Raw genomic sequence first — 144,179 nt, 5'->3', positions numbered from 1 at the left:
TGAGACCAGGTTGGTATGGAGGGAGGGGAGGGGATGAAGGAGAAGGGGAAGTGGGTGAGAGGTGGGTAAGAGGGAGGGGGGTTGAGAGGGAGGACCTCTTTGCCTTTCCTGAGGCATAGTAACAGTGAGGGGGGATTGAGTGGGAGGACCTCTTTGCCTTTCCTGAGGCATAGTAACTGTGTGTGTGTGTGTGTGTGTGTGTGTGTGTGTGTGTGTGTGTGTGTGTGTGTGTGTGTGTGTGTGTGTGTGTGTGTGTGTGTGTGTGTGTGTGTGTGTGTGTGTGTGTGTGTGTGTGTGTGTGTGTGTGTGTGTGTGTGTGTGTGTGTGTGTGTGTGTGTGTGTGTGTGTGTGTGTGTGTGTGTGTGTGTGTGTGTGTGTGTGTGTGTGTGTGTGTGTGTGTGTGTGTGTGTGTGTGTGTGTGTGTGTGTGTGTGTGTGTGTGTGTGTGTGTGTGTGTGTGTGTGTGTGTGTGTGTGTGTGTGTGTGTGTGTGTGTGTGTGTGTGTGTGTGTGTGTGTGTGTGTGTGTGTGTGTGTGTGTGTGTGTGTGTGTGTGTGTGTGTGTGTGTGTGTGTGTGTGTGTGTGTGTGTGTGTGTGTGTGTGTGTGTGTGTGTGTGTGTGTGTGTGTGTGTGTGTGTGTGTGTGTGTGTGTGTGTGTGTGTGTGTGTGTGTGTGTGTGTGTGTGTGTGTGTGTGTGTGTGTGTGTGTGTGTGTGTGTGTGTGTGTGTTTCCATTAAAGCCCAGCCCATGTGTGTTTGTCCATCACCCAGACAGGCCAGCCCTGGGAGAGGGCCTATTTCCTATTATAGATGTGGACTGCAGGGGAAGGCAGTGGGGCGGTAAGGAAGACATGAGAAGGGGGAGAGGGATTGTAGTGGAGAGGACACCTCTTAACGTTGCAGTAGTAGGGATGGGAAATGGGGGAAAGGGGGTTTGGTCATAAGGGTGTTAGGCAGTATGACACCTCCCACACCTCTGCTCTCCCCCTTCTCCTTGGTCTTCTAGCCTTTACCTCAGAGGTGAGAGTCTGCAGGGATAAAAGCTATAAAATAATTAAAATGTATTTACACTGAACATAAATATATACATAACATGTAAAGTCTTGGTCCCATGTTTCAAATGTTCCGTACGCACAAAAAGCTTAACTCTCTCAAATGGTGTTCACAATTTTTTTTTACATCCCTGTTAGTGAGAATGTATCCTTTGCTAAGACAATCCATACACCTGACAGGTGTGGCATATCAAGAATCTGATTAAACAGCATGATCATTACACAGGTGCACCTTGTGCTGGGGACAATAAAAGGCCACTCTACAATGTGCAGTTTTGTCAAACAACACAATTACCGGAAGCTGAAAATGTCCCAGTTCTTCCATGTCCTGCATATTCACAGACGTCTCACCAATTGAGCACGTTTGAGATGCTCTGGATCGACGTGTACGACAGCGTGTTCCAGGCCAATATCCAGCAACTTTTCACAGACATTGAAGAGGAGTGGGACAACATTCCACAGGCCACAATCAACAGCCTGATCAACTCTATGCGAAGGAGAAGTGTCACGCTGCATGAGGCAAATGATGGTCACATCAGACACTGAATGGTTTTCTGCTCCAGGCCCCTACCTTTTTTAAGGTATCTGTGACCAACAGATGCATATCTGTATTCCCAGTCATGTGAAATCTGTAGATTAGGACATAAGGAATTTATTTCTTGTCTTATATGAACTGTAACTCAGTAAAATATTTGAAATTGTTGCATGTTGTGTTTATATTTTTGTTCAGTATAGTTCATTCAGTTCTTCCTCACAGCTCTGAATGGGAACAGCCAGATGCTGCCACCAGGGAGAAGGAGGAGCAGTATGAAATAATCTCTCTCTCTCTGAATTCTCCTGAATGCAACAACTGTTGTAAGGCCTTGATTCAATCAGATCGACCATTTAACCATGTTGGCCTACATAGAGGATGTTTTAGCGGTGTTCAAAATCAAATCAAACTGTATTTGCTACATGCGCCGAATACAACAAATGTAGACTTTACCGTGAAATTATTACTTACAAGCCCTTAACAAACAGTACAGTTCAAGAAGAAGAAAATATTTACCAAGTAGGCTAAAATAAAAAGTAATAATAAAAAGTAACACAATAAGAATAGCAATAATGAGGCTGTATACAGGGGGACCGAGTCACTGTGCAGGGGTACAGGCTAGTTGAGGTAATCTGTAAATGTAGGTCGGGGCGAAGTGACCATGCATAGGTAACAAAGAAACAGCCAGTAGCAGCAGTGTATAAGGGGGTGGGGGGAGGGGGGGTCAGCAGTCTAATGGTTTGGGGGTAGAAGCTGTTGAGGAGCCTTTAGGTCCTAGACTTGGTGCCCCGGTACCGCTTGCCATGCGGTAGCAGAGAAAACAGTCTATAACCTGGGTGACTGGAGTCTCTGACAATTTTATGGGCTTTCCTCTGACACTGCCTATTATATAGGTCCTGGATGGCAGGATGTACTGATGATGTACTGGGCCGTTCGCACTACCCTCTATAGTGCCTTACGGTCAGATGCCGAGCAGTTACCATACCAGGTGGTGATGCAACCGGTCAGAATGCTCACGATGCTGCAGCTGTAGAACCTTTTGAGGATCTGAGGGCCCATGCCAAATCTTTTCAGTCTCCTGAAGGGGAAAAGGTTTTGTCGTGCCCTCTTCATGACTGTCTTGGTATGTTTGGACCATGATAGTTTGTTGAGGATGTGAATACCAAGGAACTTGAAACTCTCGATCCGCTCCACTACAGCCCTGCCGATGTTCGGCCCGCCTTTTCCTGTAGTCCACGATCAGCTCCTTTGTCTTGCTCACATTGAGGGAGAGGGTGTTGTCCTGGCACCACACTGCCAGGTCTCTGACCTCCTCTCTATAGGCCATCTCATCGTTGTCGGTGATCAGGTCTACCACTGTTGTGTCTTCAGCAAACTTAATGATGGTGTTGGAGTCGTGTTTGGCCACGCAGTCGTGGGTGAACAGGGAATACAGGAGGGGACTAAGTACACACCCCTGAGGGGCCCCCGTGTTAATGCTCAGCGTGGCAGACGTGTTGTTGCCTACTCTTACCACCTGGGGGTGGCCCGTCAGGAAGTCCAGGATCCAGTTGCAGAGGGAGGTGTTTAGTCCCAGAGTCCTTAGCTTAGTGATGTGCAATTGAGATTGCGTCATCTGTGGATCTTTAGTGTTGCTTGCCTCGAAACGAGCATTAAAGGCATTTAACTTGTCTGGTAGGCTCGCGTCACTGGGCAGCTCGCGTCTGGGTTTCCCTTTGTAGTCCGTAATAGTTTTCAAGCCATGCCACATCCGATGAGATTCAGAGCCGGTATAGTAGGATTCAATCTTAATCCTATATTGACGCTTTGCTTGTTTGATGGTTCATCTGATGGCATAGAGGGATTTCTTATAAGTTTCCAGATTAGTGTCCCTCTCCTTGAAAGCAACAGCTCTAGCCTTTAGCTCGATGCGGATGATTTCTGTAATCCATGGCTTCTGGTTGGATTATGTACGTACAGTCACTGTGGGGACGACGTCATCGACGGACTTATTGATGAAGCCTATGACTGAGGTGGTGTATTCCTCAATGCCATTGGATGAATCCTGGAACATTTTCCAGTCTGTCTTATCAAAACAGTCCTGTAGTGTAGCATCCGTGTCATCTGACCACTTCCGTATTGAGCGAATCACTGCTACTTCCTGCTTTAGTTTTTGCTTGTAAGCAGGAAACAGGAGGACAGAATTGTGGTCAGATTTGCCAAATGGAGGGCGGAGAAGAGAGTTTTGTATGCATCTCTGTGTGTGGAGTACAGGTGGTCTAGGATTTTTTTCTCCCTGGTTGCACATGTAACATGCTGATAAAAATTTGGTAAAACTGATTCAAGTTTTCCTGCATTAAAGTCCCTAGGAGCGCCACTTCTGGGTGAGCATTTTCTTCTTTGCTTAATTTCTTATAGAGTTGGTTGAGAGCAGTCTTATAGTGCCAGCTTTGCTTTGTGGTGGTAAATAAACAGCTACAAATAATACAGATGAGAACTCTCTTGGTAGATAGTGTGGTCGACAGCTTATCATAAGGTACTTTACCTCAGGCGAGAAATGCCTTGAGACTTCTTTAATATTAGACATCGCGCACCAGCTGCTATTGGCAAAAAGACACACACCCCCACCCCTCGTCTTACCAGCGGTAGTGTCTCTGTTCTGCTGGTGCATGGAAAATCCCGCCAGGTCTACATTGTCCATTTCTTCTTTCAGCCACGTCTCGGTGAAACATAAGATGTTACAGTTTTTAATGTCCCGTTGGTAAGATAATCTTAATAGTAGGTCATCAATTACATTTTCTAATGATTGCACGTTAGCAAGGAGAATGGAAGGCATTGGGAGTTTACTCGCTTCTCAGAAGCATCCCCGATCTGCTTCCCTTTTCCAGCGTATTTTCTTCACGCAATGGCGTGGATCTGCACCTGTTCCAGTGAAAGCAGCATATCCTTCTCGTCAGACTCATTAAAGGAAAAAGTGTCTTCCAGTCCATGGTGAATAATCGCTTTTCTGATGTCCAGACGTTATTTTCGGTCATAAGAGTTGGTAGCAGCAACATTATGTACACAATTAGTTTAAAAAAATATAAGTTACAGAAAACGCTGAAAAAAATTACAATATTGCACAATTATTCGAGAGAAAATAAAACGTCAGCCATGTTCTTCGGCACCATCTTTATGGGTCTAGAGGTGTAACTGTGGTATTTTATGTTCATTTGGATAGGGATAGGCTATCAGTCTAATCGAGGTGTGGACAACAGAACATCATGCATTTGAGTGTTTGAACTTGCAATTTGAGTGTTTTGAACTGCATGAACTTCAAACGTGGCAGTGTGGGATTTGTCAGACATAAAGTTGGTGTGGTTTCGTTGCATCCGTTGGCAGTGTCTGCGCAAGGAGCCGCTTGTAGATTTGACAGCTCTAAAGCAGTTCCAACTCTTACACCGCCAAAACAACAATCATGTGGATTTCAGCTAGAGCAGATCTTTCCAGGAAAAAAGATCCAGAAACCGTGCAGGGCATTGTTTTAGCGATGCATGTTCCCTTGAGCTGTAATACACACTCAGAACTGAAGACTATAAACAGAATACCTGGAATACAAACAGAGAGGCTGGCTGATTGTACAGGAGAAATTACAGCGCACATGGTCTGAAGTTGGTAGATAATGGTCCTATCTATGGTCAAAAACACAATGAACAACTTCTAGAATAACCCAGAGTAATCTAGAATAATTATCGGAGTTGAAATCTTTGTCCTTATCTGTGGGAGGCTCAGAAACTATTTGTTGATGCGCTGTAGCTCTTCTCTCTGTAGCCATATGAAAAGGGTGAGCTCAGAAGTGAGCTCAACAGGCTATTTTTATTTCCCAAGAGGGCACATGTGCCCAAGCACCCCCTCCTCCTACCCCCATCCCCTTACCACAACAACAGAACTGGAGGAAAAGGGTTCTCTTCTAACTTTAGACCCATGTTTTTCCCTCTATGTTTTATAGTCTTCCGAGGTGCTGTTAGCAACTAGCCGTTAGCATTAGCCGTTAGCGGAGAAGATTTATAAATAGTTTGAGGGGCCTGTTTGTTTCATCTGTCTGACACTCGACACCGACCGTCTGTCAGATAGCTGGTTATGTGCACTAGTTGAAGGCCCTGGTAACCGTCCCCAGCCTACCACACTAGCTTTCTCCTGGACGGCTCGTCTTTCTCCAACCTGGTCTTCAGACCCTTCTAACCAAGCCTTTGACCAGCGCTCCGAGGCCTGAGAGAGTACTGTATGGATGGAGGACTGGGCTGGAGCAGCATGTTGAGTAGAGAGGCACAGAGCGGTCAGTGTGCTGTCTGAGGGGGCTCTGGGCAACAAAGGGCCTGTCTTTCTGCAGCTGCTGGCTTGGTGCAGCATGCCAAGGCTCTCCTCAGGACAGACTTGTGTTTGAGGATTTACTCAAAGATCACTACACGAATATGGAATACAGCAGCAGAAGGTAAGAGAGTACGCCGGTTTCTTTCCACCCACTGCTTTGTGGGGTTTTTTTGGTCACGAACAGGGGTAGATAGATACTGTATGAAGGAACGCATGTGCACTTATCTCCCCTGGGTACTGTATGGTTGACACATTCACTGAAAATAGCTGTTGCTGCACAGTCTTTCACTGCATTGGACTGACTGCTATTGAAACCTGTGAACATGGGACTGGAATAGGTACAGTACATGACCAAAAGTACACTAACGGTTTCTGTTATATCGTGCTAGGTTCAGTAGCTGTAAGGTGTAACTGTAACTGACCACCAGCCGTTTTAACTGGAGGCCCAGTGGTATCAGGTTTTAGAGGACCTTCATTGGTTAAAAATAAACCTGCCGCATGCACAGATGATACGAAATCACCCTATGACAGGAGAGATAAGATTATGGGCATCAAAGACCGTGGAGCTAGGACTAGAGACAATCTGTCAATTTAATGAGGTGAACTACATGACCAAAAGTATGTGGACACCTGCTCGTCTAACATCTCATTCCAAAATCATGGGCATTAATATGGAGTTGGTCTCCTCTTTGCTACTAAAACAACCTCCACTCTTATGGGAAGGCTTTCCACTAGATGTTGGAACATTGCTGCGGGGACTTGCTTTCGTTCATCCACAAAAGCATTAGTGAGGTCAAGCACTCATGTTGGGTGATTAGGCCTGGCTCGCAATCAGAATTCCAATTCATCCCAAAGGTGTGCGATGGAGTTGAGGTCAGGGTTATGTGCAGGCCAGTTAAGTTCTTCCTCACCGATCTCGACAAACCATTTCTGTATGGACCTCGCTTTGTGCACGGGGGCATTCCCCAAACTGTTGCCACAAAGTTGAATTCACAGAATCATCTAGAATGTCATTGTATGCTGTAGCATTAACATTTCCCTTCACTGGAATGAAGGGGCCCAGCGCAAACCATGAAAAACAGCCCCAGACCATTATTCCTCGACCAAACAATACAGTTGGCACTATGTATTCAGAAACGAGCCGTTATTGCTCCTAGATGTTTCCACTTCACAATAACAGCACTTACAGTTGACCGAAGCAGCTCTAGTAGGGCAGAAATGTGATGAAAGCTGGCACTATGTTGAAAATCACTGAGCTCCTCAGTAAGGCAATTCTACTGCCAATGTTTAGCTATGGAGATTGCATGGCTGTGTGCTCAATTTTATACACCTGTCATCAACGGGTGTGACTGAAATAGCCAAATCCACCAATTTGAAGGGGTGTCCACATACTTTTGTATAGTGTATTTTAAGACTGGGCTGGTATGATGGATGTATGATGGATATTCTGCGATGCTGAATGCAGCTTTTCTGTGAATCCCAGGTCAGTGCAATCAAAATCCCGGGTCTGTCTTGTATCTGACCGGTATTGCTGTAGTGTGGTCTGCATCTGGTTACTGTAGTGGGTCTGGTATGTAATGAGTGCTGTGTGATCCTCCCAGTCAGGTCAGGAGGTATTAATGGCCCATCAGTAGATATTCTGGGCAGGGTAAAGACTGCCTGGCAGCTGCAGTAAAATGAATCACCCATGATGATCGCCCTGTATTACACTCCTCGTACCATTCAGGGTGAATGGTACGCTTATATGCCATTCTAACTCAACATAATATGTCTATTACGTAATTCAATAAGCAAACAAAACATCGCCTCCAAAAATTTGAATGGAACATTCCTTTAAATTCCCAAGGGAACGTGCACAATACTGTAGCGCTGTTGGCAACTTTAACCATTTACAGATCTCAGTTATTCTTTAGAGACACATTAGATGTCATTCATTGATGGGAAACACTGTAGTGGGTAAGGAAAAGGGAAGGACTTTAACTGATTTGCCAAATGTTTTTATTTATTTTATTTTACCTTTATTTAACCAGGCAAGTCAGTTAAGAACAAATTCTTATTTTCAATGACAGCCTGGGAACAGTGGGTTAACTGCCTGTTCAGGGGCAGAACGACAGATGTGTACCTTATCGGCTCAGGGGTTTGAACTCGCAACCTTCCGGTTACTAGTCCAACGCTCTAACCACTAGGCTACGCTGCCACCCCAAATTAAATGATCAGGTGATTGTTTTCATCGTATAGAGCATTATGTCCCATTTAATGTCTTCTTTTCAGTTCTGAGAACTGACGTTTGGCCGCCTCAGGTACAATGTTGAATAATCCTTGAACAAGCAGCAATTAATTTGTGAGAAATACCATCCTCCTCTTCCTCTTCCTCCCAGGACCAGCCTCCTCTGGTATTTACATGGTAGTTACATAGGCAGGTATAGTGTATTTACAGTGTATAGGTACGTAATTGTTACTTACAGGTTTTATAGCTTTCTTGCAGTTTATGTAATTATCTGTTTACATTTTGATCTGTGTAACTAACACGTAATAACATACCTATTAGGGACACTTGGCACCAAAGTCTTTAGTATCAAGAAAAGATTTAGTCTAATGAAAGCAATCTATAATTATTTTCACCCTACCACTCCATGCAACATCCCTATTCAGTTTTAGATTTAAGCCATTGAACTGCTGATCTTGTTCTTATGAACGACTCGACAAACATTGAGTAAAATCTCACATGAAATTGCTAATGATGACTTGGTCAAGTTCAAGACGCCGGATGCATGAACTTTATATTAGATAGTGTATACAGTTAGGTCCATAATGATTGGAACCCTGATAAAGATGAGCAAAAAATATGGTATAAAATATATACAAACACTGAGCTACACTATGTATACAAGAGTATGTGAACACCCCTTCAAATGATCGGATTCGGCTATTTCAGTCACACCCGTTGCTGACAGATGTATAAACTCGAGCACACCGCCATGCAATCTCCATACACAAACATTGCCAGCAGAATGACCTTACTGATGAGCTCAGTGACTTTCAACATGGCATCGTCATAGGATGTCACCTTTCCAACAAGTCAGCTAGTCAAATTTCTGCACTGCTAGAGCTGCTCCGGTCAACTGTAAGTGCTGTTATTCTGAAGTGGAAACGTCTAGGAGCAACAACAGCTCGACCAGAAAGTGGTAGCTCACAGAAGCTCACAGAACGGGACTGTCCTCGGTTGCAACACTCACTAACGAGTTTCCAATTGCCTTTGGAAGCAACGTCAGCACAATAACTGTTTGTTGGAAACTTAATCAAATGGGTTTCCATGGCCGAGCAGCTGCAGACAAGCCTAAGATCACCATGAGAAATGCCAACCATCGTCTGGAGTGGTGTAAAGCTCGCCGCCATTCTGGAGCAGTGGAAACGCATTCTCTGGAGTGATGAACCACGATTCACCATCTGGCCGTCCGACAGATGAATCTGAATTTGTCGGATGTCAGGAGAACGCTACCTGCCCCAAAACTTAGTGCCAACTGTACAGTTTGGGCGAGGAGGAATAATGATCTGGAGCTGTTTTTCATGGTTCGGGCTAGGCCCCTTAGTGTCCGTGTAGGGAAATCTTAATGCATATAGCGTACAATGACATTCTAGACGATTCTGTGCTTCCAACTTGGGGAAGGCCCTTTCCTGTTTTAGCATGACAATTCCCCCATGCACTAAGTGAGGTCCATACAGAAATGGTTTGTCGAGATCCGTGGGGAGGAACTTGACTGGCCTGCACAGAGCCCTGACCTCAACCTCATCGAACACCTTTGGGATGAATTGGAACGTAGACTGTGATCTAGGCCTAATCGCCCAACATTAGTGCCCGACCTCACTAATGCTCTTGTGATGAATGGAAGCAAGTCCCCGCAGCAATGTTCCAACATCTAGTGGAAAGCCTCCCCAGAAGAGTGGAGGCTGTTATAGAAGCAAAGGTGGGATCAACTCCATATTAATGACCATGATTTTGGTGGTGTCCACACTCTTTTGGTCATGTAGTGCATATTGTATCCTAAAAAACTGGGGGAAAATATATTATTTTATACTAATACAATTTGTCACAGAAATTACTAATTATTTTTCGCAAAAAGATAGGGTTGCAAGGATAAGGTCACTGAGCCTTTTTCTAAAATGTTTTATGAGATTGGAGAACACCATGCAGAAACTTCCCAGATCCTTGATGTCCTTCATTTGCGCTGATGGACTGCCCTCTTCAATTCAAACCACAGGTTTTCAATGGGGTTCAAGTCCAGAAACTGAGATGGTCATGGTCAATTCCTTTCTTTGTGGATTTTGATGTGTGCTTGGGGTTAATGTCTTGCTGGAAGATCCACTTGCGGCCAAGTTTCAACCTCCTGGCAAAGGCAACCAGGTTTTTGGTTCAAATATCCTGGTACTGGGAAAAATCATTATGGCGTTGACCTTAACAAGGGCCACAGCACCAGTGGAAGCAAAATAGATCCACCACCATATTTTACAGTAGTTACGGGGGTTCGTTTCTGCATATGCATCTTTCTTTTCAACGCAAAACCCACCACTGGTGTGTGTGGCCAAAGAGCTTTATTTTCATATGGCTTTCATGACACTGATGAAGGCTTAGGCCGAAACACTTGTCTATCCATCTACACCTGAATGAAATAAATACGAAAAATAAACCATGAATCTCCTTTTCCATCGCTGCTTAATGAACAGAAAATCGCTTTAAATAAATATAGCTCTTGTTCAAATGCTAAACGACCACCAGTATCCCCTTGCACTTAATAGTAGCTTGATATGAAGTTATATGGGACAACTTACTTGTGTGTTCCCTTTTAGGGCAACAAAGAAAAAGTGTGATGGTCATGAAGACACAGTCAAACATTAATTCAATAGATTTAGGTTAAAGAAGAATTTTAGGCCTTTTCCACTTTTAACTCTGTTCTCTCGTCTATTCTCCTCCTGCAGGACACACAGGATGTCATGGCTCCTTCTGCTGCAGAAATGCAATACGCCTTAGGGGCCCACCTGGAATACAACCACGCCTTTGGGGCTAAGGCCCTCCAAAGAGACTGATTGGGCCCCTCTGAGGTTTCCTAACCCAGCCCCAGCTAAACACTGCTGTCTGGGTGTGTGACTGAGCAGTAGACATGAGCTTTGCCTGAGTGAATGTGAGTGTGTGTGTGAGGTGTGTGATTGAGCTTTACCCATGACGACGGTGGAGAAGCGCCACTTCAGCCGGAGGGGCAGCGGCCACAGGAAGCACAGCAGCGGCGGCTTGAGCGACACATCCAGTGGAGGCTCGATCCTGGATGACACAGACCGTGAGGTCAGCAGCCTGACTGACCGAGCCTTCAGGAGCCTCTGCATAGGGGAAGAAGCGATTTACAATGACTCTGACCTGGGCTCCTCACCGTCAGCTCAGAGGGAGAGACACCAGGCCTTCAGCCAAGATATTATAGCTGCCCAGGAGAAGGAGGACAGGGAAAGGGATGCTCTCAAGAGAGCCGCCCACGAGAGCTTCAGCCTCAGTCTCCAGCAATATGGCCAGGGAGGGGGTGAGGCGGGTTGGGAAGGGGAGGGGAGGATGTGGACAGGACAGTATGGTTTAGAGAACCAGGGTTATTCAGGGTGGGAGGGGCAAGGGGAGGGGAGAACAGAGGGAAGGGTGTCTACCACATTCCAGCACTCCTTCATAGACGTGTCTCAGCAGGAGAAGACTCTGAGGGAGGAGAGACTATCCTTCCTGAGTTATGGAGGGTCCGACACCAGCTGGCAGCAGCGTCGCAGTCGCTCCCGAGTCTCCTCTCTCATTAAAGCCTTTAGCTCGGAGGGTTATGGAGGTGGGGACGGGTGGATGGAGGGGAAACTCAGGGACTGGAACAATGAGTCCTCCTGGGACAAGTCAGCTCTGATGAGCATCCAGAGAGAGCTGTCTGAGTTCTCTACGGCATACCCCCATAACTTTAACACTGGCCCCTTCCCCGCGGCCGGCACCTTCTCCCAGCAGACAGGCCCCTTACCCCCCAGTAGGAACAGCGTGTACCCCTCTGAGGTATCTTCTGCTGTGTCTCAGATGGACAAAACATCCTCCTTTATGAGATCCTCCCACAGAAAACACTGTAGTAAACAAAGCATGTTTGCACAGCTCAACTCAACCTCTAACTTCTTTCTCCATAGTGAGTTCAGCCCCTTCCAGCCCCTGTGGAGAGACCATAACAGGTTCCCCTTCCAGCAGGGGGGTGTCTCCGGGTTTATGTCCCCTGCAGACTTCCCTAAATGGTACGACTCACCCATGTACAAGGAGCTGACATTCGAACAGCAGTTCTACACCCACCCTGGGATCAAGGAGACAGTGTACGGACCCCAACGTAAGCCCCTGGAGGGAGGCTCCACAGTGCTGCAGAAGGCCTCAGCCCTGGAAAAACGCTCTGAGTCTGAGCTGGTCGGTCACCACCCACCATGGAAACGCACCCAGAGCGTGGGGTCAAACAGATATCCCTCACTCCGTCCCTCGACCGTCTCTCCTACCAGTGAGAGGTCCCGGCGTGGCCACGATGCTGTCAGCGCCATCACTGAGTTCCAGCACACTGAGCGGTTTACCAAATTGACCGCAGAGCAGAGTGTTACAACAGTCCTAAACAGCTCCGAGCAGAGTAGTGCAGTGAAAGGCAACAAGAACAGTGTCATTTCCTTTCACAACAAGGTTAGCACAGTAGCAGTGGAGCAGGGTGTAGTCGCTAGCAACACCAGCACAACGCCCTTTAACATCACCCAGCTGCTGACGCCAGTCATCCATAACCATCAGGACACCTCAGAAGCTCTGCAGTACGCCCTCTCACCCTCCGTCGCCATCGAGCAACCCCCCGCCACAGTAGCAGTGGAGCCGGGTGTAGTCGATAGCAACACCAGCACCACTCCCTTTAACTTCACCCAGCAGTTAACACCTGTCATCCACAATCCGCAAGACACTGACACCACCTCAGAGGTGCTACAGTACGCCCTCTCACCCCCCCTCGCCCTCGAACAGCCCACCATCTGGGGCGAGAGAGAGAGGGAGAGAAGGGGGGCCACACCAGAGGTGAGGATGTCCAGCTACAAGTCCAGAGCCTCCGGTCTCCTCTTCAACCTGAAAGACAATAGGAAGAGGGTGAAAAGCACATACAGTCCCACCAAGTTCAAAGGCCTGGAGGTGACTGGCAGGAGTAAATCTAACCTGGACGGCTATGAGCCCAGAGACACAGTGATAGATATGCCAGCTATCTTAGACATCTCTGTTCCCCAGGTGGTAGTACAGGAGGAGCCCAATGCAATAGACACTTCATTGCACCCCCATACCAACCCACAGTATAGCCCCTCATTGCAGCCAACCACTGCACACTCTGACCAACACTTGGATTACACAGACACTGGTAAACCAGAGGCCTATCAGTCCGTGAAGTCGTCTCAGACTCAGGAGGAGATGGTTTACCGTCAGGACTACAGTGGAAACTGCAGAAACAGAGATCCGCTCACTACAGGTCAGAACGGCCAAGGTGGGATATCACAATTTATTAAATCCGATGAAATAAGTAGGACTGAGCTCCTCCAAAATGATATGTATGAGCAAGTCAGCCCCACGAAACCAGGTCTAAACAACACCCTTCCCATAGTGAGCTCACACCTCCCTAGCACTAAGCCCAAACCTTACCCTAGCCCCAATTTTACCACTAACCCACCCCCAGCAGTCCCAGACACTTACAGGATAGATGGAATCCCTCCAAACCAAACCAACACTGTAAACAGAGATGCACTAGTATCCAAACAAAGTATTGAGCCCAATACAAACCAGACTACAGTAGAGAGATACACAAAGGCAGGTGGATGTGAGCACGTAAAAGAGAACAAATATGGTTTAGGTGTGAATGACAGAGTTATAACAGAAGTGCCTCCATGGACAGGTGAGATCGCTGCGCTAATAGAGAAAGACAAACAGTCTCAACCCTCACAAAGAGCAGCTACAATGAAGCAGAACCCAAACCAGAAATATGGAAATGAGTGGAATATGTATGGACAACAAGAAAAGAGAGAACAGGGGGAGCAGAATGTGTCTGATGGAAGGCTGCATCCAGCTGGTGAAGTCTTAATAGGTCAAAATATCCTTCCATATAAGGACATGCTTCCAATTCCTGACCACACACTGGCCAATCAGGAGGAACTGTCAAACAGATTAGCTCAAAACACAGTCTGCCCTCTTAGTCAGCAGATCATCAGAGACACTGTAAAAGAGCAATACTATTCTGGGACTTTCATGGACAAGTATGGAATTGTAGATCAGTATCGAGTCAATGAGGAATCTCTCACCACCAAAGAGAAGTATCAGAACCAAAATGATCCCTTGTACAGGGGTACAGGACAAGACCACCGAAAACAGAGTCTGTATTCGGAAGGTGAAAGAACATATACAGTCCATAACACCCTGACAGAAAGAGAGCAACCTGTTCAGAGAAAACCACATGCCCCATGGGTGGAAGACAACAAACTGCCCAGGCACAAAGGATATGTAGATAAACAACAATATGACCAGGATATACAGTGGAATTCATCATACAAGAATGAGAACAGACAATACAGAGACAATGCAGCTACAACAGCACAATGTGCAAAAGATCACAACCAGTATACCGACAGGACTGCTACAATACTGCAACAGACAAATGGAGAATTTAGTGCAATTAACAGTCACCAACATCCCAAAAGTACAACAAATGACCCCAATCAGATGCACACAACGGGGCTAGCTAAAGCAAAGCTAGCTAAAGCAGAACAAGCTCAAATAGAGCAAGATAAAGCAGTGTTAGCTCAATCAAAACAGGATAAAACAGAGAAAGTGAAAGCAGAGCTAGATAAAGCAGAGCACGGTCAAGCAGGTATAGCTGAAGCAGAGTTAGCTACCGCAGAGTTAGCTAAAGCAGAGCTAGCTAAAGCGGAACAAGCTAAATTAGAGCAAGATCAAGCAGATCAAGTTCAAGCAGATATAGCTGAAGCAGAGTTAGCTACCGCAGAGTTAGCTAAGGCAGAACAAGCTAAATCGGAGTTAGCTCAAGCTAAACTTGCTAAAGCAGAGCAAGCTAGAGCAGAACTAGAAGAAGCAGAGAAAGCTACAACTGAGTTAGCTAAAGCAGAGCAGGCTAAAGCAGAACAAGTGAAACCAGAGATAGCTAAAGCAGAGTTGGCTAAAGCAGAACAAGCTAAATCAGTGAGCACTAGAGCAGACAAAGCTAAAGTTGAGTTACCTAAAGCAGAACAAAACAAAGCAGAGCAAGCTAAAGCTGAACTAGCTAAAGCAAAGTTAGCTAAAGCTCAAGAAGAACAGTCTAAAGAGAAAGTGAAATCAGAGCTAGCAAAAACAGAGTTGGCTAAAGCAGAGAAAGATAAAGAAGAGTTAGCTAAAACTCAAGGGGAACAAGCTAAAGCAGAGTTGGCTAAAGCAGAGTTAGCTCAAGCAGAATTAGCTAAAACAGAAAAAGCTAAAGCAGAAACTGCTAAAGCAGAGTTGGTTAAAGCAGAGTTGGCTAAAGCAGAGTTAGCTAAAACAGAACAAGCTAAAGCAGAAACTGCTAAAGCAGAGTTAGCTAAAGCAGAACTGGCAAAAGCAAAGAATAATGAACCTGCTCAGTACAGTTCATGGTCAGCCAGTGAGGACAGATACGGTATAAATGATATCCTCACTACCAGAGACTATGAACAGGTGAAGAGAGAGCGACTGAGAGAGAGAAAGCACACTGTCAACGAAGCCGTTTCAGCAGCAGACGACAAACTCACCAATCTCAACATATCTGCAAAGACAGAGAACAAAACACTCCAACAGAAAGATGTCTCTCCCACCAGCAAGTATGAAAGGGTAGACAGAGGGGTAGATGACTACAACAGATTGAGAGAGAAATACGGGTTCAGTCATGCAGTTTCAGCTAAGGAAAACAAACAGCCCTCTAAGGATGTAGCTGCAACAGATGACAGTAAAAAGACTCAGAATAATGCACCTGCCACTAATAAACATGAGCGGGGGAATGAGGGTCAATGGGTGTACAGCGAGTCATCCAAGCAATTCAAACTGGCCAGTCAGATTGAGAGGAAGACGAAGCCTGCTGACCACACTGTAGCTATGATGAAAGACGTCCATCCGTCCTCATTCAGAGCTCTGTCACTAAAAGAGAAAGGCCAGACCAAGCAAGAGATACTGACGTCAAAACTGAAGGCCCACGCTGAAAAGGAGATCTCAGCCATCAAAGAGAAAGGTTTTGGTAAACGAGACAGACTCTTATCAAGAAACCCCACCAAGCACCAGGTACAGAGAGAGAGAGGACAGAACGGACAGGAAGTGAAGAGCGTTAAAAATGATCCATCCAGGGTTGAAAAACAGACAAACAGCCAACTCAGCGTCAGGAAGGAAGCACCTCAATCAGAACATAAAGAGCCAGCTAAAACTGAAGCATCGGCTGTCAGTGATGGTCAACAGTCAAGAGCATCACTGGAACAGGCCATACACAGGTCAAAGGTCAGTGGTGTAATTGAAAAGGAAGTGCATCAGTCAAAGAGGGAGGAAAGTGCAAATGAGGCCATTTCCGGTGACAGTTTGCAGATCATGGGAATAATGGTGACCATAAGAGAACCCTCAGTGAATGAAGACAACGTTTTTACTCCACATCATCCCACCCTGGTAAAAGATAAGATAAACATGGAAAAAGAGGCAATTATTTCCAATAGAAATGAACTCAGCTCAGGTCAACTTCCCAGCAACAATTCAGGCCATTTGAAACAAGAGACTCCTCCAGCCATGGCTCCCATTGCAGATGAAAGAGTTTCGGAAAATGCAGTTAAATCAATTGTAACAAGCAACAGGGAAGACACTACATTTGCTGAACCTGTAATTACAGAAAAGACCAGAGTTAAACAGCAAACACAGTTGCCAGAAGGGAAAGGTGAACCTAAAACAGAATGTGTTATGAGTGGGAGTAAGCAGGCTAGAAGTGCACCTGAAACCACAAGGACAAATTCAGAGAAAAATGACAAATCTGTGAGGAACGAGAATTACTCACAGGAGACTCCTAAATCGTATGGGAGAGATCAGTCTCAGAGGGAAACTCTACTCCATGACACCTCTGCAGTTAAAGATGGACGCTCAGCAGAGGTCAAATCGGCTAAAAATAAACAGTTGGCTGAAACTCAACCTCTCCTCTTTAAACATAGCATCACCGCAGGAAACCCTAACGACTACGCAAACAACAACCATCCTCCTAATGAAAGCATCGGCAAGGCCGACCTTGCAGCAGTGGAAATGGAAAAGAGCAGTGTCATTCAAGGTGGCAAAGACATCAGTGCTCAAGATGGCCAAGTGGAGAATTTACACATAGGAAGTATTACAGTCCATGTTGTGTCACTAATAAGTGAGATTGACAACCACAAAACTACTGAAAGTCACTCAGTGACCGAACAGGTTTCTTCGGGAGCAGAGAAACCCACTGGTGACAACAATGTTCACATTGATAGTATAGCCATCCGTGTTGTGTCAGGTGTGAGTGAGAACGACAACGTGGAGACAACAGCAAGAGAGAGAGAGCATAACCCAGCACTTCCGAGTGAAAAAGTGTCGCATAAATCAGAGGTGAAACCAAGACAGAAGGCGCTGCCTACTGTCCCGACTGCCATCGCAGACTACGCCAGACTAAAGGTGATCTCTACAGTAGATGATTCCCCTCCTAACGTGGACAGTCCAAGCAGAAAGGATGGATATTTCCCCATGATACAGACTCACCGCAGTAGATGTCCAGTCTTTACAGTTGAACAACAAGACCACCCAGTGACCGGAGGGGTGTCGAGGAGAGAAGAAGTATCTGTGAAAGGACCAGAGATTCCCTCCAAACTAAACACGGAGGCTAAGATAGGAGTGTTGTCTTCCATGGAGCCGGAACAGAGAAAGAAAGGGACGTTCAGACTGAGGGAAAAAGAAAAACAGCCAATCTCGTTCAACGAGGCAAAAACTACTGAGGGATTCACAGAGACACACTCTCTTAAACACGACACTGTGCCACAGCCAGAACATGCAACCACTTCAGGGTACCAACTTGGGTACCGATCTGGGATTGATTGGAATCAAAGGCTCTATCAATCCCAGAATCCTCCTCTGCCAGCTCGCGCCATACCCTCACAGGTTGATGTTAAGACCAGAAACCCCTCTTTCTCACAACAACCGACCCAACCCACCCATGTTGACATGCCTGGAAAAGACCCGTTCTCCCCTACAGAGGCAACGCAATATATGGAGAAAACACATGCAACACAGGCCTCTCTGGGAGACATATATAGCATGGAGAAGAGCGAGGAGAGGAGAGAGAGACAGAGAGAGGAGCAGAGGAAAGAGGAGGAGAGGAAGACAAGACAGAGAGAGGATGAGAGGATGGTGAGAAACAAAGAGGAGAGGAAAGAGGAGGAAAGGAAGGTAAGATGGAGAGATGAGGAGAGGATGGTGATTGCGAGACAGAAAGAAGACGAGAGGAAAGAGGAAGAGAGAAGAGAGCAACAGCGACGGAGAGAGGAGAAGAAGGCGGAGGAGAGGAGGAAGAGACAGAGAGAAGAGGAGAAGAATGAGAAGGAGAGGAGAGAGCAACAGAGACAGAGAGAGGAGGAGAAGAAAGAGGAGGAGAGGAGGGCAAACCAGAGAGAAGAAGAGAGAATGGCGAGACAGAAAGAGGAGGAGAAGAATGATAAGGAGAGGAGAGAGCAACAGCGACAGAGAGAGGAGGAGAAGAAAGAGGAGGATGAGAGGGCGAGACAGAAAGAGGAGAAGAGGAAAGAGGAGGAGAGTAGAGAGCAACAGCGACAGAGAGAGGAGGAGAAGAAAGAGGAGGAGAGGAGGGCAAGACAGAGAGAAGAAGAGAGAATGGCGAGACAGAAAGAGGAGGAGAAGAATGAGAAGGAGAGGAGGGAGCAACAGAGACAGAGAGAGGAGGAGAAGAAAGAGGAGGAGGAGAGGGCGAGACAGAAAGAGGAGAAGATGAAAGAGGAGGAGAGGAGAGAGCAACAGCGACAGAAAGAGGAGGAGAAGAAAGAGGAGGAGAAGAGGGCAAGACAGAGAGAAGAAGAGAGAATTGCGAGACAGAAAGAGGAGGAGAAGAATGAGAAGGAGAGGAGAGAGCAACAGCGACAGAGAGAGGAGGAGAAGAAAGAGGAGGAGAGGAGGGCAAGACAGAGAGAGGCAGAGAGAATGGCGAGACAGAAAGAGGAGAAGGAGAGGAGAGAGCAACAGCGACAGAGAGAGGAGGAGAAGAAAGAGGAGGAGAAGAGGGCGAGACAGAAAGAGGAGAAGAGGAAAGAGGAGGAAAGGAGAGAACAACAGCGACAGAGAGAGGAGGAGAAGAAAGAGGAGGAGAAGAGGGCAAGACAGAGAGAAGAAGAGAGAATTGCGAGACAGAAAGAGGAGGAGAAGAATGAGAAGGAGAGGAGAGAGCAACAGCGACAGAGAGAGGAGGAGAAGAAAGAGGAGGAGAGGAGGGCAAGACAGAGAGAAGCAGAGAGAATGGCGAGACAGAAAGAGGAGGAGAAGAATGAGAAGGAGAGGAGAGAGCAACAGCGGCAGAGAGAGGAGGAGAAGAAAGAGGAGGAGAGGAGAGAGCAACAGCGACAGAGAGAGGAGGAGAAAAAAGAGGAGGAGAGGAGGGCAAGACAGAGAGAGACAGAGAGAATGGCGAGACAGAAAGAGGAGAAGGAGAGGAGAGAGCAACAGCGACAGAGAGAGGAGGAGAAGAAAGAGGAGGAGAGGAGGGCAAGACAGAGAGAAGAAGAGAGAATGGCGAGACAGAAAGAGGAGGAGAAGAATGAGAAGGAGAGGAGAGAGCAACAGCGACAGAGAGAGGAGGAGAAGAAAGAGGAGGAGAAGAGGGCAAGACAGAGAGAAGAAGAGAGAATTGCGAGACAGAAAGAGGAGGAGAAGAATGAGAAGGAGAGGAGAGAGCAACAGCGACAGAGAGAGGAGGAGAAGAAAGAGAAGGAGAAGAGGGCAAGACAGAGAGAGACAGAGAGAATGGCGAGACAGAAAGAGGAGGAGAGGAATGAGAAGGAGAGGAGAGAGCAACAGCGGCAGAGAGAGGAGGAGAAGAAAGAGGAGGAGAGGAGAGAGCAACAGCGACAGAAAGAGGAGAAGAAAGAGGAGGAGAGGGTGGTGAGACAGAAAGAGGAGGAGAAGGACAGAATAGAACAACAGCGACAGAAAGAGGAGAAGAAAGAGGAGGAGAGGAGGGTGAGACAGAGAGAAGAGGCGAGGAAAGAGGAGATGAGGAGGGAGAGACAGAGAGAAGAGGAGAGGATTGCAAGACAGAAAGAGGAGGATCTGAAAGAGGAAGAGAGGAGAGAGCAACAGAGAAAAAAGGAGGAGAGGGCAAGACAGAGAGAAGGGGAGAGGATGGTGAGACAGAAAGAGGAGAAGAGGAAAGAGGAGGAGAGGAAAGAGGAGAGGATGGCGAGACAGAAAGAGGAGAAGAGGAAAGAGGAGAGGATGGCGAGACAGAAAGAGGAGGAAAGGAGAGAGGAGCAGCAACGGAGAGAGGAGGAAAAGAAAGAGGAGGAGTGGATGGTGAAACAGAAAGAGGAGGAGAGGAAAGAGGAGGCGAGGAAAGAGGAGAGGAGAGAGCAACGGCGACAAAGAGATGAGGAAAAGATGGCGAGACAGAAAGAGAAAGAGAGGAAAGAGAAGGAGAGGAGAGACCCACAGCGACAGAGAGAGGAGGAGAAGACAGAGGAGAAGCAGAGGGTGAGACAGAGAGAGAAGGAGAAGATGGATGCTCTCCAGTATTACTCCATCAGCAGCCCTGAGGGTCAAACCAGACCCAGGGACATACCCCTCTTCTCCCCACAGCCCTCCCCACGCAGGGGGGACCTTGAGGACTGGGAGTCCTATGGTAGACCTCACCTCCCTACCTCCCCTGCCCCCCCTTCCACCCGCTCCAACACCTCCTCCCCTGCCCTTGGGGGCAAGCCCACCATGTTCAGAGTCAAAGACAACACCTTCAGAGGCTCCTCACTCACCAAGTCAGTCAAACCACTCTTCCACAAGAGCTTTGGAGAAGAGTTCAGGGTGGGATCAGCCCTCTGGAGTGGATCAGAGATGGGAGATGAGGAGCTTGAGAGGACAGGAGAGAGCATACATGAAAGGCTGAGAGAGAGCGCTGGGACTCCTGTGTATCACGACTCCGCCATCTCGTCACACCGACTCCCCCGCATCCGAGAGACTCAGCCCTCGAAAGAGTTCACCGCCCCCTCGGAGACCACCTACACATACCCTTACTCCAGGCTCCTATCCAGGAGGAATGTGGCTCTGGACGACGATGACTCTCGCTCGATGATCAGCAACATGTCTGGGGATGTTGAGAGTTATGCCACCAGTGTAGCCGACCTGTCTGACTCTGAGTTCGCCAGCAGGGGGGGCTATAGCAGGCCAGATTCAGCCTGTAGTTTTATCAGCGACGTAGGACGGCCACTGGGGAAGCCCCCGACGGTTCCTCCTAAGAGTGAGAAAGCTCTACGGAGAGCCAAGAGGCTCACAACCCGCAGGATAAAGAAAGAGTCGAAGACTGAGACAGACAGCACTGCTGACCTAGTGGAGAAACCGGTCCATGCGGTCGCTAGTGTCCCCTCCTCACCCTCAGAGCTTCGATCCTCCAACCGTCACGCTCGTGCCTCCCCCCATTTCGCTGCCCCTATCTCCCTGCCCCTTGCCCCAACTCACATCTCCAGTGTCCCCGGTTCTCCAGCTGATGTAGGATCCGCTCATCACCCATCCTTCCATGCCTCCCCCCACGCCAAAGCCCCTGCCTCCCTTCCCCTCGCCTCACCCCATGCCTCACCCCCTGTCTCCCACCCCCGAGTCACAACGCAAGTGGCCAGTGTGCCCTCCTCCCCCACCCACCACCACCATGTTCCCCCCAGACACCTTGTCTCACCCCTGGCCTCCCCCTCACCTCCCACCTGAATGTCCCTCAGTACCACGTCGACCCCTACTACCCTTCCCAAACCTCCCTCAACCTCCCCCAGCACTTCACCCAAGGTTTAACCCAGAAGAAGGTTCTGCAGGACCCGGGGTCTGGTCAGTACTTTGTGGTGGACATGCCTGTCCAGGTGAAGACCAAGACCTTCTTTGACCCAGAGACGAGGAAGTACGTCCAGCTGAATGTCCGTCAGCCAGGCCAGGGAGGCTCTCTGTCTCAGCCCCAGCGACAGTGTTATCCCCAGTCCCAACCCCAAACATATCCCCCATACACCCAGCCCCAGGCTCCTCCAGCCAGCCGGCCCTATGTGCTCTACCAGGGATACCCCCAGAGATACCAGCCCATATCATCCCTGCCCACTCACAGGTCTCTCTCTGGAATGTCTGCCATGGTGTCTCCCACCCAGGGCCCACAGCCCACAGAGGAGAGTCAGGGTTGGGCAGAGGAGGGAGAGAGACAGGGAGAGGGCTGGAGCAGCCAGTGTTACGAAGGAGAGGAGGAGATAATTGAGAGAGAGACATATGGACAGAGCTACAGTCAAGAGCAGACACCTTACATGGACACAGCTCATGACACACACACTGTCCATGACACACACGCTGCGTATGACACACACAACCAGCTGGACAAAGGAGCAGTGGACGGTGATGACACTAACTCCGCCCCCCACCGTGATATCATCACCATGAGCGAGCTGGAGGACTTTGCTATGGATTCTGGTGACTGGTGACACTGATTGACAGCTATTGTTTCACAAGTCCTGTTAGGGTCGTGTTCATTAGGCACCAAACAGAAGGAAATGGACTGAAATTTTTCGGTTACGTGCCCTGATAATGAACACAGCCCTGGTCTCTCTAGAGCAGCGGTTCAAGCATCAAAGAGACTTATAAAGGCTGAATAGCATTTCATGTAATTGAATAAACAGCTGTGTTTTAAAGAGTTTGATTGCATTTACATGCACAAATACAGATTTCACAGAAGCCCCAATACATAGTTATAAGAACAAATCAAATGAAAAAAAATCCACATGCTTCGTAGACAACAGGTGTAGACTAACAGTGAAATGCTTACTTACGGGTCCTTTTCCAACAACGCAGAGTTAAAGATTGGATACTAAATCAAATAAAATAATTGTCTGGCCATAAAAATAAATAGAATAAACTAGGCAACCGGATAGATGATAGATAGTAGCCGCAGTATGTGTGTGTGTGTGTGTGTGTGTGTGTGTGTGTGTGTGTGTGTGTGTGTGTGTGTGTGTGTGTGTGTGTGTGTGTGTGTGTGTGTGTGTGTGTGTGTGTGTGTGTGTGTGTGTGTGTGTGTGTGTGTGTGTGTGTGCGAGTGAAGCGATGTGGCTTTACATGTGACTTATTTAAGATCTTTGTCTGCTGAAATGGACTATTTTGTTTCGTTTTCTTTCGAAAATGATCCCTCTTCTGAGACATTTTGTAAAGCTCGCTATTACATTGCTGATGTTGATCATTTTTGTCGCTTTGTGGTGGAATTATGAATTAGATGAAAGGCTATTTATTATCAACTGTTTCACAGAAATGTTTACCATTCCATATTTTGAATGTGATATGCTGTCTAGGATATTCTCGTGGTGCATTTGATCGATATGTCATGGTCACCGAGAACGCTTACTAATATCAGTGAATAAGAATACAACACAATAGATATCTACAGTATTTTAACCGTTTTCGAGGCTGATAGTATTTCTGGGGATGCCGTTGAACAGGTTGTAGAACAGTGAAGTTCTCATTAGCTACATCTGTTACCGGTGTAAACATCAAATGGATTTTGGATTATGATTTAGACCTCAGTTTGGTTGGTGTGCATGAAATATTGTCAAACAATGTGGTGCCGGGTTCTGCAACCAGGTCTCATTAGAATATGTCAGAATAGTGGCATATGGGGAATTGAACCATTATACTGTAGGTCACCTAAACTGAAAGGCCTATGCAAAGTGAACACAAAGCTTGTATTTATGCAAATATGCAGCCACATTGTGTAGATGTGAACACTGATTTCAATATGAACGTTTAGCAGATTTGATTTCAATACATAGATCCACATTTCTGAAGTGAGAAATGTGTACAGGGTTTCTCCCTTGCTGTGAATAATATAGTGTGGCTTATTAACAAAAGGACAATGTATCACTTTGTATTAACTTTCTTTGTCAGTATTTTGGATGTATTTCAGAGGCGCTTTGTAAAGAAGCAAATAAACAAATGATGTGTTAGTTGTTGTTTTTTGTTTTTGTTGTTGACTAAATGAGTTCTCTGATAATGAACTCAGTAGCTGACTAAGATACCACCTAGTGGACGTGATAAGTACATAACCGCGATCTTCTCCATTCCTCTTCACCTTCAGTATAATAGTCGATTTGGAGTCCCGAGCCTTCATAATCACACTTTTTGTAGCCTTTTCAGGACACTGTCCTCCCACATAGCCTGCAAAAGGCTCCAGTCATTTCTTATGGTGCATTTATGTTCATTTATGTACAGTTGAAGTTGGAAGTTTACATACACCTCACATACAGCCAAATATACTTAAACTCAGTTTTTCACAATTCCTGACATTTAACGTGAGTAAGAATTCCCTGTCTTAGGTCAGATAGGATCACCACTTTATTTTAAGAATGTGAAATGGCAGAATAATAGTAGAGAGAATGATTTATTTCAGCTTTTATTTATTTCATCACATTCCCAGTGGGTCAGAAGTTTACATACACTCAATTAGTATTTGGTAGCATTGCCTTTAAATTGTTTAACTTGGGTCAAACGTTTCGGGTAGCCTTCCACAAGCTTCCCACAATAAGTTAGGTGAATTTTGGCCCATTCCTCCAGACAGAGCTTGGTGTAACTGAGTCAGGTTTGTAGGCCTCCTTGCACGCACGTGCTTTTTCAGTTCTGCCCACTAATTTTCTATAGGATTGAGGTCAGAGCTTTGTGATGACCACTCCAATACCTTGACTTTGTAGTCCTTAAGCCATTTTGCCACAACTTTGGAAGTATGCTTGGGGTCAAAGTCCATTTGGAAGACCCATTTGGGACCAAGCTTTAACTTCCTGACTGATGTCTTGAGATGCTGCTTCAATTATATCAACATAATTGTCCTCCCTCATGATGTCATCTATTTTGTGAAGTGCACCAGTCCCTCCTGCAGCAAAGCACAACATGATGCTGCCACCCCCGTGCTTCACGGTTGGAATGGTGTCTTCAGCTTGCAAGCATACCCATTTTTCCTCCAAACGGCCAAACAGTTCTATTTTTGTTTCATCAGACCAGAGGACATTTTTCCAAAAAGTACAATCTTTGTCCCCATGTGCAGTTGTAAACCGTAGTCTGGCTTTTTTTTATGGTGGTTTTGGAGCAGTGGCTTCTTCCTTGCTGAGCGATCTTTGAGGTTATGTTGATATAGAACTCGTTTTACTGTGGATATAGATACTTTTGTACCTATTTCCTCCAGCATCTTCACAAGGTCCTTTGCTGTTGTTCTGGGATTGATTTGCACTTTTCGCACCAAAGTACGTTCATCTCTAGGAGACAGAACACGTCTCCTTCCCGAGCGGTATGACAGCTGAGTGGTCCCATGGTGTTTATACGTGTGTACAATTATTTGTACAGATGAATGTGGTACCTTCAGGCATTTGGAAATTGCTCCCAATGATCAACCAGACTTGTGGAGGTCTAGCCTATCAGAAGCTTCTAAAGCCATGACGTCATTTTCTGGAATTTCCCAAGCTGTTGAAAGGCACAGTCAACTTAGTGTATGTAAACTTCTGACCCACTGGAATTGGGATACAGTGAATTAGAAGTGAAATATTCTGTCTGTAAACAATTGCTGGAAAAATGTCTTGTGTCATGCACAAAGTAGATGTCCTAACCGACTTGCCAAAACTATAGTTTGTTAACAAGAAATGTGTGGAGTGGTTGAAAAATGAGTTTTAATGACTCCAACCTAAGTGTATGTAAACTTCAGACTTCAACTGTATGTATCCCTAAACCTAGGGATACATATCACTGATGAAATGCCCTCATACTGAGATGCACCCTATGCTCTGACTTTGATCATTGATCTAAAGCCTAAACTTTTAAAAAATACATACATTTTCATTTATTTATTTATCTAGGCAAGTCAGTTAAGAACAACTTCTTATTTACAGTGGCGGGGGAACAGGGGGAACAGTGGGTTAATTGCCTTGTTCAGGGGCAGAACGACAGATGTTTACCTTGTCAGCTCGGGGATTTAATCCAGCAACTTTTCGGTTACTGGCCCAACGCTCTAACCACTAGGCAACCCCGATCTATGAGATATCATTTTTTTTATTTTATGTATCAAATAAATCTATTTTTCAAGGGAGAACATTTTGAAAGAATGTTTCTAATTTAACCTTTATTTAGGTTAAATAACATCCCATTGAGTTTAGGAGACCTGGCCTAGACGGTCATGTTGATGGCTTTGGGGCTCCTGAGTGGTGCAGCAGTCTAAGGCACTGCATCTCAGTGGAAGAGGCATCACTACAGTACCTGGTTCAAATCCAGGCTGCATCACATCTGGCCGTGATTGGGACTACCACAGGGCGGTGCACAATTGGCCCAGTTTTGTCCGGGTTTCGCTGAGGTAAGCTATCATTGTAAATAAAAATGTGTTATTAACTGACTTGCCTAGTATAATATAATGAGCCACCTCTGGGTCTGATATGAGACAGGAGTCTGGTCCAGAGCAGAGAGCTGGTCCTGGTCCTCTCCATGCTGAGTCAGGTGCCTCCCTGTGGTTGTGTCGCTGTCAGCAGCCTGTGGTTACAACTGGCAGACGTCTGATGAACAAATGCATTACTCTGCTGAGTTAAAATATGCTATGCTGGCATAACCTCCATCAGAGATGAGTCTAACAGATCTAATTGATTGGCTTATCGATAATTTCTAATGCAGGAATTAAAAGCAGGGATGATGACGGTGGAGGTTCAGTATCTTCTCTGAATACTGTCTGCACTGTCTCTCTCTGCCGTTGTATAGAAGCTAGCATAGCCCTATAAACACAGATCTAGGATCAGCTTTAATGCACCCCCCCCTTGTTCGTTAGCATTAGGGAGGAAAAACATGACCTCAGATCAGTTTCCAGGGTAAACTTCATCCTGCTGCTTGTCTCTCAGTGTGAAGAGTCCAGGACATCTCCCTCTTTCTGCAGCACAGTTATGTTTCCATTACTGCAACAATAGAAGTCCATTAACATGGCTGTGTAGAAGAGAGTTAAAATGCCTGTCCTCCATATTCACTCTTTCTGTTTCTGGCTGCCCTCCAGTTAATTTAATACAACAATGCTCCACAAAACTGCTGCAGGACTTATTTTAGGTGACAGAGAATTATCACAGATGCCACATGCACAGCGGGGATGTCAATAGCAACTTGACTTGTTTATGGGATATTAAAGCAGTGAATTATGGGTGCCATACAAAACTTAAATGATCGGAACCATTATAACCCCCGAATCTTTTGTTTTTGTTAATGATTAAATTCCAAATCTACTGTATTCAATTTGGAGAGATTTAAATGTGTTGTCTGAATCTTTTGTGTGAGTTTTAGACCGTATGTCAATGTCAGCCGCATATATAATAAATGTTCCATTTTGGGAAGCAGTGTACATTTCTTATAATAAGTATTGTTATAATACGTATACACTATATAAGTATTGTTATAATAACTATACACAATATTATCATTAGCTGCCATGTCATTGGATTTTTGGAACTCATACATTTACATATTACTATATTAGGAGATGATTAATCAAGTAATCCTTGATTCGGCTTGATTGGATAATATATATATATATATATACACATACACACACACACACACACACACACACACACACACACACACACACACACACACACACACACACACACACACACACACACACACACACACACACACACACACACACACACACGCAGTGCTGTGAAAAAGTATTTGCCCCTTGTCTGATTTTCTATATTTTTAATATTGAATGTTATCAGATCTTCAACCAAAACTTAATATTAGATAAAGGGAACCTGAGTTTACAAATAACAAGAAAAATGTATACTTATTCTATTCATTGAATTAACAAAGTTTTGCAACACCCAATTCCCTTGTGTGAAAAAGTCATTGCCCCTGAAACTCAATAATTGGTTGTGCCACAACTAAATGCTTCCTGTAGTTGTTCTCTCACATCACTGTAGAGGAATTTTGGCCCATTCTTGCATGCAGAACTGCTTTAACTCAGCGACGTTTTCAAGCATGAAATGCTCTTTTCAAGTCCTGCCGCAACATCTCAATTGAGATTAGGTCTGGAGTAACACAATCATTCTGGGAAATAATTTCCCTTTATCAGTAAATTAGTCAGTCATACAAAAATCATTCCATTCAATCACTTACTATTTTCTAAATCCTAAAATGGTGTTCCCAGAACTTGCATGTAGTTCCCAGAACTATGTAAGTTATACCTGAATACCTAATATGAATACTACCTGAATACTTACAGACAACGTTGCCGACAGGGTCTCTCTACCCCTGCCAGAGTTGTAGCATCTCCAGTCTCTCCCTACAGAGGCGCCTTGTGCTCCTCGCCCTCTGCCTCTTACCCTTCCTCTACCTCCTCCTCGACCTCGTCCTTGACCTCCACGGTATCCTCTTCCTCCTCCTCCTCCTCCAGCAAAAAAACAACAACTGTGCAGCTTGTAGTTTGGCACCAGTCTTGTATGTCTTCGACTTGATCTGTCTTTCTGCATGTGTGTTGTGAGGTTTGACATCAGCGAGGTTCTTTGTCTCCCACCCAATGCATGTAGTGGTCTTCCTTGGCATGGCACAGCAGGCTGACATATGGTTCTTGGTCAGGGGTCAGACCAGGATGCTGGAGGAAGCTCTTCTCCATTCGTTCCTGATAGTCCTCAAAGCTCTCATCGGCCTTCATCATGGTGGAATGTATTTTCTGCCCGTCTGTGTCCTTTGGATATGTTGTCTTTACATGATCAAACACAGAAGTAAGTTGGTCAGCACGGTTGGCTCTGACTGCATCACTGTTCCGGCCTCCCTTACGCTGGTTCCACTTGAACTGCAAACACCGACACAGTATTTCCTCAATTTCACGGGTGGTCTGGTTATCCATGGCAATGATTGCTCTCACCTCCTTCTTCAAACTTCACAGCATCTTTCGTGGGGTCATTCCATGCTGTCCAATCTTCTGTCTGACACACAGTACCCCTTTACCAAATGTCTTTGCCATCACTTTACTGGGTCCTTTGGTTGACAAATCTGGGTCTTCATATCTACTTGTACTTTTCCCCACGATTACTTACAAATTATACATGATCAATTTGCATTACTCTAGTCATAACGCAATCATTCTGGGAACTAATTTCCCTTTTCCCGTTAAATTAGTCGATCATACAAAAATCATTCCACTCAATCACTTACTATTCTCTAAATCCTAAAATGATGTTCCCAGAACTGCCATATAGTTCCCAGAACTATGTAAGTAATCCCTGAAAACCTACAGACAACGTTGACGATGGGGTCTCTCTACCCCCCACCTAGTCCCCTTTTGGGACTCTGGATCCTATTCTAAGCTTCTCAAACCAGTTTTTTTGAAGTTGACTTACTGAAATTCACTTGTCAGTCTTTCCAGGTTTCGCAGATGATGTGTTTTCTCCCGGGCAGCCCACAGTGAGTATCTGGTCTGAGTGCGTCCTCGTCGTCTTTGGTCAGACGGGAATTTCCCTTGAACGCCTTCATATGGAATGCGTCACCGGTGTTCCCTCACAGACCCTCACTGCCGAGCTCCACAGGTAGAATCAATTATCTAGTTTGTGACGCCAAATTGTCATGGAAATGACCACCTAAGGACTCAAAGTCAAAGTTAAATGAACGGATCTTTACTATCACGGCCGGAGAGGTTACAACAAACGTAATACTCAAAGTACAAGTCTGTCAGAAGCTCTGAAGGGATGCTCTCCCTTCAGCACTCGTAATACTACGAGGCATCTCTGCTCTCAGGGTGCAATAGGCCGAGCACTCAACATGCTCGGCACTGACACAGATGACTTGGCTGAAAGAAATTGATAATAGGAAGACTGTTGGAACTGTTTTGTTTAGACTTCAGTGCAGCTTTTGATATCATTGATTATAACCTATTTCTGAAAAAAACGTAGATGTTATGGATTTGCATCCTCTGCCTTAATATGGATTGAGAGATACCTATCTAATAAAACACAGAGGGTTTTCGTTAATGGAAGCCTCTCTCGTGTAAATTCAGTTGAGTGTGTTGTACCGCAAGGCAGCCGGCTAGGGCCATTATTGTTTTTCTGTTTTTACAAATGACCTTCCACTGACCTTGAATAAAGCCTGTGTGTCTACAGTGCCTTGCGAAAGTATTCGGCCCCATTGAACTTTGCAACCTTTTGCCACATTTCAGGCTTCAAACATAAAGATATAAAACTGTATTTTTTTGTGAAGAATCAACAACAAGTGGGACACAATCATGAAGTGGAACGACATTTATTGGATATTTCAAACTTTTTGAACAAATCAAAAACTGAAAAATTGCAACTGAAGACAGACCATTTTTATGCGTTACGCGCTTCAGCACTCGATGGTCCCGTTCTGTGAGCCGTTGTTGCTCCTAAACAATTCCACATCAAAATAACAGCACTTACAGTTGACCGGGTCAGCTCTAGCAGGGCAGAAATTTGACGAACCTATGACGGTGCCACATTGAAAATCACTGAACTCTTCAGTAAGGCCATTCTACTGCCAATGTTTGTCTATGGCGATTGCATGGCTGTGTGTTCGATTTTATACACCTGTCAGAAACAGGTGTGGCTGAAATAGCCAAATCCACTCATTTTAAGGGGTGTTCACATACTTTTAAATATATATATTTGTATATATTATACAGTACCAGTCAAAAGTTTGGACACACCTACTCATTGCAGGGGTTTTCTTTATTTTTACAATTCTCTACATTGTAGAATAATGGTAAAGACCACAAAACTATGAAATAACACAAATGGAATCATGTAGTAACCAAAAAAGTGCTAAACAAAATATATTTTATATTTGAGATTCTTCAAGCAGCCACCCTTTGCCTTGATGACAGCTTTGCACACTCATGGTATTCTCTGAACCAGCGTCATGAGGTTGTCACCTGGAATGATTTCAATTAACAGGTTAATTTGTTAATTAAAAGTTAATTTGTGGAATTTCTTTCCTCCTAAATGCACTTGTGTTGTGACAAGGTAGGGGTGGTATACAGAATATAGCCCTATTTGGTAAAAGACCAAGTCCATATTATGGCAAGAACAGCTGAAATAAGCTTTACTTTAAGACATGAAGGTCAGTCAATACGGAATATTCAACAACTTTGAAAGTTTCTTCAAGTGCAGTCGCAAAAACCATCAAGCGCTATGATTAAACTGGCTCTCATGAGGACTGCCACAGGAAAGGAAGACACAGAGTTACCTCTGCTGCAGAGGATGAGTTCATTACAGTTACCAGCCTCAGAAATTGCAGCCCAAATAAATGTTTCAGAGTTCAAGTAACAGACTCATCAAAACATTAACTGTTCAGAGGAGACTGCGTGAATCAGTTCTTCATGGTCAAATTGCTGCAAAGAAACCACAAATAAAGGACACCAATAAGAAGAAGAGACTTGGTTGGATCAAGAAACATGAGCAATGGACATTAGACCGGTAAAATTTGTCCTTTGGTCTGATGAGTCCAAATTTGAGATCTTTGGTTCTAACCGCCGTGTCTTTGTGAGATGCAGAGTAGGTGAACGGATTATCTCTGCATGTGTGGTTCCCACCATGAAGCATGGAGGAGGTGGTGTGATGGTGTGGGGGTGCTTTGCTGGTGACACTGTCTGTGATTTATTTAGAATTCAAGGCACACTTAACCAGAATGGCTACCACAGCATTCTGCAGTGATACGCCATCCCATCTGGTTTGCACTTAGTGGGACTATCATGTGTTTTTCAACAGGACAATGACTCAACACACCTCCAGGCAGTGTAAGGGCTATTTGACCAAGGAGAGTGATGGAGTGCTGCATCAGATGACCTGGCCTCCACAATCACCCGACCTCAACCCAATTGAGATGGTTTGGGATGAGTTGAACCGCAGAGTGAAGGAAAAGCAGCCAACAAGTGCTCAGCATATGTGGGAACTCCTTCAAGACTGTTGGAAAAGCATTCCAGGTGAATCTGGTTGAGAGAATGCCAAAAGTGTACAAAGCCGTTGTCAAGGCAAAGGGTGACTACTTTTAAGAATCTACATTATTTAAAGAAGGATTTGTTTTACACTTTTTTTGTTTACTACATGATTCCCTATGTGTTATTTTATAGTTTTGATGTCTTCACTATTAATATATAATGTAGAAAATTGTAAAAATAAAGAAAAACCCTTGAATGAGTATGTGTGTCCAAACTTTTGACTGGTACTGTATATATATATTTATTTATATTCTGAAAAAGAAAACAATACTGGCGTAAATCAAAAATACAAACAATTTGTTGAACTTGCCTTTCCTCACTATACGAACCTGGCCAAGATTTCAATGTTACATGAGTGGTTTGGAAAACTCAATCACTAAATAATGGTCAAACGTTTTAGATAGAAGCATCGCAATTTACTCCGATTTTAGAGTATAATCATGCAAACTCAAACTACATTATGCACGGCTATTTGTTTCGTGGAAGATTTTGCTGGTCTTGTTTCTTAAAGAGTGATAGAACAAAATAACCCATAAAGATAGAAGAAGAAGAAGAAGAAGAAGAAGAAGAAGAAGAAGAAGAAGAAGAAGAAGAAGAAGAAGAAGAAGAAGAAGAAGAAGAAGAAGAAGAAGAAGCCTCCACAGATCATGAGTGGTCTTGCTGACACACTAACAATATAACCCAGTGACGCAAAGCTTCAATGAAGTCTTCACTTTATAACAGTAGAACTCGATGACTCAAAGATCCAATTAAGTCTTCACTTTATTCATATATATGAACTATGCACAGCATGCAGAACATTTCATTGCGAAAGACGTGAGCGATAGAGAAGAGAGAGGAGGACAGATGAATAAAGAGAGATAAACAAAAAGAAGATACAGGGAGAAATATAGAGACAAATAGATAAGAGAACAAGAGAAATAGAGGGAGAGAAAGAAAGAGGAAGAGAGAGTATAAAATAGTGTGAGTGCTCGAGCCAGGACTTCTGACATTATCTCCCTCCTCCATGTCACCGGGGTGTCTCCCTCATCATTAATTATTAACCCAGTACTTTGTGGTAATACATAATTCACCATCAATTATTCATGCTAATGTGTGTGTAGTTGACTTAATTGTGTTATTGATTATCAAAAGTAATTTCCTGAAAATCCTCAAGGACTCAAATTGAATCAGCCTAAATCCTGGTCTCTGTGTACTCTCTTCTTCCTGCGATTAAGTTTTCTCAATCTGATTGGTTTATGTCTTATTAGCCGATCTGGTGAAAGACAACACAGAAAAGAGGTTTAAATTAATAAATCAACTATCACTGATGAACCATGAAGGAGCCTCTGGGTTTAAAGGCCCATCGTTTTGTAAATATACATTTTAGTGTTAATAAATAGCATGTATCATGTTTAATGGGCTATTGTAACCTGGCGATGCGTCTCGAGCGAGAGAGAGAGAGAGAGAGAGAGAGGAGGTTATGAGTGGTGTTCTCTAGTTTCTCCAGCTTTAAGGGAAACTGATGAATAATGGATAGGAGCAGATGGCCGTGGCGGTAGGCAACAGGAGAGACTACATCTTTAATTGTTTTAGAGAACATGTCACAACAGGACTAAAGTGATCCAGGGTCGGCTAACGCTAGTAATGCCGCAGACGTGCTAACAGACTGCTATTAGCAAAAGCCCTGATATCAACACCACTGTTGTGTCATCATATCTGTTAGCCTACCCTGTTAACGTAGCCAAGGGACCACAGAGCAACATTAGCTTCAACCGTGGCACTTTAACATCGATGTGAAAGCAAATACGTTGATTCATGTACACTGCCACTGTCAGTTAAACGAGACATAAATAAATCAGTAGTTAGCGTTCTCTCTAGCCGCTGGCTTAAAAACCTGAACACGGATGACCATGACTCCAGTGAAAACTATAGAAGTGTCAATATTTCACATTGTGTTTTTACATGTGTTTTAAAAAAAAAGAGGAACATAAAATGTTACATTGTCTGGTGATTTTCTGTAGCACAATACCCTAATACACAGGGGAGAGCGTGTAGCCAAGATGAGAGAGAAGGGGAAATGCCTCAGATTCACATTATTAGCCAGGGTGGTAGTCGCCATCACACACAGTTGATTCAGAGTCCATGTAGAGTCCATGAGCTACGTACAGTACGTGTGCTTATAAGGGGACCGCAACGGCCCCACGATATTCAGCAATATTCACCCACAATAAATAAATCACAGTCATACAATATCTTGACAGTTGAATCCATAGAGTATGATATCTGGGTAGACACTCCTCTCCCTGCTCCAGTAGTAATAGGACTAGGTCCATAGTTGTGCTTTAGGAGGAGTAGGTAGAAGGAGAGTAGTTGTAACAGGAGGCACATTCACACCACAGTAGTTTTAAGTCCCAGTCCTTCCGTCTGTACATCCACACTGTCTGCACGTCTGTCTCCTCTGGGCAGCGACAAAGACACACTCACTTTTTCTCCAGTGGTTCCTTGGGGCAGAGGGGGTGTTTGTCAGACCCGGTACCCTGAGTCGGGGTCTTGGAGCCTGGGCTGGGAGCCTCGTCTCTGGAGCCTCTCCCCACGGCTCCAGAGACTCCCAACCCTGATCCAGATACTACTCCCAGGGCAGGGCCCATCCCGGGCCTCGTCAACCCAGCACCAGACACCCCAAGCACCGACATGCCTCCTACTCCAGTCCCATGCCCGTGGCCGGCCCCCAGCAGGTTGGCTGACTGTAGCACGGCCTCGGAGTGCTCCCGGGCCTTCATCCTCAGGGCCGCCACACTGGCCGTACGGTTGCCCTGACAACCATAGGGGGGCAAGAAGGACAGGCCCATGGGGTCAGGAACACAGCATGAGCACAGACCACCTCCTGGTAAGACACACACACAGGGTCAGGATATTGTTTTACAGTAGAGTATGTCCATCATCACTACCCTTCTTCTCTAACCATCAAGTGTGTTAGTCATGTTAACTGTTAGCTGTGCTAACTTACCCTTCATTGTGGCAACATGTGACAGAGCCTGGGCATAGGTGGCTGAGTTCAGGAGTGTTCCTGGTAGACAGGAGGGGAAGAACGGACCACCAGGACCCACCGCTCGGTTTATACTGGAGGGAGAGAGAGGAGGGAGGTTAGTTTAAAATGACTCCGAGAGGAGATAAGAGATTATGGTTATCCTGCAACTGAAGGAAAGTGAAGAGGAGTAGGGAGGGGAAGAGGAGTGAGAGGAGGGGAAGAGGAGTGGGTTAGCATTTGTGGTGACTTAATCACATTTGGAAGGTCCGAAGTAAACAACAAGCAAATAGGGGCTGGTCTGAGCCTTCAGCACAGACAGCTGTACACTCAGCACCCTGCTTTTCAGCACCACATAACAGTGGACAGCGGCTTTATTGTTACTGGCCACTGGGAGAGAGGGATTTAAGCACAGTGGACTGTTGCTAAATCAGGATCCCAAATTGGAGACATTCAGCATCACATGACAATGGACTGCTTCAACATCACTGGCCAATGGGAAAAGAAGAGGCCTAACTCTGGAGGGGAAGCCTCCCCACAAACTCTATGCTAGACTATACAGCCAATCCCGTCTTCATGCACCTATGTCCTTGTCCCTGTTCTCTTACCTCTGCTGCATCTCCAAAGGTTCCTTCTGTTTCCTGCTCTGATCCACAGGAGACTGGGAGTTCAGACTCCTGGACGGAGGAGTGCCTCCCTCGTTCATCTGCTCCTTCCCTCCGTCAGGGTCTGTACTCCCTCTCTCTGTCTTTCTCCACTTGGCCCTGCGATTCTGGAACCACACCTAAACAGGAGAGGAGAGGAAGTAAAAAACTCACTGTTGCGCCATGCAATCTCTCTCCCGTGTACAATCTAAAGTAGTCCAAAGAATACCTGCTATTGTGATGTATATTGACATGTTACAAACCCAGACCAGCATCTTTGTAGTTATGCACACAGGAGCAGAAGGTAAGATTCAGTTGGTCAGAAAACAGACAGATTTTATGAACCATGTCTCATTACCGAAATATGGACAGGGTCTATTGTGTCTTGTCATCAAATCCATCAAAAGGATATGTCATTTTTGGATCATGATAATATAAAGATGTCGCTGTGTGTGTGTGTGTGTGTGTGTGTGTGTGTGTGTGTGTGTGTGTGTGTGTGTGTGTGTGTGTGTGTGTGTGTGTGTGTGTGTGTGTGTGTGTGTGTGTGTGTGTGTGTGTGTGTGTGTGTGTGTCAGACCGAAGCTCTCTGCCTGAGTGACTTTGCACTGCGACTTCTCCCAAACTTCACCCACCCATAGTCTCCAGCCCGCCACATACTGCCAACTTCTATATCCTAATTGAAAGAAGGTCATTGCCTATAACAACATTTAATTGAGCAATTTTTCATTCTCATATTTTAATGACTTCCCACTGACAGTCAGGGCGCTTTAGAGAGAGAGCTGTGATGAAGTCGTTTATTCCCCTATTTAGTGATTGTTTGACAACATCAGATTCGATTAAGACTGCACTCCCACACGCATTAATCATGATGTGTGTGAATGGAATGGGGTGGAGCAACTGTGCGGGACAGAACAGTCACCATTGTGCAAAAGCCTTAGGTACAAGGACGTCAACAACCAAAAAAACGATTCCCATTCAGTCAATGTACGAAAAAAAGGACAACAGTTTAGTTTAGTGTCAGGACAACAATACCGCGGCGTGTTGTGATTGTGAGGCAGGCTATCTCACCCCTGCACCTTACAGCTAAAGAGTCGTGATCCCGTCTCTCTGAATGGCTGGTAATTTGCTACATTAATCTCCATTTGGCACCTGCTTTAAGGAGGGGGAAACCCATTGACACGATACAATAAAGACGGGCCAACAACACTACAACAGAAAGGACATTTATTTTCTAATAATAATGTAAGTTTAATATCCCTGCATGCTGCAGCCGATTCATGTTCAGATTTAATAATAGGAATGCTGTAATCGGATTAGACCGGAATAATTTGTTTACAATCCCTAATTTACAGCTCGGGATTCCATTATCCCGCGCGCTGTCGGCTTTAAGCAATAGTAAGATGACCCAGGGGAAGCAAAGCCTAACTATTATATTTCCTACAATTAGATCTGCGCTCACAACAAAACCCAAAAGCAAATCTGGAATGCAGGAAATTACATACAGGACACACTGAATTGAATTACAACTGGCCAAGTTTATAACCACACATATGTGGAGGGTAGGGCAGTTATAAATTGCCCCAAAAATAATAATAACAATGCGAAGGGGTGGGTGTGTGTGAGCGCGTATTTGATGCTGTCTTAACATTTCTATCTACTGCCCTCTTTAAAAGCATCCCTCTTTCTTGTATTTTTTCTTCTTCTGAGCTGCGGAAATGGACGCACATGTATGATGTGTTTTTTTTTATGTACCTTTGTTTTGAGACGCGGACAAATTAGTGAAGAACATTATCACTGGTTAATTATGAATGACCGATTAATCAACCTGATCTAATATTCACCATTATGTTGATGTTATTAAAGAGCATCGGGAGAATGACAGAGTGCCTTAATTTACCCTCCTCTCTCTGGTCAAACGTGCTCTCAGAGCCCACTGCCTCATTCCGGTGTGTGCGTGAGCGTGCGTGTTCACCTGGACACGCGCCTCCGTCAGGTTGATCTTCATGGCCAGTTCCTCGCGCGTGAAAACATCCGGGTAGTGAGTCTGCGCGAAGACAGCTTCCAAAGCTTCCAACTGAGAACGAGAGAAATGTGAGATTAAGAGTTTTAAAGTGATGTGAGTTTATTATTCACGACACTACACACAATGGTATATTTATGTGGGTGTGTTGGTTTTCGAACGAAATATACAAAAGATGCCTGTTTTGATAAGTGCCCTAGCCTACTTTCAGAAGCGATAGGCATATATATTGGCCTGTGAATAGCGTAACTAGGCAACAAAATGCTATTAACTAGAATAAGTGCAAGTAATACGGAAGTGATAGGCTACATTTTATTATTACGGCGGAAATAATGAGAAGCATCATTATAATAATCGTTAATAATAATCAACAATATTATGGAAATATGTGGCCTACATTTGTATAAACTAGCTAGCCTAATGCATAGTTTTGCTCACATAAGATTAAATTCGTTATAACCAATGTACAGAGTGATATTTTTAAGCAGTCCAGAGTTTTGTAATTGATTGCTACCTGTTGTAGAGTAAATGTTGTCCTATTTCTACGTTGTTTTCTCCGCAGAAAGCCGTCATCAAAATCACCTGCTGAGGCATGGTTGGCAAACCCGTTGGTGTTCACTGAAAACATAAATCATCGAAGAAATTTTTCAATAAAAACACTTGTTTAGAGAAATAAATGGAATACATTTGTGTTTGTTTTCAGTCTAAACCTGACATAGAAACACTTTGCAACGAACACATCGAAACGAAGGGATCAAGCAGCAGTTCATTTTTTCGGATGTCAGTAAATAGGATGGCCCATTGAAACGGACTATAATCTGCTTGTATATTCCTCTTATTAGAGCCATGAAACATTGATGTCCCGGTCTGAGAGGCATGACACCCAACATCTGTGGCCGCAGACGGGACAACACACCCGCCTCAGCCCCGGGGCTAACACACACACACACACACACACACACACACACACACACACACACACACACACACACACACACACACACACACACACACACACACACACACACACACACACACACACACACACACACACACACACACACTTTAAACTAGGGTGGGTTCATAAAACAAACAAAAATACGCTATTAAAGCATGCTTTTTCAAAAACAAGTATAATCTTAAAAGGCAAGCAAAAACTCGCGACAACCGCTAAAAACATTTATGGAACATGCAGTAATATATTTATATATATATAAATACTATACAACTGTTAACTTGATATAGCTGTGATATATATATATATATATAGTATCACAGCTATATCAAGTTAACAGTTGTATAGTATTTTACATGAAATGATGCTAACACATAAATACACACATACTTTATTTACCACAGTTAAAAAAGTGGATACAAATATGTTATTCAGATGTTTACAGTTTTCATGAGTCATAACCCTTAAACCACTCTTCTTACAGCAAATTCCGAGGTAGCGTCAAGCTGCAAATATTTGAACTCAATTGCAAGGAAATAGAAGTTATAGGATGTAGCCTACATTTATTATTTCCAAATCAAAACTGTCAACACATTCTAGCGCATCTATGGAGAAGCGGTCCCAAAAGTTGCAGTATTAGGCTATGGTCTACTTACACGTATTAGTCCGACAGCATTCTCCATCCAGCTGAGGGGGACAATGAAAGTAAAACATGATGGGTTTTATGGGCTTTGTTTATCTATGGAGCTGTGTACGAAAGCCCGATGTCACTGAGAAATCTGAAAAGAAATCAAATCATTTCAGTCGCAAATCAGAGGATAACGAGTCAAGATGTGTCCAAGCAGTCTGCATCAATGTTTGACAGTGGAACGGGCCAAAATACAACCATTGTAAGCCTAATCAGTGTAATTATTACAATGTTCATATTAATGACAAAATAGAAGGAAAAAACTCAGCAAAACTCCCTACTCTTCCCCCGAAATTAACGAACAATAAGTAGTTTGCGTAACAAACCAAATTACTAGGCTATAAAACACTGGAATAAAACATGAAATAGCATGCAATGTGCTCACACCAAAGTTATTAGCGGAGATTAATCCTCATCAAAATTGTCCATAAGGATGGGACAGGGCAGCGCTCACCAAATATTATACAGAGACACATCAGAAATAATGCTTAGATGTCTCTTGCAATTTTTAAAAACAAATGATAGTAAATTGTATGAAACGCGTAGCCTGTCTATGATAGAATATTCCATCTGTCTGTCATACCTGCTGTGTATTTGTCTTGTGCTGGTCCAGGGCGCGAGGAGGAGAGGATGCTGAGGACGCGAAGAGTTTCCTGTATGTCTGAGGGACCGGCAAATCCACTTTAACAGTCACTATCTCTCTCTACAACCTCTCTTACTCACTCCCCTCTTTCCCCCACACCATCCCTATCTGAGTGTATCTACTCTGCCTTTCTCTCTCTCTGGGAGTGTCCAGATGTCTTCGGCGAGTTGAGGCTTTCAGCTCTTGCTGCCTTTAGAATCTCACGCTTAATTGGTTCTAATCGGATTACCGCGGCTTTGTCTTCTCACTGTGAGTGGGACCTCTTTCCCCCCCTCACTCTCTCTCCATGTGTGTGAGAGAAACATAAACTCTCCCAGGTATCTGAGAATTCAAATATTTTCCCCTGCAGATTATTCCGCTGTTATGTCAGTGGTTATTCCCTGACCATAAACACACACACACACACACACACACACACACACACACACACACACACACACACACACACACACACACACACACACACACACACACACACACACACACACACTTTATTTGGTTGCTTCTATATTAAAAATCTAAGATGACTTCTGTTGGGTTTGAGATTGACTGCCAGGCCGTTAATTGCTCCTTCGGTGGGTTACCGGGTCCACTTTACAACGGGCTGCGCATATCATAACATTCACAATGGCCAGAATTTTGATTTTCTTCACAGCAAGGGGTCCCACGATTTATATCGCTTCCACGGATAAACGATATACCACGGGACCATTTCAATTAGTTTTAAAGCGCATCTGGGACATCACAGCACAGACGCTGGAGTCTCCATGGAGAGACGAAATGAGGCTCCAAACTGCACCTGAAATTTGAAAGAGGAGGGTGGGATTGGATCAACGCACATAAGGTGGAGAAGCCGGTCTAATGGCAGGTAATTGGGTCTGTAATATCGTTACAGTCGGGTAATGGGCAGTTACGGCCCATGCGCTATTAAGTGCATCCCCTGTGTGCAGCATTTATTATATTAAAAGGGGGAATAATAATGATATTTTGGTTATTAAATGCATGTAATTAATTTATGCACTGCTGAAAATAAAGTTGTTATTACGACTTTCGACTAAAGGGAAGGAGAAAATTGAAATCAAGTGTATTACTCTTAGAATTGTTTTTTCTAATAGTATAGAGCTATTTAATATATATGTGTGTGTGTGTCAGTAACGACCCTCTTTATCATGTGAAGTCTGTCAGTGTAAACTGCAGCTTTCCCCCAGTCACTTACTTACAGTAGGGCTCAAACACAACAATAGCGTTATCTGGCAAAGAGTACGCTATTTAGCCCCTCTGAACATCATTTGCGAACTGAGTGCCAAACGATTTTACATGTAGAATCGCGTGGAAAAAATGTCGGCAGTCAGATGTCAAGGCCGACAGCAAGCAGGTGGTCCCTAAAACACAGCGTGCTAGATGATTGGCGGCTGAAGAATGCTAGAACCACGTTCAATGTGATGTGCGCAAGCCAAGGATACTGTGAGTTTCCCTGCGTTTATAAGCCCATGTTTTACATACCCAGACTCAGATCAACTCCTGGATACCATTTTAATGTCTCCGGACATTGACAATCTGGACATCTGAAGGAAACTAGTGGTAGTTCTGGGAGCCAATGCTAACTAGCATTAGGGCAAAGACTGGAAGACTATTCCACGTTGTTAACTTGTTCTAGAACCCAGGAGCAAAAAAGTAGAAAATAATTGACTAACTTCATATGATTTTATGGTCATGAATAGAACATATTTCAATCAGTATGGTTATTAGCATAACTCTCACTCTCAAAAATAGAAACGCAACAATTTCAAACATTACACTGAGTTAGTTCATATAGGTAAATCAGTCAGTATCTGGTGTGAACACCATTAGCCTCATGTAGCGCAACACACCTTCGCATAGGGTTGAACAGCTTGTTGATTGTTGATTAATGGCACTTCAATGGGACTCAGAATCTCACCACAGTAGCACTTTGTATTCAAATTGACATTGATAAAATGCAACTGTGTTCGTTGTCCGCAGTTTATGCCTGCCCATACCATAACCCCACCGCCACCATGGAGAACTCTGTTCAAGGATTACCGCAGACAACATTGGCATCAGCAAACCGCTTGCTCACACAACACCATACTCACTGTCTGTCATCTGCTTGGTACAGTTGAAACCGGGATTCATCCGTGAAGAGCACACTTCTCCACGAGCACGCACTTGAGCTTCCCTTTCTGGTTACACTTTACCCATGGTCTGCGGGTGTGAGTCCAGTACTGCCAAATTCTCTAAAATGACATTGAAGCGGCTTATGGTAGAGAAATGAACATTCAATTCTCTGGCAACAGCTCTGGTGGACATTCCTGCAGTCAGCATGCCAATGGCAAACTCCCGCAAAACTTGACATCTGTTGCATTGTGTTGTGTAACAAATGTTGTGATCTGCAGTTTAGTGACCTTTTATTGTAATCAGCACAAGGTACCCCTGTGTAATGATCATGCTGTTTAATCAGCGTCTTAAAATGCCAAACCTATCAGAGGGATGGATTATCTTGGCAAAGGAGAAATGCTCAGTAACAGGGATGTAATCAAATTTGAGCACCAAATTTGAGAGAAATAAGCTATTTGTGCGTATGAAAACTTCTGGGGTCTTTTATTTCAGTTCATGAAACATGGGACCAACACTTTACATGTTGCATTTATGTTTTTGTTCAGCATAGTTGCGCAAGTCTACTTATTGTTTTCGGAATTGGGCCATAGGTTTTTGCCAAACTTCATTTGGTACACAGGAAAAACTATGCTCCAAAAGAAAATCCTAAAGTAAAGTATAATAGTGCATGCTTTTAATTATTTGAGCTCAAAAGAACTAAAGCGGTCAATTTGATTCCATTTTGGACAAATCAATATATTTCTCCCATGTATGCCGACACGGAAAAAAAAGCTGCGTGTAGTGTTTCTACCGTTGATAGTCAAAATGCACTGTTCATAATAACTAATATAGGTTAATAGTGGTTGGGTAAAGTCATTGCTCAGCGGTTGTAAAAGGCAGGTGTGATTGAAGAAAGCCCCTGTGAGCTGCTACTGCTCATGAGTGTCGTAGAAAGGGGGATGAATTGATTTGAAAAGAAAAGCTATTTTGAAAGATAAATTATGAATAAATATTTTAAACAAGAGTATAAGTATGTGGTTGGAATTATACAATTAGAAAAACATAGGGATCTCCATAGACTTAGAAACAAATAAATACACTATTCACTAGATTTCATGGATGATTTATTCCTTCATTATGAAATGCAGTCATGTTTTGTGTCTATAAAGCTGGCATCTACACACTTCTATCTACACAACTGACAGATACAGCAACCTGGACTCTGGTGTAGACAAAACAGAGCAAATGTAAATCCGGGACACTGCAATTGGTATGATATGTTATGTTTTGTATTGGTATGTATTAATTTGTGGATGTCCATCATCCATTTCATATGGTATGTTATGAATTACAATTCGTAGGATGTATTAAAGTTGCTAATTAGCTAAAATGCTAAAGTTGTCCGTGATAATATTAGAACACGCAACCTTTGGGCTGCTATTTTTTGTGTTACACACTCACCCAACTTTAGTTTTGGCCTTAATTAACCTTCTGTTTTATGTAACCATCCCAAACAAAACTAATCACACTAATTTGCTTGTCCCGGATTTACGTTTACTATGTTACGTCTAGCCTATGAGACCATGCTGGGTATAGAGCACAGGCGGCCAGTGGCACCTTAATTGGGGAGGACGGGCTCATACTAATGGCTGGAACTGAATCAACGGAATGGTATCAAGCACATCAAAAACATGGTTTCCATGTGGTTGACACCATTCCACTCACTCCATTCCGGCCATTATTATGAGCTGTCCTCCCCTCAGCAGCTTCTTGTGGTATTGAGGTAGATCAGGTTTGATTACGATGTCAGTTATTACAATGTCATAATATTTCACCACAATCTTCCCTTGGTTTTAGAAAATCAAGTTGTTCAACAGCCTTAAAAAACAGGAAAAATCAAGTCGTTACATCTTGGGTCGATACAAGAGAAGATAGTATAGGAGAGCATTTCAATTGACCTCTCCCCTTGATACTCCCAAGGAAATGAATGAATGAACGCATAAACTTTTGTTTCAATATTCATTCTTCCAAAGAGCAGCACAAATATTCATCTTGGAATATTTCAAAATCCGACAACATAGCAATGTATAATACCACAAATATCCATTGTATTACTAATATACACTGAGTGTACAAAACATTTGTGGACACCTGCTCTTCCCATGACAGACTGATCAAGTGAAAACAATGATCCCTTATTGATGTCACCTGTTAAATCCACTTCAAATCAATGTAGATGAATGGGAGGAGACAAAAATGTTTAAGCCTCAAGACAATTGTGACATGGATTGTGTGTGTGCCATTCAGAGGGTGAATGGGCAAGACAAAATATTGAAGTGCTTTTGAACGCGGTATGTTAGTAGGTGCCGGGAGCACCAGCAACGCTGCTGGGTTGTTTATGCTCAACAGTTTCCTGTGTGTATCAAGAATGATCCACCACCCAAAGGATATCCAGCCAATGGCAGGCCAGTGGTCTAAAATGGGTCACAGATGAAAGAGGACAAAGGAAGGTTGACACGAATTGTGCAGAGCAACAGACGGGCGGGAAACAGTTAGTCAACTGACAGTCCAGTACAACATTGGATCCAAAGACCAATAAAATAATGCACAACTCGTCGTACATTGACACAAATTGGGTAGAACAGCCGACAACCTTACAGAGTTGCGGCTGCAGTGGGCTCAGGAACAAAAAACACTGGGTACTGGAGAATTGGAAAACATTGCATGGTTTGATGAATCCAGTTCCTGCCATTTAATGCTGACGGGAGGACTAGGGTATGGAGAAAACAACGAGTACGTGCATCCATTACGCCACGTGTCAACATTGCACACAATGGGCCCATTGGTAAAAGTGGAGCAACATTTCAGGACATCTGAATCAGGGGTATCCATTTTCAAATAGATTTTCTTCGGCACGATAATTTTATTTATTTATTTATTTTTATTTCACCTTTATTTAACCAGGTAGGCAAGTTGAGAACAAGTTGTCATTTACAATTGCGACCTGGCCAAGATAAAGCAAAGCAGTTCAACAGATACAACGACACAGAGTTACACATGGAGTAAAACAAACATACAGTCAATAATACAGTATAAACAAGTCTATATACGAAGTGAGCAAATGAGGTGAGAAGGGAGGTAAAGGCAAAAAAGGCCATGGTGGCAGAGTAAATACAATATAGCAAGTAAAACACTTGAATGGTAGATTTGCAATGGAAGAACGTGCAAAGTAGAAATAAAAATAATGGGGTGCAAAGGAGCTAAATAAATAAATAAATAAATAAAATACCGTAGGGAAAGAGGTAGTTGTTTGGGCTAAATTATAGGTGGGCTATGTACAGGTGCAGTAATCTGTGAGCTGCTCTGACAGTTGGTGCTTAAAGCTAGTGAGGGAGATAAGTGTTTCCAGTTTCAGAGATTTTTGTAGTTCGTTCCAGTCATTGGCAGCAGAGAACTGGAAGGAGAGGCGGCCAAAGAAAGAATTGGTTTTGGGGGTGACTAGAGAGATATCTACCTTTGACTCATTCCTCTCTGCCTCCTCCTTTCCACTCCTCTCCTCTTTTGACCTCACCCTCTCACCTTCCCCCCCTACTCACAAGGCAGGCAATACGCTCGACCTCATCTTTACTAGATGCTGTTCTTCCACTAACCTCATTGCAACTCCCCTCCAAGTCTCCGACCACTACCTTGTATCCTTTTCCCTCTCGCTCTCATCCAACACTTCCCACACTGCCCCTACTCGGATGGTATCGCGCCGTCCCAACCTTCGCTCTCTCTCCCCCGCTACTCTCTCCTCTTCCATCCTATCATCTCTTCCCTCTGCTCAAACCTTCTCCAACCTATCTCCTGATTCTGCCTCCTCAACCCTCCTCTCCTCCCTTTCTGCATCCTTAGACTCTCTATGTCCCCTATCCTCCAGGCCGGCTCGGTCCTCCCCTCCCGCTCCGTGGCTCGACGACTCATTGCGAGCTCACAGAACAGGGCTCCGGGCAGCCGAGCGGAAATGGAGGAAAACTCGCCTCCCTGCGGACCTGGCATCCTTTCACTCCCTCCTCTCTACATTTTCCTCCTCTGTCTCTGCTGCTAAAGCCACTTTCTACCACTCTAAATTCCAAGCATCTGCCTCTAACCCTAGGAAGCTCTTTGCCACCTTCTCCTCCCTCCTGAATCCTCCCCCCTCCCTCTCTGCAGATGACTTCGTGAACCATTTTGAAAAGTAGGTCGACGACATCCGATCCTCGTTTGCTAAGTCAAACGACACCGCTGGTTCTGCTCACACTGCCCTACCCTGTGCTCTGACCTCTTTCTCCCCTCTCTCTCCAGATGAAATCTCGCGTCTTGTGACGGCCGGCCGCCCAACAACCTGCCCGCTTGACCCTATCCCCTCCTCTCTTCTCCAGACCATTTCCGGAGACCTTCTCCCTTACCTCACCCCGCTCATCAACTCATCCCTGACCGCTGGCTACGTCCTTTCCGTCTTCAAGAGAGCGAGACTTGCACCCCTTCTGAAAAAACCTACACTCGATCCCTCTTATGTCAACAACTACAGACCAGTATCCCTTCTTTCTTTTCTCTCCAAAACTCTTGAACGTGCCGTCCTTGGCCAGCTCTCCTGCTATCTCTCTCAGAATGACCTTCTTGATCCAAATCAGTCAGGTTTCAAGACTAGTCATTCAACTGAGACTGCTCTTCTCTGTATCACGGAGGCGCTACGCACTGCTAAAGCTAACTCTCTCTCCTCTGCTCTCATCCTTCTAGACCTATCGGCTGCCTTCGATACTGTGAACCATCAGATCCTCCTCTCCACCCTCTCCGAGTTGGGCATCTCCGGCGCGGCCCACGCTTGGATTGCGTCCTACCTGACAGGTCGCTCCTACCAGGTGGCGTGGCGAGAATCTGTCTCCTCACCACGCGCTCTCACCACTGGTGTCCCCCAGGGCTCTGTTCTAGGCCCTCTCCTATTCTCGCTATACACCAAGTCACTTGGCTCTGGCATAAACTCACATGGTCTCTCCTATCATTGCTATGCAGACGACACACAATTAATCTTCTCCTTTCCCCCTTCTGATGACCAGGTGGCGAATCGCATCTCTGCATGTCTGGCAGACATATCAGTGTGGATGACGGATCACCACCTCAAGCTGAACCTCGGCAAGACGGAGCTGCTCTTCCTCCCGGGGAAGGACTGCCCATTCCATGATCTCGCCATCACGGTTGACAACTCCATTGTGTCCTCCTCCCAGAGCGCTAAGAACCTTGGCGTGATCCTGGACAACACCCTGTCGTTCTCAACTAACATCACGGCGGTGGCCCGTTCCTGTAGGTTCATGCTCTACAACATCCGCAGAGTACGACCCTGCCTCACACAGGAAGCGGCGCAGGTCCTAATCCAGGCACTTGTCATCTCCCGTCTGGATTACTGCAACTCGCTGTTGGCTGGGCTCCCTGCCTGTGCCATTAAACCCCTACAACTCATCCAGAACGCCGCAGCCCGTCTGGTGTTCAACCTTCCCAAGTTCTCTCACGTCACCCCGCTCCTCCGCTCTCTCCACTGGCTTCCAGTTGAAGCTCGCATCCGCTACAAGACCATGGTGCTTGCCTACGGAGCTGTGAGGGGAACGGCACCTCAGTACCTCCAAGCTCTGATCAGGCCCTACACCCAAACAAGGGCACTGCATTCATCCACCTCTGGCCTGCTCGCCTCCCTACCACTGAAGAAGTACAGTTCCCGCTCAGCCCAGTCAAAACTGTTCGCTGCACTGGCCCCCAATGGTGGAACAAACTCCCTCCCGACGCCAGGACAGCGGAGTCAATCACCACCTTCCGGAGACACCTGAAACCCCACCTCTTTAAGGAATACCTAGGATAGGATAAAGTAATCCTTCTCACCCCCCCCCCTTAAAAGATTTAGATGCACTATTGTAAAGTGGCTGTTCCACTGGATGTCATAAGGTGAATGCACCAATTTGTAAGTCGCTCTGGATAAGAGCGTCTGCTAAATGACTTAAATGTAAATGTAATGTAAGATATACCTGCTGGAGCGTGTGCTTCAGGTGGGAGATGCTATGGTGACCAGCGAGCTGAGATAAGGGGGGACTTTACCTAGCAGGGTCTTGTAGATGACATGGAGCCAGTGGGTTTGGCGACGAGTATGAAGCGAGGGCCAGCCAACGAGAGCGTACAGGTCGCAATGGTGGGTAGTATATGGGGCTTTGGTGACAAAACGTATTCAAATCAAATCAAATCAAATCAAATTTTATTTGTCACATACACATGGTTAGCAGATGTTAAATGCGAGTGTAGCGAAATGCTTGTGCTTCTAGTTCCGACAATGCAGTGATAACCAACAAGTAATCTAACTAACAATTCCAAAACTACTGTCTTATACACAGTGTAAGGGGATAAGGAATATGTACATAAGGATATATGAATGAGTGATGGTACAGAGCAGCATACAGTAGATGGTATCGAGTACAGTATATACATATGAGATGAGTGTGTAGACAAAGTAAACAAAGTGGCATAGTTAAAGTGGCTAGTGATACATGTGTTACATAAGGATGCAGTCGATGATGTAGAGTACAGTATATACATATGCATATGAGATGAATAATGTAGGGTAAGTAACATTATATAAGGTAGCATTGTTTAAAGTGGCTAGTGATATATTTACATAATTCCCATCAATTCCCATTATTAAAATGGCTGGAGTTGGGTCAGTGTCAATGACAGTGTGTTGGCAGCAGCCACTCACTGTTAGTGGTGGCTGTTTAACAGTCTGATGGCCTTGAGATAGAAGCTGTTTTTCAGTCTCTCGGTCCCAGCTTTGATGCACCTGTACTGACCTCGCCTTCTGGATGATAGCGGGGTGAACAGGCAGTGGTTCGGTGGTTGATGTCCTTGATGATCTTTATGGCCTTCCTGTAACAACGGGTGGTGTAGGTGTCCTGGAGGGCAGGTAGTTTGCCCCGGTGATGCGTTGTGCAGTCCTCACTACCCTCTGGAGAGCCTTACGGTTGAGGGCGGAGCAGTTGCCGTACCAGGCGGTGATACAGCCCGCCAGGATGCTCTCGATTGTGCATCTGTAGAAGTTTGTGAGTGCTTTTGGTGACAAGCCGAATTTCTTCAGCCTCCTGAGGTTGAATAGGCGCTGCAGCGCCTTCTTCACGACGCTGTCAGTGTGAGTGGACCAATTCAGTTTGTCTGTGATGTGTATGCCGAGGAACTTAAAACTAGCTACCCTCTCCACTACTGTTCCATCGATGTGGATAGGGGGTGTTCCCTCTGCTGTTTCCTGAAGTCCACAATCATCTCCTTAGTTTTGTTGACGTTGAGTGTGAGGTTATTTTCCTGACACCACACTCCGAGGGCCCTCACCTCCTCCCTGTAGGCCGTCTCGTCGTTGTTGGTAATCAAGCCTACCACTGTTGTGTCGTCCGCAAACTTGATGATTGAGTTGGAGCGTGCGTGGCCACGCAGTCGTGGGTGAACAGGGAGTACAGGAGAGGGCTCAGAACGCACCCTTGTGGGGCCCCGTGTTGAGGATCAGCGGGGAGGAGATGTTGTTGCCTACCCTCACCACCTGGGGGCGGCCCGTCAGGAAGTCCAGTACCCAGTTGCACAGGGGCGGGGTCGAGACCCAGGGTCTCGAGCTTGATGACGAGCTTGGAGGGTACTATGGTGTTGAATGCCGAGCTGTAGTCGATGAACAGCATTCTCACATAGGTATTCCTCTTGTCCAGGTGGGTTAGGGCAGTGTGCAGTGTGGTTGAGATTGCATCGTCTGTGGACCTATTTGGGCGGTAAGCAAATTGGAGTGGGTCTAGGGTGTCAGGTAGGGTGGAGGTGATATGGTCCTTGACTAGTCTCTCAAAGCACTTCATGATGACGGAAGTGAGTGCTACGGGCGGTAGTCGTTTAGCTCAGTTACCTTAGCTTTCTTGGGAACAGGAACAATGGTGGCCCTCTTGAAGCATGTGGGAACAGCAGACTGGTATAGGGATTGATTGAATATGTCCGTAAACACACCGGCCAGCTGGTCTGCGCATGCTCTGAGGGCGCGGCTGGGGATGCCGTCTGGGCCTGCAGCCTTGCGAGGGTTAACACGTTTAAATGTCTTACTCACCTCGGCTGCAGTGAAGGAGAGACCGCATGTTTCCGTTGCAGGCCGTGTCAGTGGCACTGTATTGTCCTCAAAGCGGGCAAAAAGTTATTTAGTCTGCCTGGGAGCAAGACATCCTGGTCCGTGACTGGGCTGGATTTCATCTTGTAGTCCGTGATTGACTGTAGACCCTGCCACATGCCTCTTGTGTCTGAGCCGTTGAATTGAGATTCCACTTTGTCTCTGTACTGACGCTTAGCTTGTTTAATAGCCTTGCGGAGGAATAGCTGCACTGTTTGTATTCAGTCATGTTGCCAGACACCTTGCCCTGATTAAAAGCAGTGGTTCGCGCTTTCAGTTTCACGCGAATGCTGCCATCAATCCACGGTTTCTGGTTAGGGAATGTTTTTATCGTTGCTATGGGAACGACATCTTCGACGCACATTCTAATGAACTCGCACACCGAATCAGCGTATTCGTCAATATTCCCATCTGACGCAATACGAAACATGTCCCAGTCCACGTGATGGAAGCAGTCTTGGAGTGTAGAGTCAGCTTGGTCTGACCAGCGTTGGACAGACCTCAGCGTGGGAGCCTCTTGTTTTAATTTCTGCCTGTAGGCAGGGATCAGCAAAATGGAGTCGTGGTCAGCTTATTGCACTGTGATAGACTGGAGGCTATTTTGTAAATGACATCGCCAAAGTCGAGGATTGGAAGGATGGTCAGTTTTACAAGGGTATGTTTGGCAGCATGAGTGAAGGATGCTTTGTTGCGAAATAGGAAGCCAATTCTAGATTTAACTTTGGATTGGAGATGTTTGATATGGGTCTGGAAGGAGAGTTTACAGTCTAACCAGACACCTAAGTATTTGTAGTTGTCCACGTATTCTAAGTCCAGAGCCGTCCAGAGTAGTGATGTTGGACAGGCGGGTAGGTGCAGGTAGCGATCGGTTGAAGAGCATGCATTTAGTTTTACTTGTATTTAAGAGCAATTGGAGGCCACGGAAGGAGAGTTGTATGGCATTGAAGCTTGCCTGGAGGGTTGTTAACACAGTGTCCAAAGAAGGGCCAGAAGTATACAGAATGGTGTCATCTGCGTAGAGGTGGATCAGAGACTCACCAGCAGCAAGAGCGACCTCATTGATGTATACAGAGAAGAGAGTCGGTCCAAGAATTGAACCCTGTGGCACCCCCATAGAGACTGCCAGAGGTCCGGACAGCAGACCCTCCGATTTGACACACTGAACTCTGATAGAGAAGTAGTTGGTGAACCAGGCGAGGCAATTATTTGAGAAACCAAGGCTGTCGAGTCTGCCGATGAGGATGTGGTGATTGACAGAGTCGAAAGCCTTGGCCAGATCAATGAATACAGCTGCATAGTAATGTTTCTCATCGATGGCAGTTAAGATATCGTTTAGGACCTTGAGCGTGGCTGAGGTGCACCCATGACCAGCTCTGAAACCAGATTGCATAGCAGAGAAGGTATGGTGAGATTCGAAATGGTCGGTAATCTGTTTGTTGACTTGGCTTTCAAAGACCTTAGAAAGGCATGGTAGGATAGATATAGGTCTGTAGCAGTTTGGGTCAAGAGTGTCCTCCCATTTGAAGAGGGGGATGACCGCAGCTGCTTTCCAATCTTCGGGAATCTCAGACGACACGAAAGAGAGGTTGAACAGGCTAGTAATAGGGGTGGCAACAATTTCGGCAGATCATTTTAGAAAGAAAGGGTCCAGATTGTCTAGCCCGGCTGATTTGTAGGGGTCCAGATTTTGCAGCTCTTTCAGAACATCAGCTGAACGGATTTGGGAGAAGGAGAAATGGGGAAGGCTTGGGCGAGTTGCTGTTGGGGGTGCAGTGCTGTTGACCGGGGTAGGAGTAGCCAGGTGGAAAGCATGGCCAGCCGTAGAAAAATGATTATTGAAATTCTCAATTATGGTGGATTTATCAGTGGTGATAGTGTTTCCTATCTTCAGTGCAGTGGGCAGCTGGGAGGAGGTGTTCTTATTCTCCATGGACTTTACAGTGTCCCAGAACTTTTCTGAGTTAGTGTTGCAGGAAGCAAATTTCTGCTTGATAATGCCCCGTGCCACAAGGATAGGATTGCATCCCTGTGGAATGCTTTCGACACCTTGTAGAGTCCATGTCCCGACAAATTGAGGCTGTTCTGAGGGAAAAAGGATGTGCAACTCAATATTAGGAAGGTGTTCCAAATGTTTTGTACACTCCATGTATATTGTATTTTTCCTTAGAGTCAATCTCTGACTACTATCCTTCAAACAGCACTAAGCATGACATCACTTTCCTATGGTAATGAAGAAACCTAAATAAAAGCACGCATTTCTTAACATTGCAAGGTGGATGGATACTCATTCAATAGATATGATATTTTAATCAATGTCGATTTTTATTGTGCTTCAAATGCAAGAACGAATTTATAGAATATTTGTTATTAAATGTTTACATTATTTTAAGGCTACTTGAAAAATACAATGTTCAGACTGGTATGTTGACAATATTGGTCTTACAGTGAAAAAAAAACATTATTTGTGCCAATTGAGCTGAGCAACGGGTTTAATACAGAGCGCTGGTGAGTCCTTACTCCACCTACTCCATTCTCTGCAATGCAATTCACAGCATATGAGTTACAATATTGGTCTTACAGTGAAAAATAAGTAGGGTCTGTAGAATCTGTATGGTATAATTTCATGGGCATTGAATAATACGGAGTGTTGCTGGCCTTTTACTACACCCATTCCATAGGACACAATGCACATCGGCAGTCTTTTTTACCCCTCTAAGCCAATATGTAATTTATAGGCCAACAGTGTATTGCGTTGGGACTGTTGGAATGGGTGGAGTAAAAGTGCTGGCTGGGTATGTAGACTCAGTCCCCCCAAGAAATAAAACCCTATTTAGATTCTACAGACCATATTGAGTAATCCCTACCCCACTTTTACAGTGGCATTATATTTCTTCTCTATAAACCAATATGTAACTCATATGCTGTGTATTGCATTGCAGTGCATGGAGTGGGTGGAGTAAGGAAGGACTCACCAGCACTCTGTATTAAACTCATTGCTCAGCTCAATAGACCAATTTAAAGTTGTGTAGACGAGTAATCCAATTACATATACTTGTATTTGACTAAAAGTGTATTTCTTTACGTATAGCTTCGACAAACCATTTCTGTATGGACTTCGCTTTGTGCACAGGGGCAGCCAAGAAGAACGTGTTCAAACATTCATTCATTCCTTGTGCTGTTGAACTACTTAATGCAAAGTCAATTGTATATCGGTATATGTACTTATCTATCGAGTACAGTTGGGACAGTGGTCGTTTGTGACTGAATTAATTAATGTCTTCCATGTTGTTAGTATATGCAACATGATGGACTGACTGGTTTAAATGTGTATGATGTGAGAATGTATGTGATTATTTTAATGAAGGTGATGCCAAAGAAAAATGTTCATCCTGGATGGACGATAAAGTTTTATTCTATTCTATTGTCATGCTGAAACAGGAATGGGCTTTCCCCAAACTGTTGCCACAAAGTAAAAAGCACAGAATCTTCTATGTCATTGCATGCTGTAGCATTACGATTTCCCTTCACTGGAACTAAGGGGCCTCGCCTGAACCATGGAAAACAGCCCCAAACCATTATTCCTCCTTCAGCAAACTTTACAGTTGGCACTATATGCATGCGGGCAGGTAGCGTTCTCAGCAAAGTCGCCTCTTCACTGTTGACGTTGAGACTGGTGTTTTGCGGGTACTATTTAATGAAGTTTCTAGTTGAGGACTTGTGAGGCATCGGTTGCTCAAACTAGACACTAATGTACTTGTCCTCTTGCATAGTTGTGCACTGGGGCCTCCCACTCTTTCTATTCTGGTTAGAGCCAGTTTGCGCTGTTCTGTGAAGGGAGTAGTACACAGCGTTGTTCGAGATCTTCAGTTTCTCGGCAATTTCTCCCATGGAATAGCCTTCATTTCTCAGAACAAGAGACTGACGAGTTTCAGAAGAAAGGTCTTTGTTGCTGGCCTGTAATCGAACCCACAAATGCTGATATTCCAGATACTCAACTGGTCTAAAGGAGGCCAGTTTTATTGCTTCTTTAAATCAGAACAACAGTTTTCAACTGGGCTAACATAATTGCAAAAAGGTTTTCTAATGATCAATTAGCCTTTTAAAATGTCAAACTTGGATTAGCTAACACAACGAGCCATTGGAACACAGGAGTGATGGTTTCTGATAATGGGCCTATTCCATAAAATAAATCAGCCGTTTCCAGCAACAATAGTAATTACACTGTATTTCTGTATTATTTTAATGTACAAACAAATGTTGCTTTTCTTTCAAAAAACAAGGACATTTCTAAGTGACCCCAAATTTTTGAACGGTAGTGTACGTGTTCGTGAGATACATTAGCGTGTAGCCCAAACTGTTCAGACGCTACAGACAGAAGTTGGCAGATCATCTGTACCGACTTCAAACGAGTACCAAAACGCTTTTGGGGGTCGTAGAGCACAACATTTTGTTCGTGAGAGTTTCATCTTTCCATATAGAGGTAACAGTTTGTAGGTCGTTCACACACATTTTCGTGAGAAGACTGATATTTTGGAATGTCTCATGGTCTGACAAACACAGCTCTAGCTCTGCCACCTTTCACCGCAGATGCGGAAGTGCGACATCGGCGGATTAAGAAGTGAAAATCGTCTCTTTGGGGTTAAAAATAAAAGTACGTCAAATGATCAAGACATTTTCTTAAAAGGTGGTTGCAATGCTGTGAAAAACAGTTGTACTGCATATTCCCCAAGTTTAACGTGTCTTTGTAGGGGGACTCTTATTTTGAATTAAAAACATCTGCATAATTTCCTACTGCCACAATAACAGTATTCAATTTCTAGCTACAATGTCAGTTACATGTAAAATGTCTGAATTCAAGTAGATCCCAGGTATAAACAAATAAATGTGACATTTTCATTAATAGCACCCCCCCAACCCAACGACTACAGTAACGCAGATCCCCTTCTCCCTCTCTTTCCCATCTCCTCGCCATCAGTCAAAATGTTTTTTTTTTTTGAGCCTCAAATTCCTCTCCATCAACCCAGACTTCTCCTCCTCTGCCTCACCCTCACTACAAGTAGTCAGGTGTGAGTCTCCTCTCCCCTTCTCCTTACTCCCATTATCTGTAGTCAGGTTTAAGTCTCCACGTCCCCTCCTGCCCCTTTGCCCTGTGGAAGTTACAGATGTTTCGGAGTAGTTCTCTGAAGACAGGGGTCTGGGTGTGGGTCAGTCTGGGGGTGAAGTGGTCCAGGACCTCCTTGGTGCTGGCCTGTCCATCCACAGCTCCCTGGAATGCCACAAAGTTTCTCAGCTCCACCAGGAGTTCATCGTGTTCCGTAGGGGGGGCAGGAGGGCCTGAGGGGATACGGGCACCCCCCTCTTCCTCTTCTCCTTCATCCCCTTCTCTCTGGGGCAGGCTGAGGTGGTTCCTATCTTTCATGCGGGCCAGTAGAGTGGAGGAAGAGAGGGGGGCCGTAGTAGAGGAAGAGCCTCCCACCTCTACCCCTTCTCCACTGAAGTGACCCCCCGGGATGGGTTTCCTAGCGATGGTTTTCTTGATGATGGCAGCGTCCTACACAGATAAAGCAGACACACCGGGTTACAGCAGAACAGAATAATGAAGAACATGGAGAACAGAGAATATCTGACTATATGTTTCAGCAGGGTCATGTTCATTAGGCACCTAACAGAGGTAAACAGACCGAAACATGGAGGGACTACCTGAATGTGTCCAATAAGAAACACACATTTCCATTTCCATCTGCAGGTTCCATCAAGTTGAATTTAAGACTTTTTAAAGACCTGTTCAATGCCAATTGAAATGCAATTTAATACCAATTGAGGTCTACGTGTGCTACAAACCTGCTAATATTCCCATATTTCTTCACACCGTCACTAATAGAAAAAAATGTGTAGGCTAACCATCTTCTGATGGCATTCACAGTGCTCTAATAAAGATGTGCAATAGACTACTGAGATGGTATTCAAATAACTTTTTTCATCTAGGCAGGAATGCATGATTCAAGATATTTTGATGTGCACTGCAACCTAATCCTGTGATTGTAATGCATTTTAGGTTGACAATTAGTCCATTGTCATATTTTACAGTTAAAATAGGTCTCTATTTTTTGTTCAATAGAGATTCATTTTCCTACATCTTTACGTGCACTAATATCACAGATTAATATATTTGGTGTTAATTCACCTGGGTAAGTGGAAAATAAAAAACACATTAGCTAGATCACTACCTCGAAGTATAATTTTCACTGGAAGTAACCATGTTTTAAGCTAACAGTAAAGTAATGACGAATTCCCCCCCCCCCCAAAAACGTCGCTGTCATAGCCTAATACCCAGTGAAGCCAATGTGCTCGCAGAGGCCGATGAGCTCGCAATGGACAATGCTAATTTTGCGTGCTCCGTATCGCAGATCCATATCTCGGTTGTAAAATAGACAGCTGAGAAATAAAAAAACAATATACCTGCACAAAGCTGAGAACATCCTCTCTTCAACTGTGACGAGTATTACCAGGGCCTTAAACTTTTTTCTATACCAGCCACTGTGGTTGGTAGATTAAAAAAAATCTAGCAGCAACTTTGATTTGTTTTTGGCATAATTACACAAAGACAAAGAAAATGATGAGCATGCTTAGTAATGTTTCTAAAACAAGACATTTATTATTAGTAAGAAATAATGTATATATGCCATTTAGCAGACGCTTTTATCCAAAGCGACTTACAGTCATGTGTGCATACATTCTACGTATGGGTGGTCCCGGGGATCGAACCCACTACCCTGGCGTTACAAGCACCATGCTCTACCAACTGAGCTACAGAAGGACCACAATGTGGTATATTGCTTGATTTAATATAATATTCTGTGACCTGAGTATTTTAACTAAACAAAAAAAATCTGACAAAACACTTTAGCTGCCCCTTTAAGGTAACCTTGGTAACAGTGCTGCTTGAGTCATCACGTGTTCCCGTGAGAACAATGTCTCTTTTTGCTAGCAGCGAGAGCGAACTCAAACATTGAAAAGCAACCTAGCTTGTGAACAAAACTATGTAAATTGCCAAGAAACACGAGGACAAAGTCTCACTTTAGTAGACTTCAGAGTACATTAGACCAACTTTTATGCCTGTGCCCAATAATTCTAAAAACAAATCTTTCAGTGGTCACAGCCCCCCAGACAGGCAGAGTTGCTGTTGCAAGGTGGGATTGCTATAACCTTAGGATTCACATTTCTTTGTGTATTAGCAGATATGAAACAAAATGGCAGAAATACTTTGAAAACAGCTACTGCAGCATTTATTTTGCTATAAAATCACAACACACACTTTTTAAAAAATTAAACACTCACACTGTAGAGCCCGGAGAGTTACCACACGCCAATGTGGCTGGTGAATTAGACATTCTTACCCACCAATGCCAAAATCTACCTGCATTTGTCAGGTGTTCATTTTATGCCCTGAATATTACACAGGATTGCTGTGTTTTTCTTATAGCTAGAATCAGAACACTTTTTTTCCCTCCAAAATAAGTGCAGTGGAAAAGGAAGTTAAAAGTGGCTCGCTCATTATCACTGCAGCAGGTCCTGGCGAAACAGGAACATGGGCAGACACTTTCATTAGAGGAATTATGAAGACAATGCACTATACTGTTTATTTTGCTGTGGTGGCAACAATAAGCAGCTGCACAACATTGCGGAAACACAGTCGTCTCCGGTTGAATTTTTTAAGACCATTGAAAACTGACATTAAGACATTTTAAAGGCCTTTCATTTAGCTTTCATTTAGCTAAATTATAAAAATAAAAAAAATCATTTTAAGGACCAGCAGACACTCTGTGAAAAACATTTTATGTTGTGTGCCCTAATACAAATATGTTGTCTACCTCAGTGGTGTTGAGGTGTGTAGTTACCTTGCATTTGTCCTGAGCTGGGACAACTGTAGCAGGAGGAGCAGACAGCAAAGGATTCTTCTTCTGACCAAACCTCTTCCTGTAGACACACAACCACCCACACACATATTCACACACATATTCAAACTACAATACCCATAATCCTCCACTCAATGTGGAAGTCCACAGTGATAGCCTGTGTGTGCGTGTACCTGGCTGGAGCTGGGGCAGGTTGGTTGTAGGGCAGTCTACAGTGTTGTCTGGAGACCTTCAGAGCTTTCAAAGCGTCTTTTGCTACTCTGTTAGCTTCAGCTTCCACCAGGACAAAGTCTGGGTTAGACGCCTCCATGATGGAGTCATGCTGCATCACACTGTGGATACCTAGAGAGGAGAGACCGAGAGAAGAAGGTTAAAGAGGCACTGTGTAGCTTTACTTTACCCTGTGATTGTAGGACAAAATCATTGACACAAATTGTGGTTTAAACACCACATAGAAAAAAACACACACGCAAAAACACAGTTTGGTTCATGCCAGTTCATCTTCTACGGTTTAAACGAAGAGTTTCACCTTCAGTCCAACAAAACTTCATCTGGCAAATAATGCATCTTGAAACGCGTAAAGGAAAGTACGATAACACTTTATAATAACTTTCCTGAATAAGCATTAAAGCGACATAACTACCAACAAAAATATATTTCATTACTTGTAAACATGTATTAACATAAAAACATACCGGACTTCTTGAAGAGTTTGGCCAGTACGTAGTCGTCGCTCTGTCTCTGGTCCTGTTTCTCCGGCTGCTCCTCTCGCTCCTCTTGTCCTTTGTAGCTCCTCTTCTTCACCAGGTAAGAGATGCGATGACCCTCGACCTTGGCCTGTTTCTGATTCCCGTGTTTGTTTTTAGGTCCTTCTACTGTCGAGTCACAGTGCTTCCTCTTCTCCCGGTGTTTGTAGGGACTGGGGCCGGGTCCTTGAGACTCTCTGTGTTTGTGTGGACTGTGTTTGTCTCGTTGTTTCTGTGTGCTGGGACTGACGGAGTTCGTGTGTGAATGTTTGTGTGGGTTTGGGCTGGTCACGGGTGAGTCTCTGTGTTTGTGGGTCAGAATGGAGTTTTGGTCTCTGTCTGGGTCTATGAGTATATGAGCATTGCTTCCCTCCTCCCCAGAATGCTGTGTGTCACATTCTGTCTGGGACTGTCCAATAGGAATATCTGCCTCGCCCTGGTTGGCTTCCTGGCTGTCCCTATTGAGAGAGATGTTACTGCGAAGGGGGGTGGTCCTGTCTCCAGGCCGGGGCGATGGGGAAGGGATGGCTCCACCTCCAGTGGAGCTAACATTGTGATTGGTTACAGAGTGTCTATGGTTAGACCTTGGTCTGACTGGCTTCTTAGGAGCTTGAACATCAGAACCGGTGCCTACACAATGAGTGGAAATAAAAATGAGTGGAAATAAAAATGAGTGGAAATAAAAACAGGCGGAACCATGTGTGTGTGTGTGTGTGTGTGTGTGTGTGTGTGTGTGTGTACCTGCAAATATAGCGCTGGTCTCAGTGCCCTGCGTCCCGTCAGGGTTAGATAAGGTAAACAGCTCGTAGATGTCGTTGGACTTGAAGAAGCGTCGCTGTTTGGGGTCCTTCAGAATGCGGTTGGTCAGGAAGTGTTTGAAGATTTGCCTGAAGGGAGAAACACCAGAGGTGAATATTAACACAGTCTCTCCTGGTGGTGTTGGGAGGAGAATCTCAATAGTTCAGTTTATCACAGGTGAAGAGCTACTTGAAACGTGGACACAGTAAAAGGTCCAGAAGTAATTGAAGCCCTGTGGTCGGTCAGCTGTTTGTTCACCCACACACACAATTGCTAATAACCTATCCGCAATCGCCGACTATATGTGACAAAGTGAAAATCTGAAGCCCCGACCCTAACCCGATAATATAGAAAATGCGCTGTATGCTACAGTCCGATGGGCGGGATGATTTTGAGACAGGTTACTGCTTATAATTTCCAACTTTTTGGTAGGCTATTTGGGAGTCCAAATTTTGCCAACATTTGGTGTATAGTTCTACTGCAAGAAATGCTCAATTCTGCAGGAGTTAATATGTGAGAGGTTATAGATTTCAGTGTCCACTTAACCAGTCTGAATAGTACGCTACAGTTCCCCTTGACGTGCCATAGGCCTATTTGACAACCTGTCTTGTGACTGTGGAATTTGTATAGTGCTCTCACAACGACACACATAACATAGCTGGCACTGCTATCAATATATATTTTTTAACCACTTCACCAAATCTTTCCCAAACATGACTTTTCTGGCCCTCGCTTCTCTTTAACTTCAACTCTCCATTGAACATAAATTGTTACACATTTACGTTTTTCCACTTGATGCATTCAACTCAGACATGGTTCTTTCTTTCATCAGAAAGTGCACCGATGACGTTGTCCCTACAGTAAAGGTCAGATGTTTTCCCAACCAAAGGCCCCGGGTTAACACTGAGACACATGTTCAACTAAAGGACAGAGTCACACTACAAATAGGGCTATTGCAGCCAACGTAGCTAACCGTGAGGCTAAGGAAGTAGCCACGGTCACATGACGAAGTCCCGCTACAACCTCCGTAGAACCCCCAAACATGCAAAAAAGACGATACAGGAATAAGGTGGAATCCTATTGCACTGGCTCCAATGCTCAATGCATTGGGCAAGGACGAAAATGCATTACGGATTATAAAGGACAAACCAGCCAACCGTGAGCTACCCAATGATGCCACTCTACCAGATGATCTTCAAGCCTTTTATGTACTCTTCATTGACAATACCGCAAGCCTTGCATAAGGGCTCCCGCTGTTCGGGATTACTCGCTCTCCGAGGCTGACGTGAGTAAGACCTTTAAACGCGTCAACACTCATAAGGCCACTGAGCAAGACAGAATACCAGGGCGCATCCTCAGGGCAGGAGCAGATCAGCTGGCAGGTGTCGTAACGGACATTTTCAACCTCCCCTGTTGCAGTCTGTAAATCTCCACATGACTCAAAATGACCATCCATCGTTCCTGTTCCCAAGACATCTAAAGTAACCTGCCACAGTGCCCTGTAGCACTCACATCTGTAATCATGAAATGCTTAGAAAAGGCTGGCCGTGACACATCCACACCATCACCCCAGACACCCTGGAGCCACTCCAGTTTTCATACCGCCTCAACAGATCCACGGACGACCCCATCTCAATTGCACTCCACACTGCCCTTCCCACTTAGACATGAAGGGGAAAATACTATGTGAGAACGTCTTTTATCGACTATGGCTTAGCGTTCAACACCAAAGCCCCCTCCAAGATTGTCACCAAGCTTGGGACCCTGGGACTGAACACCTCCCTCTGCAACTGGATCCCGTCTTGACCGGCTGCATCACTGCCTGGTGTGGCAACTGCTCCACCCTTGTCCGCAAGGCCCTACAGAGGGTGGTGCGGACGTCCCAGCACATCACTGTGGGCGAGCTCCCAGCCATTCAGGACATACACACCAAGCAGTATCTGAAGAAGCAAATAATTGCCAAAGACTCCAGCCAGCCCTGCCATAGACTGTTCTCTCTGCTTCCGTCCAACAGGCAGTACCAGAGTATCAGGTCTCGGACCAACAGGTTCCAAGAGAGAGCGAGAGCCTCTACCCCCACCGTGGACTGTATGCACTGACAGTGCACACGCTCACAGGTCTCAACCCGCACACGCATACACTGACACTCACCACCACGCACACACCCACCACTTAAGCTGCTGCTGTATTCTTTACTATTGTGATTTATCCATCCTTCCGACCAGTCACTTTCTCCTAATCCCTGCCTACATGTACACATCTACCTCAATTAATGCAGTATACCTGCACCTAAAATGTATTTCTCGTGTTTGTTTTTATAGTTCTCCTATTTTGATATTGAATTACTGCACTGTTGAGAAGGGTTTGCAAGTTAAGCATGCCACTGTACTTGTGCATGTGACAAATAAAAATTGAAACTAGAGCGCTTGCAACGTCAGCGTCGCGGTTTCTTTGGGATGTCCATATACTAAATTGTATGCACGCAATACTGTAAATCGCTTTCGATGAAAGCATCTGCTAAAATGGCATATTATATCATAATGGGGCCTGAGAAAGTAAATGTTACCCTTCTTGATGCCTTTGGCTAAATGCAGCGAGCTCAGATATATGCAAAGTCTGTATTTGAACCCCTCAGGAAGTGAGGGCTATACCTCGGTGATTGGCTAGTGATATGAATAAAGTGTCCCTCCTTCCCTTCCTACCTGTGGTAGATCTTCTCCTCAATGGTCCCGGCGGTCAGTAGTCTATAGACAGTCACCTCCTTTTTCTGACCGATCCTCCAAGCTCGCTCTCGAGCCTAGAGGACAACAACACAGGGACATGGGGGTGAGAGTGTGATAAGAGTGTGTGAGTGTGTGAGATCCTCCACATAAGCGCATCGAGCCTAGAGGACAACAACACAGGGACATGGGGGTGAGAGTGTGATAAGAGTGTGTGAGTGTGTGAGATCCTCCACATAAGCGCATCGAGCCTAGAGGACAACAACACAGGAACATGGGGGTGAGAGTGTGATAAGAGTTGATAAGAGTGTGTGAGTGCGAGATCCTCCACATACGCACATCGAGCCTAGAGGACAACAACACAGGAACATGGGGGTGAGAGTGTGATAAGAGTTGATAAGAGTGTGTGAGTGTGTGCGTGCGAGATCCTCCACATAAGCGCATCGAGCCTAGAGGACAACAACACAGGGACAAGGGGGTGAGAGTGTGTGAGTGTGTGTGTGTGAGATCCTCCACATACGCACATCGAGCCTAGAGGACAACAACACAGGGACATGGGGGTGAGAGTGTGATAAGTGTGTGTGAGTGTGTGAGATCCTCCACATAAGCGCATCGAGCCTAGAGGACAACAACACAGGGAGTCTGTCGACCCTATGGTCAGCGGTGTGTGTACCTGTGTGTCAGTGCTAGGGTTCCAGTCGGGGTCATAGATGATGACTCGGTTGGCTCCGGTCAGGTTGACTCCCAGCCCCCCCACTCTGGTGGTCAACAAGAACACAAAGATAGACTTGTCCTGGAGAGGAGGAGAGGACAAATTAGGATATAATGGTGGTCAAAGCATATACAGAACAATTTCTTATAGTACTTTTTAAAATCACTCATCAGGACACGTCTGATCATGGGACCATATGCGAAGATACCCAAAGACACTGAGCAGCAGGCTAGACAATATGCCGTTTCCACGCTAGCAATCTAACCCCCAGCGCTAAGATTTCTTTACTGAAAGGTCTTTTCACACTACTGAGCCGAATCGAGACGATCCAAACCTCAGCTGTACTGAACAGGCCTGACTACATGTCAACCATAGTTGCTGGTTTCATAGTTTCACAATGTGAAAAGGAAATATCTGAGCCAGCACAGTTTGGTTCAGGTCTGCAAGAAAGACCCGTACTTCGTTGTATCGAGCGATGAGAGGCTGTCTGGAGGCGATGGTGGTGGTACCATCCATTTTCACATAGGTGTAGCCATTCTCCCTCACAAACACCTCCAATATCCCCAACATCTAGAAAGAGACGGCGCGAAAGAGAGGAAGAAAGAGTTGTGGATTAGGCCTAACAGGATTGTCAAATTAATATTCTATGGAATTTGAGACCCACCTAGTCATTGCCCCCCCCCCACCACCAACACACACATACCTGTCTGGACTGTGTGAACAGTAGGACTCTGTGTTGCTGTTTAAACCAAAGTCGGAGCAGTGATTCCACCACCATCAGTTTGCCGGAACGTTTCCAGAAGCCAAAGTGTTCCTCTTCAGTCAGTTGGTCCTCTGGTATACCCTTCAGGATCTTGGGACCCCCAGAGAACAGGTCCGGGTGGTTACACATCTTACGCAGTGCTATCAGGCCCGAGAACACCTGGAAATGAAGTATAAAAACACAATATATAAATGCATTAATAAGTAAAACAGTCACTGTGAACTAGGAGGATAGTGTTCCCCAACTTTGTGGTAGAACTGTTTTATTTGTCAGTCGATGTGTCACAAGATGTGCTCACAAAACTTAAGGTTGATCATAGCACAAAAACATTTGGTAAACACAGCATTGATCGATTTTTTGCTTCTACCTGGTTAGGATCTACAAAAAGAAGCAAGCTAGAAAATAATATGCTTTCCAGTCAACAACATTACATTTGATTATATTTCCATGATCATATTGATGTTGGTCCCTTTAAACAAACACATTTTCAGACTAATTATTTCCATAAGGGTCCTAATGAATGATCCGACATAACTAATTCCCTGCAGAAGGCAAAGAGTGCGTTGTGCGTTTGCAGTGCACTAGCCAAGTGCTGCATTAGTAATGTGGGTTAATGGATTCAGAGACCACATCAAGGAGAGGACTGACCACTGAGAGTGTGTGTGCGCGCGCACAAGGAAATATAGAGCAGTGATGAAGAACGGTTGGTGTAAAAGCCTTTCCTCGGGTCAGAGATACACTCAAAAACCACTGTAGAGCATTCCTCTGACCAGGCATCAGTTATCATACCACTGACCTTACATATCCTAATGTGAATGACACACCGAGATAACATACAGGTCCCTATAGAAAGCCTTATGCATGCATCATGTCGAGCAAAACCCATAGAATGGCATATCTCAACATTATAGATCATCTCGGGTAGTACTCCAGTGTTTGTGTTAAATTATGAATAAGGCCCATCTTTTTCCTGGAAGAATAACCGGCTTAACCTGAACTAGGTACTCGTCTTTCAGTGGGATGCCAGAACGTGCATTTCCAATCCAGATCATAACTTGAGATATATTAGCCCCGATCCACCATACTGACCACTGCACTTTTGTTTTCGTTTTCACAGTGAAATAGAATGTAAGCTCGCAAGATCAGGATGGTCGTACGAAATATATATACATGGGCCTTAAAAAATGAAAATAAAAATCAGCCTGTGGTTACAGCACAATAATTTGTATAGACAGACAATTGACTTGACTGTTCAAAGCCAAAAGGTCAATCAATCAAAAAATGTTGATAGATACAATTCTCTGATCAATAACAAAAAGAGCCTCAGTGCAGAAAGAGGAGGAGGAGAGCCAGCCAAGAGGTAGATGAGAGGATATGGAGAGGGAGAGAGACTCGCCTGCATATCTCCATTCAGTATTTGGTAGACCTCTTTGGAGTCCAGATAGCCCTGATACACCTCACGCTGCGCCTCTGTTAGCCTGCAAAACAAAACCTGGAGAAACACAAGCCTTCACTTTAAAACCCCTTGATGAAACAAGTGTGTGAGCGGAAATCAAAGACAAGAGGTTTCAGCCTAGAGGCTCTGTCCCGAGGGAGACAATTAATGAACTGAACAGAATAGTGTGTGTGTGTGTGTGTGTGGGGGGAAATCTGACCGGCAGCATTTGAATTTAATGGACATTTGAGAAGTTTACCAGACCCACATGCATTGGGCGTTACCTGATTAGGGCGTCCACTCACGGTGCTCAGAATGACAGAAATCACATTTAGATGTATTCATCTTTTATTTTTATACCCGCTTTATCTCCCCAATTTTGTGATATCTAATTGCGATCTTGTATCATCGCTGCAACTCCCCAACGGGATCTGGAGGCGAAGGTCGAGTCATGCGTCCTCCGAAACATGACCCGCCAAGCTACGCTTCTTAACACCCGCTCGCTTAACCCGGAAGCCAGCTGCACCAACGTGTCGGAGGAAACACCGTTCAACTGACGACCGAAGTCAGCTTGCAGGCACCAACCGCCCAAACCCTCCCATAACCCAGATGACGCTGGGCCAATTGTGTGCCGCCCTATGGGACTCCCGCTCACGGCCAGTTGCGAGATCGAATCCCAGGCTGTAGTGACGCAGCAATACTGTGATGCAGTGCCTTAGACCACTGCACCAGTCAGGAAGCTCATGGTTAGTCATCGTAACACAACATGCAACGGTGTGCACTTCTTACCGAATTCCGATGCGCACTTAGAAGATGTTGGAATAACTGCCACAATGTACTTTTCCTCAGCTTTTCCTCATGAGGACTCCAGATGTGGCCAGTGCAATAAATCACAATGTTTGTACTGTGAGATGCCTAAGACAGCGCTACAGGGAGACAGGACGGACAGTTGATCGTCCTCGCAGTGGCAGACCACGTGTAATAACACCTGCACAGGATCGGTACATCTGAAAATCACACCTGCGGGACAGGTACAGGATGGCAACAACAACTGCCCAAGTTACACCAGGAACGCACAATCCCTCCATCAGTAGTCAGACTGTCCGCAATAGGCTGAGAGAGGCTGGACTGAGGGCCTGTAAGCCTGTTGTAAGGCAGATCCTCACCAGACATCACCGGCAATAATGTTGCCCATGGGAACAAACCCACGGTCGCTGGACTAGAAAGGACTGTCAAAAAGTGCTCTTAGCTAAGGAGTCGCTGTTTTGTCTCACCAGGGGTGATGGTCGGATTCGCGATTATGGTCGAAGGAATGAGCATTACACCGAGGCCTGTACTCTGGAGCGGGATCAATTTGGAGGTGGAAGGTCCGTCATGGTCTGGGGCAGTGTGTGTCAGCATCATTGGACTGAGCTTGTCATTGCAGGCGATCTCAACGCTGTGCGTTACAGGGAAGACATCCTCCTCCCTTCCTGCAGGCTCATCCTGACATGACCCTCCAGCATGACAATGCCACCAGCCATACTGCTCGTTCTGTGCGTAATTTCCTGCAAGACAGGAATGTCAGTGTTCTGCCACGGCCAGCGAAGAGCCCGGATCTTTATTCCATTGAGCACGTCTGGGACCTGTTCGATCGGAGGGTGAGGGCTAGGGCCATCCCCCCCAGAAATGTCCGGGAACTTGCAGGTGCCTTGGTGGAAGAGTGGGGTAACATTTCACAGCAAGAACTGGCAAATCTGGTGCAGTCCATGAGGAGATGCACTGCAGTACTTAATGCAGCTGGTGGCCACACCAGATACTGACTGTTACTTTAGATTTTGACCACCCTTTGTTCAGGGACACATTATTCAATTTCTGTTAGTCACATGTCTGTGGAACTTGTTCAGTTGTCTCAGTTGTTGAATCTTGTTATTTTCATACAAATAGTTACACATGTTAAAGTTTGCTGAAAACACAGGCAGTTGACAGTGAGAGGAGGTTTCTTTTTTTTTTGCTGAGTTTAGAACATGAGAGAAAAAGCCTACTGGTTTCAATAGCATATGTAAGTCTTTAAAAATAATTGCCTCCAAGTTTCAATGGCCAGATTTGTTTTTACTTTGAACCAAGGTAAGACATGCCTCATAATATGAAGTAAAACATTCAGGTTTCAAACCATTTTCAAAATGCATACGGCTTCCAGGTTATTGCAAAGTGCAGTGTGACACGCTGAAGCCTGCCTACTATTGCTTATATTCACTTGAAAAGGTGAATGGGAAGCGCGCTACAATTACCAGTTGAGAAATACAAATAGTATAAAACACACAATCGCATTTAGATTTGTAACGGAATGATTGGGCTTATAAAAGCACAAACTTCAGTCCAGCAGCAATGAATAAGATTTTGAGAAGCTGTCCGACAGATTCTCCGCTCATAGGCTCTGTATCTCTACTTTTCTCCAAGACAAATTGGCCAGCAGCAGTTTTATTTATCAGCTAAAACATTTTTTTATTATAATAATAAAAAAAATCTACCAAAATCCGACCAATGGAAACACCGGTGTAGGTTTGTGAGATCCAACCAGATATTAGCTAGCCACCCTAATGAAGACCTGCTCCTCTAATCAACGGAGAAACAAGTGATTACACTAATGAACAGTGTGCGCACAGGTGCGGCAGCACAGCCAGCACTATTCACGGGGAGCCAGTCAGGATAGAGAAAAGGGCTGAGGGAGGGCAGGTGGTGTTGTAATTCATTGGGAGAAGCCCTGACTAAAATAGACACACATATACAATTGAAGTCAAAAGGTAACATACACCTTAGCCAAATACATTTAAAAACTTGTTTTTTCATCATTCCTGACATTAAATCCTAGTAAAATGTCCGTGTCTTAGGTCAGTTAGGATCACCACTTTATTTTAAGAATGGGAAATGTCAGAATAATAGTAGAGATAATTATTTCTTTCATCACATTCCCAGTGGGTCAGAAGTTCACACTCAATTAGTATTTGGTAGCATTGCATTTAAATTGTTTAACTTGGGTCAAACATTTAGGGTAGCCTTCCACAAGCTTCCCACAATAACTTGGGTGAATTTAGCCCATTCCTCCTGACAGAGCTGGTGTAACGGAGTCAGGTTTGTAGGCCTCCTTGCTCACACACGCCTAATCAGTTCTGCACACAAATATTCTATAGGATTGAGGTCAGGGCTTTGTGATGGCCACTCCAATACCTTGACTTTGTTGTCCTTAAGCCATTTTGCCAAAACTTTGGAAGTATGCTTGGGATCATTGTCCATTTGGAAGACCCATTTGCGACCAAGTTTTAACCTCCTGACTGATGTCTTGAGATGTTGCTTCAATATATCCACACAATTTTCCTACCTCATGATGCTATCTATTTCGTGAAGTGCACCAGTACCTCCTGCAGCAATTGCAACCCCACGCTTCACGATTGGGATGGTGTTCTTCGGCTTGCAAGCCTCCCCATTTTTCCTCCAAACATAATGATGGTCATTATGGCCAAACAGTTAAAATTTTAGTTTCATCAGACCAGAGGGCATTTCTCCAAAAAGTACAATCTTTGTCCCGATGTGCAGTTGCAAACCGTAGTCTTAGTTTTTTTTAACGGCAGTTTTGGAGCAGTGGCTTCTTCCTTGCTGAGCGGCCATTCAGGTTATCGATATAGGACTCGTTTTACTGTGGATATAGACACTTTTGTACCCGTTTCCTCCAGCATCTTAACAAGGTCCTTTGCTGTTGTTCTGGGATTGATTTGCACTTTTCGCACCAAAGTACGTTCATCTCTAGGAGACAGAACACGTCTCCTTCCTGAGCGGTATGGCGGCTGAGTGGTCCCATGGTGTTTATACATGCATACTATTGTTTGTACAGATGAACGTGGTACCTTCAGGTGTTTGGAAATTGCTCCCAAGGATGAACCAGACTTGCGGAGGTCTACAATTTATTTTCCCTGAGGTCTTGGCTGATTTCTTTTGATTTTCCCATGATGTGGCCTTGAAATACGTCCACAGGTACACCTCCAATTGACTCAAATTATGTCCATTAGCCTATCAGAACCTTCTAAAGCCATGACATAATTTTCTGGAATTTTCCAAGCTGTATAAAGGCAGTCAACTTAGTGTAAGTAAACTTCTGACCACCTGGAATTGTGATACGGTGAATTATAAGTGAAATAATCTGTAAACAATTGTTGGAAAAATGACTTGTGTCATGCACAAAGTAGATGTCCTAACCAACTTGCCAAAACTATAGGTTTGTTAACAAGAAAATGTGGAGTGGTTGAAAAACTAATTTTAATGACTCCAACCTAAGTGTATGTAAGCTTCCGACTTCAACTGTATAAAACCTCTGGTAAACCCCAAGATGTACCCATTAAAACTAGCAACGGTCATCAAAATTGAGAAGGTAAAAAACACATTCTGATAAATGTAACAGCTACATAATGAAGTAAGACAACTCAATTTGTAAAAACCCATCAAATATGGACTATTATTGCACGTAGACAATTGTATAATGAGAAAAATAAAATAAAATCTCAACATTTTGTTGGGAATTCAGGTATTTAATTGAATGTCAAATATAAAAATGTTGTTATTTGTAATCACACATGCCAACATTATTAATCCATATATTGCGCTTTGTTGTCATTATCATCTAAAGAAACATAAACAACTTTCTAAATCGGCAAAGGGGAACACTTACTGGAAAGAGACCGTTTTCTATTCTCTCATCACGTACTGTAGTTGCCCATCAACTTTGAAAAACACGTGGGTCAAAATCCATGCTGTTCTACGTCTACAATATCTGATGGTACCGCCATCCTTCCCCCCCCCCGATAGTGGAAAGTCCAGCAGAAAAGGTGGTTTAGCACAGGTATGAATATGGTCCGTTTCTATTTTGAAAGCAATCGGTCAAGTGACAGCCAGTTGTCCAATGTATTATCCACTTCTTCAAACACAGCCAAATAATGGTTAAGAATGGTGTATTCTCAGGTGGGCGTGGCTTGAGCCTTGCTATTAAAATGGCGCACAGGAACACGGACAGTCACCGCGAAAACGGAGCCGACTACGGGTTCAGTTACGGCGGGCGGACAGCGCCGATCTAGACGCGGCACAACTCATTAATGGGCACATTCTACATACCTGTGGTTCGTTGAGGTTTGCTTGGCATTGTGCAGGAACAGGTTTGCAGTGTGATACTGCCTTGTTCTTTATGCTAGTATTCTTATTTCCCAGTTCCTCAAGAACGTAGAACAGTAAAACTGTAAAAAGAATTGCCAAAAAAAGACTACAGCCTCTTCTGGTATCCGCCACGTGAGGGACAGAAAGAGACACGCACCTGTTCATTCTTGTCAGGTAAAGAGAGGTTGGCCTTCACGTCAGCCTTCATCCGTCTGAGCAGGTAAGGGTTAATGGTATCCCTCAGAACACACGCACACTTATACGCTGTCTGGACCTAGAAAAACACAAAAAGGCACAACGATTCAAGACACGCGCACAATTTTACACAGTCTGGACCTATAACAAACAAGACGCACAACAAACAGCTACAACAAATGACAGCAAAGACACCAACACAATGGTTCAACAGCCCCTTGGGTAAACATACATGACACACACACACGCGCCTTCTGAAGGGTCAGATGAACAAACACTTGACCACGACACCTATAATGGAACATTTGTCCTGGGGCATGTTTGTCGTTTAGCCCCCCCACCTCCCTCTATCCACTCCTTCCCTCTCAGCAGATTGGGCCATTAAACATTGATCAGAGTGCTTATGGTGGTCTCTAGAGGGGGAACTCTCTCCCTTTCATCAGCTGCCTATAGTGTGTGATCCAGTAAACGGCTTCAGCCCAGGGTCACGATTTAACCCTTTAAACCGTTTGTTGTCATCCACCTCACTGGGGGGGGGAGTGAGAACAGAGGGACAGCCAGCAGGGGGCAAAAAGTGTTATAGCTGCAGGGCACTATATAACACGGAGCTAGAGAGGAGAGGGAGGAAGAAAGGGAGAGAGAGAGAGGACTATGGAAAGAAAGAGCGAGGGAGAGCAAGTTGAGGGTGGGGAGACGGAAGATGGACACAGATGGGGGGTGAGAGAGAAAGAGAGGAGCGAGAGAGGGGTAGAGCTATAGAGAGAAAGAGTGCTTTGCCCGCTCATCATTTAATAACTTCAATAATTAGTAAAGGTTTTTTATTATCGACAGCGGAAACACGGATGGCCATCTAAAAGCAGCTAAATAATTAAATCCAGTCAATGTGTGTGTGTTACCTCTAGAGCCAGTTAAATAATTAAATCCAGTCGGTGAGTTATTAATGACTGGACACTAATGACTGAGGATCATCGTTTAGCAGCTCACCGCCTCTTTCTCTGTCCATCCCTTCTCACACCCCCCCCCCCCTGTCCACCCTCTCTTTCCCTCTATCCATCCCCTCCATGTGAATCAAATCCTGATGTCAAATCCTGAGAAATGACCTTTTGTAACAATAGTAAGATCAACTCCCTTCTTCCAAAAATGACGAGAGCGTCTTTTGACGCCAAATTGTGTGTCCGTGTGTTACCTGTACAGGTGAAGCGTTGCTGTAGCCCCCCATGGTGATCGGTACAGAGAACTGTTCCATAAAAATAGGCAGCGTGCCCAGTTTGCCAGGGAAGACAAAGTCAAATAGACTCCACAGCTCCTTCAGATTGTTCTGCATAGGACTGCCAGATAGAATGAACCTATGAGGAGTACGGAACTAGAGACGGAGAAAGGGAGTGAAAGAGCGAGAGATGAGGAGAGAGGTAGAGAGAGAGAGAGAGAGAGAGGGGTGAGTGTGAGAGAGAGAAAAAGAGGGTGAGAGAGGAGAGGTAGAGAGAGGAGTGTGTGTGAGAGAGAGAAAAAGAGGGTGAGAGAGGAGAGAGAGAGAGAGGGGTGTGTGAGAGAGAAAAAGAGGGTGAAAGAGGAGAGAGGTAGAGAGAGAGAGAGGGGTGTGTGTGAGAGAGAGAGGGGTGTGTGTGAGAGAGAGAAAAAGAGGGTGAGAGAGAGGGGTGTGTGTGTGAGAGAGAGAAAAAGAGGGTGAGAGAGGAGAGAGCAAGCGGGTAAAAGGGAAGAAAAAAATCTTGATTAGCAGCTTGGATGGAACAAAACACTATACCACATACTTATACTGTAGCTATCCAGGACCAGGGTTACTGACCAACGGTTTGTAAGCTGTGCGAGGGTACCTGTTTGCAGGCGGCGGTAACTCCAGCGTGAGGGTTGCGGATCTTGTGTCCCTCGTCCAGTATAACGTAGTGCCAGCCGTCGTATCTCTGCAGGGTCTCCTGCATGATCCTCACGGCTGAATACGACGTTATCAAGACACCATGACATGCTGCCATCTCTGATATCAACTTCTCCTAGAGCGAGAGGAGAAATCAGCCCCCGCATCACTCTCAAGCGCCCAAATGACTCTCCGCCACACGGAGTGCCCGCGCAAGTTTCAACATTTAGATAATGAACCATTTCACCTTTCCATTGAGTTAACGATGGCGGATTGGTAGATTTCCAGTTAAAGCACAGAAAAGTAGCATCCAACCCATCAGGTATCTCCCTGCACCCTCATATGCCATGTCTTGAAATATGCAGACAGATTAAAAGGACATTCACAATGTAATACTTCTGACATTCACTAACTTTGGGACTGTATAGCATTCCCAAAAGGCATGGGTTATTGAGTTATTGTTAGTTGTACTGCAGAATGAGAATATTGTCACGTGTAAATTTGAGTTTATTAAGCATACATTTTCATTAACTGTAATTGTGTTATGTTCCAACATTCCCATCTTGTGCCAATGTCAGTTCTTTTTAAGTCTTGGTTCCAGTAGTATTTTTTCCTAGGAGATTGTCAGGAGTATAGGCTCTCTATAAGGTTTGGTATATCTTACCCATCACATGAATATCCTATTCTGACTCAAATAGGGATCCCACGAGACTGGAAAGGGGGTTACCTAGTCAGTTGTCCAACAATGTATTCAACTGAAATGTGTCTTCCGCATTTGACCCAACCCCTCTGAATCAGAGAGGTGCGGGGGTGGTGCTTTAAATCGACATCCACGTTTTTGCCTTCAATGTTGAAAAGATAACATTTACATTTCTTGAATTAAACTTTTGAAAATATCTACATTGGTCAGTCCAAAATTGCTTTTTAATTCTGTCATGGAAATACATTTATTTCCTATTATCACGTCATTAAAAAGTTTCTATGCCTTTAGTTTTCCATGTAGACCAATTTATCTGTGAATTCTGAAAAGCTATACAAGGATTGTTCCATGGGGGTGTTTTTAGGGAGTGATATTTGTGCTTGTAGAACACGTTTCAGTTTCTTCCATATTGTTATAGTGTTCTTAACTATGAAGTTGTTAATGTGCTTAGCTTTATCCTTTGAAAATAAACACGTAAAACGATTCTGAGGATGAGCATCCTCTACATGTACCCAGTGTTCCTCTTTAGTGCACTTAAATAAACTCAGCAAAAATGGCCTTAGCCCTCACCCTCCGATCCAACAGGTCCCAGATGTGCTCGATGGGATCCGGGCTCTTCGCTGGCCATGGCAGAACACTGACATTCCTGTCTTGCAGGAAATCACGCCTAGAACGAGCAGTATGGCTGGTGGCATTGTCATGCTGGAGGGTCATGTCAGGATGAACCTGCAGGAAGGGAGGAGGTCTTCCTGTAACGCACAGTGTTGAGATTGCCTGCAATGACAACAAGCTCAGTCCGATGATGCTGTGACACACCGACCCAGATCATGACGGACCCTCCACCTCCAAATCGATCCAGCTCCAGAGTACAGGCCTCAGTGTAAAGCGCATTCCGTCGACGATAAACGCGAATCCGACCACAAAACCGCGACTCGCCAGTGAAGAGCATTTTTTGCCAGTCCAGTCTGGTCCAGCGACGTTGTTGCCTGATGTCTGGTGAGGACCTGCATTATAACAGGCCTACAGGCCCTCAGTCCAGCCTCTCTCAGCCTATTGTGGACAGTCTGAGCACTGATGGAGGGATTGTGCGTTCCTGGTGTAACTAGGGCAGTTGTTGTTGCTATCCTGTACCTGTCCCGCAGGTGTGATGGTTGGGTATACCGACCCTGTGCAGGTGTTGTTACACGTGGTCTGCCACTGCGAGGACGATCAGCTGTCCTCCCTGTAGCGCTGTCTTAGGCGTCTCACAGTACAGACATGGCAATTTATTGCCCTGGCCACATCTGCAGTACTCATGCCTCCTTGCAGCATGCCTAAGGGCACATTCACGCAGATGAGCAGGGACTCTGGGCATCTTTCTTTTGGTGTTTTTCAGTAAGTAGAAAGGCCTTTTTAGTGTCCTAAGTTTTCATAACTGTGACCTTAATTGTCTACCGTCTGTAAGCTGTTAGTGTCTTAATGACTGTTCCACAGGTGCCTGTTCATTAATAGTTTATGGTTAATTGAACCATTAAAGCATGGGAAACAGTGTTTAAACCCTTTACAATGAAGATCTGTGAAGTTATTTGGAATTTAACGAATTATCTTCGAAAGACAGGGTCCTAAAAAAAGGGACGTTTCTTTTTTTTATTGAGTGTACATGTCGCAAGCAAAAGCCCTGGGTGGTTAATACAATTCCAAGTCTGGAAGGTTAAAACCACCCTCAGACTTACGTGCTGGCCAAACCAGACGCGCCTGTCTGCATGCGCACGTTGACTTTGTTCAGCCACACCAGAAGCGATTAGGACACGCAGATTGTTTTGATATTTCAAACTCTGAACCAATTATAATAATTTGTGTACAGGTCAAATTTGCATTAGACATTTATGACAATCTAGCTTGCTGTTGATAGCTAATTTGTGCTGGGATATAAACACTGGGATATTTTATCTGAAATACACAAGGTACTAACTAACTCCGACAATTAATTCAGATAAAACGGTAAACCGAATTGGTTTCTTATCATCATTGCTCCTCCATCCTACAGGCTTCTTTTTCTTCGTTGGACTTGATATGGCGGTTGGCAACCAACTTTCCAGTCGGTTGTAGTAATGCTGTAATGTGGACATCAGTTCATCTTTCAATCACCCACGTGGGCTCCTAAAAACCAATGAGGAGATTTGAGAGGCTGGACTTGAGTGTCACAAATAGAACCACCTATTTTCGCTCGCTGTCTCGCGGGAGCAGTGTGGGTGCAATGATTGAATAACATGTATGTGTCCATTTATTTTGCGACGCGAGCAGTGTGGTCAGCATGTTAGGAAGATATAAAACCTTACTTAATTCTGTGACTTTTATTTGCCCTTTAAAAAGAACGTATTTGGTGGGGTAAATTGGTATTACAGAGAATAAAAATAAAAATGTATGTATTGTGTAGAACAGATATGCTTGTCTTTCAGGAAGAAGAGGGAATTGTGTCAGCTCTACTCATTACATTTCTATCATTGAGAACATGTCACCTTCACTGAACTCCAGTCCTCAGCTGATGGTGACGCATTACTTCTCAGTACCATAGAGACTGGTTAATTAAAGGTGCATGTGGAGTTTGTAGCTCTTCACTATTAAAGAAGGGGGAGGCATGAGGAGCCAACTCTGCATAATCCGTTCTTTGGTGCCTCCCCAAAGGAAACCCCTTTTAAAAAAAATACTAAAAAAATAAATAAAAAACTTGCACCCCCAGAGGGGTTGGGTTAAATGTGGAAGACACATTTCAGTTGAATGCATTCAGTTGTACAACTGACTACAGTAGGTACCCCCCCCCAGCCCAGCCTGCATCACCCATTAATCACTGTGTCACACCCACACAACTTGCAGGGTGCGATCTAAAGTGTAAAGTAATTAATATCTACCAGTGTACCACTAATTAATTTACATCTCCCTCAGAGTGGAATCCTCCACAAAATGCTGACAGGAGAAAAGATACAGCACAAGAAAAACACCTGAATACACATCCCCTACCTTTGTTTGGGTGAAGGATCCCGTGTCGTGTAGGACAGCCACTCTGAATGGGGGCCACCAGGTGTGAAACTCACTGACCCACTGGTGCATGACTGTAGCTGGACACACTATCACTGTAGGACCTAGTCCTTGGTACCTGGAAAAACACACACACACACACACACACACACACACACACACACACACACACACACACACACACACACACACACACACACACACACACACACACACACACACACACACACACACACACACAATCAGGTAAAGTTCAGGGTTTGTGTTTCAGTCAGGCTGCTGGCATGTTATGGTTCATTCACACCGACATAAATAGCCAAATTAGGGCTGAGACAGACTTGGAAAATGAGGTTACGGTAGTTGGCCATAACCGTTCAGGTTCGTACACTTGTTACATGGACATGCGGCTTAATAAAACCCATTTGAAACGAGCAATTAACACTTCCCTATTATCATGGCATTTTATTCTTATTATTCGGGTTATTACAAATACGGAAATGCCAGAATGGAGGATCTGTTGCATATTGACACAACATTAAAACGGAGTCAAAAGAAAGATATACAGTTGAAGTCGGAAGTTTACATACACCTTAGCTACATACATATAAACTCAGATTCATAATTCCTGACATTTAATCCAAGTAATAATTCACTGTTTTAGGTCAGTTAGGATCACCACTTTATTTTAAGAATGGGATATGTCAGAATAAAAAGTAGAGAGAATGATTCATTTCAGCTTGTATTTCCTTCATCACATTCCCAGTGGTTCAGAAGTTTACATACACTCAATTAGTATTTGGTAGCATTGCCTTTAAATTGATTAACTTGGGTCAAACGTTTCAGGTAGCCTTCCACAAGCTTCCCACAATAAGTTGGGTGAATTTTGGCCCATTCCTCCTGACAGACCTGGTGTAACTGAGTCAGGTTTGTAGGCCTCCTTGCTCGCACACGCCTTTTCAATTCTGCCCACAAATTTTCTATAGCTTTGAGGTCAGGGCATTGTGATGGCCACTCCAATACCTTGACAGTGTTGTCCTTAAGCCATTGCATTGTGCCACAACTTTGGAAGAATGCTTGGGGTCATTGTTCATTTGGAAGACCCATTTGCGACCAAGCTTTAACTTTCCGACTGATGTCTTGAAATATTGCTTCAATATATCCACATCATTTTCCTTCCTCATGATGCCATATATTTTGTGAAGAGCACCAGTCCCTCCTGCTCCAAAGCACTCCCACAACATGATGCTGCCATCCCCGTGCTTCACGGTTGGGATGGTGTTCTTCAGCTTGCAAGCTTCCCCATTTTTCCTCCAAACTTAACGATGGTCATTATGGCCAAAACGTTCTATGTTTGTTTTATCAGACCAGAGGACATTTCTCCAAACAGTACGATCTTTGTCCCCATGTGCAGTTGCAAACCGTAGTCTGGCCTTTTTTTATGGTGTTTATACTTGCATGTTGTTTGTACAGATGAACGTGGTACCTTCAGGTGTTTGGAAATTGCTCCCAAGGATGAACCAGGCTTGTGCAGGTCTTGGCTGATTTCTTTTGATTTTCCCATGACGTCAAGCAAAGAGGCACTGAGTTCGACTTGCCAAAACTATAGCTTGTTAACAAGAAATTTGTGGAGTGGTTGAAAAACAAGTTAATGACTCCAACCTAAGTGTATGTAAACTTCCGAAGTCAACTGTATACTACTGGTCAAAAGTTTTGAAACACCTACTCATTCAAGGGTTTTTCTTTATTTGATTATTTTCAACATTGTAGAATATTAGTGAAGACACCAAAACTATCAAATAACACATTCAATAATGTAGTAACCCCCCCCCCCCCCCAAAAAAGTGGTAAACAAATCAAAATGCATTTTATATTTGAGATTCTTCAAATAGCCATCCTTTGCCTTGACAGCTTTGAACACTCTTGGCATTCTCTCAACCAGCTTCAGCTGGAATGCTTTTCCAAGAGTCTTGAAGGAGTTCTCACATATGCTGAGCACTTGTTGGCTGCTTTTACGTCACTCTGCGGTCCAATTCATCTCAATTTGGTTGATGTCGGCGGATTGTGGAGGCCAGGTCATCTGATGCAGCACTCCATCACTCTCCTTCTTGGTCAAATAGCCCTTACACAGCCTGGAGGTGTGTTGGGTCATTGTCCTGTTGAAAAACAAATGATAGTCCCACTAAGCCCAAACCAGATGGGATGGCGTATCACTGCAGAATGCTGTGGTAAACATGCTGGTTAAGTGTGCCTTGATTTCTAAATAATTCACAGACAGTGTCACCAGCAAAGCACCCCCCACATCATAACACCACCTCCTCCATGCTTCATGGTGGGAAAAACTCAAATGCCGATCATCCGTTCACTCACACCGCGTCTCACAAAGACACGGCGGTTGGAACCAAAAATCTCCAATTTGCACTCCAGACCAAAGGCCAAATTTCTACCGGTCTAATGCCCATTGCTTGTGTTTCTTGGCCGAAGCAAATCTCTTCTTCTTATTCTTGGTGTCCTTTAGTAGTGGTTTCTTTGCACCATGAAGGACTGATTCACAGTCTCCTCTGAACAGTTGATGTTGAGCTGTGTCTGTTACTTTAACTCTGACTGGTAACTCATAAACTTATCCTCTGCAGCAGAGGTAACTTTGGGTCTTCCATTCCTGTGGCGGTCGTCATGAGAGCCAGTTTCATCACAGAGCTACACATGGTTTTTGCGTCTCATAGGAATGGTGGACTGTATTTTCTCTTTGCTTATTTGAGCTGTTCTTGCCATAATATGGACTTGGCATTTTACCAAATAGGGCTATCTTCTGTATACCTCCCGTACCTTGTCACAACACAACTGACTGGCTCAAACACATTTTATTTTATTGAATCTTTATTTAACTAGGCAAGTCAGTTAAGAACAAATTCTTATTGACAATGACGGCCTAGGAACAGTGGGTTAAATGCCTTGTTTAGGGGCAGAACGACACATTTTTACCTCGTCAGCTCGGGGATTCGATCTAGTAACCTTTCGGTTACTGTCCCAATGCTCTAACCACTATGCTACCTGCCACCCACATTGTGGAAAGAAATTACACAAATTAACTTTTAAAAAGGCACATCTGTTAATTGAAATGCATTCCAGGTGACTACCTCATGAAGATGGTTAAGAGAATGCCAAGAGTGTGCAAAGCTGTCATGAGTAAAAAAATAATAATTTTAAACTGAAAAAAACTGGAATGAGTAGGTGTTCCAAAACTTTTGACCCGGTAATGTGTGTCTACCGGTACTCTATGCCTATCAGTTGACTTCCCTGTAATAAAAAAAGCAACACAGATCCTATTTTGACGCACAAAACCATTCAAATGAAATCCGATGGGTTTTCTACTTTTCCCAAAATATTCACATAATGTCACAAACCCTGCTGTTGCAGCCATTCGATGGTAGTGGCATAGAAATATGTTCTTCAAAGAGAGGACGCAGTAATGAGACAAAGTAGCCAAAGCTACTGAAAAAGCCAAGATTAAATCATGACAGGAGCGTTTGATTCTTAAAGAACCTCCCCCCCATAAAAGCACCTGTCAATCAAATGCCACATGCGTTGATGCCACAAGCTATAGTATGATGTGTTGGTCATAGGGACGTGGATCAGAAAACCAGTCAGTATCTGCAGCGCGACACATCTCCTTTGCATAGTGTTTATCAGGCTGTTGATTGTGGTAGGTGGAATGTTGTCACACTCTTATTTAATGGCTGTGCGAAGTTGCTGGATCTTGGTGGGACCTGGAACACGCTGTCGTACACATCAATCCAGAGCATCCCAAACATGCTCAACTGGTGACATGCCTGGCGAGTATGCAGGCCATGGAAGAACTGGGACATTTTCAGCTTCCAGTAATTGTGTACAGATCCTTGCGACATGGGGCCGTGCATGAACATGCTGAAACATGAGGTGATGGCAGCAGATGAATGGTCTGCCATCTGCCCTGTACAGTTGAAACCGGGATTCATTTGTGAAGAGCACACTTCTCCAGCATGCCAGTGGCCATCGAAAGTGAGACTTTGCCAATTGAATTCAGTTACGAAGTCGAACTGCAGTCAGGTCAAAATGACGAGCACGCAGATGAGCTTCTCCGATTTGGTTTTTGACAGTTTGGGCAAAAATTATTCGGCTGTGCAAACACACAGTTTCATCAGGGTGGCTGGTCTCAGATGATCGAGCAGGTGAAGAAGCCGGATGTGGAGGTCCTGAGCTGGCATGGTTATACTTGGTCTGCGGTTGTGAGGCCGGGTTGGACGTACTGCCAAATTCTCTAAAACAACGGAGGCGGCTTATGGTAGAGAAATTAACATTAAATGATCTGGCAACAGCTCTGGTGGACATCGGTGGCATTATGTTGAGTAACAAAACTAGAGTGGCCTTTTATTGTCTCCAGAACAGGGTGCACCTGTGGAATGATTGTACTGTTGAATCAGCTTCTTGACATGCCACACCTGTCAGGTGGATGGATTATCTTGGCAAAAGAGAAATGCTCACTAACAGGGATAAACACATTTGTGTCCCAGATTTGATTGAAATAAGCTTTTTGTGCATATGAAAGATTTCTGGGATCTTTTATTTCACGGGACTAACACTTCGCATGTCATGTTTATATTTTCGTTCAGTATGAATGGATGTAAAAAAAATAATAATAAAATAAAAAATGACTGTGACGTGAAGAAGAAAACAAATGACAGAAGCCCAGCTTATTAGTGGTGGTGAGTTAAGACAATCAGAAATCAGACATCCCCAAACGGGCACTTTCCTACAATTGCCGTCCAGGTACTTGTGTGAGCGCTCAGGCGCGCACACTGCGTAAAAATTACCAGGAAAGAGAAACAAGACACACGCTCATTGCTTTACATGGAGCAGGTCAATTATACTATGTAATAAACCAAAACGTGTTTTCCATAAATGTAGCAAACAACATTTCTACTCCGAGAATGAGAACTATAAATGAATGACAGGGTTTATCAATAAATTGTCTGTTTTACAAATGGTAGGCTACCACATGGGCATTCATAAAAGTGCTTTGCGGGCCAACACAGTATAGTCTAGGATACTATTCTACTTAAGAGGGGCGGCAATTTGATTTTACTCGCATAGGGCGGTATATTGGCCAGGACCGGGCAGATATGAGGATTGGCACATTGTCCATTTGACATAACATTACCGCATTACAGGCCTCAGAGCCAGAACAACCTTGTCGACTGCTTTAAAAAAAAAGATGTATTTATTTATTTACTAGCAAGCAATGAAAACATGCATTGTATTAAAGAAAGTAGACAAATCAAAACACTTTTTATTGAAGTGTCATAGCCTATAGTGTTCTAAAGCTGCTTGAGCATCCAAAGGACAGTTAAAAAGAGGAGGATGTAGACCGTTTAATGGATAGACTAAGTTAGCAAAACAATTGATTATAGTCATTACTATTAGGCAAGGTTTAGCTACACGACAACAGATTTTTCTAATTCTTTTTTTAATTTTAAATTTTACCCCCTTTTTCGTGGTATCCAATTGCTAGTAGCTACTATCTTGTCTCATCGCTACAACTCCCGTACGGGAGTTAACACAGCGCGCATCCAACCCGGAAGCCAGCCGCACCAATGTGTCGGAGGAAACACTGTGCACCTGGCAAACTTGGTTAGCGTGCACTGCGCCCGGCCCGCCACAGGAGTCGATGCGCGATGAGACAAGGATATCCCTACCGGCCAAACCCTCCCGAACCCGGACGACGCTATGCCAATTGTGCGTTGCCCCACGGACCTCCCGGTCGCGGCCGGTTACGACAGAGCCTGGGTGGCACAGCTGGCGCTGCAGTACAGTGCCCTTAAACACTGCGCCACCCGGGCAGGCCCACGACAATAGAGTTAATACGATTTTTTTTTATCCGAAAAATGAATTTAGGCCTATTTCGACTGGTTGTGGATAAAGAACGTTATAACAAAATAACCGTCAAAACGGTTTTACGCGGTTATTAAATTATCGTCACAGCCCTAACTGCCATGAACTTCTGCTTGGTGGAAACCATTGATAGAGGCATAATTGAGTTTGCAAACAATCAATTTGTGGACGTTGACAGCAGACAGAGTATTGACCATCAGAGAGGTTCAATCCCTCTGGAGTGTGTGTGTGTGTGGAACCAGTGGGCCCCGCCTTCAACATGCTTTAATGTGGTTCACGTTTAATTGGCCCCCTCTGCCCCTGTGACCACGTCCACTAAGAATCACACACACACACACACACACACACACGTTTCCTTTGGTGTCTGCAGTAGAGAATGAGAGGAGTCTAATAATTGAAACATGTTTAATAATTCAGACTAAAACTCTCCAGCACAAATCACCCTAATGAAATATTCATTACTACACAGACTCCCAGTCTGAACACACGATAACGGCTAGAGTTTGTGTGTGTTCGTGCGAGCGTCAGACCTGGGTCCAAATCATAGACTTAGTTAGACGACAAATCTTTGTAACTGTCCCATTATGGCATCTGTGGGCATGAGCAGCACAATTGAGGCCATCTCCATTATAAAGTAGTTCATTTTCTTCTTCTACTACTACTACTACTACTGAATTGGTAAACAAACTGAAAGGGTGCATACTGCCACCTGGAGTCTGTTGTTTGAACAGGTATAAAGCCAAGGTTGGCAATTTAAACCACCTGCGGTAATGTAATGTTTGCTCACAAGTATAATTCTTTGGCTGCTCCCTGCTGATGAGCTGGATGGAATTGTGTGATCCTTCATTAACCCATAGGAAGTTCCACCCAGAAAACTACTTTAAAAAGTCCTCAATGGCAATGTCCATGCAAAAATGTATTATTTCCAAGGAGTGATCTCCATCTATCTCTAGGATCCAAATACTTGATCTGTGTCTGATTGAGCTTGCCTGTTGCAATGGATCTAATATAAAAGCTCAAATAATGCAGACCCCACCCTCCTGGCCCTCTCGACAGGCTAGAGCAAATGCTTAAAGTATTTGAAAGACTTCAAATAATAATTTAACCCAGGTCAGGTGTACGTGTGTGCATGCCCGTGTACCTGTAGTTGGACCCTCGTGTGCGTAGTTTGCTGTAGCTGAGGCCAGCCAGGAATGCGATGACTTGGATGGTTTTACCCAGACCCATCTCATCCCCCAGGATTCCCCCTGCCTGCTGGCAGTGTAGCTCCCACAGCCACCTTACACCTGTCTGCTGGTACCTGGAACACACGCACACACAGAAAGAGACAAAAGACACACATACGTGCGCACACAGCTGTTAATATACACACACACATCCCCGTCTGTCAAAAATCCACCCCCGCCCAAACACAAAGAGCATAGTGTATGTGGTGGTAAATTAATCGTTAGGTCATTGTCAGTAACGATTCCAGATAAAGAGACCGAAAGTGTAGAGACTGATCAGCTGTGAGCCACTTTGCTCACTTTCTACTTGAGTACTTTTTTACTCAACTCAGACTCAAGTTACTCAACTGAATACAGTCCAAAACAATCTGCCTGCTTTGAGTTCAATACGCTTCACTTATACTTACAACGATGTTCTGTGGTGATGATAAAACCAAATCTAAAACTGAATGTGCTTTTTTTTAATAAACTGGTCCACACACACAACTTATTATAATCATATGTTATGTATATGATCATTTACACTATCAGAGTTCATATTCAACAGGTATCAACATAAACATTAGTCATAAACATTACAAAATACAGTGGCAATTGGGAAAAGCTGTTACTTTGTTTGTTACTTACTTGAAGAGTTTATTCCAGAGGAATCCAGGCACTTTGAATCCTTCATCAAACTCAGCATCACTCTGGTCACTCTCCTCCTCTCCTCTCTCTCTCTTCTCCTCCCTCTCTCTCAGCCGCAGCCGCCTCCACCGCCTGTAAAAAGAGAAAACAGTCATCACTACTGTCATCCTCTCCCTTTCCTCTTCCTCCTCCTACAGGGGAGCAGGTGCTACTGTCACATAAGTCACTATAGCCCCGCCACCCCCGTCTACACACTCTTGTATTGACTCTCCCTCAGCAATCTCCCCAAGGTCCAACAGTCCCATCTGGATCTCTCCCCCTACAACACTTAGGCCCACAACACAAAGTGTCTCAGAGTAGGACTGCCGATCGAGGATCAGGTCCCACCTCTAATTTCATTACACTGATCGTAGATCAGCACACCTACTATGAGACGCTTTATGAATATGGGCCCAGACCCTTATGTGCATCTGAGCAGCAGAGATGTCCCATGCTGAAACAAGACCACTAAACATTTGCGGCCCGAACCTTGCTCTTTAAAACCCAAAGGGATGTGTGAGTAATTGGTGTAATCACCATCAGTTAGCATAGGGAATTCTTAAGCCGTTTTAAGGAGGGCAATCTAAGGCAGTTGAATTTTTATATATATATATATTTACATGGTCTTTTCTGACATTCTTGAACAGATAGAGAGAAAAGGTGATAGTGAGGAAAGATAGAGGCTGTGTCAAAGCGCAGTCGGCCGGATTCAAACCTATGCCGGCATAGACGTGTGCCGGAGGCTACGGGATTACCACTAGACCAGCCAGGACACGTGTATTTTTAATAGACTAGCTGCATAGAGCGAGAGGGCAGTTAGTGGCAGAGTCGTCACACAGCAAATGAAGATTGATACAGACAATTAGTGGAGTGGGTTCCCTAGGAAAGGTGTGAGAGGGAGAGGACCGGAATCCATCTTCATTTGGTCCTGGTCCTGTCACTAAGGCTGGGAGACTGCTGCTCTTTGCTGGCCTGCTGAGACCAGCCACACTAATTAAGTCAAGGCATCGGCTCAGTTTATTACGCTTTTCTCTCTACACACTTCCCTTCCTCTCTCTCCTTTCCTTCTTTCTCTCCCCCTGTCCCTCTCTTGTCCTTTCTCACTCCATTCCCGTCCCTCTCGCTCTTCTTAACCGCTCTCTCAGCCTCCTGAGTCATTCCACCTCAAAAAGCACAAGAAAGAGGATTTCGAAACCCACCAATTTAGATTGTACTAAAATTGTTTCTGTAGTTAGAAACGGATAAGATAAGCATTCCTGAAACATTATTTTGTTGAAACATAATTTGATCTGAGAAATTAAGCTATTTGATTGCACCCAAATTGTCAATTTAAATTGATAGGATTCATAGTCAATGAATGTGATTTGGACCATAATTCTTCCTAACAATGAGTAAGACATGGGGAATCTAATAAAACAATTGTCAAGAGCCACCTACGAACCACCCACAGCCCACGCCAATCCCACTCCATCAACCAGTATACCATCAGCTTTGACACGCTGCTGCTTGGAGTATTACTTCTTCATCTTTTATAACGTATTCTCTGCGAATTTGATGCTGTTCCCCTGTTTAGAGAAATTAGCCAATGAAGCCGCTTGCATCAGTGTGTTCCACAAGTACTCGGTTTAAACAAAATTGTGGAAGGAGCTGTGTTTTTAGCAGCCTCTGGTACATACTAATGCTTTGATTCCATCTGAAATACACACCAAAGTTATTGAATACTTTATCGAGTTTATCTCCCAGATTGGAAACATTTGTGGTATTGTGTAAGACATGATTTTACAAATTAAATTACTGAGAATGTATGAATTCAATCTATTGTATAAACTGCCTTAATTTTGCTGGACCCCAGGAAGCTGCCTTGGCAGCAGCTAATGGGGATCCATAATAAATACAAATAGTTAGTCATTTTAAATATCGTCTAGGTCTATATGACCAGGACTATTTTCTAATTAAGAGAATATTACACCTTTAACCGGGCTTCTCTTGAGATTAAAGTCTTATTTAATATATGAAATGCCACAATGTTTGTTCAAATTATGGATTTTATTAAAACAGAATAATGAAGTAAATAGCCCACATTAACTTGAAAAATAAATTCAAGGTAACATTGTGATTGTTCTCAATTAAAATGGTTGAAAAGAAAATTAGCTTCTTACTGGGCTCCCAAGTGACGCAGCGTTCTAACACACTGTATCTCAGTGCTAGAGGCGTCACTACAGGCCCAGGTTCGATATCAGGCTGTATCACAACCGGCTGTGATGGGGGAGTCCCATAGGGCGGCACACAATTGGCCCAGCGTCGTCCGAGCAAGGGTTTGGCCGGGATAGGCCGTCATTGTAAATAAGAATTTGTTCTTCACTGAACTCAGACTCAATAAATAAAATTAAAAAATCTTAGCAAAGAGCAATTTCTCAAGCAAGAATTTCGCTAGGACTGTCGGGGACTAGTCTGAGTGGGGAGGGGAAACTGAAATCTAGCTGTTATTGGCAGAGAGTTTTAGAATTATTTCTTAACTCATTTACGGGGCAGGCCAAAACTCCATCCCACCAAAACATGCTGAAAATTCAGGCAGTCTTTTCAAACAGCGCTTACACTAAAAGGGCTATCATAATTTTCACAATACTATTCCACCTTCATAGTGACGAAATGTATATCAAACACAGGCAAATCATGTATCAAACACAGGCAAATCATGTTTGACTGCATCTTTAAGGTAAAATTATGTAAAATTATCATTAAGTAGGGCCCTATAAAATCAGTTATATTTTTTGCCTAATTCCATTTTCGATTTTTGGGTGTAGAAACCTTTTAATTGAAGTGTGCACCTAACAAGAAACCTTTTTTAGATGTGTTTTTGTAGCGCACATGTGATGGTAGAGTTTTCAAACCAAATACCCACTGGATTAATGAAAAGAATAATTCAATTGTGCCAGATAAGCAAAGGCTACTTTGTAGTTCACATTTAATTGAGATTTGTTGTGACCAGAATAATGTTTTCATTAGCATCAACACTAAAAGCTACACAAAGTCGTTGAGACACACACACTCTCGTTGCCTCTTCAGAAAGTTGCAGGAAATACAGATCACTGACGCATTCTGTTCATGTCTTATGATAAACTTGGGATAATTCATTTAATACATTTAGTCGATTCCCTACTAAGGTTAGGGCTGGGTGATATGGCCAAAATATTATGTCACTGTATTTTTTAAATATATATTTTTTTACAGTATGACGTATTTTATGTTTATTTTTATAATAAAAGTTCTAAATGTGCTTTATGAGTAGTGCGTGACTCTAGGGTAGCAACACATACATTCTAAGTGATATCAATGGGTCTTTCCCCCATTCTGATTGTTTTATAGCGTTCAATTCAACTTCAACCCACGAAAGTCATCATTTTCATCAATTCCTGCATTTGAGATCATTTCCACACTGCCACATAGAGCTGCACGATATGGGCAAGTCATCTGGGCCTTATTTTTAACCAAATGTTGCAATTTGTCTTGCAATTTAGAGCAAAACACTTGGGTTAACTGTTGGAATCATGGGAATAGAATGTCTATTCTAATTATATAGTTAGAATATAATAGTGGGCACTTTTAATACAGTGTTGTTTGAAATTACAATGAATGAAAATGCCAGGGAGGAGTTATTGTGACTGGTTAGGATAGCTGTTTCTTAGGGAACCCTATAATCTTTGGCTACATTGAATGTTCTCTCTTCGCAACTTCATGTAGCTAAAATATTCTTCCTTTGCGTTTACCGCTTTAATTTAGAAGACACTGTTGCGCAAACATGCTGATTTAGGTCTACACAATGATTGGTATTATCAGGCAGTATAGCTAAGTACACTTGCTCTTACTCAGTACATGTATTAGCTAACTAGAGATTAGCATTAGCGGCTAACAAGATTTAGGAACAACTTGCTAAGAAAAGACAAACTAGCTGTTTGCAGATGTAAGAAACAAGCTAACAGTGTAATTATAGAATGCTAGTAGAGTTATATTAAGAAGCAAAGTGACAACTGCATCGTTGTCATCAACAGTGTTGCATATGCTGCACTGACCACGCAGACTGAACGCAAGTGTCTCGTGTAGTGATGGGTCTTTTGAGAACGAGTCGGCTCTAAGAGCCGGCTTGTATATCAGAAGAGGCGAATCTACTTATAAAAAAAAAAATATATATGAATAATCAAAAGATTTAAATGAATAGAAATAACTAATTCAAAGAACGAAAAAAAATCAAATGAATAATAATAATAATAATAATATAGGCTTAAATGCTCAAGCACACACACATTCGTTCTGACTGTCTTGTTCTGACTGTCTGCTCAGACTAACAGCCTCACCTGTTGTTCCTGTCAATCAGACACGCAGTGTCAACCAATGAACCAAAGATGCGTGAGGGAGGGCCGAGCCAACTCACTCACAGTCACACACTTAGCAGCTGAGGAGAGGAAGGACAGCTGTGAAAAGAGCTGGGAAATGAGTTGGAAGCAAAGTAGCATTTGGGTGCATTTCATTAATGTAGACAATGTTAGAGCACAGTGTAGAATTTGTCAAAACAAGATCTCATATAAAGCCTGTTCTACGCACAACCTACACCGGCAGATGCGAACTGTGCACCCAACTGTGAAGCGAGCTGTAGTGGAGCATCGAGAAACTAGCGGGCCTGCTAGTGATAGTGGCGGAGCCAGCACCTCCACACGTGGAGATGTATCCACTCAGTCAAGTAGGCCTGCTAGTGATAGTGGCGGAGCCAGCACCTCCACACGTGGAGATGTATCCACTCAGTCAAGTAGGCCTGCTAGTGATAGTGGCGGAGCCAGTATCCACTCAGTCAAGTAGGCCTGCTAGTGTTAGTGGCGGAGCCAGCACCTCCACACGTGGAGATGTATCCACTCAGTCAAGTAGGCCTGCTAGTGATAGTGGCGGAGCCAGCACCTCCACACGTGGATATGTATCCACTCAGTCAAGTAGGCCTGCTAGTGATAGTGGCGGAGCCAGCACCTCCACACGTGGAGATGTATCCACTCAGTCAAGTAGGCCTGCTAGTGATAGTGGTGGAGCCAGCACCTCCACACGTGGAGATGTATCCACTCAGTCAAGTAGGCCTGCTAGTGATAGTGGCGGAGCCAGCACCTCCACACGTGGAGATGTATCCACTCAGTCAAGTAGGCCTGCTAGTGATAGTGGCGGAGCCAGCACCTCCACACGTGGAGATGTATCCACTCAGTCAAGTAGGCCTGCTAGTGTTAGTGGCGGAGCCAGCACCTCCACACGTGGAGATGTATCCACTCAGTCAAGTAGGCCTGCTAGTGATAGTGGCGGAGCCAGCACCTCCACACGTGGAGATGTATCCACTCAGTCAAGTAGGCCTGCTAGTGATAGTGGCGGAGCCAGCACCTCCACACGTGGAGATGTATCCACTCAGTCAAGTAGGCCTGCTAGTGATAGTGGCGGAGCCAGCACCTCCACACGTGGAGATGTATCCACTCAGTCAAGTAGGCCTACTCCGCGACCCACAGCAACACAGTCTTCTATGGACCAGTTTATACCAAAGTCTATGTCTGAGGCAAAACTAGGCCAAATTGATATTGCACTGGCTAAAATGATTGACACCGATTAGCAGCCATCTTTGATCGTGGAGGACAGAGGTTTTAGAAATGATAGCAATAGTCCAATGTACACAATTCCAAGCAGGAAACCCTTTCAAAATCAATTATTCCACAACTGTACGAGAGCACACAGGCTTTAGTATGGGAAAGAGTCCAAATATCTACTGCAGATATCCCTTAGCAGATGCCATAATGGAGGTACGATACTATTTGGAGGAGCCACTACTCCAAAGAACTGCAGATCCTCTGAGCTGGTGGAAGAACAAGGCCTCTGTCTGCCCAAGGCTTACTAAAATCATGACAGGGTGACTCTGCATAGTGGCCACATCCGTTCCCTCAGAGGGTCTTCTCGAAAACGGGACAAATAATTACTGAGAGGAGAAACTGAATCAGCCCCTCGAAAGTGAGGCAGCTTGCATTTCTGAATGCAAATCTCTCAAAAGCAAAATATGGTCAGCATTGCTGTGTGCTGCTGGTTATAACATGGCAAGAAAGGAGAGAGAGAAAAGAGGGAGGGACCAGTTTAATGTTTAAAGTGGGATGCTGCAGTTTTACACCTTATTTATTTTTCTTTGATATGGTGCAATATTCTATTATTATGCTGTTCAGATTCTATTCGTTTTGAATGGTTAGATTTATATGCACTTTGTTTATATACAGTAAAAAAAATACTTTAAATGCAAATGTTTAATAGCATTATTTTTAGCAACGAACCAATGCATGTTTAAATAAATTGTGGTTAAGGTAGAGTTTGATTTCATTTAATAATTGAATTAGAATCGTTTTAAAATCATCGCAAACTGTTTGACTTGAAAAAATACAAAACGTTATTTTTTTTAAAAGAGCCGTTTGGGAGCCAAAAGAGACGGCACTTTTTGGTGAGCTGAGCCGAACGAGCCAGCTCACTGAACAGAGCCGGAATGCCCATCACTAGTCTTGTGGTTGAGGAACATCAAATGCGCTCCTTGAGTGACAGGGGGCGTGGCTAAGTCTGAGTGGAAAGCGGCATAGAGATGACCCAAGTAGCGAAGTAAACTGTAAAAAAAAAAAATGGACGTTACACACTGCCTATCACATTTAACAAACCAAACATTCAAATACCGGTATAGGAGGTAAAGTAAAAAACACAAACCTGTCCGTGCATCAATACCGGTTTTACCGCCCAGCCCTAACTAAGGTCCAAAATGTTGTTTGTTTGTTTGTTTTATTCCTTTTTAATGCCTGGATTCCTTAAGGGCCCTAATTATCATGGACCTGAATGAGTCTCTCCACTACTTATTGCTGCAGTGATGATTCACTGTCGTCATCGAATATTTTCAGAATTTATCTGCAGATAATTGCAAAAAGGTAGGCCTAACAGTAGCCTATGCAAATTAGGGAGCCAAATGAGTGGCTCTCTCACCGGCTCTCTCTAAATAGCCTAGTTTAATATTAAGTGGAAAAAGTAGCCGGTTGAAAACGAGTAAGTAACCGGTTGATTAGCCGCAGCCGGCACGAATGGAAAACAGTGCTTCCATTATTTACCAGAAATGAGTGTGAAAGTACAAAGTTTCTACCACTAGATGCTGCTGTTCCTGATATGTTTACCCATTTTGCTGTGTTTATTAAATGGATATAACATTTTCTTAGCAACTTTAAGTCAAAAAATATATATATATATTTTGCTGATGGTGAAAATAAATTGTGCCGTCATCCTCACAATTCAACCCAGTCCTCTATGAAAGCAATTCAGTTTGTCCTTCTCTTAGGCTAAATTTGTGTCCAGGAAAACAGCCCCTCTGTGTGTGGTTTATTCCCTTTAAAAAAAGGTATGGAATAGTTAGACCAACAGCAGTTCTAATGGTTTCAATGTTATGTTATCTAATGGTCTTCAAAGAGTCCCAAACACTGTATACACTGCATAGTTTTCTGCAAGGGTAATTGTATTTGGCTGGGTGTAAAGGGAAATGTCACTAAATCACACTACATATAGAGATGTTTTCTAATAATTGTGTTGAAAAACATACAACTGCCATGCAATGGTTTATAATTGGATTCTTTTTATTAGGACTCTCACAACATTTTAGAGACACGAGCCCATTTCGCCATCAACGTTTTGGGCTTGTAGAAAAAGCCTTCATATGAACTGCCATTTGGACTATTTAAGGAGAGTTGGGTTGAAGCATTCGGTTGCTCAGAAAAGGACAAACTGAAATGCTTTCATAGAGGACTGGCTTGACCACACAATTTATTTTCATCATGAGCAAAAGCTATTGGTTTTCTACCCAAAGTTGCAAAGAAAATGTTGCGATCCATTTAATAAACACAAGAGACCAGAAACATTGATAAAAGGGTGTGCTGGCAGCAGCAGGAAAAGCGGCATCTAGTGGGGAAAACCTGGTACTTCAACACTAAATTATGGTCAATAATGCAAGTGACTTCAATGGCTAATTCCTCTAAATGGGGGGGAATAACAACCAGATTCACAGGAAATACATCACAAGGGATGAAGAAGCAATACTGCAAACCACATCTTTAAACTACACTGAACAAAAACACAAATGACACGTGAAGTCTTGGTCCCATGTTTCATGAGCTGAAATAACAGATCCCAACAATGTTCAATACGCACAGAAAGCTTATTGCTCAAAAATGTTGAGCACAAATTTGTGTACATCCCTGTTGATGAGCATTTCTCCTTTGCCGAGATAATCCATCCACCCGACTGCGGTGGTATATCAAGAAGCTGATTAAAACAGCATGGTCATTACACAGGTGCACCTTGTGCTAGTGACAATAAAAGGCCACCCTTAAATGCGCAGTTATGTCACACAACGCCGCAGACGACTAAAGTTGAGGGCGCGTGCAATTGGCATGCTGACTACAGGAATGTCCTCCAGAGCTGTTGCCAGAGAACGTAATATTAATTTCTCTCCCAAAGTTGTTTTAGAGAATTTGGCAGTACGTCCAACTGGCCACACAACCACAGACCAAGTGTATGGAATCGTGTGGGCGAGCGGTTTGCGGATGTCAATGTTGTGAACAGAGTGCCCCATGGTGGCGGTGGGGTTATGGTATGGGCAGGCATAAGCTACGAACAACAAACACAATTGCTTTTTATTGATGGCAATTTGAATGCACAGAGATACAAGGATCTGTACACAATTCCTGAAGGTGAAAATGTCCCAGTTCTTCCATGGCCTGCATACTCACCAGACATGTCACTCATTGAGCATGTGTGGGATGCTCTGGATTGACGTGTACAACAGTGTGTTCCAGTTCCTGTCAATATCCACAAACATCGCACAGCCATTGAAGAGAAGCGGGACACCATTCCACAGGCCACAATCAACAGCCTGATGAACTATATGTGAAGGAGATGTGTCGCGCTGGATGAGGCAAATGGTGGTCCAGTCAGTATCTGCTGTGTTTTCTGATCCTCGTCCCTAATTTTTTTATTTAAAAAGATATCTGTGACCAACAGATGCATATTTATATTCTCAGTCATGTGAAATCCATAGTTTAGGGCCTAATGAATTTATTTCAATTGACTAATTTCATTATATGAACTGTAACTCTGTAAAATCTTTGAAATTGTTACATGTTGCGTTTATATTTTTGTTCAGTATACTTGTTAAACATAGAAAACTGATACTGTATACTGGTTATTGGGGTGGGATTGGTGTGTGTGTGTGTGTGGGGGGGGGGTCCTGTGCATAGCTTTTGACCATTTTATTGGATTTCTAATGTTGTACCAGGTTTCGATACTGCGACCAGTTTGACTTGGCAATGCGACAAACATTGATAATCTGGTTAGTTTTTGGTTCACAATTAGCTTTTTTAATCATCATGATTTATTTAAACAGTAATGTGCAATCTACCAAAAATCAACCAACAACAGCACAGGAATGCCTATGGCAGTGTGTGTCAGGACTCGATGTTGAACAGTTTGTGCCTAGAAAGTTTGTTATATCGAGTACTTATCACACGCTCGCTGCACTCATATAGCCTATAGATATTCTGTCGGGCAGTTGGTTGTTGCGTGGAGCGAAGACCGAGAGCGGTAGGGGTAGGAAAGATGTTCCAAGTTCTGATATCTACCAGTAAATGCCAAGGCGAGAATGTGTATGCAAATCAGGAATTTAAAAAGTTCAGTCTCGTTAGAATATTTGCAATGCGCAATTCAGTCATCATGGAATAGCCTATCTTGAAAATCCGACATTGCCTCTAGGCTCTTTGGTCCTTGAAGTCATTTAAGTTATGGTATCCAATTTAGAAGTTTTACTGCTCCAATATAATTATTCTGCGATTTCATTTATGATCAAATTTTATGAGAGATATTGGCACTTCCGTTTGTTTCCCGCCGTCTCAAATGAAGGGTGTTTGCCCTAGTCTGTTGCGGTAAAAACCATATGCGGTTATTATAAGCAAGACAACATCGAATGTTGCCTTCAACTTGGTGTTCCATTACAAAGGGAATCGGGTTTTTAATAGCTTTTCGTTTTAAAACATGATACAGTATTCCCTCAACATCTCAAATGGCGAGACTGACTAGCTACCACATGGACAGACTTCATTAGTGTGTGTGTGTCGGGAGAATGCAGTCGATTTAGTCAGACAACGGCAGCATTATTTCAACATATTTTAGAACGTAAAAATAGTGTGAATGTCAATGTGGCGGGTAGGCCTATTAAAAATATTATGCATGTTTTTTTTAATATACATTTTGGGCCCATTATAGGCCATTACAACAATTCAATAGGAAATGACAATGAAGTGCTTGAAAAAGTATGAACCATGCATAGGCTACTTGATCAGCCCGCAACTGAAAGATACAATTATCGTGATATTGTTAGAGGGGTAAAGATAAAGAGTTTTGTTCGGGGGCCAGGCAAGTATTAACCCTGCCGAAAGGAACATAGTGGAATAGATAGAGTATTGCTCCCAGATGCACACACATCAGCAGAAGAACTAGAAAAGTATCCTATGCCCTACTGGCAGAATCATGATCATTTGAATCAATCGAGTGGCCATTTGTTTTGAAAACTCCATCACAAGTGCGCTACAGAAACACCACTAGCCAAACAACTGTCTGGCTGGTGCACACGTTAACCGAAGGGTAACTAGACCATAAAAATAAATAAAAATGTTTTTTAAACAATGGTCCCCTGGTGTGGTTTAAGCATTATTGTGGATTTAGAACATGCAATTGTGTTTTGAGAGCAAAAACCAGCATTTTTCCCCCAATTCTGCCCTCTAGAGGATTTCGCAGAAATGAACTCATGGCACTTAAAAATCTGAAATAAAGAAATGTTGCACTTTATTTTAACACTATTTTCTATGCCGTTGCAGTAAATCTATCCAAATCGATGTAAGAACACAAGGGCATGCTAATTTAATTATCCCAGTTCTGTATGGAATGCAGGCACATTATGGGACACAGGCCAAGTCATTATCAAATCATGTGCTGGTGCCACCAACTGAAAAAGTTGGTAACACCAGTGTCACCAGTTGGAAAAAGTTAGCTCAGAACCTTGCTTACTCATTGTAAGCATGGTCCAAATCGAATGTTCAGTACCATTTATTGAAGATTATATGAATCTTCTAAGTTAAAATGGACAATTTGGGTGCAATACATTTACTTCATAGAGATCAAATTACATTTCAACAAAATAATATTTTCAGGAATGCTAATCTTATTTGTTTATAACTACAGAAACTATTTCAGAACAATCTGAGAGGTTGGGGGTCATGGCTTGCTGAAATGACAGGGAATGACCCCCCTACCATCAGTACCCAGAGCAGTGATGTTGAATTATCATTCCAGCTGTGTAGCTTGTAGTGCAGAGAAAGGACACATGCCAACACTATTTAGTTAGTGTCTATAAATATGTCATCTTGTTAGCAGCGTCTTAATATTAAATGTGTGCAGTAGGGTTGGGGGATATTTGGGGAGACCTCTTCTACAACATGCTACTCCAAATAACTCGATATCCGATATAATCGTTCCACACCGTTCATGACTAGATATCTAGTTAAAGGTGTAGCTAGTCACTGGTAGGTTAGTCCTGTAATTTGAATTTCCTTTGAAACTCAATTAAATTGATTTAATTTACAGGGGGGCAATTAAGAGGTAAGGACTAACCTACTAGTGATTAGGCTACACCTTTAACATCAGTTTTTCCATGTTCTAAAGTTGATGTTGGCAGCCTGGATGCTGATGAGGTAAATTTACAGGTAGAAGGTGTGTGTTTATCATGTACTCTGTGAAGGCATGTTTTCTTTTTACCGTATCCTCTGTTTGTAGAACTCCACATCTCCGTCGTCTTTCTTCATCTTCTCTTTTCCCTTTTTCCCTGAACCCTTGTCTTCCTCTGAGCTGTCGGGGTAATACTCCTCGTCACGCTCTCTCCTTCTCCCCTTCTCCCCCCCTTTTTCTTCACTCTTCTTCCTGTAGGGCTTTAACTCATAGTAGTCAACCTCATCCTCCTCTCCCCAGCCCTCATCTCGGTCCTGCCTCTCTTCTCTCTCAGGGTCCATCAGTTCATCACTGGGGAGGTACTCAGACCCCTCGCTGTCCATCTCATCTCCCCCAGCTTGAAGCTTCGTCCTGGGCTTGGGGATCAGCGTGACCCTCTTAGCCGGGGCCTTAGAGTGGGCCTTCAGAGCGGTCCTCTGCAGCTTACGCATTCTCTTCTGGAGCTTCTTATCCACAGAGTAGGAGGGGAGAGCCTAGTAATGGTATGAATGATAAGCATAGTCATAATAATAATAATCATGAAATGCATTAAGATATAATGCTTTTCACCATAAGTATCCATAGAGTCACAGATTCAGGAATTAATGGTACCTAAATCTCCACACACACACACACACACACAATCACGCACCGCTTCGTTGGTCTTTTTCCCTTCCTTGCCCACAGCAGTCTTCTTCTTCTGCTTTAGGGGTGCAGGTCTCTTCCTGTCCACTGCCATCTTAGCTTGGTCCGCCAGGTACTGAACAATAACAATAAAACAATCAATCAACCTATCAACCGATCAACCAATCAATGAAAAGAAATGATCCACCTACAGCGTCGAAGCCAGAGTTTTCAGACAGCATGAACTTGCGTGGTTCCTTCTTCTCCTCCTTCTGAGGGACCCTCGTTCCAAACGGTGTCATGTGACCCGTCCGGATTAGCTCCTCCCACTCAGTCTCCTGTTCCGGCATCAGCATACTGCCCAGAGTAGATGGGCCGGGCTCTGTTAGAACAAAACAGGTTCAATGTTTTAACATACTGTTTTACCCACATTATATGTATATACTGTATTGTAAATCATGGCTCGTCCTATTATAACTACTGCTGTACACACATGTTCTATTCATATACTGTCCGTACACAGCATTATATATAAACTGAACAAAAATATAAATGGTCCCATGTTTCATGAGCTGAAATAAAAAAAATCCCAGAAATGTTCCATATGCACAAAAAGCTTATTTCTCTCAAATGTTGTGCACAAATTTGTTTATATCCCTGTTAGTGAGCATTTCTCCATTGCCAAGATAATCCATCCACCTAAAAGGTGTGGCATATCAACAAGCTGATTAAACAGCATGATCATTACACAGGGAGGGAAAATAACAATTTAATCCATTTTAGAATAAAGCTGTAACGAAACAAAATGTGAAAAAAAGTCACAGGGTTTGAATACTTTCTGAATGCACTGTGTAATTTGGTCTTTCTCCCATTCTTCTCTGCAGATCCTCTTAAGCGCTGTCAGGTTGGATGGGGAGCGTCACTGCACAGGGATTTTCAGGTCTCTCCAGAGATGTTCGATCGGGTTCAAGTCCGGACTCTGGCAGGACCACTCATGGACTATCAGCCATCCTGCGTTGTCTTGGTTGTGTGTTTAGAGTCATTGTCATGTTGGAAGGTGAACCGTTGCCCCAGTCTGAGGTCCTGAACTCTCTGGAGCAGGTTTTCATCAAGGATCTCATTGTACTTTGCTCTGCTAAACTGTCCCTCGATCCTGACTAGTCTCCCAGTCCCATGTTTCTCATGGCTGAGAGTCCTTTAGGTGTCTTTTGGCAAACTCCAAGTGGGCTGTAATATGCCTTTTACTGAGAACTGGCTTTCGTCTGGCCACTCAACCATAAAGGCCTGAATGGTGGAGTGCTGTAGAGATGGTTGTCCTTCTGGAAGGTTCTCCCATCTCTACAGAGGAACTCTGGAGCTCTGTCAGAGTGACCAACGGGTTCATCCACCTCTGGCCTGCTCACCTCCCTACCACTGAGGAAGTACAGTTCCCGCTCAGCCCAGTCAAAACTGTTCGCTGCTCTGGCCCCCCAATGGTGGAACAAACTCCCTCACGACGCCAGGACAGCGGAGTCAATCACCACCTTCCGGAGACACCTGAAACCCCACCTCTTTAAGGAATATCTAGGATAGGATAAAGTAATCCTTCTCACCCCCTTAAAAGATTTAGATGCACTATTGTAAAGTGGCTGTTCCACTGGATGTCATAAGGTGAATGCACCAATTTGTAAGTCGCTCTGGATAAGAGCGTCTGCTAAATGACTTAAATGTAATGTAAATGTAATGTAAATGTTCTTGGTCACCTCCCTGACCAAGGCCCTTCTCCCCCAATTGCTCAGTTTGGCCGGGCGGCCAGCACTAGGAAGAGTCTTGGTGGTTCCAAACTTCTTCCATTTAAGAATGATGGTGGCCACTGTGTTCTTGGGGACCTTCAAATGCTGCTGACATTTTTTGGTACCCTTCCCCAGATCTGTGCCTCGACATAATCCTGTCTCGGAGCTCAACGGACAATTCCTTCGACTTTATGGCTTAATTTTATACATTTTAGAACAAGGCTATAACATAATAAAATGTGAGAAAAGTGAAGCGGTCCGAAAACTTTCCAAATGCACCATATATAGAGTAGCAGTCAAAAGTTTGGACACACCTACTCATTCAAGGGTTTTTCACCCCGCTCCTCCGCTCTCTCCACTGGCTTCCAGTTGAAGCTCGCATCCGCTACAAGACCATGGTGCTTGCCTACGGAGCTGTGAGGGGAACGGCACCTCAGTACCTCCAGGCTCTGATCAGGCCCTACACCCAAACAAGGGCACTGCGTTCATCCACCTCTGGCCTGCTCGCCTCCCTACCACTGAGGAAGTACAGTTCCCGCTCAGCCCAGTCAAAACTGTTCGCTGCTCTGGCTCCCCAATGGTGGAACAAACTCCCTCACGACGCCAGGACAGCGGAGTCAATCACCACCTTCCGGAGACACCTGAAACCCCACCTCTTTAAGGAATACCTAGGATAGGATAAAGTAATCCTTCTCCCCCCCCCCCTTAAAAGATTTAGATGCACTATTGTAAAGTGGCTGTTCCACTGGATGTCATAAGGTGAATGCACCAATTTGTAAGTCGCTCTGGATAAGAGCGTCTGCTAAATGACTTAAATGTAAAAATGTAAATGTCTTTATTTGTATTTTTTTCTAAATTGTGGGAAATAATGAAATAACACATGGAATCATGTAGTAACCAAAAAGTGGTAAACAAATCCAAATGTATTTTACATGAGATTCTTTAAAAGTAGCCACCCTTTGCCTTGATGACAGCTTTGCACATTCTTGGCATTATGGCAAGAACAGCTCAAATAAGCAAAGAGAAAATACAGTCCATCATTATTTTAAGACATGAAGGTCAGTAAATCCAGAAAATGTCAATAACTTAGAACATTTCTTCAAATGCAGTCGCAAAAACCATCATCAAGCGCTATGATAAAACTGGCTCTCATGAGAACCGCCACAGGAAAGGAAGACCCAGAGTTACCTCTGCTGCAGAGGATAAGTTCAATAGTTACCAGCCTCAGAAATTGCATCCCCAAAAAATGCTTCACAGAGTTCAAGTAACAAACATCTCAACAGCAACTGTTCAGAGGAGATTGCGTGAATCAGGCCATAAATGTATTTATTTCATTTAACTAGGCAAGTCAGCTTAGCACAAATTCATATTTACAATGGCGGCCTACCCTGGTGAAAGCCGAACGATGACGGACCAATTGTGCACCGCCCTATGGGACTCCCAATCACGGCCGGATGTGACTCAGCCTGGATTCAAACCAGGTCCTGCAGTGACGCGTCTTGCACTGAAGCAGTGTCTTAGAACACTGCGCCACTCGATTCATTGTCAAATTGCTGCAAAGAAACCACTACTAAAGGACACCAATAAGAAGAAGACACTTGCTTGGGCCAAGAAACACAAGCAATGGACATTAGACCGGTGGAAATGTGTCCTTTCATCTGTAGTCCAAATTTGCGATTTTTGGTTCCAACCGCCATGTCTTTGTGAGACGCAGAGTTGGTGAATGCATGACCTCCACATGTGGTTCCAACGGTGAAGCATGGAGGAGGAGGTGTGATGGTGCTTTGCTGGTGACACTGTCTGATTTATTTAGAATTCAAGGTACACTTAACCAGCATGGATACCACAGCATTCTGCAGTGATACGCCATCCCATCTGGTTTGCGCTTAGTGGGACTATCATTTGTTTTTCAACAGGACAATGACCCAACACACCTCCAGGCTTTGTAAGGGCTATTTGACCAAGAAGGAGAGTGATGGAGTGCTGCATCAGATGACCTGGCCTCCACAATCACCCGCCCTCAACCCAATTGAGATGGTTTGGGATGAGTTGGACCGCAGAGTGACGGAAAAGCAACCAACAAGTGCTCAGCATATGTGGGAACTCCTTCAAGACTGTTGGAAAAGAATTCCAGCTGAAGCTTGTTGAGAGAATGGTTGAGAGAATGCCAAGAGTGTGTCATCAGGGCAAAGGGTTGCTAATTTGAAGAATCTCAAATATAAAATACGTTTTGATTTATTGAACACTTTTTGGTTACATGATTCCATATGTGTTATTTCATAGTTTTGATGTCTAAACCCATGAATGAGTAGGTGTCCAAACTTGTGGTAATAATATATATACATATACAGTTGAAGTTGGAAGTTTACATACACTTAGGATGGAGTCATTAAAACTTGTTTTTCAACCACTCCACACATTTCTTGTTAACAAACTATAGTTTTGGCAAGTCTGTTAGTGAGTCAGAAGTTTACATACACTAAATTGACTGTGCCTTTAAACAGCTTGGAAAAATCCAGAAAATGGTGTCATAGCTTTAGACGCTTCTGATAGACCTTGAAATACATCCTACCTTCCAACTCAGTGCCTCGTTGCTCGACATCATGGGAAAATCAAAAGAAATCAGCCAAGACCTCAGAAAAAAAAATGTAGCTCCACAAGTCTGGTTCATCCTTGGAGCAATTTCCAAATGCCTGAAGGTACCACCTTCATCTGTACAAACAATAGGACGCAAGTATAAACACAATGGGACCACGCAGCAGTCATACCGCTCAGGAAGGAGACTGTCTCCTAGTGGTGAACGTACTTTGTGCGAAAAGTGCAAATCAATCCCAGAACAACAGCAAAGGACCTTGTGAAGATGCTGGAGGAAACAAGTACAAAAGTATCTATATCCACAGTAAAACGAGTCCTATATCGACATAACCTGAAAGGCCGCTCAGCAAGGAAGAAGCCACTGCTCCAAAACCGCCATAAAAAAAGCCAGACTACGGTTTGCAACTGCACATGGGGACAAAGATGGTACTTTTTGGAGGAATGTCCTCTGGTCTGATGAAACAAAACTAGAACTGTTTGACCATAATGACCATTGTTATGTTTGGAGGAAAAAGGGGGAGGCTTGCAAGCCGAAGGACACCATCCCAACCGTGAAGCACGGGGGTGGCAGCATCATGTTATGGGGGTGCTTTGCTGCAGGAGGGACTGGTGCAATTCACAAAATAGATGGCATCATATGGGAGGAAAATTACGTGGATATATTGAAGCAACATCTCAAGATATCAGTCAGGAAGTTAAAGCTTGGCCGCAAATGGGTCTTCCAAATGGACAATGACCCCAAGCATACTTCCAAAGTTGTGGCAAAATGGCTTAAGGACAACAAAGTCAAGGTACTGGAGTGGGCATCACAAAGCCCTAACTTCAAACCTATAGAAAATGTGTGGGCAGAGCTAAAAAAGCGAGTGAGAGAAAGGAGGCCTTACAAACCTGACTCAGATACACCAGCTCTGTCGGGAGGAATGGGCCAAAATTCACCCACCTTATTGTGGGAAGCTTGTGGAATGCTACCCGAAACGTTTGACCCAAGATAAATAATTTAAAGGCAATGCTACCAAATACTAATTGAGTGCATGTAAACTCCTGACCCACTGGGAATGTGATGAAAGAAATAAAAGCTGAAATAAATCATTCTCTCTACTATTATTCTAACATTTCACATTCTTAAAATAATTTAGAGACCATAGAGTACGGCAAATGTGCAAAGAATGGGACAGGGCAACCAAGATCCCTCTTGTGAGAAGTAACTCACCTTCGTCCACATCGTCCTCCAGCAGTAGCTCAGCCTCTATCTTCAGTGTGTCTTCTCCCCCCAGGATGGCCTGTAGTCTCCTCTGCTTTGCTCTGATCTTCTTCAATTGCTTCTCCTGCAGAGAGACATCTTCATCTTGAATATCATCATCATCATAACCAGCCCCATCATCACTTATAAAGGACAGGAGGAGCATCAAATCAGGAGACAGAATGTGCTGTCCACAAGAGGATCTGCAACAAGTGGACACTAGTAAACTTAACAAGAGCTAATCCATTGAAGAACAGTGGATCACGGCTTACATAGCACAGCCGCATTCCTTACAGCAGTTTTCCTCACCTTGTTCTCTTTCTGCCGTCTGACAGACTCCATCTTCCTGTTAATGTCTTTACTGGAAGTAGCATAGGGAGTCAGCTGCTCTATGATCTTATTAATATGCTTCAGAGCTGCCATACATGACCTGGAACACACACACATACATTAGTACAGAACTGACACATGTGCAGCCTGACCGATACCTGCTCAAACTACAATTATACCCCAGCACCTCTTCTGTACTCTACTGCTCTACCAACCCAGTTCTAACCCCTAGAGTTAGCTAGATTAACCATCACCCAGCCTAGCCAAAGGCCATACCTGACATCGTCTAGTACAGACTGGTACTCCTTCTCTGCCTCGGCCCTGGCTGCAGCCTGGCTGGCTTCGTGTATGGCCTGGTCCACCTGCTGCAAGACCCCCTGCTCCAACACATCCTGGTCGTACACGGCGACACCCAGACCCTGTAGCTCTGCAGCCCCGGAGCTGGCACTCACAGCCTGGATAAGCTGACGGTCAATATGTAGCAGGGCTCCAGACTTCTTAATGGCTAAGAACAGAGTACAGACACACACAGTCACTGTCACTAAGAACAACAGAGGAGTAATGATATAATGGCACCATAGGTCTCCACACGTTCTCCTAACCAATTGTTAGTTATAACTTGTTTGTACATGTTTCTGCCACCTTCTCTAATAACCGAAAATAGCTTCTAGATGTCAGGACAACGATTACTCACCTCGTGCTAGCGAGTCGGACGTGAAGGATTTACTTCAGACTCCCGACAAGGCCCAAATCCCCGTAATTCGCATGAGAAAGAGACAGATATCGGGGACGTAGGTCGGGGTGCCTTATAAGGATCCGACAGACGAGTGTGTAATCTGTCTCTACCATCAGTCCTATTAGCCAACTTACTTGGATAACAAAATAGACTAGCTACGATCACGAATATCCTACTAACGGGCAATTAAAAATGGTAATATCTTATGTTTCACAGACTACAAAGGGAAGCACAGCGGCGAGCTGCCCAGTGACACAAGCCTACCAGACGAGCTAAATTACTTCTATGCTCTCTTCGAGAAAAGCAACACTGAAGCATGCATTAGAGCATCAGCTGTTCCGGAAGACTGTTTGATCATGCTCTCCGTAGCCGACGTGAGTAAGACCTTTAAACAGGTCAACATTCACAAGGCCAGACGGATTACCAGGACGTGTACTCCGAGCATGCACTGACCAACTGGCAAGTGTCTTCACTGACCTTTTCAAACTGACCCTGACGGAGTCTGTAATAACAATATGTTTCAAGCAGACCACCATAGTCCATGTGCCCAAGAAGACTAACGTAACTTCAATTTGCATACCACCCCAACAGATCCACAGATGATGCAATCTCCATTGCACTGCATACTGCACTTTCCCACCTGGAAAAAAGGAACACCTATGTGAGAATGCTATTCATTGACTGCAGCTCAACATTCAACACCATAGTGCCCTCAAAACTCATTAAGTTAAGGACCCTGGGACTTAAACACCTCCCTCTGCAACTGGATCCTGGACTTCCTGATGGGCAGCCCCAGGTGGTAAGGGTAGGTTACAACACATCTGCCACACTGATCCTCAGCACAGTGGCCCCTCAGGGGTGCATGCTCAGTCCCCTCATGTATTCCCTGTTCACTCATGACTGCATGGCCAGGTACGACTCCAACACCATCATTAAGTTTGCCGATGACACAACAGTGGTAGGCCTGATCACAGACAACGATGAGACAACATATAGGGAGGAGGTCACAGACATGGTCGTGTGGTGCCAGGATAACAACCTCTCCCTCAATGTGATCAAGACAAAAGAGATTATTGTGGACTACAGGAAAAGGAAGACCAAGTACGCCCCCATTCTAGTCAAAGGGGCTATAGTGGAGCAGGTTGAGAGCTTCAAGTTCATTGGTGTCCACATCACCAACAAACTCATGGTCCAAACACACCAAGACAGTCGTGAAGAGGGCACGATAATGCTCATTCCACCTCAGGAGACTGAAAAGATTTGGCATGGGTCCACAGATCCTCAAAGAGTTATATAGCTGCACCATCAAGAGCATCCTGACTGGTTGCATCACTGCCTGGTGTGGCAACTGCTCTGCCTCCGACCATAAGGCACTAGAGGGTAGTGCGTACGGCCCAGTACATCACTGGGGAAAAGCTTCCTGCCATCCAGGACCTCTATACAGGACAGGTGTCAGAGGAAGGCCCTACAATTGTCAAAGACTCCAGCCACCCTAGTCATAGACTGTTCTCTCTGCTACCACACGGCAAGCGGTACTGGAGCGCCAAGTCTCGGTACAAAAGGCTTCTTAACAGCTTATCCCTTCAAGCCATAAGACTCTAAACAGCTGATCAAATGGCTACCCAGACTATTTGTACCCCCCTTTTACGCTGCTACTACTCTCTGTTATTATCTATGCAGTCACTTTAACTCTCCCTACATGTACATATTACCTCAACTAACCTGTGCCTCCGCACATTGACTCTGTACCGGTACCCCTTGTATATAGCCTCGCAACTGGTATTTTACTGCTGTTCTTTATTTATTTTTCACTTATCTTTTTTTTAATTTTATTTTTTACTTAACACTTATTTTTCTTAAAACGGCATTGTTGGTTAAGGGCTTGTAAGTAAGCGCTTCACTGGAACATTTGATTTGAGTTTGAGACTATCCATCTTCTTACCACTGCTGCCCTCCCCAGATCCAGTGCTATCTGGGCAGGCCATTGCAGGCTGCTCAGTGTCCCCCTGGCTGGTCCCAGTGATGGAGATTGAGCATCCAGCGGTTCCTCTGTTGGCCCCATCCTCCTCCATTCCTCCGGGGGTGAGAGCAGCACTAGCCGGGTTGGAGAGGATAAGAGGAACCTGGTTCTCAGTATCTTCTACTGGCATCCTGTTGCATCTTGAGACAGAAAGATAAACCCATCTGATTCAACTGCAGTGCAAATACAGATACACACGGGGAAAGAGATGTCAACAGATTGCAAAATTACACATAGCTCTTTGATCTGGAGCAATGGCTATCCAGTTCAGAGACTATTTCAACTCTAAACTACACACTTACCAGCAGCTAGATAACTAAATAGAATATGTCATGACTTGATTTGAAAATGATCAATTTAGTTATGCTGTAGTTATTCTACTAGATTAGGTCCAATAGCTAACGTTAGCTAGATTACAAACTCATCATTTGAACGTTAGCAGAGTTGGCTAACTAACGTTAGTTAGCTATGTAACGTTTGCTAGCTAGTATCAATAACGTTAGCAGTTCACTCTGGTTTTATTTAGAAACTACAAGTTGCAACCTTACTAACTAGTTACATTCCCGAGCTAGTTGCTAGCTAATTAGCTAGATAGTTGTGTAAGGAACGTTGTCGAGAGCAAATGCATTGTTGACAGCAAAAGAGTCTAGTCTCGATCAATGAAACGAGGCTGATATAACGTCTCAAAGTTCGCCCATTTCACCACTTACATTACAAATACATCGAGATACAAAAAGTAATGTTAATGTCTTTAGCCAAGCTATGATACTTACAAATCGCCAAGTTACATAACATAGCTACCTGGCACTCCTATTGTGATGCTTTCCACTAGATAGCACAGCCACAAAGTCGAATGGGCTATATCGTATACTTTTTTATACAAAGGTATGAAAACAAAAATGTGCTTTTTAGTCTTAATTTAGGGTTAGGTATAAGGTTAACCGTGTAGATAGGTTTAAAATTAAATTTTAAGAAGATATTTTTTTTTCTTCTTCGATGAAGTTTAACGGCGGTTGGTATCCAATAAATGTGGCATTACCACCACCTACACTTATTTTCTATGGTATATTGGCGATTACACATCCCACGACCTACTATGCGGCGTGGAAACAGCGTTTCTTCTTCTTCGATAGGTGTTTAACAACGGTTGGCATCCAATTGTAATTGTGCACTACCGCCACCAGCTGGACGCTGTATTGTATAAGAAACAAAAAAAAAACATTTCGGGAAAAGGGTAAAGGACATCATACAAAATAAAGCTAAGAAAACTAATCACACTTCTTCAATAACATTCCACTCCAAAATACATCTCTAAACAGGCTCAGGGGCCTGTGATGATGGTACATTCACTGACAGGATTTCTTGCAACACCGCAGCAGTGAAATCATGAAGACCCAAAAAACGTTCAGCAGCATTCACAGTGACTCCAATTTTCTTAGACTTCTTCTCCACTTGTGCTGTACAGTTTATGACCATTGCAATAAACAATACAAAGTCCACCTTTTTAACAGGTAGCATTTCACTGTCCCTCGGTTGATGAGAAACCTTCAAATCAAATCAAATGTATTTATATAGCCCTTCGTACATCAGCTGATATCTCAAAGTGTTGTACAGAAACCCAGCCTAAAACCCCAAACAGCAAGCAATGCAGGTGTAAAAAAACTCCCTAGAAAGGCCAAAACCTAGGAAGCCAAAACCTAGGAAGAAACCTAGAGAGGAATCAGGCTATGTGGGGTGGCCAGTCCTCTTCTGGCTGTGCCGGGTGGAGATAATAACAGAACATGGCCAAGATGTTCAAATGTTCATAAATGACCAGCATGGTCGAATAATAATAAGGCAGAACAGTTGAAACTGGAGCAGCAGCACGGTCAGGTGGACTGGGGACAGCAAGGAGTCATCATGTCAGGTAGTCCTGGGGCATGGTCCTAGGGCTCAGGTCCTCCGAGAGAGAGAAAGAAAGAGAGAATTAGAGAGAGCATATGTGGGGTGGCTAGTCCTCTTCTGGCTGTGCCGGGTGGAGATTATAACAGAACATGGCCAAGATGTTCAACTGTTCATAAATGACCAGCATGGTCTAATAATAATAAGGCAGAACAGTTGAAACTGGAGCAGCAGCACGGCCAGGTGGACTGGGGACAGCAAGGAGTCATCATGTCTGGTAGTCCTGGGGCATGGTCCTAGGGCTCAGGTCCTCCGAGAGAGAGAAAGAAAGAGAGAAGGAGAGAATTAGAGAACGCACACTTGGAACCTTCATTGGTCATGGTGGCTCAACTACTATTGTTTCTTCCCTGCCACTCAGACCTTCCAATTTTCTCACCGCCTCCAAATTGGACACACGCTGGACACTCCTTACCCTTGCCAGCTCATTCTCCTTCACCCTAAATGGCCAAGAATTCAGGCTCTTGCTCACATCCACAGTTGCAGCAATTCCCTTCAACTGGCATACGATATTCTTCCCTTCTGCACACACTTGACACATGACCAACTCTTTTACATTTATGACACTGAAGGGGCTTGTGCACAAAAGCTCTTACAGGGTATCTCACGAATCCTAACTTGATTTGAGAAAGGAGAGACTCTTCATCAAAGAACAGTAGGATGGATGAAGTGAACTTCTTTTCTCCATCCACCATTACAGGTCAATATCCATGCAGGCAACATTCCACTCCAATATCTTTTTCAGTCTTTAAAACACCCTTCTTCTGTTCCAAAACATTCACACAAAAAAATAAGACCTGTTCTTGTTAGTCTTACCAAATCCACACTTTCCTCCAACACGTTCCAGATTTTCCAAGTAGCATTGATCCAGAACCCTGACTCCGGCCAAAAACGAGTCCAGTGGTTTCCTATTTTCCAACATAGCATTCTTAACTTCTCTTGTTTTCATTTTTCATCGCCAATGTAACCCACTCATTCTCACTTTATTTACTATTAGCTTCACTTGACTCACTATCAGTTGCAAACAAAACCTCTGTTTCCGCCATCTTCCGTCCCGTCCTCAGTTCCGCTTCACATCTGCAAAAGGATTCCACAAAAAAAACTTATATTTTGTCTGGCAGCAAACTTTTGCTATAGTTCGATTGACCGCTCAGACTTTTGCCACCACAATTTCCTTCGCCCTTACAGGGCCCTCCAGGAACCCAGGATCACGATCCCCACCAGAACTGCAACACCGCTAGTTCTTCTACACGCCGTTCTTCAGTATACTCTGTTCGTCTGAACACACTTTTCTGATACACGGCCAAATCCTTTACAATTTTTTTACACAGCGGTAGTTTGGGGACGCAAGCTCTTACGGCAAATCTTTCATAACCAAGGTTCACGTACTTAGGTAATTGCACTTAATCAATAAAACGACAGGACCGACAGACCTTCTTCTTTTTCTCCATTCAGCCTGCGGGTCAGACGCCGGGCACCAACCACACCAGGAATTCTCTTCAGGTATTCAACCTAAACATCCGTCTTCACTCCTGAGATGACTCCTTTGACGGGTGCTCTACTCCGAAGTTCAAAATACAACATTCTGTTGTCCGGATTTCTTTTGAGGCCAACTGCAATCTGCCTCTGCTCGTCAGCAATACAATGAATCAAAATAAGAACACTCCTGGTCACTCTGACAGACTCCAGTTTTTCCAAGCGAAAACTTTATTTTCAACACCTCAAACTAGTTTCCCACATCTGCATCGTTACTCAACAACCGCTTCCCAACAAGAAGTGATTCATTATCATTTAAGCACGAATCATCCACTCCAATTTCAGACAATTATCCTCTTTGTTCCAGTTTTTGATATTACTGTTGTCCGTTCAGAACATTCGTCAAATTTACTTGACCTGCTGCTTAACACCAAAACACCAAAAGAAAGATGCCCAGGCTCCCTGCTTATCTGCGGGAATATGCCTTTGGCATGCTGCAAGTAGGCATGAGGACTGCAGATGTGGCCAGGGCATTACATTGCAATGTCTGTGCTACAGGGAGAGAGGACGGACAGCTGATCGTCCTAGCAGTGGCAGACCACGTGTAGCAACACCTGCACAGGATCGGTACATCTAAACATCACACCTGTGGGACAGGTACAGGATGGCAACAACAACTGCCCGAGTTACACCAGGAACGCACAGTCCCTCCATCAGTGCGCAGACTGTCCGCAATAGGCTGAGAGAGGCTGGACTGAGGGCTTGAAGTCCTGTTGTAAAGGCAGGTTCTCACCAGACATCACCGGCAACAACGTCGCCTATGGGCACAAACCCACTGTCGCTGGACCAGACAGGCCTGGCAAAAAGTGCTCTTCACTGACGCATGCCTAAGGCACATTCACGCGGTTTTGTCTCACCAGGGGTGATGGTCGGATTCGCGTTTATTGTCAAAGGAATGAGCGTTACACCGAGGCCTGTTCTCTGGATCGGGAACGATTTAGAGGTGGAGAGTCCGTCATGGTCTGGGGCAGTGTGTCACAACATCATCGGACTGAGCTTTATGTCTTTGCGGGCAATCTCAACGCTGTGCGTTACAGGAAAGACATCATCCTCCCTCATGTGGTACCCTTCCTACAGGCTCATCCTGACATGACCTTCCAGCATGACAATGCCACCCTCCATACTGCTCGTTCTGAGTGTGATTTCCTGCAAGACAGGAATGTCAGTGTTCTGCCATGGCCAGCGAAGAGCCCGGATCTCAATCCCATTGAGCACGTCTGGAACCTATTGGATTTGAGGGTGAGGGCTAGGGCCATTCTCCCCAGAAATGTCCGGGAACTAGCAGGTGCCTTGGTGGAAGAGTGGGGTAACATCTCACAGCAAGAACTGTCAAATCATAAGAGTAAAAGCCTAATAACAAATAAAATAATAATATTAATAAAAACAAAAAACAAATACCTACCATTAACCCTACACTCAATTAAAACCTACCACCATACGCCACTATTTAAATCTATTTACTGTTACCTCAGGACAACAGCTTGAAAGGATAGGATACCACCACTTAACACATCCTGTAACTCTCCTGACGTCAAGTCTCGCACACCCTTATGCCTTATGTTCCATCCCTGCAGTTCAGTTGATAGCCATTGCTATAAATGCTAAAAATCCAACCTTTCTGAAGCATATATCACTTGTTGGCCTATCCCTCTGTGCTGGTACAGCTCTACTACTCACATCACTCCTCTCAGGATCCCTCCCCCTTGATCCATCTTCATCTACTTTCTTCACTGCCTCAGCATACAACAACTTCTGCGCTATTCTAAACCTGGAAACCTCAATCCTGCCTTTCTGGTGCTGGACATTTCTGATCCCCAGCCCCATGGGCACCCTTACAATTAACACATACTGTACCACTAATTTCCCCAATACTACACATTGCTTTGTATCATGCCCTTCTGCACACTGCACCCACCTAGGAACCTCCCTCCTACACACTGTTGCCACATACCCATAAGCTTGACACCTGTAACAGTGTAATGTATTCAACACAAAGCTCATATGGGATAACGTATATATCCTAACATCGCTTTGTCGGGCAAAGACAAAACAAAAAAACAACTCTAAATGACAGACACCACTCATGCCACCCTGTCTGCCGTCGCACCAAACAACGAGCATCACAAACACTCGGTGGAAGCCTCGCGCTCTGAGGAAGAGACATTTTAGAAATCGTCAGGGTTTATTACTTTGTGGTTGTGGTAACTAGTGACAACCATAGAGCCTTGACTTTCCCCACATTTTGTTATGATACAGCCTTATTTTAAAATGGATTAAATTGTTTTTTCCCCTCATCAATCTATACCACAATACCTCTTAATGACAAAGAAAAAACAGGTTTCTAGAAATCATGTATTAGAAATTAAAACTCAAATATCACATTTACATAAGTATTCAGACCCTTTACTCAATACTTCATTGAAGCACCTTTAGCAGCGATTACAGCCTCAAGACTTCTTGGGTATGACGCTACAAGCTTGGCACACTTGTATTTGGGGAGTTTCTCCCATGCTTCTCTGCAGATCCCCTAAAGCTCTGTCAGGTTGGATGTTGAGCGTTGCTGCACAGTTATTTTCAGGTCTCTCCAGAGGTGTTCGGTCGGGTTCAAGTCCGGGCTCTGGCTTGGTCACTCATGGACATTCAGAGACTTGTCCCGAAGCCACTCCTGCGTTGTCTTGGCTGTGTGCTTACGGTCATTGTCCTGTTGGAAGGTGACCATTCACCACAGTCTGAGGTCCTGAGAGAGAGAGAGAGAGAGAGAGAGAGAGAGAGAGAGAGAGAGAGAGAGAGAGAGAGAGAGAGAGAGAGAGAGAGAGAGAGAGAGAGAGAGAGAGAGAGAGAGAGAGAGAGAGAGAGAGAGAGAGGCCACAGTTTGGGGATGAGACTTCTGATTATATTTAATACACCCTATGTAAGATAAAATTAATACCTAGAGAGGTTTTATTAACAGTATTTTCTTTTGGACAACAATTTAAGCATACTTGTTTGTGAAGCAGTTGGATAACCAGCAGAGGGGGCTGTCAGAGAGGCTGGTGTCTGAGATTATTGATGAGAGGTATGCTTTTTGTCCAGGGAGGCGTAGCTGTAATTGAGAACCTTGGTTGTGGCAGTTAGGCAGCCGTGACGTTTTCGGAAACCAGACTGGAACTTGGAGAGGATGTGGTTATGGCTCAGGTAGTGGGTAAGCTGGGTGTTCATTATCTGCTCCAGGAGTTTGAAGAGGCAGGAAAGAATGGATAAACGCAGGTAGCAGATGGGATCAGTGATATCACCACATTTGAACAGTGAGTGAACATACAGTGCCCTCGGAAAGTATTCAGACATTTTGACTTAGGTTACAGCCTTATACTAAAATGGATTAAATAGTTTTTTCCCCTCATCAATCTACACACAATACCCCATAATGACAAAGCAAAAACAGGTTGTTAGAAATCTTTGCTAATTTATTACAAATAAAAAACTTAAATATCACATTTACATAAGTATTCAGAACCTTTACTCAGTACTTTGTTGAAGCACCTTTGGCAGCCATTACAGCCTCAAGTCTTCTTTGGTATGACGCTACAAGCTTGGCACACCTGTATTTGGGGAGTGTCTCCCATTCTTCTCTGCAGATCCTCTCAAGCTCTCTCAGGTTGGATGGGGAGCATCGCTGCAAAGCTATTTTCAGGTCACTCCAGAGACGTTAGATTGGGTTCAAGTCCGGGCTCTGACTTGTCCACTCATGGAAATTCATTGATTTGTCCCGAAGCCACTCCTGCGTTGTCTTGGCTGTGTGCTTAGGGTCATTGTCCTGTTGGAAGGTGAACTTTCGCACAAGTCTGAGGTCCTGAACACTCTGGAGCAGGTTTTCATCAAGGATCTCTATGTACTTTGCTCCATTCATCTTTCCCTCGATCCTGACTAGTCTCACATTCCCTGCCGCTGAAAATCATCCCAACAGCACTATGCTGCCACCACCATGCTTCAATGTAGGGATGGTGCCTGGATTCCTCCAGACGTGATGTTTGGCATTCAGGTCAAAGAGTTCAATCTTGATTTCATCAGACCAGAGAATCTTGTTTTTCATGGTCTGCGAGTCCTTTATGTGCCTTTTTGCAAATTCCAAGCTGGCAGCCATGTGCCTTTTACTGAGGAGTGGCTTCCATTTGGCCACTCTACCATAAAAGCCTGATTGATGGAGTGCTGCAGAAATGGTTGCCCTTCTGGAAGGTTCTCTCATCGCCACAGAGGAACTCTGAAGCTCTGTCAGAGTGACCATCAGGTACTTGGTCACCGGCCTGACCAAGGCCCTTCTCCCCCGATTACTCAGTTTGGCCAGGCATCCAGCTCTAGGAAGAGTCTTGGTGGTTCCTAACTTCTTTCATTTAAGAATGATGGAGGCCACTGTGTTCTTGGGACCTTCAATGTTGTAGACATTTTTTGGTACCCTTCCCCAGATCTGTGCCTCGACACAATCCTGTCTCGGAGCTCTACAGACAATTCCTTTGACCTCATGGCTTGGTTTTTGCTCTGTCAACTGTGGGACTTTATATAGACAGGAGAATGGGGTGTGTCTTTCCAAATCATGTCCAATCATTTGAATTTATGACAGGTGGACTCCAATCAAGTTTTAGAAACATCTCAAGGATGATCAATGGAAACAGGATGCACCTCAGTTCAATTTCGATTCTCATAGCAAAGGGCCTGCATACTTGTATAAGGTATTTCGTTTTTTTATGTTGAATAATTTTCCAAATTTCCAACAATCCCAAAAACCTGATTTCGCTTCCTCATTATGGGGTATTGTGTGTAGATTGAAGAAGGGATTAAAACATATATATATATATATTTTAGAATAAGGCTTTAACGTAACAAAACGTGGAAAAAGGGAAGGGGTCTGAATACATTCCAAATGCACTTTATACCCTGCAGAGTAAATGGCAAACATATCAATGCAATTAACTGTAGTTGTTTCCTCAGATAAATGGAGTAGTTACTATGAACTGCATTATGTTGTCTACAGTTTTACAACAGAGCCAGAAATGGTTGACGATGTCTTTAATCCAGACCAGAATGATGGATTGTCCAGAAATCTTTCCTGCCTGTGTTTGGTAGAACAGATAATACCAGGGAGAGAAAGTCCATTACACATGACTGCACTTCTACCCAGACACCACCTCAATTAATTAATCAGCATTACTAAAGAAATGGTAATAAGTGCCTGGTATGCATATCATTTGTGCTTAAAAAGACTACTGGACCAAAATCCTCATGATTAACATAGGCAATTTACATGACAGGAAAAGGGCCGATGTGCTAATAGGATGAGTCTACTATCAGAGCATAACAGTCATCTCATTTCAATTGTTTTGGTGCAATCTCTGAATGTAGTTGTGTCCAAAATCAGCGACACTTCCAGAGGCCACAGAGCAATCAGTTTTATTGGATGAGATTGTAATGCGAGCAATACCTCAAGACTAACATTAAAGAATTCTCAAGGTATTGCTCGCCTGAGATAGAGTACTTCATGATAAGCTGTAGACCACAATATCTACCAAGAAAGTTCTCATCTATATTATTCATAGCCGTCTATTTACCACCACAAACCAGCACTCAACGAGCATTATAAGCATTATAAGACCATAAGCAAACGAGAAAATGCTAATTCAAAAACTCTAGACCACCTTTACTCCACACACAGAGATTCATACAAAGCTTTCCCTCGTCCTCCATTTGGCAAACCTGACCATAATTCTATCCTTCTGATTCATTCCTGCTTACAAGCTAAAACTAAAGCAGGCTGTACCAGTGACTCGCTCAATACAGAAGTGGTCAGATGACACGGATGCTATGCTACAGGACTGTTTTTCGATCACAGACCGGAATATGTTCCGTGATTCATCCAATGGCATTAAGTAGTATACAACCTCAGTCACAGGCTTCATCAGTAAGTGCATTGACGACGTCATCCCTACAGTGACCGTACGTACATATCCCAACCAGAAGCCATTGATTACAGGTAACATCCGCACCAAGCTAAAGGCTAAAGCTGCCACTTTCAAGGAGCGGAACTATTCCGGACACTTATAAGAAATTCCGCTATGCCCTCAGATGAACCATCAAACAGGCAAAGCGTCAAAACATGACTAAGATTGAATCCTACTACATTGGCTCTGACGTACGTCGGATGTGGCAGGGCTTGCAAACTATTACGGACTACAAAGGGAAACATAGCTGCGAGCTTCCCAGTGACGCGAGCCTACCAGATGAGCTAAATGCCTTCATGCTCGCTTCAAGGCAAGCAATAATGAAGCATGCATGAGAGCACCAGCTGTTCCGGACAATTGTGTGATCACATTCTCCGTAGCTGATGTGAGCAAGACCTTTTAACAGGTCAACATTCACAAGGCCGCGAGACGGATTACCAGGGCATGTACACAGAGCATGCGCGGACCAACTGGCAAGTGTCTTCACTGACATTTTCAACATCTCCCTGACTGAGTCTGTAATACCCACGTTTCAAGCATAGTCCCTGTGCCCAAGAATGAGAAGGTAAATTGTCTAAATGACAACCATCCCGCCGCACTCACGTCAGTAGCCATGAAGTGCCTTGAAAGGCTGGTCATGGCTCACATCAACACCATCATCCCGGAAACCCTAGACCCACACCAATTCGCATATCGCCCCAACAGATCCACAGATAACGCAATCTCAATCTCACTCCACACTGCTCTTTCCCACCTGGACAAAAGGAACACCTACGTGAGAATGCTGTTCATTGACTACAGCTCAGTGTTCAACACCATAGTGCCCACAAAGCTCATCACTAAACTAAGGACCCTGAGACTAAACAACTCCCTCTGCAACTGGATCCTGGACTTAAAAATATATATATTTTTTTAAAGTATTATCCAGCAAGGCACTTAACCCCCAATTGCTCCAGGGTCGCCTACGCAAGCTCTCTGGCAATTGGGATATGTAAAAAAAAACTAATGGCACATCTCAAATGCACTGGTGTGTTTAAGGACCAATATCAACAATTGTTATTATCAGTAGAGCACGTAATTTGTAGTTACACTCACCGCATTTACTTTCTTGCCCAGATTTTTGCCGCGTGCCACATGTCAAGGGAATGAAGAATACAGAGTCCTTGTACTTTCCTTTCTCTGGATTTGTAAAGGAAGTAGGACAATACAGATTGGAATAATCACGTTCAAACTCAAAAACACACTTGGATAATTATGAACATGTCAACATGTAGGTGAAAATGATCAAATGTTGTGCAATCGCTTGTCAATGTAGGTCCTACATACACCTAGACAGAGATGCACTTACTCATTAGTGCCGAAATCTGCATAATGTGCGTCAGTGTAGATCTCCTTCAACTTGACCTCCGAGAGGAGCTCGTCAATTGCCCTAATAAAAGCCTGCGTTTCCACCACGACAGAGTTCCTCTGTGTCTCCCGCTTATCCACCGTGACAATGTGGATGATATCCTTCGACTCATTCTCAATGGCGATATACGTGCAAAACTGTACACAATAAACTATGAAAGGTATTGACAGATAAACAAATGAAAATCAAATCCAATTTGATTGGTCACAAACATGTGTTTAGCAGATATTATTGCGGGTGTAGCGAAATGCTTGTGCTTCTAGCGCCGACAGTGCAGTAATAACCTAACAAGTAATATCTAACAGTTTCACGACATATACCCAAAACACACGGAAATATAAGTAAGGAATGGATTAAGAATATATATACATGTACATGTATGTCAGAGCGGCATTGGACTAAGATAAAGTGGCATAGCATAGAGTACAGTATATACATATGAGATGGGTGATGCAATATTTACAAACAATCAAAGTGACTAAGATACCGTAGAATAGTATAGAGTACAGTTTACACCTATGAGATGAGTAATGCAAGATACGGAGACAATATTAAAGTGGCTAGTGTTTCATTCCCTTAAAGTGGCCAATGATTCCTAATCTATGTCTTTAGGCAGCAGCCTCTGATGTGCAGGAGATGGCTGTTTAACAGACAGCGGTATAGTATAGAATACAATACAGTGCATACATATGAAATGGGTGATGCAATATGTAAACACAATTTAAAAGTGACTAAGATACCGTAGAATAGTGTGGAGTGCAGTTTATACATATGAGATGAGTAATGCTAGATATGGAACATTATTAAAGTGGCTAGTGATCCATTTCTAAAAGTGGCCAGTGATTCCTAATCAATGTCTACAGTCAACCGCCCCTGATGTGCTAGTGATGGGTGTTAAAACAGTCGGATGGCCTTGAGATAGAATCTGTTTTTTCAGTCTCTCGGTCTCAGCTTTGAGGCACCTGTACTGACCTCGCCCTCTGGATGATAGCAGGGTGAACAGGCAGTGGCTCGGGTGGTTGATGTCCTTGATTATCTTTTTTTGCCGTATTATGGCATTGGGTGCTGTAAGCGTCCAGGAGGGCGGGAAGTTTGCCCCTGGTAATGCATTGGGCAGACCGCACCACCCTCTGGAGAGCTTTGCGGTTGTGGGCGGTGCAGTTGGCGTACCAGGCAATGATACAGCCCGACAGGATGCTCTCAATTGTGCATCTGTAAAAGTTTATGAGGGTTTTAGGTGCTAAGACACATTTCTCTAGCCTCCTGAGGTTCTCCTGCTTCTTCTTCACCACACTGTCTGTGTGGGTGGACATTTTCAGTTTGTCAGTGATGTATACGCCAATGAACTTGAAGCTTTCCACCTTCTCCACTGCAGTCCCATCGATGCGGATAGGGGGGTATTCCCTCTGCTGTTTCCTGAAGTCCACGATTATCTCCTTAGTTTTGTTGACGTTGAGTGAGAAGTTATTTTCCTGGCACCACACTCCCAGAGCCCTCACCTCCTCCCTGTAGACTGTCTCATCGTTGTTGGTAATCAAGCCTACTACTATTGTGATGTCTGCAAACTTGATGATTGAATTGGAGGCGTGCTTGGCCACGCAGTCATAGGTGAACAGGGAGTACAGGAAGGGGCTGAGCACGCACCCTGTTGGGCAGTGTTGAGGATCAGTGAAGAGGAGGTGTTGTTTCCTACCTTCACCACCTGGGGGCGACCCATCAGGAAGTCCAGGACCCAGTTGTACAGGGCGGAGTTCAGACCCAGGTCCTCGAACTTGACGATGAGCTTGGAGGGTACCATGGTGTTGAATGCTGTGCTGTAGTCAATGAACAGCATTCTTTCATAGGTATGCCTCTTGTCCAGATGGGACAGGGCGGTGTGCAATGTGATGGCGATCGCATCATCTGTGGATCTATTGGGGGGTAAGCAAATTGAAGTGGGTCTAGGGTGGCAGGTAAGGTGGAGGTGATATGATCCTTTACTAGTCTCTGAAAGCACTTCATGATAACAGAGGTGAGTGCTATGGGGCGATAATCATTTAGTTCAATTACCTTAGCTTTCTTAGGTACAGGGACAATGGTGGCCATCTTGAAGCATGTGGGGATTACAGACTAGGATAGGGTGTTGGCACTATTATGAAAAGTAGTGGCACATATATAAAGTGAAACACAATATACATATTCTTCTAATTTACCTGAGGAGTCCGTTCTCCCGTCAGCTAGAATAAACTACACACACAAAAAGGATGTTTAGTAATCAGAAAATGAAACACCAAAAGTAACGTGAGAACAAAATACAGTACAAAGCTAATACTATGTTGATGACATAAAATATACTACCACTTCATATATGGATGACACATGGCGGTCAATGACTTCGGCCCTCTTCTCCTGCCAAAACGTAGTTGTTTCCAGAGAGCAGAATGTTGGTTGCCACAATGAAGTCACCTGCCTGCATACTGTACTTGAAGGTGCGCTGTGAGTTCCATATAACAGAGCAGGGGAGAAAGTGGACAGGAAATAGATATTCAATAAACCTCAAATGTAGTCATGACGGAAACCATTTGCACAATTCAAGTCAAGCACATTGCAATAGAGGCATTCCACTGAGATGTTAGGCTGAAGTCTAAACAGGACAAACATATAATCTGTTGTGTAAATCTGGACTGTAGGAACATCTCGAGTCATTCCAAAATGACTGCTGTTCCCCATGAGTTCATCTTGAGCTCGAATGGTGAAACGCCATCACACTACACCAGTCACGTAGTCTTTGTATGTGCACTTGTGTATAGGAAGCTGAAAAAAAGTAGAAAGCTGCCAAAAAATTATCATTGTAGGTGATAGACACATGCTGGCCAACAATGTCATCTTCACACATTACTTAATTACCCTGGAAACGACAGCACATCCAGTTCAGGAGACTCCATAACCATCGTCGGAGCTGTCAACGGAGCTATCATCGGAGCTATCCTCGGAACAGTCATCCTCTGGTTCCCAATCCTCATCGCTTGTCTCCTACTGGTCATCAGAAGGCACCCAGGTCTCGTCTTAAGTCTATACTTGAAAACACACTTTTGCATATATAGTGTAACTGTATATGGACACCTGTTCAAATAAGTGGATTCAGCTATTTCAGCCACACAAGTTGCTGACAGCTGTATAAAATCGAACACAGAGCCATGCAATCTCCATAGACAAACATTGGTAGTAGAATGCCACCTTTCCAACAAGTCAGTTCTTCAAATCTCTGTCCTGCTAGAGCTGATCCGGTCAACTGTAAGTGCTTTTATTGTGAAGTGGAAACGTCTTGGAGCAACAACGGCTCAGCCACACAGTAGCAGGCCACATAAGCTCACAGAACAGGACCACGAGTGCTGAAGTGCATAAAAATCCTCTGGCCTCAGTTGCAACACTCACTACCTGTCACGCCCTGGCCTTAGTTATCTTTGTTTTCTTTATCATTTTGGTTATTTCATGGGTGATGTATGTGTGTGCCTTGTCTAGGGGTTTTGTATGTTTATGGGGTTTCCTTTCTAGGTGTTTATGTAAGTCTATGGTTGCCTAGATTGGTTCTCAATTAGAGGCAGGTGCTTCTCGTTGTCTCTGATTGGGAACCATATTTAGGCAGCCATGTTCTTTGTGGGTGGTTGTTTCTTGTCTTCTGTCTTTGTGTCTATGCACCAGATAGGACTGTTTCGGTTTTTCACATTTGTTGTTTTGGTATTTTGTAGTGTTCACGTTTATGGTCTTTATTAAACATGTTGAACTCTAACCACGCTGCATTTTGGTCCTCCTCTCCTTCAACGGAAGAAAACCATAACACTACCGAGTTCCAAACTGCCTTTGGAAGCAACATCAACACAAGAACTGTTCGTGGGGAGCTTCAGGAAATGGGTTTCTATAGCCGAGTAGCTGCACACAAGCCTAAGATCACCATGTGCAATGGCAAGCGTTGGCTAAACTCTGCAAAAATAAAAAAAAGATGTCCCTTTTTCAGGACCCTGTCTTTCAAATATATTTAGTAAAAATCCAAATAACTTCACAGATGTTCATTGTAAAGGGTTTAAATACTGTTTCCCATGCTTGTTCAATGAACCATAAACAACTAATAAACATACACCTGTGGAACGGTCATTAAGACACTAACAGCTTACAGACAATTAAGGTCACAGTTATGACAACTTAGGACACTATAAAGAGGCCTTTCTACTGACTCTGAAAAACACCAAAAGAAAGATGCCCAGGGTCCCTCATCTGCATGAATGTGCCTTAGGCATGCTGTAAAGAGGCATGAGGACTGCAGATGTGGCCAGGGCAATATATTTCAATGTCCGTACTGTGAGACACCAAAGACAGCTCTACAGGGAAACAAGACGGACAGCTGATCATCCTTGCAGTGGCAGACCACGTGTAACAACACCTGCACAGGATCGGTACATCTGAACAATACACCTTCAGGACAGGTGGAGGATGGCAACAACAACTGCCCGAGTTACACCAGGAACGCACAATCCCTCCATCAGTGCTCAGACTGTCCACAATAGGCTGAGAGAGGCTGGACTGAGGGATTGTAGTCCTGTTGTAAGGGAGGTCCTCACCAGACATCACAGGCAACAATGTTGTCTATGGGCACAAATTCACTGTCGCTGGACCACACGGGACTGGCAAAATGTGCTCTTCACTGACGAGTCGCGGTTTTGTGTCACCAGGGGTGATGGTCGGATTCGTGTTTATCGTCGAAGGAATGAGCATTACACCGAGGACTGTACTCTGTAGCGGGATAGATTTGGAGGTGGAGGGTCTATCATGGTCTGGTGTGGTGTGTCACAGCATCACCGGACTGAGCTTGTTGTCATTGCAGGCAATCTCAACGCTGTGCGTTACAGGGAAGACATCATCCTCCTTCATGTGGTACCCTTCCTGCAGGCTCATCCTGACATGACCCTCCAGCATGACAATGCCACCAGCCATACTACTCGTTCTGTGCATGATTTCCTGCAAGACAGGAATGTCAGTGTTCTGCCATGGCCAGCGAAGAGCCCGGATCTCAATCTCATTGAACACGTCTGGGACCTGTTGAATCGGAAGGTGAGGGCTAGGGCCATTCCCCCAGAAATGTCTGACAACTTGCAGGTGCCTTGGTGGAAGAGTGGGGTAACATCTCACAGCAAGAACTGGCAAATCTGGTGCTGTCCATGAGCAGGAGATGCACTGCAATACTTAATGCAGCTGGTGGCCACACCAGATACTGACTGTTACTTTAGATTTTGACCTCCCCCTTTGTTCAGGGACACATTATTCCATTTCTGTTAGTCACATGTTTGTGGAACTTGTTCAGTTTATGTCTCAGTTGTTGAATCTTGTTTTTTTCACACAAATATTTTTGTTAAGTGTGATGAAAATAAATGCAGTTGACAGTAAGAAGACGTTTCTTTATTTGCTGAGTTTACACGTATACATACATGCACTACCAAACGTTTTAGAACACCTACTCATTCAAAGGTTTTTAATTATTTGTACTATTTTCTACATTGTAGAATATTAGGGAAGACAAAACTCTGCAAGAACACATATGGAATTATGTAGTAACCAAAAAAGTGCTAAACAAATCAAAATATATTTTATATTTGAAATTCTTCAAATAGCCATAATTTGCCTTGATGACAGCTTTGCACACTCTTGGCATTCTCTCAACCAGCTTTATGAGGTAGTCACCTGAAATGCATTCTTAAAAATGTATTTGTGGATTTTTTTTCCTTCTTAATGCATTTGAGCCAATCCATTGTGTTGTGACAAGGTAGGTGGGTATACAGACGATAGCCAGAAGAAGTCCATATTACGCTATTATGAAACTGGCTCTCATGAGGACCGCCACTCAATGTTAGTGGTGGCTGTTTAACAGTCTGATGGCCTTGAGATAGAAGCTGTTCTTCAGTCTCTTGGTCCCTGCTTTGATGCACCTGTACTGACCTCGCCTTCTGGATGATAGCGGGGTGAACAGGCAGTGGATCGGGTGGTTGTTGTCCTTGATGATCTTTATGGCCTTCCTGTGACATCGGGTGGTGTAGGTGTCCTGGAGTGCAGGTAGTTTGCCCCTTGGTGATGCGTTGTGCAGACCTCACTACCCTCTGGAGAGCCTTACGGTTGTGGGCGGAGCAGTTGCCGTACCAGGCGGTGATACAGCCCGACAGGATGCTCTCGATTGTGCATCTGTACAAGTTTGTGAGTGCTTTTGGTGACAAGCCGAATTTCTTCAGCTTCCTGAAGTTGAAGAGGCGCTGCTGCGCCTTCTTCACAACGCTTTCGGTCTGGGTGGACCAATTCAGTTTGTCTGTGATGTGTATGCCGAGGAACTTAAAACTTACTACCCTCTCCACTACTGTCCCATCGATGTGGATAGGGGGGTGCTCCCTCTGCTGTTTCCTGAATCATCTCCTTAGTCTTGTTGACATTGAGTGTGAGGTTATTTTCCTGACACCACACTCCGAGGGCCCTCACCTCCTCCCTGTAGGGAGCCCTCCCAGGGTCTCGAGCTTGATGGTGAGTTTTGAGGGTACTATGGTGTTAAATGCTGAGCTGTAGTCGATGAACAGCATTCTTACATAGGTATTCCTATTGTCCAGATGGGTTAGGGCAGTGTGCAGTGTGGTTGAGATTGCATCGTCTGTGGACCTATTTAGGCGGTAATCAAATTGGAGTGGGTCTAGGGTGTCAGGTAGGGTGAAGGTGATATGGTCCTTGACTAGTCTCTCAAAGCACTTCATGATGACGGAAGTGAGTGCAACGGGGCGGTAGTCGTTTAGCTCAGTTACCTTAGCTTTCTTGGGAACAGGAACAATGGTGGCCCTCTTGAAGAATGTGGGAACAGCAGACTGGGATAAGGATTGATTGAATATGTCTGTAAACACACCAGCCAGCTGGTCTGCGCATGCTCTGAGGGCGCGGCTGGGGATGCCGTGCGAGGGTTAACACGTTTAAATGTTTTACTCACGTCGGCTGCAGTGAAGGAGAGTCCGCATGTTTTGGTTGCGGGCCTTGTCAGTGGCACTGTATTGTCCTCAAATCGGGCAAAAAGTTATTTAGTCTGCCTGGGAGCAAGACATCCTGGTCCGTGACGGGGCTGGTTTTCTTTTCTTACCATACAGATAGGGGTGTGTGCTGTGCGTGCGTGCCAAACCATAACGATAGTGGTGTGCGAATGCGTGAATCATTCCCCATGGACACAGAAGCAGGGATGATCCAATGATTTATATAAACACTGGATTGCTAATGCTATGTATTGGCCACTGAGAGGCTTTGAAGCCCCCAGTCGGCCATATTGGCACTCCCCAGTAGGAGCAGTCCTCCATTCCCAACCCCGAACTGGCAACAGACAAACAGAGAACACAGGAATAAATACCCTGGGAATAATGGGGGAAAAGGATGACACCTGGGGCTGGGTGGAGACAATCACAAAAGCCGGTGAAAGAAATCAGGGCGTGACAGTTATAGTGGGGACAGTAACATTAGTACTCTCTAAACGTACTTTCCCCATCAAAACCCATCTGTTTAAGCATCTCAATCCACTGCATGCGCCGATGTTGGTCTTCCGCATCGGTGGTGGAAAGTGGTAGTGCTACAGAACTTTTTGTCAAAACAGTAGACATCCCAAAAATCATTCTTCTCACAAAAACTTCTGTAGCTTCTGAATGATTTGGGCTACCAACTACTAATATGACCCCTCTAATGTTTCAAAACAGATGGAGGCACTTGCCAACAGAGCTCTCTCTGTCAATCAACATCAATCACTATTCAGTGACACACAAGTCACACTCAGTGACACAAGAGATCTCCATGTGAGGCCGGTACCTTAGTGCTATAGTGCATAATCTATAGTGCATAAGCATGAACTGTCATCTCCTCAATGATTTGGACTGTCAAATTAGATAGCTGTTATAGTCATCCAGTTCTGTTTCTTAATAAGTTTGGCCTTTTCAAGGGAGTCATCTGTAGTCTTTGAAACAGTCCCAGTCATTTCTCTGGTGGTTCGTGTTTTGAAGCTGTGTGGTGTTGTAGATATGTTTGGTATTTATTCTGCCCAATAGAATTGCCAGTAACACAATTTAATAGTACTGCTCTATTGTTTGTGTGTTTAATCTGGGTTTAATCATAACCATGTGTTCCGCAGTGGAAAACTACACGGAACACACACTCACCAGTTTAATAGTGAGCCATTGCTGACTGGGCCATTATGTTTATAGAATGGTCCAGACTTTCATAAGAGCAGAGAATTATCCCTATTTGAAATAAGATGTTTTAGAGCACCGAGACACACACCACCGGAGTACGGCTCTATTTCTGCTCATGAGACTGTGTGTGTGTGTGCATTAAGATATTTATATTTATTATTTTTAATACATTTGCAAAATTTTCCAAAAACCTTTCCACTTTGTCATTATTGGGTATTATGTGTAGATTGCTGAGGATTTTGTTTTATTTCATCAATTGTAGAACGAGACTGTAACGTAACAAAATGTGGAAAAAGTCAAGGGCTCTGAATACTTTCTGAAAAAAACTGAATATCTAACTTCCTTCATACAGAGCTATGGTGTTATGTTTTACTATATGGATCACTCCAATACATTAGTATCACTCCGCGGCAGTGGGATACATCCGAGGTGAGGATTTACAGATTTACTCCCGTGTACACCTGTTTCACGGCTGGGGTCCGCCCTTATAAATAGACAACACGTTCTCTTTCATTTCTCGGCGGACATCCGTAATGGTTTGAGGTAAAAACGTTCTGAAGTTCGTTTGGTAAGTCACTGGTAAGTGTAATATCTTGCGTGGAAGTATACTCACTGGCTATATGGCCAAGCCCCTTCTCTTGAGTGTGCCAATTGCTGCGGGTGATTGGTCCGTATCTTCTGCCCGTGGTTTGTCGTACTTTTGTTTCATTAGCGTTACACCACAACTTCGTGTGCCTCCGTTAGTATGGTGGCTCTTGCTGCCACAAACTGTAATTTACCTGACACAACTTGACGACTGGCTTGTTCTATGTGTGTGTTGTGAATTGCTTTAACATTCTGCTCCTCGCGGGGGTTCTCTGCTAATTACCCTGCAGGTTTTTTTGTCTTGTTCTTTCCCCTGCAGAGAGTAAGAGTATCATGGTGGGCTTTCCACTACGTTGAGACATTAAATTTGGAGTTCCCTAACGGAGTTACTGCATCATATGGTGCTATTTTTTACTACTTGGATATTAAACCGGCGAGGCAATATTGCAGTTGGTGTAAAACAAAAAACAAAAATCCATTAACTGCTTGCTGTTTTTTTTTTCCTGCCTGCTGTTTTCTTTTGCAGAGCTACACCGGGGCAGAGCTACACCGGGGCAGAGCTACACCGGGGCAGAGCTACACCGGGGCAGAGCTACACCGGGGCAGAGCTACACCGGGGCAGAGCTACACCGGGGCAGAGCTACACCGGGGCAGAGCGACACCGGGGCAGAGCTACACCGGGGCAGAGCTACACCGGGGCAGAGCTACACCGGGGCAGAGCTACACCGGGGCAGAGCGACACCGGGGCAGAGCTACACCGGGGCAGAGCTACACCGGGGCAGAGCTACACCGGGGCAGAGCTACACGGGGCAGAGCTACACCGGGGCAGAGCGACACCGGGGCAGAGCTACACCGGGGCAGAGCTACACCGGGGCAGAGCTACACCGGGGCAGAGCGACACCGGGGCAGAGCTACACCGGGGCAGAGCGACACCGGGGCAGAGCTACACCGGGGCAGAGCTACACCGGGGCAGAGCTACACCGCAGCAGCAACAGACACATTCATTCACTGCTGTACTGCTGGCTCTGTGGTTTTTCCTTCCACATTAGAAGGGAAGACATGTCCTGGTGAGAACACCACAGTGGTGGCTTACATCAACCATCAGGGTGGACTGAGGTCCCACCGCCTCCATCTTATGACACGGTAGCTCTTTCTCTGAGCTCAGGGACGTCTAGCATCTCCACGCGCAGCGCACATACCTGGCACCCTGAATGTGGATATGCCATCGAGGGAGGGCCCGCCACCTTGGGACTGGAGCCTACATCCCCAGGTGGTGCCGCACCAGTGGGACAAGTCCGGGAGGGCGCAGGTGGACCTATTTGCCTCCCTAGACAATGCACACTGCCACCTGTGGTACTCCAAGTCGGAACCACCAGGGCCTCTGGGCTTGGATGCCCTGGCTCACGATTGGCCAGGGCTGGAGCTTTACGCATTCCCCCCCTTTTTCTCAGATCCAGGCTGTGCTGGGCAGGACCAGGATGGCAGAGCATCATCTGCTGCTGGTGGCCCCATACTGGCCCAGACGACCCTGGTTCAGCCTTCTGTCCCTATTGTCTGGGACACCTTGGCAACTGCACCTGAGAACCGACTTGCTGTGGCACCAATGGTCCATGTTAGGACTACAGGAGGGCGTAATGAATACCATGCAGAGTGCAAGGGCACCGGCTACAAACCGTGGCATGCCAGTTGCTCTAGCGGTTGTTCTGATCTTGCACTGGTATTGAGGTTGTACCAGAGTCATACAAGGTGCAGTATGTCCTCCAATACCTGCAGTCTCGCTTGGATGAGGGCTTGGCCGCCCCACATGCCTGCCATGTGGGGTGGATGGACAGGCCTGTGGGGTGGCCAAGCCCTCATCCAAGCGTATTAGAGGACATACTGCACCTTGTATGACTCGGGTACAACCTCAACTTGGTCTCCAGGTTTATGAAGTGGGTTTGTCGCCTTCGTTCAGCTAGGACCCGCTCAATGGCAAGCTGGGATCTGGATGTGGTCTTGGCAGCCTCCCTGAAAGGTGGCTTTCTTGATTACTTCCATAAAGAGGGTGGGTGAGCTCCATGCTCTTTCTGTAAGTTCTGAGTGCTACTGGATGGACTCCGGTGGGAGGAGTATTAAAATAGTCTGTTTTGTTTTTGTACAGACATTACACCCTTACCTAAACAGCAGCCTTACCTGAGAAGTAAAAATCAAAGGGAGATAAACTGGGAATTGAATAACTGCAGTTGACATAGCTAAGTAGATGGAATAATACTCTTATTGCAATGTGGATGGCTCTTAAAAGAGCCTGTGGTTGTGCATAGTGTAGTCTATTGTGTTACCTGTGAACAGCACCCTCTTCGAAGAAGATGCTTCTGTTTCTAGCTCTAGCAATGCAGTAAATGTCAAACAGTATTATACTAATACACAAATAACCCCACCGGAAAAAAAGAAGAAGAAACAAGAAATTAAGAAATAGCAGAACGAGTAATGTCAGAGTCGGGAATATAAATATGTGGTGTGTATAGACAGTATGGACAATATATAACTAAGAAAAAGTTATGTACAGCAGTTGTTATATATGCTTAGCTAAATTGAGAATACAGTATGTGTATATGTCACGACTTCCGCCGAAGTCGTTCCCTCTCCTTGTTTGGGCGGCATTCGGCGGTCGACGTCGCCGGCCTTCTAGCCATTGTCAATTTACTTTTCATTATCCTTTTTTTTTTTTTGTCTTTCACACCCGGTTTCAATTCCCCAATTACTTGTTCATTATTTAACCCTCTGTTCCCCCATGTTTGTTTGTGAGTAATTGTTTCTATGTAGGAAGGTCCGTTTATTGTGGGCTCTGTTTTTGTATTGCATTTATTATATGTTGAGTAAAATAAGTCTATTTACTCATATCTGCTGTCCTGCGCCTGACTCCTATACACCAGCTACACATAGACCCCCTGACAGTAGATATAAATTGAGTAATCCATTTGCTTAATTTTCAGAGATCAAATGAAATGTCATGAGAATAATGTTGCAGGAATGCTAATCTTATCTGTTTCTAACTACAGAAAGACTTCAGAACAAAACACATGTTAAAGTGATTAAAGTGCCCAGTATGCTAATTGACTCTATGTACATAGGCAACAGCATGGCCAGCACCAGAACGAATCAGTTGGATGGGTATTTGATTTCTAGGGGGGGGGTTAACACTATCAGGTTTCAGGTAAGACCCAAGCGCAAACTGTGTTGAAGTAACAATGTTCATTGCAACAACAGGGGCAGGCAAACAACAGGTCAAGGCAGGCAGGGGTCGATAATCCAGAGTAGTGGGGCCAAGGTACTTGAACAAACAAGACGATCTGGCACAGGCAGACAGAAAACACAGGTATAAATACCCAGGGGATAAGTGGGGAAATGGGTGACACCTGGAGGGGGGTGGAGACAAGCACAAGGACAGGTGAAACAGATCAGGGCGAGACAGAGGACCTGCTCAGTGCACACCGTTCTGGCTTTTTTGTCCTTAGGCCTCAGAGGTGTAGGTTCAGGCTGAGGCTAGGAATCAGAAGAATAATCAGATTTTCTTCGCCACCATCTGAGTCATTTTCATTCAGATTTTGTAGCAATGCTAACGCAGCATGTGCATCTATTTGTCTTGAACTGTAGTTGAATACCCATACTAACATATTGTATACTACATACTTAATCAGTATATACTACATAATAATAAGATGATAAGATGGCGTCAAAGAGGATTTCTGACGTTTTACATGCCCATAACCAATTGTGCTATTTTGTTAGTTTTTTTGTGTTGTTTGTAACTTATTGTTTTAACTTGTTATTGCTGGGGACAGCATTGAGTAGCTTGGATGAATAAGGTGCCCAGAGTAGACTGCCTGCTACTCAGTCCCATTTGCTAATATAAGCATATTATTATTTGGATATATTTGGATAGAAAACACTCTATAGTTTCTAAAACTGTTTGAATGATGTCTGTGAGTATAACAGAACTCATATCGCAAGGCAAAGACCTGAGATAAAATCCAACCAGGAAGTGGTAAATCTGAGGTTGGTCGTTTTTCAACTCATTCCCTATTGAAGATACAGTGGGATATTGGTCATGTTGCACTTCCTAAGGCTTCCACTAGATGTCAACAGTCTTTAGAACCTTGTTTGATGCTTCTACTGTGAGGGGGGGAATGAGAGGGGAATGATTCAGAGGTCTGGCAGAGAGCCACGTGCTGGCCACGCTCATTCACGTGAGAGCGAGCTCTGTTCCATTGCAATTCTACAGACAAAGGAATTCTCCGGTTGGAACACTATTGAAGATTTATGTTAAAAACATCCTAAAGATTGATTCTATACTTCTGGGCTGTGCTGGCGAACCGGGGACACCATGCGTAAGGCTGGTGCCATGTACCCCGGCCAGAGGAGACGCACTGGAGACCCGATGCGCTGAGCCAGCTTCATGGCACCTGGCTCGATGCCCACTCTAGCCCGGCCAATGCGAGGCGCTGCTATTTATTGCACCGGGCTATGCTTTCGCTTCCTCCAGCTCTGCCTTGGGGCGGCGATATTCCCCAGCCTGTGCCCAGGGTCCTTTCCGTCCAGGATCTCCTCCCATGTCCAGGATTCCTGAGATCGCTGCTGCTGCTGCCCGTTACCATGCTGCTTGGTCCTTTGGTGGTGGGTGATTCTGTAACGATTCTCGTCCTCTTCTTCTGAGGAAGAGTAGTAAGAAGGATCGTAGGACCAATGCGCAGGGTGGTAAGTGTCCATATTGTATTTATTATATGAACACAAAACAAAAACAACGAGAACGAAATGAAACAGAACGAAACTAACATGTTAGTTGAGAACGACAGGGTGTTGTCCAGGATCACGCCAAGGTTCTTAGCGCTCTGGGAGGAGGACACAATGGAGTTGTCAACCGTGATGGCGAGATCATGGAACGGGCAGTCCTTCCCCGGGAGGAAGAGCAGCTCCGTCTTGCCGAGGTTCAGCTTGAGGTGGTGATCCGTCATCCACACTGATATGTCTGCCAGACATGCAGAGATGCGATTCGCCACCTGGTCATCAGAAGGGGGAAAGGAGAAGATTAATTGTGTGTCGTCTGCATAGCAATGATAGGAGAGACCATGTGAGGTTATGACAGAGCCAAGTGACTTGGTGTATAGCGAGAATAGGAGAGGGCCTAGAACAGAGCCCTGGGGACACCAGTGGTGAGAGCGCGTGGTGAGGAGACAGATTCTCGCCACGCCACCTGGTAGGAGCGACCTGTCAGGTAGGACGCAATCAAGCGTGGGCCGCGCCGGAGATGCCCAACTCGGAGAGGGTGGAGAGGAGGATCTGATGGTTCACAGTATCGAAGGCAGCCGATAGGTCTAGAAGGATGAGAGCAGAGGAGAGAGAGTTAGCTTTAGCAGTGCGGAGCGCCTCCGTGATGCAGAGAAGAGCAGTCTCAGTTGAATGACTAGTCTTGAAACCTGACTGATTTGGATCAAGAAGGTCATTCTGAGAGAGATAGCGGTAGAGCTGGCCAAGGACGGCACGTTCAAGAGTTTTGGAGAGAAAAGAAAGAAGGGATACTGGTCTGTAGTTATTTGACATCGGAGGGATCGAGTGTAGGTTTTTTCAGAAGGGGTGCAACTCTCGCTCTCTTGAAGACGGAAGGGACGTCCAGCGGTCAGGGATGAGTTGATGAGCGAGGTGAGGTAAGGGAGAAAATGGTCTCCGGAAATGGTCTGGAGAAGAGAGGAGGGGATAGGGTCAAGCGGGCAGGTTGTTGGGTTGCGCGAGATTTCATCTGGAGAGAGAGGGGAGAAAGAGGTCAGAGCACAGGGTAGGGCAGTGTGAGCAGAACCAGCGGTGTCGTTTGACTTAGCAAACGAGGATCGGATGTCGTCACCTTCTTTTCAAAATGGTTGACGAAGTCACCTGCAGAGAGGGAGGAGGGGGATTCAGGAGGGAGGAGAAGGTGGCAAAGAGCTTCCTAAGTTTAGAGGCAGATGCTTGGAATTTAGAGTGGTAGAAAGTGGCTTTAGCAGCAGAGACAGAGGAGGAAAATGTAGAGAGGAGGGAGTGAAAGGATGCCAGGTCCGCAGGGAGGCGAGTTTTCCTCCATTTCCGCTCGGCTGCCCGGATTTCTGTGAGCTCGCAATGAGTCTGAGCCACGGAGCGGGAGGGAGGACCGAGCCGGCCTGGAGGATAGGGGACATAGAGAGTCAAAGGATGCAGAAAGGGAGGAGAGGAGGGTTGAGGAGGCAGAATCAGGAGATAGGTTGGAGAAGGTTTGAGCAGAGGGAAGAGATGATAGGATGGAAGAGGAGAGAGTAGCGGGGGAGAGAGAGCGAAGGTTGGGACGGCGCGATACCATCCGAGTATGGGACCGTGTGGGAAGTGTTGGATGAGAGCGAGAGGGAAAAGGATACAAGGTAGTGGTCGGAGACTTGGAGGGGAGTTGCAATGGGGTTAGTGGAAGAACAGCATCTAGTAAAGATGAGGTCGAGCGTATTGCCTGCCTTGTGAGTAGGGGGGGAAGGTGAGAGGGTGAGGTCAAAAGAGGAGAGGAGTGGAAAGAAGGAGGCAGAGAGGAATGAGTCAAAGGTAGACGTGGGGAGGTTAAAGTCGCCCAGAACTGTGAGAGGTGAGCCGTCCTTAGGAAAGGAGCTTATCAAGGCATCAAGCTCATTGATGAACTCTCCGAGGGAACCTGGAGGGCGATAAATGATAAGGATGTTAAGCTTGAAAGGGCTGGTAACTGTGACAGCATGAAATTCAAAGGAGGCGATAGACAGATGGGTAAGGGGAGAAAGAGAGAATGACCACTTGGGAGAGATGAGGATCCCGGTGCCACCACCCCGCTGACCAGAAGCTCTCGGGGTGTGCGAGAACACGTGGGCGGACGAGGAGAGAGCAGTAGGAGTAGCAGTGTTATCTGTGGTGATCCATGTTTCCGTCAGTGCCAAGAAGTCGAGGGACTGGAGGGAGGCATAGGCTGAGATGAACTCTGCCTTGTTGGCTGCAGATCGGCAGTTCCAGAGGCTACCGGAGACCTGGAACTCCACGTGGGTCGTGCGCGCTGGGACCACCAGATTAGGGTGGCCGCGGCCACGCGGTGTGGAGCGTTTGTATGGTCTGTGCAGAGAGGAGAGAACAGGGTTAGACAGACACATAGTTGACAGGCTACAGAAGAGGCTACGCTAATGCAAGGAGATTGGAATGACTACACTTCTCGAATGTTCAGAAAGTTAAGCTTACGTAGCAAGAATCTTATTGACTAAAATGATTAAAATGATACAGTACTGCTGAAGTAGGCTAGCTGGCAGTGGCTGCGTTGTTGACACTACACTAATCAAGTCGTTCCGTTGAGTGTAATAGTTTCTACAGTGCAGCTATTATATTATAACTACACCTGCCTCTGAGAGCCATACCAGGCCAAACGCAAAACTCAACATACAAAAACGAACATAGACAACCCACCCAACTCACGCCCTGACCATACTAAAACAAAGCCATAATAAAATAAGGTCAGAACGTGACAGCATTTCATCATCAATGCTACTGCCATCCTAAATGACCCGTTATACAAAATAAGACATGTCAACAGCTGGCAGTAAAGTGGCAATTCAAAATTAGACATCCATGTCCTCCCCCTTTGTCCATACAGCAACCATGCTGGCCACAGGGAAGGTGGACCACCTGATGGGAGAGGGGTGAGATCTTGCGTGGAGCCCCAGATCGAGGGAGATTATCAGTGGTCTTGTATGTCTTCCATTTCCTAAAAATTGCTCCCACAGTTGATTTCTTCAAAGCAAGCTGCTTACCTATTGTAGATTCAGTCTTCCCAGCCTGGTGCAGGTCTACAATTTTGTTTCTGGTGTCCTTTGACAGCTCTTTGGTCTTGGCCATAGTGGAGTTTGGAGTGTGACTGTTTGAGGTTGTGGACAGGTGTCTTTTATACTGATAACAATTTCAAACAGGTGCCATTAATACAGGTAACGAGTGGAGGACAGAGGTGCCTCTTAAAGAAGAAGTTACAGGTCTGTGAGAGCCAGAAATCTTGCTTGTTTGTAGGTGACCAAATACTTATTTTCCACCATAATTTGCAAATAAATTCATAAAAAATCCTACAATGTGATTTTCTGGATTTCTTTTCTCATTTTGTCTGTCATCTTTGAAGTGTACCTATGATGAAAATTACAGGCCTCTCATCTTTTTAAGTGTGAGAACTTGCACAATTGGTGGCTGACTAAATACTTTTTTGCCCCACTGTAGTTAATATTCTGGCAAGTTTGATGTATTGGTAGCCAACTAACTTTAGGTAGCTAGGCTTGATTACCAACAACGACGAGACGGCCTACAGGGAGGAGGTAAGGGCCCTCGGAGTGTGGTGTCAGGAAAATAACCTCACACTCAACGTCAACAAAACTTTTGTGGATGATTCATGCTATCCACATCGATGGAACAGTAAGAGGGTAGCTAGTTTTAAGTTCCTCGGCATACACATCACAGACAAACTGAATTGGTCCACTCACACTGACAGCGTCGTGAAGAAGGCGCAGCAGCGCCTATTCAACCTCAGGAGGCTGAAGAAATTTGGCTTGTCACCAAAAGCACTTTCTACAGATGCACAATCAGCATCCTGGCGGGCTGTATCACCGCCTGGTACGGCAACTGCTCCGCCTCAACCGTAAGGCTTAGAGGGTAGTGAGGACTGCACCACCGGGGCAAACTACTGCCCTCCAGGACACCTACACCACCCGTTGTTACAGGAAGGCCATAAAGATCATCAAGCATCAACCACCCGAACCACTTTTCACCCGCTATCATCCAGAAGGCGAGGTCAGTACAGGTGCATCAAAGCTGTGAAAAACAGCTTCTATCTCAGGCCATCAGACTGTTAAACAGCCACCACTAACAGTGAGTGGCTTGTCATTGACACTGACTCCAGCCATTTTAATAATGGGAATTGATAGGAATTATGTAAATATATCACTAGCCACTTTAAACAATTTTATATAATGTTACTTACCCTAATTATTCATCTCATATGCATATGTATATACTGTACTCTACATCATCGACTGCATCCTTATGTAACACATGTATCACTAGCCACTTTAACTATGCCACTTTGTTTACTTTGTCTACACACTCATCTCATATGTATATACTGTACTCGATACCATCTACTGTATGCTGCTCTGTACCATCACTCATTCATATATCCTTATGTACATGTTCCTTATCCCCTTACACTGTGTATAAGACAGTAGTTTTGGAATTGTTAGTTAGATTACTTGTTGGTTATCACTGCATTGTCGGAACTAGAAGCACAAGCATTTCGCTACACTCGCATTTAACATCTGCTAACCATGTGTATGTGACAAATAAAATTTGATTTGATTTGATTAGCTAACCTACCAGGAAACATTTCTGTAATGATATGCTATGTGGTTCGTAAGGATAGCGTAGCTAACAAATTGTCAGCCAACATAACGAGTAAAGTAACTTATTTGAAAAGTCATTACTTTATTACATAGCTCAACATTTTCTTAACATTTGTCATAATTAGTTAAAGCAATCAATTTGTATCCGCTGTCATTGGACTTATTTTCTGCCATTTTCGTCAAATCTGAAAACGATGAAGCCACGGCCATTTTCTGATTGCATTATGGGCCCTAAAAGCACGGAAATGGTTTCCACTGCTTGCATACTTCCCCTAATATGGCAAATGTTGTATGACATCTGGTAACTTTTGGTATACTAACTATATCCAACTATATCCGCCCTGTTCTTCATTCACAAATGGTGATCACATAATTATGCATTGCTCGCTTCGAGGCAATTATTGGGGTGATTATCAACTGGGCATGACACCTTCAACTATCGGGAGAAGGAAGGCAGCTGTCCCTAGTGTTGGGAGGAGGGACAAAGGGGGAAAACCATTCAAAAAATGACATGCCTTCCTAAAACTAGTTATAACACCAGTTCAGTTTGTCATATTAAGATTCTAACAATGACACACGAGCTCTGGTGGAAAGGGCTTTTTATTCCAACCACGTTTCACATGGTTCCGGTCTGGCTAATGGTTCTAACGTTATGTAACGGAACAATAGGTCTAGCTATGTACTTGTCATTCGGTTGAGACTAACATTAGTTTAGAAAATAATTGTTTGCGATGTATATTTGGTTTGCTGGTTGCTTTGCTAGTTAGCAAGCTGAGATCTCTGCTCAAGTTGGCTAATGGTGGATGGGGAATAAGATTAGTTGTGCAGTTGCTTCATCTGGTTGATGCATTACCCAGGTAAGAAGAGAGCTGACTGCTACAGAGACAAAAAGGTGAGATCGCTCAGATGATGTAGATGTGGTGGTTTCAAATATTAAAATTACTACAGATAGCTAGCTCTATCCATGCTTTTCCTGAAAATGGTTATCTGATATTACATTTAGGTAGTTGATGTTGTTCTGGCTAGCTCAACCAAAACAGGCTTTTCTCCACCTTGCTGGTCTGCAGATGCATGACTAGATGATCATGATATTGTGGCTGTAACATTTACCGGACACCGGAAAAACAACAACAACTAGCTAGCTATATCAGATAGACATTTTCAGGAAAAGCAGCTCATATAGCAAGCCAATAAAATGGGCACTGCATCAGCCAGATGAGGCAACTGCACATCTAATCTACTTCCCAATCCCCTCTTGTCTTGATTCTACAGGGAGCTAGCCTGTTCTCCTCAAAACATTATTAGCAAGCTAGCTAACATTAGCCAACTTGAGCTGAGATTCCTGCATGCTAACTAGCAAAGCCAACCAACTACACAGCATATATAGTATACACAGCGTAAACAGTTATTTTCTAAACTAATGTTAGTTTTCACCAAATGTCAAGTACATAGCTAGACCTATCACTCTGCTACACAACGTAAGAACCACTAGCCAGACCGGAACACTGTGAAACATGAAGGCATATTCAAGAATGACAACACCTTACCTGATTGACCGGAAGAAAAAGTCCTGTCTACCAGAGGTCGTGTTTTTCTATGTTGCTTGCTCGCACAATTATTTTTCAGAACTATAAAACTTTTGGCAGAGGTTAGTCGCTAAGTTAGTGCGAAAACTCTGAGCGCACAGATTCGACATTGTCATATGTATTTTTTATTCAAAGAAGAAGATTCATCAGTCGCAAGTATATAATAATAATAATAATGATTCTCAAAAGTTATGTTTGCAAAAGATATTTGCAACTACAAAATGCATTACATGCTTGTACACCTAAGTACATATTTTACCTCCAAATTTGGGTTTAGGATGAGAGGAATGCATCCAGAGGATAACTTCTTTCTATATATACATCTTTCAGTGAGGTGAGGTATGTTCCTCAGTGTTTGTTCGAAAAGTGGAACCACACATCCCCGGTTCCCTGGTTTTAGAGCTCCCAATGACAGTGTAATATCCGGGGGAAAGTCTACATGATGACAGTCTCGCTTCTTAATATGAAATCTGATGATGTTGCTGAATTATTGACAAAAACATTTCCTGTCCCCAATGTCATCCTCATTGTCTTTTTTTATTATCAATCAGCAAGATAATTAACACTTGGCTGGAGTGACTACAGTACATCATGCAGTCCATCCCTCTACAGAGTGCTTACAACTCTTGAACCACTGAAATTCACACACAGTGACAGTGGCTTGATGATCTAACTACAGTAATTATATTAAATACTGTATAACATGTACATCCTTTATGGGTGACTCCCAAATGGTCACTGAGTATATATGAAACCCCCATTTCGATTGTTATCTGTAGAATTCTCTACATATTATTATGCTTTTGTCCGTGTTCTTCTGTAGTGATATAGATGAAACAGGTTGTAGTCAGCTGAGCGGATCAGATGTGCTTAATGTCACGTAGAGCAGTAATTCCCCTTTTCACTCTGTTTCCCTTTTTCCTTCTCCAACCCCACCACACCCCTCCTTCCCTTCTCCCTCCTGCTCTCCTCTCCCCACCAGCTTCCTCTTGTCAAGAGGGGATTTATATCCCTCCAAATTCACACTGGGACTGTGTGTTAGGTCTTCTATAGAAGGCTGTGAACTAACTCGGCTTAAGTTCAGGGTCGACTCGTGGCCAGTTCCTCATGGGTAAACAAAATCATTTCTTAACTTGATGGGTCACAAGACAATTAAAAAGACAAACACACAATCCTCACACCCCCAGTAACCCCCATGTATCACTTACATAAACCCTTCGAGGGTGAGCTTACAGTCTTACAGCATTTGTTGCAGGAGGTTTGTCAGGACAATCCCAGCAAGCAGGGGACTTCCAAAGGACATTAGGAGACGTTCCCATTATGTCCCTTTCAGGGTTTCCGTGAGGATGATTAAACATGATGTTAACCCCGGGTCTATAAGGTGACGTTCAGTACAGGTCCTGGTCAGTCGCCGGTATAACATTAGAATAAGGTCTTTTGATGTCCACTAGGGAAGGTTACAAATAAGTTCCGATTTGGTTTTGATAGGACGTTATCCCCGGGACATTCAATGCCCACTCGTGGACATTTCCGACAGGTCCTTGTTACAGACAGAACATTACAATAAGATCTTAGCATGACCATAAGGGGACATTACAAAAAGATCTTAGCATGACCATAAGGGGACATTACAAAAAGATCTTAGCATGACCATAAGGGGACATTACAAAAAGATCTTAGCATGACCATAAGGGGACATTACAATAAGATCTTAGCATGACCATAAGGGGACATTACAAAAACATTCAGCAAACACAAGGGGACATCCAGTACAGGTCCTTATTGGCTACCGACAAAATGTTACAATAAGATCTTTGAATGACCATTAGGGAACATTCTCCTCTTGACATTCAACGAACACACAGGACGTTCCATGCAGGTTCTAGTTTGCTCATGCCATGATATTGTGTCAGAGTGTTTTGCCTCGTTCCTGGTACGTTCCAGGCATGTCATTTTGGGAAATTCTCAGGACAATTGGTGTACCAGTGCTCAGGATGTCACGTGATGGTTACAAGGGAACGTTCTCTGGTGGACTTTTGTCTAGTTCCCTGTAAGCTACCAGGATGTTACTGATGACCATGTCAGGTCTCTTCTTTGAATATTCTCAGGACATACATTTTACTAGTACTTAGGCCCCAAGGAAACTTTCTCTAGGGGACCTTTGTTTAGTTCCTTGTAAGTTACCAGGACAACACTGAGAAGACGTCTTCAAGACGTTCTCAGGACATTTGTTTAACCAGTCGTCAGGACATTGCATGATGGTCCTCTGAGAATGTTCTCTGGGGGACCTTTGTGTAGTTCAATCAAATTCAATCAATCAAATGTATTTATAAAGCCCTTTTCATATCAGCAGATGTCACAAAGTGTTGTACAGAAATCCAGCCTAAAACCCCAAACAGCAAGCAATGCAGATGTAGAAGCACAGTGGCTAGGAAAACCCCTCTAGAAAGGAAGAAATGTATGAAGTAATCTAGAGAGGAACCAGGCTCTGGGGGGGGCAGTCCTCTTCTGGCTGTGCCGGGTGGAGATTATAAGAGTATATGGCCATTTAAAGCCAAATTGTTCTTCAAGATGTTCAAACGTTCATAGATGACCAGCAGGGTCAAATAATAATCACAGTGGTTGTAAAGGGTACAACGGGTCAGTACCTCAGGAGTAAATGTCAGTTGGCTTTTCATAGCCGAGCATTCAGAGGCCGAGACAGCAGTTGCGGTACAGCGAGAGAGAGAGAGTCGAAAACAGGCCAGGGTTCCCTAACCGCAGGCAGAACAGTTGAAACTGGAGCAGCAGTACGACCAGGTAAACTAGAGACAGCCAGGAGTAATCAAGTCAGGTAGTCCTGAGACATGATCCTAGGGCTCAGGTCCTTTGGGAGGGGAGGGGGGAGGGAGAAAGAGAGAAAGAGAGAATTAGAGGAAGCATACTTAAATTCACACAGGACACCAGATAAGACAGGAAAATTACACCAGATATAAGACTGTCCCTAGCCCCCTATTGCAGACTATTACAGCATAGATACTGGAGACCGAGACAGGGGTGGGTCACTGTGGCCCCATCCGATGATACCCACAGACAGGGCTAACCAGGCTGTATATAAGCGCACCCACTTTGCCAAAGCACAGCTTCCACCCCACTAGAGGGATATCAACAGACCCCCCAACTTACTACCCTGAGAGAAGGCTGAGTATCGCCCACAAAGATCTCCTCCATCGCACGAGCAAGAGGGGGTTCAAAACCCGGACAGGAAGATCACGTCTGTGACTCAACCCACTCAAGTGACGCACCCCTCCTAGGGATGGCATGGAAGAGCACCAGTAAGCCAGTGCCTCAGCCCCTGTAATAGGGTTAGACGCAGAGAATCCCAGTGGAGAGAGGAGAACCGGCCAGGCAGAGACGGCAAGGGCAGTTCGTCGCTCCAGTGCCTTTCCATTCACCTTCACACTCCTGGGCCAGACTACACTCAATCATAGGACCTACTGAAGAGATAAGTCTTCAATAAAGACTTAAAGGTTGAGACCGAGTCTGCATCTCTCACATTGATAGGCAGACCATTCCATAAAATTTTAGCTCTATGGGAGAAAGCCCTGCCTCCAGCTGTTTGCTTAGAAAATCTAGGGACAGTAAGTAGTCCTGCGTCTTGTGACCGTGACGTGCATGTAGGTATTTGAAGTCAAGCCCATGTAGTTTACATACACCTTAGCCAAATACATTTAAACTCAGTTTCACAATTCCAGACGTTTAATCCTAGTAAAAATTCCCTGTCTTAGGTCAGTTAGGATCACCACTTTATTTTAAGAATGAAATGTCAGAGTAATAGTAGAGAGAATTATTTACTTGTGCTTTTATTTCTTTCATCACATTCCCAGTGGGTCAGAAGTTTACATACACTCAATTAGTATTTGGTAGCATTGCCTTTAAATTGTTTATCTTGGGTCAATCGTTTCAGAGAGCCTTCCACAAGATTCCCACAATAATTTAGGTGAATTTTGGCCCATTATTCCTGACAGAACTGGTGTAACCGAGTCAGGTTTGTAGGCCTCTTTGCCCGCACACACTTTTTCAGCTCTGCCCACAAATTTTCTACAGGATTGAGGTCAGGGCTTTGTGATGGCCACTCCAATACCTTGACTTTGTTGTCCTTAAGCAATTGTGCCACAACTTTGGAAGTATGCTTGGGGTCATTGTCCATTTGCAACCAAGGTATAACTTCCTGACTTTAACTTCCTGACTTTAACTTTCTGTCTTGAGATGTTGCTTCAATATATCCACAACATTTTCCTCCCTCATGGTGCCATCTATTTTGTGAAGTGCACCAGTCCCTCCTGCAGGAAAGCACCCCACAACATGAAGCTGCCACCCCCGTGCTTCAGGGTGCTTCATGATGCTGCCACCCCCCTTTTCCTCCAAACATAACAATGGTCATTATGGCCAAACAGTTCTAAAAAGTACGATCTTTATCCCCATGTGCAGTTGCAAACCGTAGTCTGGCTTTTTTATGGCGGTTTTGGAGCAGTGGCTTCTTCCTTGCTGAGCAGCCTTTCAGGTTATGTCGATATAAGACTCGTTTTACTGTGGATATATATACGTTTGTACCTGTTTCCTCCAACATCTTCACAAGGTCCTTTGCTGATGTTCTGGGATTCATTTGCACCAAAGTACGTTCTTCTCTAGGAGACAGAACGTGTCTCCTTCCTGAACAGTATGACAGCTGCGTGGTCCCATGGTGTTTATACTTGCGTCCTATTGTTTGTACAGATGAACGTGGTACCTTCAGGCATTTGGAAATTGCTCCCAAGGACGAACCAGACTTGTGGAGGTCTACAATTTATTTTCTGAGGTATTGGCTGATTTCTTTAGATTTTCCCATGATGTCAAGCAAAGAGGAACTGAGTTTGAAGGTAGGCCTTGAAATACATCCATAGGTACACCTGACTCAAATTATGTCAATTAGCCTATCAGAAGCTTCTAAAGCCATGGCATAATTTTCTGGAATTTTCGGTCTTCTTAGTGTATTTAAACTTGTGATTCAAGAATTGTGATACCGTGAATTATAAGTGAAATAATCTGTCTGTAAACAATTGTTGGAAAAATGACTTGTGTCATGCACAAAGTAGATGTCCTAACCGATTTGCCAAAACTATAGTTTGTTTAACAAGAAATTTGTGGAGTGGTTGAAACCCGAGTTTTAATGACTCCAACCTAAGTGTATGTAAACTTCCGACTTGAACTCTATATCTTCTCTTGTTGAATGCTGCTTTTTAGTTAGCTTTGCGATAGTATGAAAACGGCATCGTGGATAGTTCTTATTCTCCTCAATTAGGTTGGAAAAAAATAGGAGGATCGAACAACAGCATTGTGGTCCTTCTGTAGCTCAGTTGGTAGAGCATGGCGCTTGTAACGCCAGGGTAGTGGGTTCGATCCCCGGGACCACCCATACGTAGAATGTATGCACACATGACTGTAAGTCGCTTTGGATAAAAGTGTCTGCTAAATGGCATATATTATTATTATTATTATCTTCGATATCTTCCAAGATAGTCGGAAGACTTCCAGTTTGGTGGAGCGCCATTTCTGTTCCAATTTTCAGGAAGCTTGCTTCAGGGCTCAGGTATTTTCTCCAAGGGAGAAAATTTATTGTGACAAATGTTTTTTGTTTTTAGGGGTGCAACTGCATCTAGGGTATTACGCAAGGTTAAATTAAGATATTCAGTTAGGTTGAAACTAGATCCAGGGTATGTCGTCCTGAGAACGTCCTAAAAGCATCCTTGGGGATGCCCCTAGAACAAATTGGGAACTAGACAAAACTTCCACAGGACCATGACACAATATCCTTAAAACTTCTTAAAATCATCATTGGTGTAATGAATTCTCAGGGAGAAAAGGTGTAGTAGATACATGCGCAGAGCGTGGCAGGTGTTATATCACCTTTGCAGAAGGCAGGAATCGTGGTCACAGGCAGGCAAACAGGCAGGTGAATCAAAACTAGGACTGAAGGCTATAACCGGTTCTAACAAACGAGTTAGGGAAAGGCTTAGTAGAGTCAAAACGAACAATACCTCACAAAGGCACAAACAGAATGAACTCAACTAAATAAGGAGCTGATGAGACCAGGTGACTAACTAAAACAGCTGAAATCAATGAACAAAAATGAAAGACAGGGCTACGTTCAAGAACACAAAGAAACAGCGCTATGTTCATTAACACAACGAAACAGAACACAGAAATAACATAAATACAAAACCTTAAAATTGGTTGGGACATCCATGGACCAATCCAGAAACTAGACAAAACCTCCACAGGACCATGTCACATCGTCCTGGCAACTTTAGGCGACCATTTTGTGACGTTTCGTGGACGTCTTTTTTTGTTTGCAGGAAATAGAGCTATGATAGATGACAGGAAACGTTGTAACCCTAGTGACATAGAGACAGTCAATACTGCTGTACAAATAAAGTTATTTATAAAATGGTTTGACATGGTACATTATAGCTACACAGTCTGGTGTTTGCAGGCAAGAAGGGAGTGGGTGACCAGGTCGTGAGGTTTGGACATGCGGGGAAGTTCACTGCACTGAAAGCACTATAATGAACGGCACTATGGAGACGTGGAGTAAATACAGCATAATTACAGCAAAACACACAACAACAACATTCATTTATCATGATAGAGTTAATTGATGGTGTTTACATTAGAACTAATAATAACAGGTACAGTATTTATATGACACTGTTATTGGTCCAGGACGGGAGGACGTTCCTATCTGACCTTGGAACTGTTGAGGTCTGAGGTTGGGGTACTGCAGTTTAGTTTAGTTAAATTCATTGCAGCGTTCAGTATTTGTAAGGACAGGACGTTACACTTCATAATAACTTTCATAAATAATACAATATTAATACATTCTTTATAGATTATTAGAAATGGTATACATTCATTTGGATTGTTATAAAACGTATACATGTTTAATAGTTACTATTAATTGTTTGTACAATATTTATTTTAAAAAATGTAATGGTTTTTCTGGAAAGATATGAATAAAGTGTTAATGGATGGAAAAATGTGAGTGTAATTATGTATGGCACAAGACACACAACTGGTTAGGTCATTTGGAGGGTTCAAGAATGGGAGTAAACAACAACCCCTTCGGGAGGTTGTCGGCACTAGGATTGCTACATTTACATTGAGCACCACAGAGGAAGTCACCACACACTGTGAGGTGTGAGCCAATCACAACAGACCGATACAAGAAGCAAGGAAACGTGTGTCTGTTTGGCACTCGGGAAGACAGAAAGGTTGTAGCTGGGTGTTACGGTGGAATTGTTTAGGTAAGGGTGCTAGGTGGGACATCATTTGGATCTGCTGTATGGACAACAATGGGGGACAGAGATGTTGAGAATGTGATAGAGACTAAAAGAGAGAAAGTGAAGAGTTCACTCCTATAACCTGTATATGTCTTCAGATGCACATTTCAAATATGGACAGTCCAGGGATATTTTACCGCCGATCTTGATAAGAAATGACCATGCCAGATACTTTTGGATGACATAAATAGGAAACTAATCAAATAATAACAATAGTCTACATCAATATTAGTTTCCATTCATACAAAGTGTCGGGTAAATACTTTTCTCTCTTGTACAGAATGCTTGTCAATCTGTACAATAGATTTGGCCCTTAGTCTGTGCAAAGAGAACTATGTTGTTTCGACGACAACATGTACCAGAGGGCGAACATACTGTATCTTGAAACATTTTGGTTGCAAGTGTATCACGCGGGCTATTAACCCGGGTGTCCCATGGGAGCAACCAACATCTTAGACCGTTTTCTACTGTTTTTGAAGTTAGCAGATGGGGCTACCTCATCACGTGACCATGAGCGACTCATGTCCGCTACACAAGCAGGACTACTAATTTAGGGGGTAGATAAGCTTCAATATTGTGGATAGATTGTAGCTTCCGTCAATGTAATTGTCTGCATCATTTCCAATCGGCCATTTATTTTGTTTGGAAAATATATATATTTATAAATATACATACATGCACATACCCACCTA

At 44.3% G+C, this 144,179-nt stretch overlaps 2 protein-coding genes and 2 long non-coding RNA genes across 7 annotated transcripts; all 4 read right to left on the bottom strand.

Annotated features, from left to right (window-relative positions):
- Positions 1–32,933: 32,933 nt before the first annotated feature.
- Positions 32,934–39,651, bottom strand: drgx (dorsal root ganglia homeobox). The gene is made up of 6 exons (XM_035754660.2): positions 39,472–39,651; positions 38,375–38,478; positions 37,813–37,914; positions 35,805–35,980; positions 35,179–35,291; positions 32,934–35,055 (listed from the first exon to the last, which is right to left on the bottom strand). The coding sequence occupies exons 1-6, from the start codon at positions 39,527–39,529 to the stop codon at positions 34,652–34,654; spliced, it is 957 nt and encodes a 318-aa protein (XP_035610553.1). The 5' UTR covers positions 39,530–39,651; the 3' UTR covers positions 32,934–34,651.
- Positions 39,652–54,659: 15,008 nt separating this feature from the next.
- Positions 54,660–106,657, bottom strand: ercc6 (excision repair cross-complementation group 6). 3 transcript variants are annotated; one of them, XM_052498300.1, is made up of 24 exons: positions 106,559–106,657; positions 105,386–105,603; positions 102,984–103,212; positions 102,687–102,807; positions 102,348–102,462; positions 96,983–97,152; positions 96,799–96,906; positions 96,198–96,640; positions 84,270–84,401; positions 83,558–83,716; positions 76,474–76,609; positions 72,739–72,912; positions 72,093–72,269; positions 70,869–70,985; positions 65,495–65,590; positions 64,039–64,257; positions 63,795–63,905; positions 63,297–63,416; positions 62,606–62,700; positions 59,847–59,992; positions 59,055–59,735; positions 58,533–58,701; positions 58,342–58,420; positions 54,660–55,994 (listed from the first exon to the last, which is right to left on the bottom strand). In XM_052498300.1, the coding sequence occupies exons 2-24, from the start codon at positions 105,591–105,593 to the stop codon at positions 55,542–55,544; spliced, it is 4,458 nt and encodes a 1,485-aa protein (XP_052354260.1). In that variant the 5' UTR covers positions 105,594–105,603; positions 106,559–106,657; the 3' UTR covers positions 54,660–55,541. The 3 variants fall into 3 exon arrangements, with proteins under 3 accessions (XP_052354260.1, XP_052354258.1, XP_052354259.1); XM_052498298.1 differs by lacking the exon at positions 106,559–106,657 and adding an exon at positions 106,237–106,549; XM_052498299.1 differs by lacking the exon at positions 106,559–106,657 and adding an exon at positions 106,265–106,549.
- Positions 88,825–89,804, bottom strand: LOC127916489 (uncharacterized). Of its 2 annotated transcripts, none has more exons than XR_008095021.1 (3): positions 89,586–89,804; positions 89,388–89,519; positions 88,825–89,255 (listed from the first exon to the last, which is right to left on the bottom strand). It is a non-coding gene; the product is annotated as an uncharacterized LOC127916489 (long non-coding RNA). The 2 variants fall into 2 exon arrangements; XR_008095022.1 differs by having other exon boundaries at positions 88,825–89,077.
- Positions 106,658–111,161: 4,504 nt separating the features above from the next.
- On the bottom strand, positions 111,162–117,816 carry LOC118369415 (uncharacterized). Its single transcript, XR_004822599.2, has 3 exons — positions 116,002–117,816; positions 111,919–112,138; positions 111,162–111,666 (listed from the first exon to the last, which is right to left on the bottom strand). It is a non-coding gene; the product is annotated as an uncharacterized LOC118369415 (long non-coding RNA).
- Positions 117,817–144,179: the final 26,363 nt, after the last annotated feature.

Source organism: Oncorhynchus keta, chromosome 36 (genome assembly GCF_023373465.1).
Source record: "Oncorhynchus keta strain PuntledgeMale-10-30-2019 chromosome 36, Oket_V2, whole genome shotgun sequence".
NCBI classification, from domain to species: domain Eukaryota; kingdom Metazoa; phylum Chordata; class Actinopteri; order Salmoniformes; family Salmonidae; genus Oncorhynchus; species Oncorhynchus keta.
This window is presented reverse-complemented; position numbering and strand designations above follow the sequence as displayed.

Coding starts and splice junctions, on each gene's coding strand:
- drgx (XM_035754660.2), bottom strand. CDS start 39,529: ATGTTTTACTTTCATTGTCCCCCTCAGCTGGATGGAGAATGCTGTCGG. Junction 35,981..37,812: donor TGACGGAGGCGCGTGTCCAG/GTGAACACGCAC, acceptor TCTCCTGTTTAG/GTGTGGTTCCAGAATCGCAG. Junction 35,292..35,804: donor CCTTTGGAGATGCAGCAGAG/GTAAGAGAACAG, acceptor CTCTCCCTCCAG/TATAAACCGAGCGGTGGGTC.
- ercc6 (XM_052498300.1), bottom strand. CDS start 105,593: ATGCCAGTAGAAGATACTGAGAACCAGGTTCCTCTTATCCTCTCCAAC. Junction 103,213..105,385: donor ATCTGGGGAGGGCAGCAGTG/GTAAGAAGATGG, acceptor CTCTGTTCTTAG/CCATTAAGAAGTCTGGAGCC. Junction 70,986..72,092: donor GCAACGCTTCACCTGTACAG/GTAACACACGGA, acceptor GTGTTTTTCTAG/GTCCAGACAGCGTATAAGTG.